This window comes from Mustela putorius, unplaced genomic scaffold, assembly GCF_011764305.1.
Source record: "Mustela putorius furo isolate JIRA1106 unplaced genomic scaffold, ASM1176430v1.1 tig00000275_pilon_pilon_pilon, whole genome shotgun sequence".
Lineage (NCBI taxonomy): Eukaryota > Metazoa > Chordata > Mammalia > Carnivora > Mustelidae > Mustela > Mustela putorius.
The window spans coordinates 25,781,998-25,926,176 of NW_025421341.1; the positions used below are offsets into that span (position 1 = coordinate 25,781,998).

At 43.7% G+C, this 144,179-nt stretch overlaps 2 protein-coding genes across 4 annotated transcripts; both read right to left on the minus strand.

Moving 5' to 3' along the window:
• Positions 1 to 10,205: 10,205 nt before the first annotated feature.
• PAX3 (paired box 3) lies at positions 10,206 to 110,499 on the minus strand. Of its 3 annotated transcripts, XM_004762892.3 has the most exons (10): positions 109,999 to 110,499; positions 108,465 to 108,700; positions 106,972 to 107,101; positions 105,718 to 105,852; positions 42,705 to 42,910; positions 31,990 to 32,155; positions 30,519 to 30,733; positions 12,282 to 12,528; positions 11,740 to 11,770; positions 10,206 to 11,581 (listed from the first exon to the last, which is right to left on the minus strand). In XM_004762892.3, the coding sequence occupies exons 1-10, from the start codon at positions 110,081 to 110,083 to the stop codon at positions 11,515 to 11,517; spliced, it is 1,518 nt and encodes a 505-aa protein (XP_004762949.1). In that variant the 5' UTR covers positions 110,084 to 110,499; the 3' UTR covers positions 10,206 to 11,514. The 3 variants fall into 3 exon arrangements, with proteins under 3 accessions (XP_004762949.1, XP_004762951.1, XP_004762950.1); XM_004762894.3 differs by having other exon boundaries at positions 10,206 to 11,770; positions 106,972 to 107,098; positions 109,999 to 110,497; XM_004762893.3 differs by having other exon boundaries at positions 10,206 to 11,770; positions 109,999 to 110,496.
• Positions 110,500 to 130,948: 20,449 nt separating this feature from the next.
• Positions 130,949 to 132,981, minus strand: LOC123391655 (forkhead box protein D1-like). Its single transcript, XM_045078783.1, has one exon. It carries the CDS (start codon positions 132,072 to 132,074, stop codon positions 131,052 to 131,054), a length of 1,023 nt encoding a protein of 340 aa, XP_044934718.1. The 5' UTR covers positions 132,075 to 132,981; the 3' UTR covers positions 130,949 to 131,051.
• Positions 132,982 to 144,179: the final 11,198 nt, after the last annotated feature.

Sequence of the window (144,179 nt, forward strand, 5' to 3'; positions counted from 1 at the left end):
TTGAGGTATCCGCAGGATCCCTGAGTGGAGATGAGCTCATCTCTTCTCTGGCATGCAGCAGAGCCCGTCTTGGTTATTGTCCCCAAAAGTGGTTCTCCTAAATGATCTTTCCAACAATATATTTTAGGTGGTGTTTTACTCTGCTTTCAAACCCTAGCACAGCCACCTCACAGGTGCTTAGAAGAAAACCTTCCAATGGTCTCAATGGCCCTCAGAGGCCCTGCAAGACCCAGCCCCTGCCACCTCCTCCAATGACATTTCCGCCACACACACCTTGCTGGCCATACTGCAAATTCCCTCCCAAAGAACCAGTCTGGTCTCCAGGCTGCTCAGTCTCCTCCCCCTGAGCCACAAAGCGCAGCTGAAGAAAATCAGTTCGCCCTCACCTGAATCTCAAGGCTGCTCTGCAGATTCCGTGTCCCCAGACAGAGCCCTCACTGCTCCACTGAGGCCACTTGAAATGCTTGTCCCCTCCCCGCTGCCCTCAGCCTCAGAGACAACAGGCAGCAGAGGTGAACTCCTGCAATTTCATGCCCTCCCTGCTCCAACAGCAAAGAGGTCTGTGTTCTTCCCTCCTTCCCTAACTTGAGTAAAAAGGTTTAAAAGGAAGCTCTTTATCCTGGGAAAGGCCAGTCTGTCTAAATCTGCATTGCACCATACTCATCCCCTTCATACTTCGCCAGGACCCACCCGCTTCTGTCACTGACCATCACTCACCCTCCACCACACCTTCAATCTCTCTCTGGGCAACAAGGCTTGCCTTGTGGCTTTCAAAAAGGTACTCGAACTTCCTGAGTATCAGATTATGTTGCCACATTGTCGAGCTGCTGTGAAGGTGTGTAGATAGTACATTTCTGCAAAAGCTCCATTCAATAGAACTGTCGTAATTATAGAGGAATTTCCTGAGTCACTATTCTACATTGTCAGTCTGCTACTTATGGGTGCTTCCACAGCTCCCCTTCCCTTTTAAAAGAAAACCCAAACCCATGAACATGGTATGATATATGACATTCGGGACTGGGCCCCAGTCACCTCTCCAAGCTCATCATTCTGTCCTATGGACCACAGATGTTACTTTTATCCGTAAGTGTCACAGGCAGCTTTGAATCTCTTTCTCCCATTCTCCTTGCTCTCCTCCGCCCCACCCCCACCCCCAGCCTGCATCTACACAGCAGTTCTGAGCCGTGGGTACTTCTCAGGCTGAATGACTGCATTCACTTCACTTTCCATCAGCCCCTGACAATATCTGGCTCTGTATTGTTTGATGGGAAGAAGCAATGACTCCTAATGCCTCATAAAACTCAGGACTCTACTTCTCTCTTACAAGTTTAAATCACGTGAGCAGAGACGGACAACAGTGTTGAGCATGTGTGCAAGAACTCACTGAGGCCATACTCTGCTTGATGCAAGGGGTTGCAGAGAATCAGAAACTGAGAAGCAGAAAACCTGAACCGCATTCCTGACTCTACCATTAACAGCAGAGTGTGAAACTGTGGACAGTCATTTGAACTTCTTCTGTTTGCTTAACAGTCTTGCTGGAGATGAAGTATTATATACCTGATCTGCCTTCCTCATGAAGATAGTGGGAAGATCAATATAATGTATGTGAATGTTCCCTGAAATTCTAAAGCATTTACACAGGCCATCACAGATACTTGAATACTACACCTCAAACTCTTTGATACTGAACAATTAAAGACAAAGTCTGCAAGTGCATATGGAGACATTTGCTTACAATCCATTCTCAAGATGATGTCTTTTTCCAATGTTAAACTTGAGAGTAAAGACAAAGAAGAAGGAAAGATATGAGGTCAGACAAGAAGCCCAAACAAGCAAACAAATTTAAAAAGTTTTTGGATTTTGAAAAAAAAAATAAACAGATATAAGGAATTTATTTTTTATTAGTATTTTATTTAATGTATGCTGTGGGCAGAGCGAAAGTTTGGGCACAAAAAGGAAAAAAAACTTGTAAGGAGCTCTGTAATCAGACTAATTCATGAGGGTAACCACAATCCTTGAAAATTAGAGTGGGTACATAGAAAAAGAGACAACTAGGAAGGAACTGCTATAAATGGTGCCTTTTTTTCTTTCTAAAATTCCCTTTTACTGTTTTTTAAAGAAATGTTAAGCATTGCTATAGACTGAATAGGTCTTCCCGACACGCATATGATGAACATGATGGAATCAGGAGGCAGCACCTTTGGGAGGAGGTAGGGTGGAGCCCTCATCAGTGGGATTAGTGCCCTCACGAAAGAGACCCCAGAGGATCGCTTCTCCCCACATACTCCACCAATGTCAGAACACAGCCAGAAGATGGCCATCTGTGAATGAGCAGAAGGCTCGCTCTCATCAGACACCTAACCTTCCAGTGCCTTCCATCTTGGGCTTCCTGACCCCAGAATTGTAAGAAATACATTTCTGTTGTTTGTAAGCTGCCAGGTCTATGGTGTTCTGTTACAGCAGCTCAAACTGACTCATATAAATGTAACTGAATGATCATGAAAATAGGTTGGTTTACTTAAAGATTGAAAAGAATATGCAAAGCTGAAAATGTCTCTTATGTTGGTAGAAACAACCTATTTATCAAACTTCCTCCAGAGTTGGGCTATGGTCTTTATTTTTTAAAAATAGGAACAAAATTGATCTGATAGAACTTGTTTTAAGGAATACAGCTTTACTGTTATCAAATATATATAATAACTTAAACTCCCAACAAACAAAATGTTGCCGGGTATAGATTTCTATACCTGAAATATACATGCTCCTCTGAGTTATAATTACCATATAACTTTGTTCATACTTTAATGATTCCTTTTGTGAGCTCAAAGACCTGATTTTATCAAGTAGGCTCATTATATCAGTATAATCATATTACACCATAATTTTTTTGATAAGTGCCTTTTCAATTTTAATACAAAGGTATACTAAAATTTAGCTTACATCAAATAGTCTTACAAGCTAGGTTATAAATTCATCCATAGATGTATTTATGAGCTTCTTTAAATAGGAATCGTGATTTGTTTTGTCTTTTCAATCTCCCCAGCCCTGGGAACTAGAGCAGATGCTATGAATTCACTGAAACCCTAACCACTCTTGATATTTTTCCACTTACAAGGGACCATCCATGTTATATTATCAGCAAACTACAAAGAGTAAAACACACATTATAGAATTTAGTATTTAACTCAATTACAGCTGAAAACCAGTGAACCGATCATATTTAAGGCATAAAGAATTATTCATGCGCTTCGTAACAACCTAGCATAAATAGTAAGCAATGATTTTATTCCATTCCATAAACATATCCAGCAGGTTGGCAATGAGCAAAATAAAGCTGGAAACACAAAAATAACCAAGTCACTGTCCTTATCTTCCAGAAACTTAAATTATGAAGGACAGAGACAAGTTTAAAACATTTATAAAATTATATGGGGAAGGCTCAGGGCTCCTGAGTGGCTCAGTGGGTTAAGGTCTCTGCCTTCGGCTCAGGTCATGATCCCAGGATCCTGGGAGCGAACCCCTTATTGGGCTCTCTGCTCAGCGGGGAGCCTACTTCCCTTTCTCTCTCTCTGCCGACCTCTTGCCTCCTTGTGATCTTTGTCTATCAAATAAATAAATAAAAATCTTTAAAAAAAATTATATGGGTAAGGCTGATGTTCCAGATCTCTTGGTATAGTAACTATAAAAGAACATTCTCATTTTCTGTTTTACGCCCAGCCTCTTAGAATGCAAGTACGCCTACAGCTTAACCCCAAGAAGTGGAGCCTTTGACTAGACTCCGCTCATCCAAATGTCCCTGGGAATTCCTGGAAGCTGACTACCTCTCATATAAATCTCACTTGCCATCTCGGGCAACCCTCTTGACTTTGGACGGCTGCTGTTCATGACACCTCTTAACCCAGCCATATCGGTAAACGGCGTTTGCTTGGGGGCACCCTTCTCCCAGCTTGGGCGTGGACCCATCCCTTAATGCCCTAGGATGACAGCTAAGGGCTGACTTTTGTAGAGTTGGAAACAACAGGAAAACATTGCAAAATAGAGCACTTGAACCTTTTGTGGACCCTCCCAGATCCCTCTCCAGACTTTCCACCCCTCCCACTCCATGTAGCAGGGGCCAAATGGGCCCATATGCTTGGTTCCTGTGCCCTCTGGTTTCTAACTGGGTTCAGCCAATGGCACCTCCCCCCGCCCCCACCCAAGTAAGAGTTGGGAGAGGGGGGAAATGCAGCCAGGATATTTTTCCCTTGGCTCCCTCCCCTTGTAGTTGGCTCTGGATGTCTGTGTACTTTGAAAAGTTGTCACTCCTAGAGCCAACTGTTCTACACGACACTCTTTCCAGGGTGCAGTAAGTCGTCCCTTCCCACGCCATAGCAGGTCTCCTTCCCAGTGTTCCACATAATCTCTTATGATTGCCCTATACCCCTCCAACTTTATAGATAGTCTCCTTGTTAAAAGTCCTTTTCAAGGAGTTCCTGGGTGGCTCAATTGACTGGCTGGCTGACTCTTGATTTCAACTCAGGTCAAGACCCCAGAGTCATGGAATGGAGCACCACATGGGGCTCCACATTCAGTGTTGAACCTGTTTGAGATTCTTTCCTGCTCCCTCTTCCCCTCCTCCCATTCAGCTTATACACACTCTTTCTCTCAAGTAAATAAATAAAATCTTTTGGGAAAAAAAAAAAACCTTCTCTAAATTTCCAAATTTAGAGCATCTGTTTTCTGTTAACAAATACAAAATCATGATTGCCTGAGAGCACAGCACCCTCAGACCCTCATGTGTCCATGTGGGCTCCCAACCTGCCACTGTGCTTTCAAGAACAGTTTACTTCCTTTGAGCATGCTTCTACTGTTCCAACCCAGAAAGAAGTCATTGGTTTCCTACAAATAAATATAATGTGCAAACATAAAACTGCACCCACAAAGATAGCCTTTCACATCCTCCTACAAAGCCACTTCGTTTCCCATCTGTACCTACAAGTATGTGTTCTTTACGCCAACCCGCAGAGGAGATCTGTTCTCCTTTACATAACCAAGAGCCCCATGAGAATGTGTTTGGGAAGGTGGGATAGGCACAGTTTGTCTGAAAGGAGAATTTAAACTTGGAGGGTCAAAAAGAAAAGGAAGAAAGGCATTTCTTTCCCCTTTTTGCCCCTCAAGGTTGAACACAGAGATCTGGGGGCCTGTCCCCAGCTGAGCACCCAATTACACACATTTGAATAATTACTAACAATCGGTGTCCCTGTCAGCCTGTAATGAAAGGCAGGGCAGCTTCCAGACCTCCAACAAAGAGCTCTCCACTGATGAAAATGCAGCTGGGCCACTAAGCCTTGGCATCATGCCCCTACCAAGCTTTTGGGGTCTGCTTAGAAAGACAATAATAAGGGGCACCTGGGGAGCTGTCGGTTGAGTGTCTTCCTTGGGCTTTGGGTCATGATCCCAGGGTCCTAGGATTGAGTCCCAGGTTGGGCTGGGGAGCTTGCTTGTTCCTCTCCCACCTGCTCTTGCTATCTAAGTAAATAAAATCTTAAAAAGAAAAAAAGGGCAATAATCATAGATACGTGTGCCTTCTCCTCTGAGATTCTTATCGGGCCTTTTAGGCGGGAAGTCTCTCAATCCATTTTTAAGAAAAAATAATTGCCCCATTTAACCTAATCTCATATCCTTTGAATTCTATAAACTAGGGATTCCCAGAAGGCTCTGCCTGTGGAACAGACTTACTGGGGAATTTGAGAGGCCCAGCCCCTGACTGACCTCCCTGGCTTCTTTCATCTGGCACCCCCTCTGCTGGCATCATATAAACATGGAACCGACTTGCTCCCTGGCACCACATCTGCCCCATAACTTCCTGTTTATCCTTAGATATTCTGCTGCAGGGTCACTTCCTCTGGAGAGTGTTCCAATGCCAGGAGGAGTCGTGCCCTCTCTCCTTGTGCTTCCATGCAAACTTTTCCTTACCTATCGCTTTGTCTCCCAACACATTGTTCACTGATCCAGCTCATTCAGAGTTGGGGTCTTTTGGCAACAGGATTTGTCTCACCTTCCACTGAAGACCCACTGCCCAACACACAGAAGGAGCTCAATAAGTATCTAACGAATTAATGAATTAGGAAATAGAAACCATTGCCCACCTCCCTCACTCTACAAGTAGTAAAAGGAGCTGCCATTTATGGGGATTCTGTTCAAAGCTCAGGAGGCTGGCTTCACGGAGGGGGAGGGAGGGACCAGATGAGCAGGGTCAAAAGAAAGTTGTGTTTTCAGTCCCATGATTAAAACTCTCCTGAATGCCACAGGATCACAAGAGCCTGGGGCATGAGATGTCAACACACCAGTTGGGAAAAGCCCAAGCACTGCTGATTTTTGTGTGGTAGGGCTTTGTAGATTTCCAGCTGGAGATATGATGTAGTCATAGCGCACTGCCAGTCCAACAGTAATTCCACAGATTTCCCCCTTGTGCAACATCACTGACATGCTGCCTCTCCGCATCTTTCCCTCTGGCTCAAGAACGGTGGAAGATCAGGCTAAGGAGACTCCAAATGCCGAAGTGACCTATCCTCTCAGCTGTGCTGTGATGAATGACCCTGACAACAACTTCGAGCCCAGAAAACAGATTTGCCAGTTCCCTGGTCAAGTGTGGCCCAGGCTTTAATCCAGCCAAGGCTTCTTTTTGAGCTCTTGCTTCATTAATCCTCCCCGTGCCCATCTCTCTGGATTCAGAGTCACAGGTCTGGGTAGGTCCAAACATCGGGGTTTCTTATAATTAGTTAGTTTATAATTAGAACCAGCGGTCTCAGAAATCACCCAACCAGTTCTTCCCCTGCCTTGTGCCATCTGCATCAGTCAGAAACACCAGAGATATGGCCTCAAGCGACTCATCAGGGCCCCCTGCGTCCCACTCCTTCCCTAAGGCTTCCCTAAGGCTTTGTATTAACCCAATCTCAAGACAATCTGTGGTCCTTAGGTCTTACCTTAGACACCTAGCCTGTGCCCTACCTAGATTGCAATTGATCATTGCAATATCAGATTTTTTCAATCCAATTCACACACCCTTGAGGTTGAACTCCTTTAGAAGATCATGTCAGGACAGTACAAGAGATGCACTCTTCATTCATTCATTTATTCAGCAGGCAGGTACTGAGTACTCATTATGGGTCAGACATAGTGCGAGGCTCGTGGGATACATTGGTCAGTGATACCGAAGAATGGAGGGGTGAGAGAGAGAGAGAGTAGCTTATATCACCAGCATTTGACAAGAAGCCTGAGCCCAAATCTGTTTTTTCCCTTTCTCTCACATATGATCCAACACTGATTCCAGACCCGTGAGTGCTTGCCTAGGGCTGAGGCTGGCCTTGTGGATAACTACATAAACATTGCCACTTGTCACTTGCTCTACTCTCAATGTCTGACACCAGCTCTCCTTATCCATAAATAATTCAACACCAAAAATCATTTATTTACTCAGAATGATTGAGGCCCAAGCCTTCGTCCCCAAATAGATTTCCTTTCAATAGACATTTTTTTGGTTCTGGTTCCATGTGGTAATTGGCACATACACACGTGCCAAATTCTGAGATTGGGAAGGGAGGGAAAGTGACATGAAAGACAGTTCTGTTGTGTAATCTCAGGATTGAGTCTTCCGTGGCATGTGTGCACAAAGGACATCAATTAATCCATCCTCTCCCTCATTTGAGACTGGTCATAAACCCACAGCCATGAGCCATTGGCTGGTTCTGTTGTCAACACTAATGAAGATCCCTCTTAACGTAGGATGTTCCCCCAAATAACCAAGTGTGTGTGAATAGATCTTTCCAAGAGGGACCCAAAAAATATGTTTGTGTCCATCACAGATGTGAAATGATATATATCCCTAGGAAAATGGCTGCCCAGGAAGGAATGACTCAGCAATTGACATTAGTATATCCATGATTTAATCATTTTAAGTTCTAATTTTCAGTTTTTACTTTTAAGTTTTCAAATTAAATTTTATAACTATATGGACAAAGGAGAGGGATTAGATACAAACCAAAAAAAAAAAAAATCAGGGAAAAATTGATCTACAGAGATTTTCAACATGACAAATATGAACTGAGCAAGAGATCTCAGAGACATGCAGAAATAAGGGCAGAAAGAAATACATCAACAAGAGATGTGAGCAGGGTGCTAGTTGGCTAAGTATCTGTCTTCAGCTCGGGTCATGATCCCAGGATCCTGGGATGGAGCCTTTTGTTGGGTTGCCTGCTCAGAAGCTGCTTTTCCCTCTGCTGCTACCCTCCTCATCTCATGCATGGGCTCTCTCTCTAATAAAATCTTTAGAAAAGAGAGAAAGAGAGAGATGAGCCACACACACACACACGTGCCAAATTCTGAGATTGGGAAGGGAGGGAAAGTGACATGAAAGACAGTTCTGTTGTGTAATCCCAGCTCCTGGAAGCATTGCTCTCATACTGGGAGTGAATTCTGTTTTGTAATACCTGCTTTCAACTTGAGTCTGGCATGAGGGTAGCTTGATATAAGGAAGAGTCACCAGCAGGATTTGGAAAGGTAAAGGAAGGCAGGTTCTGCCATCAGGTTGAGTGGAACTCAAAGCCTGTTTCTATTGTTTCTGACTGTGTATGACCTCGGCCCAACTAATGAACAACTCTGGACCTCAGTCCATTTATGTGTCATTTGGGGCTAATAATCCCTACCTCACAGGATTTCGTGAGGACTAAACAAGATAACAAAAGTGTTTGGTAGGAATTACCTTCCTTTCCTCTTCCTAAAATATTTTGGAATAGCTAATTGTTAAAAAAAGAGCAAGAACATCTAACACATTTAAAGAACTTGGACATTTTGCATACCGCACTTCATGTCCTTAGGGTTTTAAGAAGACATGCTTTAGATCAGCACTGATGAGCAGAACTTTCTGCAATGATGGAAATGTTCCAGATCTACATGCCTGATGCCACAGTTTCTGCCCTCATGTGCTTATTGCCCCCTTGAGATGCCATTAGTGCACCTGTGGGACCGACTTCTTAGTTTTATTTCTAGTTATTATATTTTTTAAGATTTTATTTATTTGACAGAGAGAGAGAGAGAGAGAGAGATCATAAGTAGGCAGAGAGGCAGGCAGAGAGAGAGGGAGAAGCAGGCTCCCCGTGGAGCAGAGAGCCTGATGTGGGGCTCGATCCCAGCACCCTGAGATCGTGACCTGAGCTGAAGGCAGAGGCTTACCCCACTGAGCCACCCAGGTGCCCCGAGTTATTGTAAATTTAAATAGCCATGTGTGGCTAGCTGCTTACTCAACTGGACAGCACTCCTTCACATCTTCCTGGGTCTTTGACTATAAGGTTCTCCTGCCTTGGGGAGGCAGAAGCATGTAGTTGAAGCATGTAGACTCTGGAATCGGTCTGCCTGGAATGAAACCCCAGCTCACCCCTGGCAGAGCTCACATAAGCACGTTATGCCTTGGTTTCTTCATCCGTGAAAGGGGAATGTCAATGACAACAACCGTGCCTCATAGAAGATGTTGGGAGGAATAAATGGGTTAAGGCAAGGAAGGGCACTATGATTATTTACTCGATAAAGACAGTCCTCGTGCTTTATTGCAACTGTACATTTACCCCCCTGGAAAACCCACTAGGCTATAAGCATTGTCCTAGCACCAGTGCCAAGGACCATACCGGGTACAATTAGACTCTCAAAAAATAAGTGTTTAAAAAAGTATTGAAGGGACAGAGGGAGGGAGGGAAGTGGAGAAGGATCGGGGGAAAGAGGAAGAAGAAAGAATGAATGATGTAGGCAGTCATGTTTTCCATGAGGAGTGAAGAAAGACTCTAAAATAAAGCAAATGACAGAATATGAAAGCTTTCAATAAAAATTTCAGTAGAGACGACCACTGAAGATGAAGACAGAGAAGGTCCTCTGGGGGAAGACATACTCCCAAGACGACAGTGAAACGATTTGATAGCTCAGAGAACCACGGAGAGAGAAAGGTGGACTTAGGGGTCTTGTTAATACCACATCTACAAAAATAAAAGCTTCTATCATTTAAAATTGTGTTCAACCAAGCTTCTTCAAGAGAACACACTTTTGGGGTGTGTGACCCTATCTGTGGAGGTTACAGTCTAATTCAAAAGGCCCCGTTGGCAACGAAGCATGTGTTTGTAGGTTTTCCATTCGTAAGTTTTTATTAATGCTAGGTGCACCAGTTCCCCCCAAAAAGCAGTGTTGGGCAAGTTTTCATAACTGTTTATTCATTATAAATAGTAAATATTTACTGCACTTTTTACATGAAAGACATTTTTACAACACATTGTTGTTGGTTGAGACCGCAACACAGAGAGAGCACTTCTCTTGACCCATCACCCTCTATGACCAACGCATGAACTAAACTGGAACTACGTCTAGTCTCACTACCCCACTACATCATCGTTCTTAACTCTAAAGGGAATGTACTTGTGCCTACCTCGTTCATGGTTCCAAGAAGAGAAAGAAATAAATAACACTGCCTTCCACCTTCTCGTTCCTCTTAACAGCTCGAAGAAAACAAATTTATTGACATTCTAAAATGTCACCACACAAACGTATGTAAACCTCGGTTCCTATAATCTTTCCATATTGGATATCCTTGTATAACTTAAAAGTACATGAGAGCCACGTGGACATTTCTGCTCTTGCCCTGCCTTTCATAGAAAAGAGAAGAATGTAAACGTCGTCGTTGTAAAAGCATGATTCTCGAACACGGTCTCTAGTCAAAGGGAGCAAGCCGGGTGTTGGTTGTCCATTAAATGGCGAACATCATGCATTCTACCGCAATGAATCATGGGCTGCGAAAATAAAGCACCTGCAAAAATATAGTTCTGGTTCTGTTTCTACGGCCCTGGCCATTGCCAAAGCATCCGTGAGGTACACAGTATTGCACACCGATAAGCAGCTGTGGGAATGCTCGTCACTTCCTCTCCACCGCGCTTCCTTCCCCCCGCCCCGGCCAGGTTGGCTTCAAAATGAAAATGAGCTGGGAAAATGTCCCATACCTCTCCCCACCCCGAGAAAGAAAACAAGCTTTTTCTCCCCGTTATCCCATATCCTGTTCACAAGGCTGTCCGCCCCGGGACCTTTATTGACAACTGGGTTACAAATGAGGACAAGATCACAAATAATTTATTTGGGAGGTCCTTTACATCTAGTCTAACTTCCTAAAACATGGTGCCATTTATTTTTATATCAATTTCCAGTGTGTAGAAAAGTCAAGGATTCCTCCGTTCCTGCTTCGTGACGGGAGCAGTTTCAAAATTGTGTAAGTGTCAGCATGGAACATCAAACATGTTAGAGTTTAGAGTACTCTCCGGCTATATTTTAGAACATTCTGCTTGCCTGAACCAATCCAGATAAATCTCACACACAGAGACACACACGCACACGCGCACGTGCACACAACTGGAATGTTTGGGCTCCTTGATCATCAGCGCTGAAGAGTCGGGGTATTTGATGTGTAGCCATGTTAAATCATTGCCTTCAAATGTTGCATTTGTCTTTTCACTGTTCCAGGCCCTCCTTTCTTCCACTGCTTTTGTCCAATATGTTCAAAAGAATTTGAAACCAACTACTGGAGAAAAAAAAAAATCAATCACTCTTCTTCATCTCCTGGCGAGACTGCCCCCCAAAAAGGTGATTTTTTTTTTTCTGAAAAGATTCTTCATGTGTAGGCTGTGGAGACTGGAAACAGGGCCAGTTTTAGCTCCAAGTGGACAGTTCACTTATGCGATATCTGGCTTGAGATAATGAAAGGCACCTGTAAGGAAACACACGTAGTTTTTTAGGTCATGCTGGGACAATTCACAGCAAGGGGCAAAATCAGCTACAGGCTGACAATGTCATATTTAATACCATGGTATCAAAGGATCGAGACTAATATTTTTATTCCGGAGACAAGTTTGACACAAGTCTGTGTCCTTGGGATTATACCCCATATGATCCTTGAGCTGACCTCATTAAGAACATGTGTTTCTAATGCCAGGGGTTATTTCATTTCGGCCAACCCTAGTGTTTCACCTAGTGGCAATCAGCCTTCACATCGCGGCAATTAATAACCGCAAGATGTTGTTGACATCACTTAAGAAAATAACGATACAAGGGAGCCCTTGCTGGAACAGTCGGCGGGCTTTGCCACAAAACGGATACTGGGATGTCAGGCCAAATCACAATGCCTCCGCCGCCGCCGCCGCCGCCGCCCCTTTCTTAAGGAAGGGTGGAGATTTTTCATCCTGTCAGGGGTAATTAGCCCCAGAGAGACCAAGGCTTACTTTGTCCATACTGCCCATATTGGTAGCCTGTGACAGGGTCCATACTGTAGCCCGTGGTGCTGTAGGTGGGTGGACAGTAGGACTGAGATGTTGGCAGACTGTCCAAGCTCTTCATATGGTCTAGTCTCTGACTGCAGCTGGCCGACACCGTGGTGGTAGGTTCCAGGCCCCCGGTGAGAGGGGAGAGAGCGTAATCGGTCTGGGGCTGATGGGGTACGCCACCGTGGTTGGTCAGGAGTCCCATTACCTAAAATAAACGGGCAGATTGGGAGGAAGTAAGAATGCAGAGAGGACCGGATCATAGCCGAGAGCTGAAAAGATAACTGAAAAAGTCCCATTTTTATTTCTTTGGAAATCTGCCGGGACAGAAGGCGCTGACCACAACGCCAAGGGACACAGACCCCACACCATGCCCCGTGATAACCTCTGACTGCGGCTTCAGGAAAAGGAAATGCGGGGAGGGGAAAGGAAAAGAGGTGGAAAGAGAGCCTCCCCACGCTTCCAGTGATAAAATGGGCCTAGAATTTCAAAGGAAGGAAGGACAGAAGGATGGAGGGAGAAATTATATGTGTTCATGTAGAACAATGGCTAATCGTGTATTACAGCTGGAAGTTCCGCATGTGATTTTAAACAGACATTCACTTATATATATTTTCTTAAGTTCAGTGGATTAAAATGAAATTCTTTTTGTGTATTTTAAGAGACCTACGTCTATTCTCGGAGTGTTCCCTCCAAGAAAGTTCTCTCCCTATCTTGGCCATCCTTAAGAAATCAGAGATAGTTACTCCCTCCCTGATGCTCCTGAGTGCTTTCCTCATCCCTCCCACTGTGCAACCGTGACGTTGATCGCCTACTTTCAATTATGAGAGTTTTGGGGTCGATAATCTACTCACCTGTATAGTCCTAGCACCTACTTTCGTACTTGACACATACTAAGAACTGAAGGAAAAAAGGGGGGAGGGGAAGGAAGGAAGGAGTGGTGAACAATTCTCCAAGTAACGGCCTCCATGCCCTGCCTTTTCATTTCTTATCTAAACATTTCATATATAAGAAAAAGAAAGAAAAGCCTGAAATGCAAGCATGTTCTAAAAACTCTGTTCAATTTTCTAAAGAACCCTGGAGAGTGAGAGAACTTAAAACACAAAAAAAACAAAAACAAAAACACAACCACCTTGTGATTAACAGAACAACTTTCAGATCGCGGGGAAGTGTTTCGCAAACTCAAGCTCACTGACCCTTACAGCTCCTGGAGATGGAAGTTAAGTGGCTAATTCATTTGGCAGCTGGAAAACTGCCACTGGAGAATGGGAGTGACTCTTCTCAACTTCGAACCATCCAGCTTTTTCAGGGGTCAAGAAACAATGGCAGAAGAAAATCAGGTACTCTGTGAAGAGCCTGTTGATCAAGCATTTCAGCAAGGGGGGGTTGCATAACAGCACACGTGGCCAGCATCTTCCTGCTGCTTTTGAGGGAGTTTGAAGCATATAGGGGTTAAAGTTATAAATAAGAGCAAGAGGAGAGGGGAGCAGTGAGCCCCCAGCCGTGACTCTGGCCTCATGCTGTCTACCGAGGCAATTCAGGCCACAGAAGCCTGGATGGAGGGCTCCCCGCAAGGTGGGAGACAGCGACTCGCCTTGCATCCCGGAAAAGACATCTTAAATTAGATTCCAAAATCAGATGCTCCCATCTAAACCAAATCTTCTTGAAATGCAGCTTTAAACGGATGTATGTTCAATTAGCCCCAACCGACAAGAGTGAGGGCAGATCTTCTTAACCAGTTTCTATAGGTGACCCTTTCTTCCTCTATTTTAACAAGGTACCAGCCTCCCCCACCTTTCCCCTGAACAGCTATTCTGTGTTTTCTCACCTGCCTTTTCGTTTGAGTTGTATGTGTGAGCACGTGGGAAGCCGGGGCAAGGGACAGGGGTAGTTGTGGGGAGGGTGTTTGTAGAAAGCAGGACAGCAATACCCAAATTTTTAAAGATGTTCCAGGGAATCTAAATTTTCTTGAGTTATGTGGTGTGGTGAAATAGCTTTTTTAAAAGACTTAAAAACTACTTATATTCTAAAAAAAAAATAATCATGTGTGACAGAGTGTCATTTTATTTTACTGGGGATTTGGGAAAAGTGAGAGTCACAAAACAAAGAATCTGTAGATTCTTGGAGTTCTAGGATGGCAGGCAGTCACCAGGATGTGGGGCTCTCATGGGCCCCCCACACTGTTTATAGTAAGTTAATTACTTCATTTTCTTATTTAAGAACCTGGAACATAAACCAGAATGCATTTAAATTATTTCCTGAATGTTCTTCCACCTCCATATTTGTTTGTTTTCTTTTCTTGCCTTTGAGTTGGTATAGATGATTTTATAGTACATATATCTGGAATTTTTTTTTTAATGTTACTGATGAGGGAGCAGGAGGCTGGCTGAGGACAAAGCAAGAGCTGGCGCCTTGCACCCCCCCCTTCATCCGCTCCCCTCCATAGGTGTAGCATTCCTCAGGCACCCCTGACTGCCATAAAATGATAAATAGTTAACTTGCTGAGATCACAATCCTACAAGACAGGAGTCTCCCTTGGTTTGCAAATGTCCTTGAGATTACAACAAAGAAGTTACCTTATCAATAGCCCAATTTCCAGGGACACAGAACTCAGTTCCTCAAGCCCTAATGTCACCCTCCCCTCCATGAAAAACGGAAGGAGGCGGAGGTAGAAGGAAAAGTAAATAAAGTTAAATTTCTTCTAAACCTAAATCTCATTAACAAGGATGCTTGATAGCAGGAATGTAACATTCCACCAGACTTCCAATTGTCTTTACTTGATAGCAACTAAGCCTTCAATATCCTGATAGTATTCTTTGCCCCAATAGCCCTTCTGGACACCCCTTTGTTCTCACCTACCCAACTCCTGTGTATATAACCAACCACCCCTCACAACCCGGGGCAGCAGCAGCTCTTCCTGCCCACGGGTCCTGTCCCCATGCTTTAATAAACCACCATTTTGCACCAAAGATGTCTTAAGAATTCTTTCTTTAGTCATCAGCTCCGAACCTCACCCCACCGAACCTGACTTAGGTTCTGGGACTTCATCATTACTGATGTACTCATGTGTTAAATATTTTATTTCAGCCAAATTATGCAGGCATGTCTACTAGAAGAAAACGATCTAAAATAGAGGTTTTTCAGGGCCAAGCCTACCCTTTCCAATCAGGGCTATCTCTTTGTGTACTGGCCTGATGAAGAAGAATGGATGAGGAAAATAATAATATGACAAATGTGACCGTGGCAATGAGAGGGGGGATAATGACATGGACACAAATATTTTATTGTAAACTGTGCTAAGTAAAAACAAACACTTAGTAGAAGCAATTTGGTAATTCTATTAATCCCAAAAAGAAAAAAAGGTCTATGGAACTGGATAAAATGGAATTATATTTAAATTAATAGCACCCTTCCTGAAAATACTTACTTGAAACCTAGTTATATTCTTTTAAGGGAGAAATGGAATATTCGATACACAATTATCGTTGAAGAGCAAGAACAAACTGTTATTCAAAACATGCACACTCTCTCATGAGCTACACGTACATTTTTGTGATAAATGTATTTTTTTAATCCTCTGCCATATATTTCTTGTTTGCATTAACTTTGAAAGCAGTAATAATTTTGTCCATGGGAGAAAACCATGAAGATCGTAAAAGAGAAGAAATGAATCCTTCCTCCAAGCCAAGGTCAGTTGATGACTCATGGCACAACTTTGTGCAGTTGCTGAATTAGAAAATACTTGAGAACAAGATTTAAATCTAAGACCTAGAAAAATATCTCTGGGAGGATGGAGAAGACGCAGTAGGATTTGCCAGAGTCAGATTCCAGGGCAAAAAGAAAGACAGTCCCTTAAGTTTCCAGGACACATTGTCCTGAAGACATCGCAGAGCATGACCCAATGAAGAGGGATGGTTGCTGAGCAAATGGAACAGGAGGAATCCCTTTGGGGTCTTCCTTTCAGTATTCCCCATACCCCACACAAAAAGCCAGTGACAGTTTCCACCTGAGCAAGAGCCCTTAGCTCAGCAGCCCAGTACCTGCAGTGGCTAACATGAAAACCGAAAAAGACCAAAGACCAACCAACTTTGCTCCCTTTGACTTCCCCGATAGAGCCCAAGAGACAGACATTCTCCCTCAAGTTCTTATGTCCACTGTCGTGGTCACATATTGTCCTGTGATTTCTTTCTCAAGATTATATAAAGATGGGCAAGAGGCACTAATATTTTCCTACACTAATAGTTTCCTAATCTCCCAAAATGGAGATTAACAAATAATTAGAAACTAACATGATTTATTCCAATGTTTCACATGGAGAAAACTTGAGAATACATCTTTTTAATAACTTCTAATTTAAAAAATGAAAAGGAAATCTGCGTTGGAAAATAAAATAGCAAATATATCACTACAAAATGGATTACTTTCCCCTAACATAATTTAAAACCTCAAGTCTCTATGGAAGGGTCCCATTACACTTTTATGTACATTTTTTTAAAAGCTATTTTGTATTTCATGTGGTTCAAGGGAAACTATGGAAATTTCTTTTTGCTCCACAAAGAGGTTGGTAAACGAACTTCTTAGAACTCCCCCAATATGGTTATGGAATGTCTTCCAGTCATATTTTCTTTCTATGAATATTATCCCAATTTCTTTTATACATGCTTTTCCTACAGCAATTTGTCATTCAAAGCCTAAAATAAAATCTTCATTTGTTGCAAAATGGGGTAGGTTTCCCCCCTCATAAACCATTAGTAAGCTGTTTCTACGACAGACTGGCATTTTGGGGGGGTGGGGAGCATTGAGGGAACCATAACTGCCTGGTTTTCACAAACAATTTCAAAGAAAAATAAACTCAGGGCTAATGATTTCTGTCTACAGAACACCGACCACACTCTTACTAAATGCCAGATAATCAGTCCAGGAGATGCAATGACCAAGAATAATTTTCCTGCAATAAAGATCTCTGTTCTGTCCCACTGAGAATGGATCCAGGAGGAAGATTTCACACTGAGTACAACTCCTAGGTAAGGCATCTGAAAAAACCACTATTAAGCGTCTTTCTAAATCACTACCTCCAAAAACACTTCCCAGACACTGTTTCTAAATTGCTTTATGGGTAACCTCTTTAAAAATCCAAAGCCTTGGAATCGTGTGCCAACACATGTGCTGATCCTTCCGTCCTTCGAATTATTACAGACATTTTCGAAAGATCTCTTTTAGGTCATTCCCAAGTTTCAGAATTCCAAATAGGTTGTTTATATCCTGATTGGAAGAGTATATGGTTCAGGGGGAAAAAAAATTCTTTACAATTGCTTCATGCCATATTTCTCTTGAATTAATTTTCCTATTGGGAGATTAAATATAAAAAACAAAAACTATGGGCCAAATGAAGATTTATGTTTAAACCAATGAGTCTGGAAAATATTTGTCTTAGCCTAAGTGTTATGGTTTTGCCATCAGCTCATCAGAAATCTCAAACAATTTGGCAAATTATGGTGTACATCTTGGTGCATCTTTTTTCCTGTAGGAATCCAGGTTCATGTCTTTACTTTCTTTTTTGTTCTTAAGTCATCAGACTTGTGATTTAGCATTCAATGATATACATTTCTGTATGTTTTAGAAAACATGGCTGTGAAATAAAGCTATGTACGATATAAAGGGTTTGTTGTGCTTTTTTTTTTAAGCTTCTAACTTCACCTCCAAAACTGTATATACTGACTGCATATATTCTTAATTTGGATAATGTATTTTCAAAACCAAACAAAAATACTCGAATGTCTACATGGTTTTAGTTTTTTGGTTTTTGGTTTTGTTTGGTTTTTTTGTTGTTGTTGTTTTATTTTGTTTTGTTTTCTGTTTTGCTAACACAGATGCTGCAGGAGTCGTGTGTCTGATGGTTAAATTTCAGTGACTGTATCTTGGAGTCTGGAAAAGCCTAAATTTGAACAACCAAGAACCAGAACGTTGCCTTCAGATTCAAATGCCTTAGGAATGATCCTGCAGTTGATTAGAATCTAAATAATTAGATTTTTGGCCCTGTCTGTTTAAAAGCTGTAAGAGGGAAGTTGCCTGAGGGCAGAAGTTTCTTTAAGGTAAGTATGGTGACCTTCTCACCCACACCCACAGTTATGGGAAGGGCATGCCTGACCTTTCTTTACCTAACCAGATAGAAGACCAGTGTTTGTAAAATGTCCAGCTAAACACATCCGTATTCTTTTATTTTACTCTTTGGCTTACATTTTGCAAGTAGCTATGTTTAATGCATGATTCAAGAGTATGAGTCCCAGACAAGTGCGGTTCATATGCTACATGGACTTTTAAGTTCCATGTAAAGAGCATAGTCAGTCCTGTTTCAGATCAATTCTGAGTGACAGATGTGATTTAATCTCCAGCCCTATGACCGATCACAGAATTACTTCTATTTCCTCAATTCTTTAGAGTACCTATTTCTCAATAGTGCTAAGCTGTTAAATTGACAGCAATATTCGTTAGGCACTGCTGACTAAAACATAAATCCAGGCAAAGACTCAGCATAGAAATGGCTTGCAATGATGACATGTACACACACATGCACACACACATACATCTTGTTTACTTCTAGCCCATGATGATCCTGTCCATCTATTATCAATAAAATATAGCCCATTAAGAAAGAGCTTATTCCACCCAAATGAAAAAGGTGCCAGTTAATACAGTTGGTATTTGACTGTTAGACCCACCATGGGTCATAATAAAATTCTCATATGTTTTAATTCATTTACGCATGCCTGCATTTAATATGCTTTGTGACCATGTCTACAATTAATATGATTTATGAGAAAAGAACATGTGCAATATTGGGGTGGAGGGGTAGAGCATCCACTTTTCTTCTTCTATGAATGAAAAATACAACAAAACGGCTCAAGGAAAATTGTTGGCTGTTAGCATATTGAGATGGACTGACAGAGCCCTGAGTAAACTTGAGGGAGTTAATGATATCCTCTTATCTGACCCTGACACATTTGTAGCATGTAATTTACAGAAGCTCTGTCCAGGGAATCTTGACAAATGCTCCTAACGATGTCAGGGCAATGTTCCATTCTAATGTAAAACAGATGTGGGTCAGATACCCTCATTCATCACTTAACACAGAGAGTCTCAAACTCTCTCTGGGAGGAATGGCATTACCTGCTGTTAACTCTTCCCACCACCCCAGCAGTCCTCGGAAAGGGAAGCACTCAAACCCATCACCACTTCAAAAACGTGTCTGAACACGTGACTGTGGAAAATCAAACATAGATCTTGCTTTAATTTCATGACGACTTCTGGACATGTTTGCTAAATATTAATTGGCCCTCTGGGACCTGGGATTCCAAATCTAGAAAGGGAAAAGCTTTACACTTGGGCATCCCACAGTACTTCAGGGAGATGGATTAAAACCTCGTCGCTGATTGCCCATACAGGAAACCTGCGTTCAGGGAACTGTGGCGTTGAGTCACTGTCACGTGACCACTCATAATGCAGCCCCTTAACTGCCCAACTCTGTCTTAAGATTCACGCACACACACACAAGCTTATAATAAATTAAAAGTCCACGTTGGCTTTCAGAAAGAAGGGCTAAACTCTGCCCCTTTGAAACAAAAGATGTTGGGCAACACTGTGTTCTCTTGCCCCTGAAATTTTCCCTTCCGCCAACATCCCACCGACACCAAGGACAGACACTCCAGCCTACTAAGGGAGGACGACAGCCGCCCATCGCAACAAGGAAATTTCTTCTTTCTTCCAGGCCAGGTGTGAGGTAGGCAAATATTTCCATGGCTGCCAAAGTCAAGGTCATAAGATGCCATCTACAAATGCTTAAGGTTACAGAAGAGAAGCTTACCTGTCCTCCTCTTCATGGGAAAGAAGGTATGTTCTCAGGGTAGAAGAAGGGATCAATGATTAAGACCGAGTGATACTAATTTAATGAGTAGATGTCACAAAGGCTATTTCTATTAACCACGGGAAAGCAGAGTACAGCCTTGCAAAAGTCTAAGAATGAATATATCCTCCAGGAAATGTGTTCTGGCCTGTTTCACAGGCTTTGTGGTAAGGCAGAATAAGCATCCATTCAAGATGCATGGAAATTTGTAGTAACTCTACAGCTATGGGACGTCTGAGAATACAGTCTTCCAAGAACCAGAAGCTATTACCCCACTAAGCTAAGATCCTGTGTACCTCGATTCTCTCCCTGACTCAATTCCAGGGACACTGAGCCAATAAAGATGTTGTGTTGCTTTTCTGCCTGCAAATTTATTTATGTCCTTGATCACAAATTGGGCAGCGGCTGTGTCTCCTATCACACAGGAGACTGGTGTTTATGCTGGAAACACCTAGGGTTTACAGTGAAACCGTTTATAGAGTCTTTAAGCTGCAGAAACCACATCTGCTCCTACAGGTCTTGACAAAGTAGTGTCTTTGTAATTTAGTGATTGAAAGAATATTCCGCAATTGGTAACTCAAAGTTGTTTGGTCAGATTGTCCCTTACTTTTTAAGATCTTTCCATTGTACCTGTTGTCTTAGCTACCTCTACTCTTCACTGAAGAGGGAAGCTTAGCATTTGTCAGATTCACTTACCTTTGATGTATTCAGTACTATGAAGCTGTAGATATTTTTAAAATGTACCCATGTCAATATTGTATTTCAGTAAGTCAATAAGAATAAGGAAAGGAAACTATCAGGATAGCCCTGTTCTTTCCCCACTCCTAGCCCCATGGAATAAAGAACCATTCTTGCTGTAGTGAGTTTTTATGTATTTGTAATCTGAATTTCTCAAACAAAACCAAGTTGTATATATCATACTTCTGGGACTACTGTATCTCAGGCACATTACAATTCCTGCATTCTCAATGGATACCAATATTCTTTAAAATGTCTGTATAGGGGGCACCTGGGTGATCAGTGGGTTAAAGCCTCTGCCTTTGGCTCAGGTCATGATTCTAGGGTCCTGGGATGGAGTCCTGCGCATCAGGCTCTCAGCGGGGACCCTGCTTCCCCCTCTGTATCTGCCTGCCTCTCTGTCTACTTCTGTCCGTCAAATAAATAAATACAATCTTTAAAAAAATATATCTGACTAGAACAACTGAAAACACTCCACTCAACCAAGAAACTGCCATCCTTTTGATATCACTCAGTTTCCACATTTGTCTTTGGCAGGGACAAACGTGATGTTTTTGGTTTTGGTCAGAGGTTCACAGGCTATTTCACAGTAAACAGTAGTGAAAGTCCTATTGCATTCGTATTACTGCTTCATGAAAAAGCATTTTCAAATTTCCAAAGTACTGTGTTTTCAGCCAAGCTCTACTGGACAAGTTGTTGTTGTTGTTGTTATCTTCCCCCTTTAACAAGAAGATGAAACAGAAATGGAGAGAGTTTAAGCAACTTTCCTGAGGACACACAGCTAGCAAGTGGTGGGTAAGTTTTGAAATCTGGTGCTTTTGACCTTGAGGCTTCTTCTTCAGCTTGATGAGTTACGTCCACACTGCCATCAAGTCACTAAGCAGGAACTCTTTCCTTTCTTTATGCCCCTATCTGCCTGTCTAAATAGTACTAAGCAGTTCACAGCTTCTTCTTTAAAATTACTCTTTTCCCGGCCAAGATTTTCTGCAGAGGGGGGTACAATGTGTGGAAGGGAAAGGTAACATCAGACATTACATAAAAAGAAGAATCATTCATAAAAAAAAAAAAAATCAAGGGAAGCATTTGAAACATAAACAAATTAGGAGCAGGTCTCCAACTGGGTTTTCTCTCATTCAGCTCTTCCTAGGAAATGTTCCTCAAAACTTGGTAGTTTAAAACTCAACCAAAGGTCTCCATAGTTAGATCAGAAAACATGGAGTGAAACAAGTATGTTTCTACACTGCAAGACTTGTCAGAGCCTTTAGTAGGCTAATGTGTCCTGGGACTTTGGAAGAAAAAGGGATATAATTTGTAACATTTATCAAGTGGTTGATTCAGAATCCATTTACCCCAAACCACCTTTCAAAGAGCCCACTATGGGGAACAAGCCTTTATGATGAGGCAGTGCTTGGTTCTTGGGTGTTCCAAGATGATTAGAGCCTACTATCACTCTAGAAGCTCTTAGTAAAGAGGGGAATGGATACATTATCATATAATACAGCATGGTATGTGGTACGTGTTTTCACAAGGTACGAACACACCAACGGACATCAAGAGAGGCTAAAAGACTAAGTTCTGCCTGCAAGAGTCATGGCAGAATTGCCACTGAACTAGAAATTTTCCTGTGGAGTCACACACATAGAGAGAGGCTCAGCCCTGCGGGCAGTTTTGAAATCCAAAGTTCAATTAGATTTTTTAAATGCAAGCTGCCCAAAATGAGACCTCAGTTTTTTGTGAGATAAGCAGGTAAGTTATTTCTTTAAATAATGCCCACCTCCTTCATTTCTTCAGGGTTGAGGATGGGCTGCCATCCTGTCCCAGGTAGGAAATGTTCCCTTCCAGGTAGAACTCCTACCCTGTGAATCTGTAAAAGGCACTGTCTCACAACTGCCCATCTTTCTGGTTGATCAGTGAGAACAGTGCAATCACCAACCTCAGAAAGTCTAGTTCACTGCACTTTAGTTAAATGTCAAGAGTAATTTTTAAATATTGTACTGTACATTGAAAAATACACACCTCTGATGAGACCCAGACTGTTTCACAGAAACAGATTTCTTTAGAAAAAAGAAAACAAAAAATAGTACACAACTAATGAGTAAATCCAGTCCTCTGTGTCTGCAGTACAAAGCACACATTCAGTCCCTAATTGAATAAATATGCAAGTATTCAGATTTCTGTAGATATTGCCATTTTGCAAATGCAGTAATAAATTAAAAGCTTTACATTGCATTCCAACCACACATAAAGGGTCGATTCAGACCACTGGCCTCACACTAGAACCCAGCACGGCTTTGCTGGGCTTTACTGACTACAAAGAAAAACTTTTTATTCTAGGAGTTTAGTGATAGACCTAGCAATCACACTCAATTTTTTCTCCCCCAATAGCTACAAAAATTCAAATGGACCCCAAAACCATGAGGCTGTTGCCTTCGATTTGTCCAACCCACGAGACGAGGGAAAGTAGCTGATGGACTTTCTCTTTAAATCAATACAGCAGACCCACAAAAAATGTAATTCAGCAAGAAAGGTTTGCTTGTGGCTCATTTCAGTGAGATGATGTAAGATTCAGTCATTGACGCTGCTCCCTCCCTTCCTTAAAAAAAGGAGATTTGGGCCAAGTCGTCCTTTCTTGCAAAATTCTCCCAATCTGTAACAAACTCAAGAGGCTGCGGCCAGAGCTGACAAAAACCAGGGCCTGCCTCCTCTTCTTTAAGGGGAGCAACCACAACCTTCGGAGAAAAACCAAAGGCACCGGGTCAATTACAGCCCCCACCGATCCAACAAATGGATTAACATTTGCTGATTAGCAGCAGCGTTTTCAGCATGGAGCAGAGCATCTCGAAAACATAGCGCAGCAGGATGGAAACATGCAAATGGCCCATAGTTATTCTGGTGTAGCTGAAATGGGCTCATTTATAATCATAAACATCCTGGAGCCTTCATAAACACGTGAGGCTGCAGCCCTGGCTTTGAGCTCATGGGCTGCTTCAGAAATGAAACAGAAGGCTCCAGCTTTGGCGGGGCTGCCACTTTTGCATGGACTGTCTCTCCGTCTGAGCTTTGTTTGACACCCAACCAATCTCTTTAATCAAAATCATTCCTTTTTTCCTCCACAGGTGAATTTCTGGAAAGTGTCAAGGGGAGGAAGTGCCTCTGTTGGGAAACGGACTGGTGGTGGCAGGCCACCTGCTTATCTGGTTCTCCGCAATGACAAAGGAGGGCCGAGGGTGCCTGGGTGTGAAATGGACAAGACGAATGGCCGGGCATCGAGCAGCTTCTGCACGCATGCCCAAAAACGGCCAGAGAAATAGCTCTCCTGAAACAGGAGCCGCCTCCACACCCCCGACCAGGGTAAATCTTACCGCTTTTCCATGGATCAACAGTACAAGAAAAGGTCAAGGAATTACCACGCCACAGTGGAAAAGATTTCTCCTTCTACGCCACCGAAAAGTACCCATCACAACCATTCTTAATGACGATACTGCCTCCACTTAACAGGCTGATCTGCTGTAAGCCCTTATTCCTCCTCTGGACAAAGAACCATCATTGTGCCTTGCAGCTATGGAATCTGAGATCATTGTGAACACCGTGGTGCAAAAAATGACAAGCAAAATCAAAAGCAGTCTTGAGTTTTGTGTACACATATTAACACTTAAATGCTTCTCCCTAATAAGTGTCGGGATTAACAAATGTTTGTCAAAAGAAACTGTGCTGAGCAATTGAAATCTGATTTGAAATGGAACCACGACGGTCTAATACATATATGCATGAAATGAAGACGTGCCCTAATAAGCGTGGCTCCCACCAAATATCCAATTTACATACATTACACACTAATAATCTCAATTTTAATATTATTCTTTAAAAGGAACTGGATGGGTGGTTGAGTTAAAGGTTTTCTTTTGTAAAATGGGGATAAGAACAAAAGTTGATCCCGGTTGTCCTCCGCCATTAACCACTGTCTCGTTAGAAGGACAATCTACCTCCTCTTTCTTGGGTCCATCCGTCCCCATGAAGCCGTGATCCCACAACTAGACGGAACAGATGCGTGGTCCACAGGCTTGATGAGATGTGCAGACCTACGCTTTGTTCCTGAGGTGTTGAGCAGCAAACAAACATTCAAGTGTTTTTAAGCCTGGTACACCAGGCTTTATGAGAGTTTTTTTCTTTCCTCAGTAGATTATTCATGAAACCGGACAGGTGTACTGGTTATTCAATTACAGCTTATACAAGACCTGGACAAAAATTTGAAATGAGGCCTCGGAGCGTAGCTCTTACCATAGGGATTTATTAATAACAGTTAGACGTTCCTCAAAACAAAACTTTTTTTTTTGGTAATTTAAGCCCATTTTCTTATTTTGTCGTTGGTTTCACTCATAAACCAGAAACGAAAATCTGCCCATCTGCTCTGAACATAAAATGTGTTCATAATAATCCAGATTTATGCCAAATGTATTTTTAAGTATTGCCGAATTGAGAGAGTACTCAAAATTTACGGCCTCTAAGGTTGCAACGAGGACTTCCTCTCTTTAAGGAGGAAAATGCTTAAAATGATCGTAGGAAAGGCTCAGAAAGCTTCTTGGATATCAAATGGCTCTGTAGGAAAAAAAAATGTCAATGATATAAGAGTAAATGAATCAAAACCATATGGATCAAATTTTCCCTAAAATACACAGTTTGAAAAATTAAGGAGGAAAAGTGCTTGGCAAAATGTGTTTTAGGTTTTACCAAACCCAAAACATTTGAAGAATCATTTGCAATGGTTGATGAACCCTGAATGCAGCCAAGTTGGCCCATTTTTGTATACAACATAATAGTAAAAAAAAAAAAAAAAGCTTTCTAGAAACCATGCAACCCCAATGATACTGTATTTCACTCAAGAAATCATTAGAAACCGTCACAAAAAACTGTGGCAATTATAGCCCTGGGATGGGGCTGGGGCATGAAATGATAAAAGTTTGTTAAATTAATTGGCCTTGTTTTGGAGGTTTGGTTCTGTGTGTTCTGGACATGGCGGGGTGGGGGCAGTAAGGGTAGTGTTTCCTGCAAAGGAGAGTTAATTGGAAGAACATGGGCCAAATGTTAATTAGTCTCATGTCTTAAGCATATGGTAGGATTTCCCTGGCGCTCTGTATTCCAAGTCAGCATTCCTTCCTCTCTCCTCCATGTGCAGCAAGGTGCTGGGAACGTGCCATCTGAGTCTGGAGGGGAAATACATGGTCTCTATTTCTCTGTGTTCTTTCTGTACGGTCCCCACACCAAGACAACACAACCTTCCCAAAGAAGGCTGCTACTGCGGGAAAAAGCCCTCACTAGAGAGACTTGTAGGGTCTTCTCAGAAGCTGTTTGCCATTCAGTCTGAGGAGACCCATCTCTTACACGGGGTATGTGGTTCAGTTGAAAGGCAGTTCAGAGGCAGCAGAAAAGGCTGAGATCATAGCCTATCCCCTCTGTCACCCATCCCTGGGACTCTTGTCTCAGATTCCCCAACAGATCCAGTCTCTGGGAGAATGTGAAGCCAACCCCTCCTCTTGGTGAAGCCTTTGGACGACGCCTGCAGGAAAATCAGGTCAAATATCAGTGCTGGACCTCTGAAAGACTCGCTAAGCCATTACACTTCCTCAGCAAGTGAAATGTATCGTTTGTGTTTATATGAGAATTAGTAACAACTGGAAGAGAGAGATTTTGGGCTCTGAAATTGGCCAGCAGTTCACCCTGCCATTTAGATCATTGTGCGGCAATGGTCTCAGTTTTTCCACAAGAAAAATGGTCAAATTCTTCAGATACAGCTACTGTTTCCCTCAGAACAAGAGAAGCTTGAGGAAGGATACCCACGTTTCTAAAATTTCTTGTGAATATTCTAATCTTTTGTCAAAATACATGTCAGTCTATTGCTCCTCAAATCTGACCAGCGGGACAGGTGTGACCTCCTGTGTCACTGTGTCACACCTGTCCCTCATGAAGTTGAGACCCTCCCTGAGAAAAGCACTGAGCAGGACATTTAAGAAATGCCCTGGGGCTGGCTGATGGCTCTGATTCCAGGCTCTAGAAGAATCCTGGCTTGAGGGAGGAGATATGTCCGAGACTCCAGAAGAAAACCAACACTAGGACTCGCACATAGAGAGAAACAAGTCTCATGGGATCCAAGTCTGAATGGCCAGCCCCACCAGGAAGAAAGTCAAACGTGATGCACACATTATTTTGAACAGGTCAATCAGCCTCCACTGAAAAGACCCACAATAAATTGAAAGAATTCAAAAGAATTTAAATCCAATTCCATGTAAGTGAGCTGGTGGGGAAAGGCCAATGCTGAAGTGTTAAGATGGAAAGCTATATACACTATTATTTCCATTATATTTTTTTTCTTTTTTTTAATTTTAACATTCGACATTCATTTCTCATTCACTAGTTTATTATTGCTTCTCCTGCCCCCAAAGCCTTTCTTGCCTTCCTTATTCTGCCCAATTCTTTTTTTTTTAAGATTTTTATTTATTTATTTGATAGAGAGAGATCACAAGTAGGCAGAGAGGCAGGCAGAGAGAGAGGGGGATGCAGGCTCCCCGCTGAGCAGGGATCCCGACGTGGGGCTCGATCCCAGGACCCTGAGATCATGACCTGAGCTGAAGGCAGAGGCTTAAACCACTGAGCCACCCAGGCGCCCCTCCATTATATTTTTTTAAAAGGCCTTTTTTTAAAAGGTAAGACCCAAAAGAGCTGGAACACAGTATGTAAAAATATTAACAAAGGTTGCCCAGGGAAATTTCTTTTTTCTACTCTGAAGACACTTTAAAATTGTTTTTTCCATTTTCTATAATAACCATGCAGGACCTTTATTATCAGGGAAGTTAATAGGAAAAGTGTGTAAAGCAAAAAAGATGTAAAGAGCATATTAGCAAAAAGAATGTCATTTAACATGAACCAAAAACTTTTAAAAACTCATCTCTAGTAAAAGGTTTTAAGATGTGATGAAAGCCTCCTGCCTCTATTTTTCATGAAACCTCTTCCCTCTCTGCTCAACCACGTACTCTCATGGGGGCGATCCTAGACTCTGAGCCAAGGGTCCCAGGTTCCAGTCCCAATTCTCTCTCTAGCCCCTGGTGGTCTTCAGCAGGCCTCAAGCTCTCTGAGCTTCTAGATGACTGGTCTGCAGATTAGATGTCCAGAGAGAAGCAGAGGAAGTGGAGGAGGAAAAGAAGAGGAGAAATGGTAAGATTAGTTCCATTTTTAATATCCTACGATCCAATCTATTCGTAAGCCCTTCTATCTTATCAGCAGGAAGACCGAAGGACCTTTCTTTTCTCTCTTCTTTAAGTCAGAGGTAAACCAGGCTGTTTGGAGTGGGCTATCTTTGAATTATCTTTGGGATATTCCAAATAAAGCCAGACAACCAAAAGTAGGATTGGTCCCCCTTTGCTTAAATAGAGGCAATCCTCAGAAGAAACAAGGAGGAACTTCATTATACTGCCTGTCCCTTTTCTAACTTGCTGAGCATTCGGCAAGGACAAAGACATCATAGATTCCTACTGGTGGTTTCAGAAGGAAATATAGGATCAAAATGCAAAATATCCAGTATACGTACAGAGTAATAAGTAGGGAATTAATATATAAGAGCATAATAAAGAAATACAGGAAGGGTTGCCTGTGGAATTTTCCATTGCTTGATATTGGAATGAATCCCACCCCACTGCCAACTCTGGGATCATAAAATCAAAGAACAGTTCCAAGATTAAGTGCCAATGACTTCAGTTACATAATAGTAATAGAATAGAATAGAATGAAATAGAATACGGTTATTATAACATACAAGAGCTCATAGACTTACAAGAAGCTAGGACTTTCACTTCGAGAATACAGATCCGTGTCATTATTTCTTTTCTGATCAACACGAAAGAAAACCAAGGGTGTCCTGGGTCTCACCTTGCAGAAGCGGTTAGGGTTAGTTTACTTTTTATGAAAACTTTCACAACCCAGTCGAGTTCAAAAAAGTTCTGCTACGGCCCCAAACAATTGATGTTAAGAACCGCAGAGATAACTGCTTCTGATGTGCCTTCTCAGTTGTGGAGGAGGCTTCTATAAATCTATAGAAATGCTATAAATCTGTCATTTTAAAGAGGAATCTACTAACAGAAGTCCATGATATTCATGCAAAATCCCATTCACACATGCCAGCACTTGGAAATTAAGTTTATTAAAGTCCTGTAGGAAGGCACGTTTATTGTTTTTCATGTTGTTATTTTTCAGCCAAGGTTTAAAGCCACCTCTTATTTCTTATCCCAGGATGTGCTATAGGAATCTATGAAACTTAATTACATTGACTGTTACAAAAAAGGATTTATGAACTTTTGCCTCCAGGCAGAAATGTTTATTTCATTGCCTTTGCTATTCATTCTTTTCAACTCCGATGGCTTTGAACTTTTCAGCTGCTCAGAGTTATCACCGTTGTGCAGAGCCCAGGACCTGCACTCCCAAGACGCAAACCACAAGTTGAAGAAAACGAAGAAGGCGAAGATATAGGAGTCGTTATTTTGGCCACCCTTTGTGCCATTAAAATCTCATTTTCTGCCTATTAGAATGCCCTCTTGGTGCTTAGGCGGTGGTGATAGTCAGTGATTAGTGTGTAATTGAGTATAATTGTCTTTTCACTTTTCATTTCTGTCATTCTGAGCTCCTCTCTGTTTTTCTAACCACCAAGAGGAAAAAGGGGGTTAAGAAAAGATAAAGCTGTTGAAACTCTCACTCTCGGCCCTGAAGAGATTCTCGATCGCAATTATAGATTGCAACCCCGTTGTGACATTTCTCCAAATTTAGTGGGCAACTATCCTCGCCACCTGGGCCAAGAGCTCTCTAATAAAATCAAGCGATCTGTATTTAAACAACTGCTAATAATGTCAACCTCAGACAGATGCCACATGGAGGAAATTTATCCAACCCTCTGACATGCAATTATCAAGGCAATTTATTAATATGATCTCTCAAGAAAGGCTCATAGTCCAATGCAAATTAGAAAAACAATTACAACATTCAAGTATCCATATATTCCCAAAGTAGCAGTAATTCTCCTAATTTGTGCATTTATAACTCATTTATCCCAGAGTTCTGGATCATCAGCCTGTCTCCCTCCACACAACCTGCTTGCTTCCTCTCCAATTGTTTTAATAAAGCGTTGGTGTTTTCCTACTAGGTGCTTTTGTTCACAACCAGATCAGCTGATCAGTTACTTTTTTAAACAAACAAACAAACAAACAAAAAATGTGTCTACGCTTCTGACCCGAAGCTCAGAACTAGGGAGTGGACTGGATCAGTGCCTTGACAATGAGATATAAACACAGACTCTCCCTGATTACATTAAAAATCACTTGGATTGTAAGCCCAAGCTACAACTTTTGATACAGCCCGTAGGAAGGGTGGAGAGAAAGGAAACCAGAAAACTGAAATCATGTGGCTTGTATAAAGAATACATTATGGTTTAAATTTGGCAATTCATTATATGACCGCCTAGGGGAATTGACTGTTTGGTTCTGGGATACAGCAAATCGTCTGTCTGGAAACACAGGACTGACCTGAGGTGAAAGGCCATTGCCAATGGCGGGGTTCATGGGGTTGGAGGGCCCAGACGGAGGCACAAAGCTGTCTGTATAGCTGGAAAATCCATGCCGGGTGCTGGGGAGGCAGTAGGCAGAGCTGCTGTCTGGGTTCGAAGGAATAGTGCTTTGGTGTACGGTGCTCGGAGGAAGCGGCTGAGGTCTGTGAACGGTGCTGCTGGGATCCGACACGGCTGCAATGAAGAAGATTGTCAGCTCTAACACTCCTCGCAGGCTGGCAGGAAAAGTGCGGGGCCAAAGTTCGCACCCCCGCCCGAGCCGCCGGGAGTATCGGTCGCTCAGACCAAAGATGAACTTGAAACTGTGTTTCTTACCATGCACAGAGAACCACTCATTCCAAACAGAGCCGCGTCACTGCACCAAAGTGCAAGGACGTAACTTCTTTATATACTTTCAGGGCAGACTCACCCAGAACACGAATGCAGAAATCACATGAACAATGAGAACAAACCTATTTTGGGTAGCGAATATTATGAATCCGCCTAAGAACAAACCAGTGTCAGAATCGCAAGTCTCGCGTTTCGTATCAAACGCGCTTTCAAAGCACCTAAATATTCATGTGAAATGCCTGGAATGCTATCTTTCATAATCCCAGAGAATTCAGTCTTCTCACTGATCGCATTCACCTCTCTGCGCCGTCCAACAGTGACCTGATCAAAGCTTACCTTTGCTCTAAGGCTGCTGTGGTTAGTAACTCTCACAGAACTTCAGTGAACTGCTGACAGGAGTGCAAAGGTAGAAGCAAAATTTTAACCAAAAATAAGCAAATGGCATATTTATTTAGGAAAGTTGTTTGGTTTGGTTTTATTGTTTTGTTTTGTTTTGTTTTAAAATACGGAAGCAAGGTTTCCTGGGTGGCTCAGTGGGTTTAAGCATCTGCCTTCAGCTCAGGTTGTGATCCTGGGGTCCTGGGAACAAGCCCCATGTTGGGCTCCCGGCTCAGTGGGGGGCCTGCTTCTCCCTCTCCCTTTGCCCCTCCCCCACTCATTCTTGCTCTCTCTCAAATATTTTTTAAAATAACCTAAGGGGCACCTGGGTGGCTCAGTGGGTTAAGCCTCTCCCTTCAGCTCAGGTCATGATCTCAGAGTCCTGGGATGGAGCCCTGCATCAGGAGCCTGCTTCCCCCTCACTCTCTGCCTGCCTCTCTGCTTACTTGTGATCTCTCTCTCTCTCTGTCAAATAAATAAATAAAATCTTTTAAAAAATAAAATAAAATACTGAGACAGTGTTATAACGTAGCTCTTCTAGGGCAATCCAGCTATGTCACCGAACAATGTAGCTTTCTGAAATGGGACAGGTAAACCTCCAGGACAGCCTGATATCAGGTCATTAACACCCAAACAACAGCAATGTCAGCATCGAGGAAGATCTCCCAGCAGCAGAGAAAGCAATGGGGAGTTCTATTTTATCCCCTCCACTCCCTCCGTACCTTGTGGAATAGCTGTGGGCTGGTAAGACGTCTCCGACAGCTGGTATGTCGGCAGGGTCGGCATGGCAGTGGGAGGGAACCCCCCCGGAATGAGGTGGTTGAAAGCCATCAGCTGATTGGCCCCAGCTTGCTTCCTCCATCTCGCACGGCGGTTGCTAAACCAAACCTATGGATTTAATTTAAAATTTGAGGATTTCACTGATGAAATAATAGTACATTCTTAATGAATTTTTCATGCTAAAACAGATTAAAGGCCCCTGACTGACAGGGCAAAGAGATGCAAGAGCCCTCCATCTTCTGTGTTGTTTTGCGGAGAGAAAGGACAGTTCAGTGTCAGGGGTCAGGAAAGGGGCTTCCTGGAACTTCCATGGTCCTGCAGAGCCCCCACAAGCCCCGGGATGACCATGGGCAGGAATGGCTGAGCAAGAGTGGAAGCCACTGGAACTCTTCCTCATGGTCGCCATCACCAACACCTACACGCCTTCACCTATCACAGCACTGTAGGGAGCGTGCATGAGCTTCCTTGATCTGTACGTGACCTATGTCCTAACTGGGTCTTGCCTATCACACTAACTTTGTATTTAATATTTTTATCAGTCTGTCTTTGCACTTCTATGGTCATTACAGACATAGCTCCTATATTGTCCTGTAAACTGACCAGGAGGAGAAATGGAGCCTTGTACCATCCCTTTTCAAAGTTGAGACATTGCTCTGATCTTAATGGAAATAAATACCAAAGAGGTATGTCAAGAAATGAAAGCATTTTATCTAAGAAGATCCCTTAAATAATTAGTTTATTATTTCTTCCAACAACAGCTTTAAGCACCTATAATACTCTGTGCCAAGTACGGAGGTACATTCAGAAAAAAATGGTATAATATAATAAAATGCCTTTGGAGAATTCAAAGCCGGTGTATTTTGGTAGATAGCTGGGGAGAAATGGTGATAATGGGAGTAAGAAATGTAACTGAACATCTAAAATGTTAAGGAATTGTGATATTAGGCTTTTAACAGACCCCATCACCTTGTCCAGTTTTTACATCTGCGGCTTAAATGTGGAACTTCAGAGGATTTGAGAGAGTGCTTTTATGATGTTTCTCCCAAAATTATAGAGTATTTCTACCAATTAAAGGTATCCTAATTCCTATATGGAAAGTTCGTTGAAAACTTCATAAAGATAAAACATCGTGCTTGCAGTCAGAAGGATAAAGGAGTGAACCTTGCTCCCCAGTAACCTTCAGGCTTATCCTCTGGAATTCACAGAGTCCTCAAGGAAACCAAAATAAGAGCTCACGAGAGGAAGAAGCTCCATATTTGGAAATGCAGAGAATCAGGGAAAGTTTTGAGTAGAGAGAGTTTGAACTCATTTTAGAGTATGGACATGATTTCAACAAAAGGTCACTCTAGATGGAGGTGATAATGAAGTAGACCAACTTGTCTAAGGAAAGGTAAGACATGATTTCCTTATAGAACAAAATTAACAATTTTACAACTTAACTGAATTTTTCTGAAATCGTGGAAACTCTTGAAAGAGTAGAGGCAGGAATTTCTCCCTTTGGGAGCAAAAAAGCCCAGTTTAACACATACCTCGCCAAAGCATCTGCTTAACCTTTGCTAGTCACCCAAGCACTTGTCTGAAAAGGAGTCTGGTCTTCTCCAGGCACATCATATGATACTGGTAAATAAAGCTGTTTGCACTTCTTCAAAATACTAACATTTAATACTCTTTAAGTTTCCAACAGGAAAAGAAGGTAAGTCAATATTTTTCCATGTTGATGCATAATTGAGTTAGAGTTTTACTTAACTTAATAAATTGCCACCTGGGATAATAGACCCCTGAACAAGCCAGCACTCCATTTCAGGTCTGCAGCAACTGTGTTTGCTCACTGTGAATCTGAGCGTCTGTAACCAGGTCGCGCCCAAGTGTCTGGAACAAGCTGCTTTGGGATGAGGACGTGGAGGGTAGTAAATGGGCCGCTTCCGTGCCTGGAGTGTGCTGTGTTGTATCACACACCATGGTCATAGTTTACACTAAAAACCTTGAGATTAATCAATCACCCCCAGCTCAGAGGTAGCAGTCTTCGACACTGATCTCAACCAACCTATATCCAGGGCATCTCCTGCTTTCGGCTGGGAAGAGCCTTGAATTTCCCAGAGTTTCGATGTGATTTCATTCATTCAGACTTACCAGCCTCGATTCTACTGGTGAGATCCTTTAGGAAGAACCCAGAGCTCACACTTCCATCATTTAAATAACATGCCTCGGATCTCTTTGGGCCAACTTCCTCCTGTAACCCTTAGATAAGTAAACCAGGTTTGATCTACCCAGTGGATGGCTATGCCTGATCACCTTCATTGATCTCAACCTACTGTTGATCCAAGATCATTCTCACTCCTCCATAACTCAATTTTTTTTTTTAAAGATTTTATTTATTTATTTGACAGACAGAGATCACAAGTAGGCAGAGAAGCAGGCAGAGAGAGATGAGGAAGCAGGCTCCCCGCTGAGCAGAGAGCCCGATGAGGGGCTCAATCCCATGACCCTGGGATCATGACCTGAGCCGAAGGCAGAGGCTTTAACCCACTGAGCCACCCAGGCGCCCCTAACTCAATTTTTTTTTTTTTTTTTTATATATCAGACATGTCTTTGCCTAAGTAATAGATTGGAAGAAACATCATAACTTTCTATAGATAGCTTCAAATATCCAAGAGACTGGGGATGTAAGGTGTTGGGGGTTTTCTTTTCATTTTTCCAAAATGATCCAAATACTGAAGACACTGAGTAAACCCACCAGCAATTGCAGTGGAAAGTTCTCACATTTACAATACAATATCGATTATGCCTACAAGAAAAGCTGAAGAGAAATAGTTGAGAAACAAATCTTTACTAAAAAACAAACTTTCAACAGGAGGTTCAAGAGTCTGCCAGTGGAAGGAATTCAACTGATGTTTAAATTTAGGCTAAATAAATCCAGAGGGCTATTTAGTCCTGAAAGAACCAGAGACTCCCGAGGAGTGAAGACTCTTCTTCCTGTCGCTGGGCATTTAAGCAGACTTTTTATCATCCTGCCTTGTCAGCCTTCTGCATCTCCTAAAACCAGCTGTGTCTGCCAAAAGTAGCATTGAAGATAGATAAATACATACATACATACACGCACTGAAGCTACAAATCAGAAAGAGGTCCTTGCCTTCTTTATAATTTGAAACTCATAAAAGACATACCTGCTATTTTTAAAAGGAAAAGGGTGCCCTTGAAATAACCTCCGTTTTAACCATCTAAACTGACCAAGCACAGTGATCCTGGGATACTGCTATGACCCTGTCTTTACTTGAAAGACATTCCCTTTAGTACCCAGAGGTCTTTGATAACTCAATATTGTTTCACTAATTCCTAACAATCAGTAATAGTCTACTAAACGAGCTGCTTGAGTGTGTAACACCAAAGAAGTTCATCTAAACTGGGTGGAAGGCATTATAACTCAGTTGTTACAACTACCAGAAACTTCTCTTTGGTTTCAAAAGAGTAGCAATGGCCCCAGAAACAAACTGGCCTTGATGTTCTAAAGGAGAGTATGAGTGTTCTGCCAATGTCTTAGCCAGTAGGGCAGAAAGAGCAAGTTTTACAAAGTTCGCTATCACCTGTTAAATGTAATTCTAGGACCTATAATGCAATGTAACCCCACCCTCCCCACACAAAACCTGGCCTTCCACACTACAGTTAACACGGTTAACAAGCAGGGCAAGAGGCAGATGTTGGTCGATAACTACTATTACCTACAGTTAAATGCTGATAATTGCCTATATACCACACGATGTCAAAACCCTCCCACAAAGCAAGTTTTTAACTTTAATTGATAAACTGCAACCTGGTTCATTTTCACCTGCCCCTGGATATCTCCCTACTCATCTGTCTCTTTGCAGAGCCCTTCCACAAAGCTGTACTCGTGCTTTTTGGAAATGATCTTCAGACCCATTTCTGAAGTAATATAATATCCAATAAATTTTCAAAGCAAAATTTCAATGGAAAGATCCTCATGATATCACGATAACTAGGGGAAAAGGATAAGACTCACAAAAAATAATAATAATAAGGTTTTCATCATTTTTTCTCTTCTTGGGTCAAAAAAGTAACCAATGTGTTCAGACTCTCAAAAATATAAGTTGGGGAAAACTTTGTACTTGATTTAAGATTTATTTATTTGAGAGAGAGAATTCATGAACGGGGGGACAGGGCAGAGGAAGAGGAGGAGAGAATCTCAAGCAGACTCCTCCCTGCTGAGCACGGACTCGACATGAGGCTCAATCTCAGGACTCTGGGATCACCACCCGAGCCAAAACCAAGAATTAGACATTTAACCAACTGAGCCCTGAAAACTTTGTACTTCCAACAATGTAGTAATACTTTTTATTCACATAGATGAAATGCAGCCCAGGCAAAAGTTGACTCCCAGGCCCCCCACTTTGCTAACTCTATGACCTTGAACAAATTGTTTACTACTTAGGGGACTCTGCTTTCTTATCTACTAAATGGGAGGAATAAAAACTTCACAAGAGGGACGCCTGGATGGCTCAGTTGGTTAGCAGCTGCCTTCGGCTCAGGTCATGATCCCAGCGTCCTGGGATCGAGTCCCACATCGGGCTCCTTGCTCGGCAGGGAGCCTGCTTCTCTCTCTGCCTCTGCCTGCCATTCTGTCTGCCTGTGCTCGCTCTCTTGCCCTCTCTCTCTCTCTGATGAATAAATAAAATCTTTAAAAAATAAAAAAAAAAAACTTCACAAGATTGTTGTGACAATTAAATGAGACAATGCGATCAAAGCCCTCAGAAGAACACCGAAGAGATATAGAGTGTTCAATAAATGGTAGCTACTGATTATGAAGGTCACGTTGCCATCTCTGTCTTAGCCATCCAAGAACTAAAGCTTCGCTTTGTTTTCTTAGCTCTGTGGTCTATAGCCAAAGCCTTTTGTGCCCATGAACAAACATGAAAGTGCCCACATAACACCTCAAATAAATTCAAAGCCAGTTTGGCTTCAATGGAGACTTAGGTCAAATTTGCTTCCAAGTTTCATGGATTAGTGCTAATTGTCCCACAGTATAAGCCTAATTTTGCCGATTGAGAAATTACTGGTTCCCCCTTTTGGTGTGGTCCCAAAAGGCGATCTGACCTGCATTAGTCCAGATGGGTTGTTTCAAATGCAACTTGAAAAATGGGGAGAGAATGAAATGCTTAATGCTCAAAAAGAGAATTCACAAAATTTAAAATGCCTGATTAGGGGCACCTGGGTGGCTCAGCGGGTTGAGTGTCCAGATCGGCTCAGGTCATGATCTCAGGGTCACAGGACTGAGCCCTGCATCAGGTTCCCTGCTCAGTGGGGAGTCTGCTTCCCCTCTCCCGCTGCCCCCCCTCACTCATGCTGTCTCTCTCTCATGCACTCTCTCTCTCTCTAAAATAAATAAATAAATATTTTTTAAAAAATAAAATAAAATGCTTGATAAACACTAGATTCAGTAATGTCTAATGTGACGATGCCCAATGCCCAACATAGTACTTTCCAAGTAGGTAAACTCAGGACCAGCTGCTTATCCCTGGGCCTTCTCATTCACTCTATATCCCGTCTCTTTCCACATCACTCAGCCTTTCTATCATTGCTGCTCTCCAGCTCAGACTGCTGTACAAGGAGCAAGTTGGGGAGAGAACGCATAAGGTTGATGAGGAGAAGCTCCATGCTTCCAGGAATGTCCAAGCGTGGCACACAGGCACACTCAACTGCAGCTTCATTCATTCCCAACAGCAAACTCCAGGAGCAAATTTCAGGATGATCGTATTTTTGCATCATTAAGGAATTCAGGGCCAAATATTCCATACCTATCTTCACTTCTAAACTATACAGATCTGTTGGATGACTTTAAATCCCCACTGGATCAAAAACACAAGAAACAAGTGCTAGCGAGGATGTGGAGGAAAAGGAACCCGCGTGTACTGATGGTGGGAACGCAAACTGGTGCAGCCACTATGCAGAGCAGTACGGAGAGTCCTCAAAAAATTAAAAATTGAACTCCCATACGACCTAGTAATTCCACTACTGGATATTTTTCCAAAGAATATGAAAACACTAATTTGGAAAGATATATGCACCCTTATGCTTATTGCGACGTTATTTACCATAGCAAAATTATGCAAACAGCACAAATGTCCTTCCATAGATGGATAAAGAAGATGGAGCAAATATATACAATGGACTATTACTCAGCGCTAAAAGTAAAATGGACTCTTGCCATCTGCAACAACATGGAGGGATCCAGAAAATGTAATGCCAAGTGAAATAAGTCAGAGAAAGACAAATGCCATATGATTTCACTCATATGTGGAATTTGAGAAATAAAACAAACAAAACAAAGAGAAAAGCCAAAAACACAAACTCTTAACTATGGAGAACTGACGGTTACCAGAAGAGAGGCGGGTGCAAGTATGCGTGAAATAGGTGATGGGAACGGAGAGGACTCTTATCGTGATGAGCGCTGGATAATACGTAGGATTTTTGAATCACTCTCTTGTACACCTGAAACTAATAAATCATTGCATGTTCACTGTACTGGAATTGAAATTAATCAATCCATCCCTACTGGGCTTCTGTGAGAACCTCCAATTACTGATGATAAGTCATGCACCTAGTTATTTTTAATTGGGAATAGGAAAGGGGGCCATGGTATTTGAGAAAATGACAAAACCAGGGATACCCCCCCCCCGTTAACGCTTGTGTACACACACACACACACACACACACACACACACAGAAGCAGAGGCAAAGGCACAAAATTGTGTGTACAAATCTCAAGACTCCTCTTGAAGTCCATCCATGATTATCCTGGTCATCTGTAAACCCAGACTGAGATCATCTGATCTAACCTATCCCATATTTTAAAATTAAAAGGAAAAACAATCTGAAACCAGCAAGATTATAGCAGAGTTAAGTGACTTCCTTAGCAGAACGCATTTGGCAAGCTGAAACCAAAACCCCCATCTTCTGACTCCTGCTTCAATACTGTTTCCTCAAACAGCTTCCTCTGCTCTCTCTTGTTATCCTGGGGATAAAAGAGGGCTACCTCCCTACTTTGTGGAGCTCTTAGGTGGAATATTTACTAAAACTGTGGCACATCATAAATAGTTGCGTTCTTCCCCACGAAACTTTGAGGCTTGCCATTATTTGCATAATAATACCCAGGAGGTGAATTAGGCAAATTAGTCTTTGGTGTACAATAATTCTCAGATTGTGTCCTCAGATTTGGCTGTGATAAACACAACAGAGCTACTGGCTAAACAAATATTTAGGAAATACTGACAAAGGCCTAAGTTATTATATTAGTGCCATCTCTACCCAGAAGACTTTAGAAATATTTTACTCAGGGGAAAAAAAATATATAGAATGTAGACCTGTTTGAGGGTTTTTTTCCACTGGGTGTTTGGTTTTCCCAGGTGCCCCAAATTAAACTAACTCACACTTTCTGGCTATCACTCAAATGGAGCTGACGTTGCTACTGCTTTCCCAGATCCTTCTAAAAACTAAAGGATTTTGTTCTGGCATTTTAATCAGTGATTAACTACTCCTTCTTTTTCCTGCTGTGTTAAGTAAAAGATCCATATGCCGGGTGTTGTAGGGAATTTGTTAGGCCGTAGATCATAGCTGTGGTGCAGGACATGATGTGTCTCAAGGGAACTAATGAAGCCATAAGGAATGTAAAGAGTCATCGGGTTAAAGCCACATTAGGACAGCTGTTAGGTTAATGAGGGCCCTGCTTTGGAGAGGAGGTCACTGTATAGAAAAATATGAACCACTCTTTATTGGTTTGATCCCGTGTCCTCTGTAAGTTAATGGGCCTTTCTTATTCTCCTCGGATATTCATTGAGCCAGATGTGAATGCTGGGCACTGCACAAGCCGCATGGGTTTGAGATTTAGTCTGTCCCCCATCTTTGTTTTTGGCAAAAGCAGGTATGACGGACAACACAGAACCTTTTCAGTTTTCCATCACTCTCTTTGTTTGATTTCTTTAAAATCAATGTTTATTTTTTTTTTACTCTGAGTACAGAGCTGATCTCCTATCTGTCTGAAGAACGGACTCGGGATGTGGGCTTGGCCAGACAAAGAATATAGGGATCAAATCCTGGAATGCAATGGGCGCTCTATAAAGGTTTGCTGGAAGAATGGAGAGTGTGAACAGATCTGACTTCGGATTTAAGCCAGGTGTCCACAGAACTGTAATAAAAGCAATTAGATTTGATACATACAATATTTATAACATTGTTATAGATCATATCATGATTCATATACCACATATGGTATTCTATCATACCATATTTATGTATGTAAGTTATCATAATCTGTGGTTAGTGGTGATCATTTCTGGAGAGGCACACCATATCCCAATGTAACAGGTAGATAGAGTCAATACTCCCCGCTGTAAAACATCTGTACTGTAAGGCTCCACGCATCTGTGACTCCATTCTTTGCTCACCCTTCCACCCACTTCCAGCTTACCCAACCTGTTGCCTACTTTCCACCTTTTGCCACTGCCCTTTCTTTCTGTTCCCATAGCCCCTAACCCACTCATGCCCACAGCCTCCACTGCCCTTCACATCAACTGTGAGAGCCCTTGCCTGAAACCCAAGCCCACCACAGGATGTCCTCAGCCTAGGTTTCCAACCATATTCCTCCCACCACCCTACTTCTTCCTACCCTCCAACCAAACTGAACTAGTCCGTATTCCTTTGACACAAGCAAAAATGAAGGATCACCAGGTATGTGACTCACATGCATCCAACTCCCTGCGCTTTTACCCACAGTATTCCCTCTTACTAACACTCTCCCCACCCTCCCTGTCCAGAGAATTTCTATTTAGCTTCAAAGGTTCATCTTAAATCTGCCTTCTGTGTGAGCTTCTCTTGTTATCCAGCAAGATCTCATTCTTTCCTCTTCTCAACTCCCACTGCACATTGTTTCTCTCTTAGGTTACTTATCATAACTGGCTTTTTAAACTATCTGTGTTTACCTCATTAACTCATTAATACTAGACTGGAGCTCCTTGGGAGACTTGCCTTAATGCATCTTAGCTTTCCTTCACTTTCTTACCTCTACGGTGATGTATGGCAAGTCAGGTTGAATAAGACAATCACTCTGACTAGGCTCTGTACCCTGGGAGAGGCTATTTCTGTAAAAGCCTAGAATAGGAGAGGTAGAGAGCTGCATAGAAGAAAGGAATGATCAATCTAGAAACCATATCAACCGATCGGTTTACCTCTGAGTCTCCAGGCTCGCTTTGACGATGAAAGTCAAGTAGCTGGAAAGAACACATTTCTAGATAAAGCAGCTTAACTTGAGGAGTTTCAGGATACCCTAAGACATTTTTCAGCCTTCAAACAGTGTTTTACTATCTTCATTAATGCTGAAAATGTTACTCTATCAATAGAAAGTTATTAAACCAACGAAGTCTTTCCAGAGAGTTCAGAGTCGTTCTAAGAGTTCAGAAGATCCTTCAAACCATTCCTAAAATAATAGTTATTTGAAATGTTTCAGGACGATAACAGCCTTAGAAGGAATTTTTCTTTATACACCTTTGCCCATCCTCATAATTGAAAAGCCATCAAGAGCAAGTATATAGAATCCAACTACATCTATCACTAACTAGTTTTAGGACTGTGGGTGCTCACTTCAATAGTCTGACCAAAAAACGGGGGGTAAATAACAGTATCACCCTACAGTTCTAGTGACGAGGAGATGGGTTAATTCCCATAAAGCACTTAGAACAGTGCTTGGCACAAGAGGACCACTCGCATTTGCTTGCTTTGCCTGAAGTCCATATAGTGCCCCGTGTGTAACAAGGACTCACAAAATGGGGAGTGACCAACAGGAACTGACACACTTATATCGGACATAATTGTTTTCTCCTATTAATGATAACCAAAGGCTAAACTAAGAATGCACATTTTCTTAAGTAACAACAACAACAACAACAACAACAACAACAACAAAAACCCTAAGAATGTAAAGCAAACAAATAGGTCATTTTAAAATTGATCTACATAAAATACTTGTATCCAACAGCATGACAGAAAAGGAGCCAAACATACTGATCACATTGATAAATTTAATTAGACTTACCAACCTCTTAATTGAGAAAAAAAAAATAATTGTCTGACTGGTTAGCAAAGTAAAATACTGCTGGATACAATAATACAATAGACGTACCTAAAAACAAAAGAAATTCGGTGGGGGTGGGTGTGATCAGGCAAATACAAATAAAAATTAAAAAGAGGTCAGGATAGTGCCATCAGGACAAGGCAAAAGACAAAGAAAAGACACTAGAGAAAACGTGGTGGAAACTTTATGCTACTAAAGGCTACAATTCACAATGAAATGCCATTCCTAACGTATTTATTCTCTGGATTTAAAATCTGCTTTAGAGACGCCTGGGTGGTTCAGTGGGTTAAATGTCTGTGTCTGCTCAAGTCATGATCTCAGGGTCCTGGATCGAACCCCACATCCAGCTCCCTGCTCAGCGGGGAGCCTGCTTCTTCCTCACCCTCTTCCTCCTCCCCTTGCTCATGCTCGCTCTCTCAAATAAATAAAATCTTAAATAAAGTAAAATCTGCTTGAGATGAGAAGACACTACTTTGCTTCCTGTCCGGATTTAATCAGGGCATGGATGTTTAGAGTCAGTACCTGAACTCGAGCCTCGGTGAGCTTTGCCCTCTGTGCCAGTTCCTCCCTGGTATAAATATCAGGGTAGTGGGTTCTCTCAAAAGCTCGTTCCAGTTCTTCAAGCTGTTCTGCTGTGAAAGTTGTTCGGCTCCTGCGCTGTTTTCTCTTTAGTGGCAAATCTGGTTCGGAGTCAATGTCGGAGCCTTCATCTGACTGGGGTGCTGAGGCTAAGTGCACGGGAGAGGAAAAGTAGTAAAACAGGAGTCAAAAAACAAGTTTGACCAAGACTGAATGATTCAAATCCTGAAGTACATCCCCAGTGTCTTCGCACAGACACCGAGCCCCTCTGTGCGGTATCGCATTATTAAATGATATTTAATCTCTTCCCCTATTTTGTCTCCAAGCCCCCAAGGCAGAAATCATTGTTCTTTGCATCTGTCACCTAGGTCCATTACGAGATCTTAGAAAACAGGGACAGACATGATTCCATTTGTATGGCCCTCGTGCTTAGCACTTGTGTTTGATGAATGAATCAAATTTAGTGTGGTTCCAAATAAACTTTTGCCACCTTTTACAGGAGGAAATCCATTAACAAATGTGACTCTTTTTTTAATTCCAAAATTGACCTAATATCTAAAAAGTCAATAATAGTAAAGTGTTGCAGGATTCCTCCAGTTTATAGACTCTACTCCCATAAGAGAAATCATATTTAAATTCATGATCTTATTACCACATATTGAGACGTTGTTACTGTGAACCTCAAGAACAGACTCGAGAAAAGGCAGGCATAGTCTAGCAAACTGTCCCTAAACCGAAGGTCAGAGTCTGGGTCTCTGCTGAATGGTGAGCAGTTGCCCAGAACTGCTGCCTAATTTGAGGAACACAGTGCAAAATAAAAATGCAAGTTCCTGTGTTCAAAAATTATTGCAGGGGTGCCTGGGTGGCTCCGTAGGTTAAAGCCTCTGCTTTCGGTTCAGGTCATGATCCCAGGGTCCTGGGATCGAGCCCCGCATAGGGCTCTCTGCTCAGCAGGGAGCCTTTCGTCCTCTCTCTCTGTCTCTCTGCCTGCTTCTCTGCCTACTTGTGATCTCTGTCTGTCAAATGAATAAATAAAATCTTTAAAAAATAAATAATTTTAAAAAAAAAAATTATTGCAAATTTTGGGATGGCCACACACAGCGTAAAAACCAAACACAGAGCCCTTCTAAGCACGGGCTGTGGGTAGAAGACTACATAGGTCACATGTCCCAGAAACCAGCCCTGCTGCAGGCCCCTCCCCAGCAAAGTTTGAATTTGCCTGTGTCAGCACGCATCAGGGAAGGAGGTCCTGCGTATTAGTGGGTGAGTATCTACAGACAAGAAGGAGGGACTGGGAAATGAGTTAGGAATTTACACTGGTGATACAACATGGCTCCTATGAGTTCCTTCAGTAACTGAGTACCTGTCAACCTGAGAAGGTTCTGAGGTTTGAGCACACCGCAGACACAGGGCACTGGGCAGGAAAGCAGCCCTCTCCCAGAGGCCCTGGACATCAGGGCAGTAGCCGAGGGCCGTCAGAGAGCTCTCGGGCACCTACTCTGAGCAGAACTCGGGAGCCCGGCCAGCCATGCTCCTAAGCATATCCAAATACACTCTGAAAACCCCCCAGATAAATAGGGGATCCTCCGGGGAAGGGGCTGAAATGTGCTGTTGGCAAATGGGGAAGGAAATCCAGAAAATTGTAGATTATTAATGTCACTGTCAAGGTAAAACTCCTTTGCACTCTCAGGCTGTAGGACCTGGGGAAATTCAGGTGCTACCAGAAGCAATGTCAAAATGCAGTATTTCCTACACTCCTCATTCTCTTTTATTTAAACGCAAACTCAACTCTGCCCTACAGAAATCTAAAATTTCGTTCTACTTCAGTACATTATAGTATAGTATAAGCTGCCCAAAGGGGTGTACATCCAAAATAACCCATAAATAGAATTCTAAGTTCTTTTAATATTTAAAACTTTACAACTTATTCACATTCAAACTGTAAAATTAAGAGAGTAAATTAATAATCTATATGACAAATTAAAGAAAAACAAGTGCTTATAGATAAAAGCGAAAGGGAACTATGATATACAGTACATCTACTGTACATTAACCATTATGTTTGGTGTTTCAATTATGTTGCCTAATTTGATATAAAATGGTCTAATTTGATATAAATCTTATTTTAGGATACTTAAAAAAATGAAACTAGACTTGCTTTAAGTGTGGGAATATTTTAAAGGAAAACTAACATGCTGAGAAATGTGCATTGCATTATAAACTTCAAAAGCTCACAATACAACTTACATGTGTTTGTGTTTGATAAATGTGAGTCAAATTAAAAAAGCAGTAATTTGCACATCACTGTAGAGCAGTGGATCTTGAACTTTTAGAGCATCAGAACCTTCTGAAGAGCTTATTAAAACACAGACTGCTACCCCCCCCCCAATTTCTACAGTTTCTATAGTTTTGGGGGGGGGTGGATACCAAGTCTGCTGGTCCTAAATGATCCTCTGAGAACTACCTCTATAGGATAATCCATATTATTATTTTCTCTCCCAAAATTCCCAAGTACTTAAAAAATTTCCTGCTGTAACTTATCAAAACAATGGTTCCACATACATATTTTTAAATTTTAAATAGTATACTTCCCAGATTATTCATTCCCTTAAGATAATAAATCACCATAAAATGCTTCCCTTCCCTGCCCCCAGTTTCTGTTGCCCTGACTTTTCTATCTTCTGTGAATTCAGGTGAAAAGCCCAATAGCATTTAAGGACTCACCCAAAGCTTCCTTTGCCTGTGAGAACCTTAAATCTTTGGTTACACTTTCTCTTACTATGATCCCATTAGGATAATAGTATGTGGAAATTTTCATGTTTCCTCTGAGAGTCGCAAAGGTTATTAAATCCTCCCAAGTAAATATGATGTGCCATGCACTGTCAGGTCAATTAATCAAAACCGTCTCAGTTTCTGAAGAAAAGGGGCTCCTGAAATGTACAAGTACCAGTGAGAGTTAATTCTGAGGGTCAAGACCACCATGTTTCACCTTAACAACATCCGCCACAATGTAAGCTTAGTGAGCTCAAGGCCTTTCTCTGTCTTGTGCCCTGCTGGACATCTTGGAACATAGTAGGTGTTTAATAAACACAATTGACAGGATGGAAATGCCTGGTAGAATTTAAGATTTTAAGTATTTAAGAATTTAAGAATTTAACTGATTTCTCTTCCCCTATTTTACACCTTACATGGAAATTCTGCCCTTCTGAACTCCCAACAACTACTGAAATGAGATTTGGGAGTCTGTAAATCCTCAAAAAAATTTCAGGAAGATTTTGCAAGTATTTGCATACCTGAATATTTCTGGGAAATAATTATCAACTTTTTCAGAAGATTGTGATTTAAAAAAAAACAAATGAAGAATCACCAACAGCTAATGATTAAAAAGACTCAGAATGTCTGGGAGTTCAATAGGACAGCCTTCGCCACCCAAAATAAAAATTTTTTTAACAAGCTAACAAATCACTACTTGTATTTCTAGACTGTTATGCAAAAGCGACAGTTGCACCTCCCTAAGAAAACTTCCATAAAGCATCATTTCAAAAGACACTGAGGAAATGACTTGCCTGGCTTTTCTGCTGGAAATTTATCTGAACCAACTGATCCTTCTTGGCAATATGAAGCCAAGTGATTTGCACAAGTGATTTCTGACCTTCCTCCATCTTTACACCCCAAAAGGATGTAGGCTTTAAAATATGTTAAGTCAGCGACCCAAGATTAATCTATGAGCTAGGAACTACTAGCTATTTCTAAAGATGGAAATACTACTTTTTTTTTTAATGTCACTCAATAGAAATAAGATTTACAGAGAACATGATAATGTCATGAACTTGAATCATTCTATTTTTATCAAAAATAAACCTGATACTTACATTCCATTATAATAGTACAAAAAAATCATTTTGTTGAAGTCCATCTATTTTACATATTCAACATTAGATCCTTGATACAAAGCACCTCATTTGCTAAATATTACACCAAAGTAAAAAAAACAAGATTTTTTTTTTCCAGACAGCTCCACAGAAATAAATTATATTTGTCTCTGCACAGAATATCTAATGTTCTGACTTGGACATTGCAAGCACCACCAGCAAGACAGTTATCTAAATGAGTTCATAGATTGTGAAGATACAGCAACAAGATCAAATACGATCTCTTTGGTAAAATCTCTTTGGATTATTTCTACTGTCCGGCCCTAGTATTAAGGGGAGATTTTCAATTACATTTAAGTTACTCAAAATAAAAATTCTACACATGCCTTCACAAAGTTTGCTTTATTATTCATTAAATAGAGATATTGTTCCCCAATTTGAAATACCAAAATAGGGCTCATAAGAAATCCATATATTTAACATACAATATATGTTGAATTTAAACTTTTTTAAAATTTTTTAATCCATGTTAACATATAACACACAGCTTTTTAAGTGAAGATTGTATTGCTTTAAATTGAATGATTCTCAGATTTTCTCTCAATCCATATTCTTATCAGATTTTGAAAGTTTTTACTTTATTTTCAAAACTTCCTCACCATCCATTCTCTGACTTAGACATTCATGTAACTCGATGTCTCCAATGAACCTGGAGCAAACCTTTCCAAGAAGATGAGGATTTCTCCCTCTTCCCAATGTAACTACACAAAAATCCTGTGAAATAAATACGCTACTCTACAGAAGAAGGAAATTGAGACTTAGAGACATTGTTCAAATCACACGATTGGGGAAGCTAGGATTTGACCCTGGTGTATGGGTGTATGCTTCAGAAGACATACTTTCTCTCTTCTACCCTGGTATGTTCCAAATAGGTGCTGCTGAGTTTCTTTCCCTCTCTCTCTCTCATACACACACACAACAAAGAATCCTTCTAAAGAGGAGTACCAGAAACAAATCCAAACAGGAATTCCAATGCAAATTATTCAGCTGATTGCCACCTACCCCTCCCATTTGCCCCAGATTTTCAAAAATGTCCTAGAATCAAATAAAATTTATGAAAACACAACAGTTTGATTAATCTTATACACCAAGTCAAACAATTTTCTAATTGAATTTAATTCAAGTCAACGAACATGGAACTCTGTGCATCTTCAAGTATAGTTGTTAAATAAGGATAAACCTCTAAGAAATGAATCAGTTTGCCAAGACACTGAATGAATTTATTTAAGAAAACAAAATAGTCAGTGTGACCATTTGCAGTAGCTCTTAAGAATCATCACCAACTCCTGGTCCTAATCATGACCGACTCCTGGTCCTAAGATCCATCTAGAACATACGACTGCTGATCACAAGCAGTTGAACTGATTCCTCATTTTATATCTTTACTACATCCTTCTTTTTTTTTATTAAAAACATGTTAGTGAAAGGATCTCAAGTGCTGTAAAGTAACCTCGAACTATTATCAAACAAAAGTGTGAGAATAAATAACTCAAATTCTGTTGGCATATTCACAAGTTATTCAGCAGATGCCCCAGAGTGATCACAGGAAAATACTGTCTCTTTCCAGGTACCTCAATGTTTCAGCTCTGTGTTTTGTAAGAAAGTACATTTCTTCCTTTTCTATATCAAGCTAATTATAGGTCTTAGGAAACAAATTTTTCGTTACCCCAATAATTTAATATTAAGATTAACCTTGGGGAAGTGGACAGGATCAATTTAAAAAATAAAAATTAAAGAAAAAAGATCAAGCATAGATAACAATCGTATCCCACAGGATTACAAATTCTTCCTTCAGAAACAAATCAAACCGGGAGGAGAAGGCAGAAGTATTACCACCAGTGGACCAACCATGAAGTTTAATTAAAGAAGGAATTACAGAATTAGAGAGTATGTCTTTGTCCGTTAACCCCTTGTGAACTCTTCTGTAGCCTGAAGAAATATTTCATCCTAGTTAACGCTATTATACATGAGATCTTACCTCAATTTTATAGGGATTTAGTCACGTGGAATTCTATAATTATTGGTTTCCAGACCAATATAATTCAGAGATGGGAGACAGGCAAAAAATGGAGAAACAAAATAATTCACAAGCATGAATTTGGCACACTGTCTTTCTTCTCAGCAAGACCTTTCATTTGAATAATTAAAGAATCAAAACATGACAACCATTTAAACTCTATGTTTGTCCCAGATATAATACAATGCAATTTACAGACACAGAGGAGGTGGGGGGGGATCTCTCTCCGCAGGCTCTGAGGCTGACGTCCTTAGTCATCGGTCATTTACTAGAAGATAACCCCAGACCAAATCAGATGGTCCTTCCATCTCTACTAATCTTGGCAAGCTAGACCTGGCAGCATCGGTACTTAAAGCTGTGTCTCACCGATTCAAAAAAAAATCATAAAATAAAAATAGGAATCACGCCTTAGCGCTCCCTGAAATCATTTCCTCCCCGATCTAAAGGTTTTAGGATATCTGGCAGGTATATTCCACAAAATCTTTAATAGGTCAACTCGAAGTTTGGTGCACCTGCTCAGCTAATCGCAGAACGTCTCCTGTGTTTGTGAGTTTTACCGTCCAACGTGAAGGGGGCCATGGGACAGCTAACTGCTTTCTGATGTGAAGTGGCCCTTTTACATCGAGAGAGATGTGAATGACCTCTCTCGTGTTTACTCGGGTGAAAGCCAGGAGGAGTGAGGCAAGACTGATATTCCCTCACAGGCCCAGAGTAAATGACAAATGACATTTTCCCTTTGTGATCTTTGGGATTTTTGTTGACTTATTTGGAGGCTTTTGTTGGATCCCAAGAAATGGCCTGTGGCTGAGGCCTATTCTACCGATTTCCACGCTCCATCTGTGGAATCCATCAACGGAGCATTTACCCTCATTCAGGGCTCTGACACCTGCCTGGCAGGGAGCAGCAGACACAAAGAAAGCCGGGAGTGGATGAGAAAGGGGAGGTTGGTTTTCTTTTTTTTTTTTTTTTCTCCCTAAAGAAGGGGGGTAGGGGGAGAGGTTGAAATGGATGCACAGTAGGGGTTAATCCAAGCCAGTTGAGAGACTTCAGCACCTGGAATCTTCTCTTCCACATTAATTCACAAGCTGAGAAGTAATCGTCGACATGATTTTTTTTTTTTAAGTGTGTTTCAACTGTATAGATGTCAAGAAAAGGAAAGATAGACACCTCTGAAAGGACAGAATCCAAAGGTAGATCTAGAAAGTGTGTGGGACTTAACACACTTATCAAGCCTTAAAGCCATTCCCAGAATTCCTAACTCACAGCTAGGATTTGAGGAGCTGGTCGTGAGTCACAAACTAGGAGAGATGGTTTATAACCTTATCAGTGGTCCATGGGGGGCCCGGTGGGAGGGGGGGGTCCTTGTTCCCATGGCCTCTAGGACATCTCCAAATGTGCCAGCCAAGAATCTTTAACAAGTACCAAAACAAAACAAGGTAGGACCATCTAGGGCAAGAATATTTGTGGGTTTTCCGGCAGAAAGGTTCTTTTCAGAACCCGAAATCTCATTAGGAGCCTCCAGCCCTGTCCGCGCTCCTGCTCCTGCCCCCGCGGTCCCCACTTGCGGGGCTGGAGCAATGGAACGCTCTTCCCCTCCCCTCTGACCCAAGTCCTTCCCTCGGAAGCCGCCTTCGCCCAGCACGGGGTCATTAGAAGGAAAATAAGCTCCTGCCAGGTTGGTGCTAATCAAAAATAGCACAAATAAACCCTGACACTCAACAACTCCCCGAGTGCCTGCTGCCCTGGGAGGAGAGTACAGATTGGTTATGAATATGGCGGGCGCGGGGGCGGCCGGAAGCCCGCGTGTGCTGCGCGCCCGCCCGCCGGAGATGGCAAGTGCGCCACACCGGCCCGTTGGGTGTTTATTTAAGATAAGGGCTGACAAGCCGAGCAGGCAGACGCGGCCAAGCTGCCTCTGAGGCCTGGAGCGGCACGGCCCCCAAGAACCCCCCAGGGCCTAAGGTCCCAATAACTTTGAATTTCAGGTGCGAGCTGGATCCCTCCCCACGTTACACTGAGAAACCTTTCTTGGGGTGGAGTGGGGTCCCAGCATCCATCACCTGACCAGGCATCCCTGAAAAGGCCCCCTTTGTAACAAGGAAGCTGGAAAGAAAGCCTTGCTTTCCCTTCGTTCATCACAGCCCTGCTAGTGATGATTGTTAGTTTAAAAAACAGCTACATTTAAGTAAAAACGTGCTCGTGCCCCTTCTCTTCCCCTGACAGAGCAGCAACCAAATTCTGTGTTTCAGCACTTCCTTGCAAAGGCTTGGCAGGAAGGAGGAATCACTACTTTTTCAGAGACCCTGAGGCTGTCCCCAAAGAACTCAGAGGCTTCTAGAGCCCTTTAAGACCTGCATGTGACAAGAACGGCTTTTACAGAATGAATCTCTCTCAACAAGAAAAGATGAAGGCCCACTTCCCTTCCCCACCCCTGCCTGCACATGATTTTGTGTGTCTGTGCAATTTTTTAAATGGCTTTTTAAAAACTCCATGGTAACTGCCACCAGAGCATTTCAAAGAGAAAAAGGGAGGAAAGCCCCAAGAAAATGTGTTGCTATTCAATTAGGAAAACTGATTAGTTAACTAATTAATCAGTTAACAGCTTTCTAAGAATAGTCTCCCGTGATAAGAATTTCCCCCTCAAGAGCTTAAAAGTCAGTCATAATTAAAATTAAGAACCAGAGCTCTCTCCATGTTCTGTCTCCATGACCCTCAAAGCAGGGAGCTAGGCTCTGAGTCACCAAGACTGGACTGCATCGTGCAAAAAAAGGTAATTTGCACACTGAAGGGGAACAGGAAAACAGTAGTTCTCCTGAAAGGGTAAGAGCCAAGTGACTTTTATTTACAATTGCCAAGAGAGAGGCCATTATTGACCATATGTGCCACAATTACCCTCTTATCATGGGCTGGCCATCATGTCCTTTGGGAGCTGTTAATGAACTGGGTAATTGAGCTGCTGACATGTGTTACCAAAACAAAACAATAGGAAGAAGAGACAAATGAACGTTTTATTTGCCAATCAGAGTAGGTTCAGCTTTTCACGGAGCTGCCACTAAGTAACTGACCGAATACAGAAAACAGTGCATTGAAAGCAAGCAGATGCAGACACAGTAATCGTTAGCTGACAGCTTATGGCCCATCTGTGCTTAACATTTTGTTAAAGAAATGACTTGACTTGCTAAAGAGACCAATCATACAGCTGCCCCGAGTGCTGCCTTAAAAGAGATAAATCATTAGCTAAACTGTTTCATGCTTAAAATGACAATGCTTATTAACAGTTATGTTGGGACATTTTGTCAGCACAGCTAGACACGGTTATTACTTGCTAAAAATGTGACAACTTCTAGATATTCAGCAGAATGGACTTAGGGGAGAAAAATCAGAACACTGAGAACAATGTGAAAGAGCGATGGGCATTTTTAATCTCTCCTGGTGAAACAGTCATTTCTAAGATGATACAAATGGAAAAACAAACAAACAAACAAAAAACCTGAGAACGGGACCACAAGATCACGTTCTATGTGGTAATTATGTACCTTTCCTCCATCGGCACCTTATCTATTCAGAACTGGGGAATATTAGAAATTGCCCTCATTCTGGCTTGAGTACCATAAATGTCATCAATGATATCAGAACAAAAACTAAGCAGCTTAAGAAATAATTGTGTGTAGCCACTGCACTTCCCCCAAACATGGCCACCTTCCTCCTTTGGAAAAGGATCTCTAATAGGGAAAGAAAAACCGTGTTGCAAAAGACTTGCTTTATGAGGAGATTTAGCTTATGTTTTTGTTATCGCATCTGAATCGAAACCACATTTTTTGGTCCAAGAGTGGTTCATCCAGGGCCATGCAGAGCAACTTACCTCAGAAATCATTTCTGTGTAAATGGTTAACTAGAGACAAAACATCTCAAAGCCCTTCTTGTGATGGCTCCTTCAACATTCTGGGCAAGATCAACTCAACAATTATATAAGAAAGGCTGCTATTCAGACTCACTGAGAGCTCTATAGCTCTCTACTATATATTCTATATACTATTGTCCCTGGAGTGGGCTCTAGTATAGAGTATAGAGCCCACTAGTATAGAGCTCTAGTATAGCACCCACTCCTGTTTCCTTCATCCATGATGTCCATTTTCTTTCATTTTTCCCAAAACCCGTATTGTCATCCCCATCTTACAGATAAGAAAAAAGAAAAAAAAAATGAGGTCTAGGGAGTAATGTGACCTAACTGATCCATGAGAACTCAGAGAGGTTATCCAAATATAAGATCACTTATGTCGAATATAAGATCTAATTAACATTGCCATTTGAGGAGTAAGGTTGATGTGGGGTTGGAAGAAAAACTGTAGCCAATATCATCACATTTTTTTTTTTCTTCCTGGTCTACCGTGCCAGGACTCAGATGTCACAGTCAACCCTGTAAATCAGTTGTGAAAACATGACCATAAAAGGTGAGTGGTATTCTCAGTGGCGGTTGGAGGATGTGAAAATCATGTTGCGCACAGTTACTAACAGAGATTTCTGGCTATGAAATGTAAACCCTAGCTATATATACACAACTTCAATAAGACACAATTAGACTCGTGACAAGGTCGACAAAGACGAAGACCCACCCTGCCTTCGTCTTTATTTCCCACTATTGGATATTTTTGCTATTATGTGCACCAGTCATGTTTAAGTCAACAAATAAACCCAATTGGGATACAAAAAAAGAGGTAACAAGTTACACAAAGAGCCTTTCAGGGGAGAGGAAACAAAAGAATGCTTTTGCCACCCTCCTTAAGACTACCAAAGACGCACAAAACCTAAATAGTTTTATCGACAACTAGATTATTGCCAAGATTCGCATGACAGGAGATGTTTGGAGAAACAGAAGAATGGCAGATTTAAGAAGGAAGTTAAATACTACAATTTTTGTGCCAGAAATCTCCATGAAGTTCTCTATAAAGAGATCAATGACCAAGAGACTGGATATACCAGGGCAAAGCATTTACAGAACTGCAGAATCATCAGAAACCCTAGGCCAGTGCGTGCATTTTGTAGCTAAAGCCCACAGAGCAAAGAGAGTTGGCCCAAGTCACAGACCTTCCATAAACAGTTATGGGCTGCCTCAGATGTGGCTGATACTGTTTATGGCACCAAGGATGCAAATATGAATAATGGATAGAGCTTAAACTCAAAGTAAAACTCAAATCACCTAGCTCCCACCGCAGTGCTCTCTCCATGGAGGCAAAGTAGGGGTATATATAGAAGATAATCCAACCATGCCCTACAGCAACAGGAGGATTAAATGGCCTCTCCGGGCTGAAAAACCTAGATACATTATTTACCAAACAGCCCAGCCATAGAGTCTGTGAGCCTGTGATCTTTAATATAGAGATCAAATTAATACATAAATGCTTTCACTGACACCTCCCATATGATATTTCAAGATTGTTTCTTTGCTTTTCATTTTCTATGGGATTTCATAAGCGGGCAAAGGGGGCAGCTCAGGGAGCTTGTTTTGAAAATCCAAATCTTATCTGGGTCAATTACGGGTTGTTGGAAGGTAGAGAAGTAATAACTGGATACAAATGAAAGAGGAAACTCTTTTCCTGGAGGCAAAAGAGAAGGCTCAGCTTCGTTCTGGCTGGCACAGGAATTAGTAGCAACATCAAGGTCACCATCAGAAATCTCTCACGGAATCTCCACTGAACAAGGACTTCACCAGAGGCCAGGAGGAGAGGGATGATGAAGAAGAGACAGTGATTTCTCCCCATCGTCCTGCAAAGTTATGAGGCTCAGGTGTGGGGGACTGGTAAACCAGTTGAGATGACTAAGTAGATAATATGAATGATTTATCACCACCCTTAAATAGGGACAGTTGCTTTTTGAAATTTTGTGTTCTTCTCTTTGGGTGTGAGCAACAGTCATGACTAAACTCAAAAAAGGTGATTCCAGAGATTTGGGCAAACGAAGACGTATGTCGTGGTGGTCACATGCTCTGGAGACAAGTCGATCTACTTCAGATGCCCACTTGGCCACTTCCTCTCTGATTTGAGGAGAGCTGCTTGTCCCTCCAAACCAGTTTTCTCATTGTTATAAATGTGGTTTAAAACACCTGCTTCCTAGGCTGACTTAAAGGGAAGGTGATAGTATGTCAAGCACAGAACAGTTCCCAATGCATAATACACCCTCAGCAACTTCTGCCTACCTTCACCTCCACACTGTCCAAGCCCACCAGGCACAAAGGAAAAACATGAGAAAAATCATCTCTGTATTTTAAGACCAGGGGAAAAATGATCACCGAAACTTTGCAGGAATTCCCAAATTTGTGAAATGAGTTCCTCATCCACAGTGTCATCTGCTTCCTCTTCTGGAGATCCTGCCCATAATCAGCCAATATGTATGTATCTACTTAAGAGGATATTCAGCTCTTGCTCCAATATCCAATTCCCTTAAAAATCCAAAATGTTGGCCAGGGCACTCTATTCCTCCTGGCCTAGGACGCGTGCCTGTGCTGTGGGATCAATGATGTAGGCAGTTCTGAAAGCAAATAAATTCTGTGCCCCCAAGTACCTCAGGGCCTAAACAAGAAGGCTGACTGAACAAAAATCAGGCAACTAGCCTGAGAGAAATCAAGTATACTTGGCCTCTCCTTTATGCCAACGTTCATTCTGGTTTCCATGGGAAAGAACTTTGAATACTGTTTGCTTGGAGGCAAATTCCCCTCCTCTTTTATGTCTATTAATACATGTCTGAAGAGCAAAATGAAATATAGTTTTGAGCAATTCACTCTCTGATCATTTTGATCGGTGTCCACCGATACGAATAGGTCAGACACCCCCTCTCAAAAAAAAAAAAAAAAAGTACCAAGGGTTTCTTCAGTAGCCGACTGCTACATGAATGACTGGACAACTGCCTTGCCTTTTTAGGAACAGTGTTTCAGAACTGAAGGGAAATGAATAAGGAAGTGCTAGGTAGCAGAGGGTAATGGAGAGGGGAAAAGAAAGAAGGAAAGAGAAAAGGGTCAACTTTCCATCGTGGCAAAGACGAGTCATAATGCAGTAAGTGATTTCAGAGTCAGTGGGCTGACGCCCAGGCACTCCTTTCCCCAAAGACTGATGACAAGTCCTTTTGAGTTGGGAAAGCCTGCTCTGAGGGACAGGAGTGGGAAGAGTGAGGGTCTGAAAACATGTCCTGATCCTTGGCAGTTTTGAATAAATTACGGACCCTCTTGGATGCAGACCAAGGATCAATACGTCGGGACAATGCCAATATTGAATTCAATTCAAACTCAAGTCCTGCTCTTCACTACCCAACCATAAATTTATTCCTAAGAAGAGTTTCTTGGACAAAATATATTTCCTATTTTTTGTCTATGTTTGTTTTCACATTATAAATGTACATTACATTATAAAATAAAATTTGGGCAGTGCCTACAAGTTAAAAAAAAAATGATAATCCCAGAATCTAAAACAATCACTATTGATTTTAAATTAGGGACTTAGCAAGCAGAAAGAGTCAATTATCGTATGACTTCACTTATTTGTGGGGCATAAGGAATAACACGGAGGACATGGGGAGATGGAGAGGAGAAGGGAGTTGAGGGAAATTGGAGGGGGAGATGAACAATGAGAGACTATGGACTCTGAAAAACAATCTGAGAGTTTCAAAAGGGTGGGGGTGCGGGGGCGGAGTTGGGCCAGCATGGTGGTGGGTATTGTGGTGGGCAGGTATTGCATGGAGCACTGGGTGTGATGCATAAACAATGAATTCTAGTACACTGAAAAGTAATTTAAAAAATAATAATTTTTTTTTTAAAATTAGGGACTTAGATTAAATAAATGATTGGATGGATGGATGAGTGGATGGAGCAAGTAAGAGTCAAATACAGATTGACCAAACTTCTTTACTTTCTTTCTTTCCATTCTTTTGTTTTGTGCATATCATAAACAAAATGTAAGTTTTCAAAAACTCTTTCTTGATTAGCTACACATTAAAAAGGTCAATGAAGCTCTTCCCTCCAGCAAGTATTCAGATAAATTTATCTTTGTTGTTTTAATTCTAACAATAAATTTGGTTGATAGTATTACTGATGTGTGAAAATTTAACTTGAGTTCTGAAATTATGCGACACTATCCCTTCCAGTTTGCTCATATACACCTGTAGATACATTTGAACGTGCAAATATGAGCATTTGCCCATCTCTCTATACGAGGACCACGATAAATGGCATGTATTCACATTGTGTCCACACGATGAAGGCATATAATTCATTCAAACACAGAAGCTGTTCCCATACATCTCACTATAAATAAACCAGTCTTAATTAAAGATTAAGTCCTGAAGCATCAGAGATGGTTGCCTTACTGACCATTCCTCTCAATCCTTATCCCCATTTCTAACCAGGCTGTAACTAAGAGGAAGCAAGTAAAATGCTTCCTTCTCTTTGATAGACGCCAGAGCAGGGAGAGTGTGTGAATATTTAAGCATAAGACTGTGCACAGAGACAGAGAGCAGCTAGAGAAGAAAACCAACAGGAGAAAACAAGCCAACGCACAGCAAGACAACATCCCAGGTAAATAATAATATAAATTGCAGCGGGGGGAATTAGGACTATGTCACTGCTTACCATCTTTTTTTCCACTACTTGCTAGTGGTCATGTTTTCTATTAATCGTGATGCTTCTCAAAGAGCTTGAAAAGCAAGAAACCACTTGAAATCACCACCAGACCGTGCTTTACAGATGAAAAACACACCAAAACTGAGTTTCAAATGGATGGCAGAATACCTCTGTCAACACCGGGCTTATTAGTGGCAGAGTTAAATCTCAAAATTCAAGATCTGTGAATTCTGAATTCTGGTTCTTACCTCTGTATCACACTGTCAACTCACAATTTTCTGTGGATCTGTGGCTGAATGGACTTCTATTTTCCAGTCAGCTATGGTAGCTACACTCCCACTCCCAGAACCACTGAATCTAAAGACAACTGAGGAGGAGCACCTGGCTGGCTCAGTCAGTGAAGCGTGTGATTCTTGATCTTGGGGTTGTGAGTTCAAGTCCCATGTTGGGTGTAGAGCTTATTTTGAAATAAATAAATAAACAAACAAATAAATGAATAAAATACCTTTTGAGGAAATAAAGAATGAGCTGAAACAAGATGAAGCACTATAGACTCAAATTGGGCCGGGGGGTGAAAATAAACTTTTAGCCTCCCGACCATTCTATATACGTCTAACCATTACATGATGCTGGTTTTGTTCCTGACTTTTAACATTGTTTACCTCATTATATCCTTATTACAACTCCGTGAGTTAGACATCATTATCCTTTTCTTAAAAATAAAGCTGACACTCAGCATGTTTAAAATGACTTGACCGGGGCGCCTGCGTGGCTCAGTGGGTTAAAGCCTCTGCCTTCAGCTCAGGTCATGATCCCAGGGTCCTGGGATCAAGCCCCGCATCAGGCTCTCTGCTCAGCGGTAAGTCTGCTTCCCTTCTTCTCTCTCTGCCTGCCTCTCTGCCTACTTGTGATCTCTGTCTGTCAAATAAATAAATAAAAATCTTTTTAAAAAAATTTAAAAAAGAAATCTACCAAGAGTTCACTGAGTGGAATTTATTTTCAATGGATCTGAACAAACCTACTTTCCAGAATCCCATGTGCTTGCCCAAATGGACCAAGGTTTGGTCATATCTTGATTTTTCCACCCTCACTAACTGTTCCACCAGGATGGCCTTCCTGCCCATCTTGACATGATGCCCACTGAGACCTCAAAAGCCATGTCCACAAAGCTTTCCCTGAACCTCTGACTCATCATTACCTCTCCCTTCTCTGTATTTCAAGAGCATGTCATATTTTCCATACATTCAGCACTTGTCATTGACCAAACTTCGAGGTCAATTCTTTTACAACCCCACATTTGTAAGTCTGACCACTTCCTTGAATTTGTATAAATTTAGTTGTGGGTCCCAGCAGTGCTTTTTCATCTAAAGGGTCAAATAGTCAGAGGTCAGCAAAGCAACGAGTAAGTTCATACAGACAAATTTAACAAATGCAAACAATGCCTAAGAGCAGGTTTGGAGGGATCTTGGTTCTTTGCTTGCCAGTTGAGTAGTTTTGCAAGTGAAAAATTAGAGGCCATTCTAAGTGCAATGGCTTTTTGTGTCCAAGTTCAATGGTTATTTTGATGGCCATGATGCTGGAGAACTGACAAAAGAAGAGAAAATGGGTGACGGTGTCGTGGCTTTATCACAAAATAAAGAAAGAATAATTGAGAGAAGCACGGAGACTATTCTACCTCAATCTTTCACAGGATTCCAGTTTATCTGAGAGGCATCCAGGGGCCATAGATAAAGAGATCCTTTCTTGACTTCAGTAGTTATCAATGAGAGAAAAATATGTGAAAGTATTCAGTAAACTGTAACATTCACAAAACATACATGTTTTTATCATCACCATCACCACCACACAGTCATTATATAATATAGTCATTATTATAGTAGATACTATAGCACCAGTTATATAAAATGTATTAGCCAATATTATTTTTTTAAGGTTTTATTTATTTGACAGACAGAGATCACAAGTAGGCAGAGAAGCAGGCAGAGAGAGAGAGGAGGGAGGAAGCAGGCTCCCTGAGAGCAGAGAGCCCAATGTGCGGCTCGATCCCAGGACCCTGAGATCATGACCTGAATTGAAGGCAGAGGCTTTAATCCACTGAGCCACCCAGGTACCCCACCAATATTAAATTAAAATGGCATTATATTAAGCCTTTCACTTTCTCTGGAAAATAAAAATTTGAGTGTATAAGAAGTTCTTCTCTGATCAACTAAAGACGCTTGCCACTCTCTTTCCTCAAACTTCTCAATTTTCCTTGAATACAGGAAGACACCGACAGTGTCTACAAGTTCCTTTCCCAGAGAACATCTTTCCTTTTCACAGTTTCTTCTTCAATCTTAGGCCTTAGAAAAGATTAACTCACTCTCAACATCCAGAATCCCACACGTCTCTCAACAAAGATGTTCTTCTCTCCTTCCAAAGAAGTTTGAGTAAGTCCTGTCTGAAAATATACAGCCAAAAATAGATCAATATTTCATGGAGCCTACAGCTTCTACATTTTTTTTTGGGGGGGGGTGGTCCTTAAAAAAGAAAAACTAGCTTAGTTTTGCATGCTTTACAAAATCACATGACCATGTGACACATTTTTGGGGCCCTTTGCAGGAATTTGAAAGGAGTCCTTAACAGAGAAGTCACTGAAGTCTGCTTCATTGTAAACCCACTTTTGCTCACAAACCTCTACTCAAACCAGAGAGGCCCTAAATGTAATGAACAACAGAAAGACACTCTCTTTCTACATCCACCCTTCCTGCCATCAAAGGTGTCAACATCCCTCAACAGCAACAATGACACCCCATTCTACCATAAATAGCAGGGACAGACAAGTCAGCCCATACTCATGACTATAAACTACCTAGAGTCTTCCATGGGAAGAAATGGCATTTCTTCCCCAATTCTGCTGAAATCAAGCCTTGAGGTAGCCACTTCCTCAGCCTATAAATAAAGTTTATCCTATAAACTGTAACAGTGGAGACATGCACATCATAGATAGTTCACAGAACCTTTGTTTTCTAACTTTAAGGAAGTATCTTGGAACCTGGGACACACCCTAGGTTGCAACATCATGAGTGTGGAGATATCCTCATGAAATCACTACCATGAGTGTGACACCTCCCCATGCATGTCGCTGATATTTTTTAGGCCTCAAAAGGAATGCATTGAAATGATTTGGGAAGTTCCATTTTAAATATTTTTCTGTAATAAACATTATTACTTTTATAATAATGGAAACAGTTCCAGTATTGAGAAGTATCCACAAAAAAAGCTTGGGTATTTATACGAGAATTTGCAAACAACCTTGTGAGTCAATGCAACATTTTTAGCCAGCGTGTGAAGTCTTGTTGTACCTAAAGGATGGCACCACTAGCACGTCCTGAACTTGAAAAAAATATCAGAATGATAGTAACAGCCCCACGAAAATGTCGTGCATGTAATTAACTTTATAAATCTTGCCTTGGAAATACTTGCACCACAGAGACTTGGAAAAATATTGTGAAAAAAGAGACTTGCACCAGACTCAGGTAAGATATAATGCTCTTGGAAACTGAAGTGGAAGGGTGCCTGGGTGGCTCAGTCGTTAAGCATCTGCCTTCGGCTCAGGTCATGGTCCCAGGGTCCTGGGATCTGGGTCCTGGGATCAGGCCTGTCATTGGGATCCCTGCTTGGCTGGAAGCCTGCTTCTGCCTCTCCCACTCCCCTTGCTTGTGTTCTCTGTCTCTGTGTCTCTCTCTGTCAAATAAATAAATAAAACCTTAAAAAGAGAGAGAGAGAAAGAAGTTGAAGTGGAAGAAATGGGACAATCACAAAGTTAAAAAGAAAAATACTGCTTTTCATTCAATTGCTTGGCTATTTCAGGCACTAGGGTGTTAGAGCTCTATTTACCCAAATATTACCTTGCATTTCTTACATCTTTACCTGCATCTGAAGATGTGGCTTTATTCTTATCTGAGATCTCTTGAATTCTGAATATGATACAGGATCTCACATAGCTTTCCCCCGAAAGACTTACTTGGGACTAGATTTCTTTACTTTTCTTCCCACTTGCAAATAGATCAAATTTATGTTCACACTCCTAACATATCATTTAAGAACGATTTACTAAACATGAAACTTGGAGCCAACTTTGCTAAGACTCCACAAAAGTGAAAATGCACGTTTATGGACCACTGACCCCATCACTCCGGTTGTCTTCTAGAAGTGTTCCATTTGGCGAGCCCATTTGGGGTGAGTGAGGAAGACTGTTGACATCCCATCACACGCTTTGCTGCCTAAGCAGAAGCTGCCCACAGAAAGAGCTTGAATGATGGGCACCACCACAAACACAGATGTGGTGCTAAGGAATAAAATAATTTCTTCCATATTGAACACAGGAAGGTCTCTACCAGGAATCAGCCAAACACAAACCACTGCCTGTATTAGCATGTCTTATAATCTAAGGATGGCTTTTACATTTTTATTTTATTTTTCTTTTAAGATTTTATTTATTCATCAGAGAGAGGGGCGGGGGAGAGAGAGCGAGCACAGGCAGACAGAATGGCAGGCAGAGGCAGAGGGAGAAGCAGGTTCCCTGCCGAGCAAGGAGCCCGATGTGGGACTCGATCCCAGGACGCCGGGATCATGACCTGAGCCGAAGGCAGCTGCTTAACCAACTGAGCCACCCAGGCGTCCCGGCTTTTACATTTTTAAATGGTTGGGGAGAAATCGAAAAAAGAATGATATCAGCACAGGAACACTTAATTAAATCTTGGTGTCCATAAATAGAGCTTATTGGAACATAGCCACACCCATTCACTTGTGTATTTTTATGATCACGTGCTATAAATGTGAGCTGACAGAGACCAAAGGTCTTCAAAACCAAAATACTCACTCATATATCCCTTTACAGGAAAAAAAAAAAAAAAAATTACCTGGCCTAACCAATAACCAACATTGTATGGGTACTCACTCTGCACCAGGTACCATGTCAGACATCTTGACTTGCTTTCATTCATCTCCTCCTCCAATTAACACTATTATCATCCCTTACTTTACAGATGAAAAACTGAGGAACAGACACAGTGACATAGCTAGTATGGAGTGGAGGTGGATTTGACATAATGTATGTAGATACTCGTGTTCATAAATTCTGTGCCAACTGCATCTCCACATTCCTTGTCACAACTAAAACCCGTCATCACTACCACCATCCAAGGGCAGGCAAAACGTAGAGCTCAAAACTCACATGCTTCCATAGCATGACACAAGTCCCAGTCCTTCTGCAGTGTGGATGGAGCGATGCCTTGCCCATTCTCTGGCTGCTGTCATTTCCCTATGTCCTGGCATGAATGAAGCCAGACTTGGGGGGGGGGGGCGCTTTTTCCCATGAGAGCCCCAGTCTCTATGCTGTTGCTCACTTTATTGAGTGGGTGCCAAGTGTAACCCATGGATTAATTACACCCAAGGAACATGCCATTGCTCAGTTCACAAGAAGACAGAAAATAAGGAAACTCTTTTAACTGGACAACGGTTTTCCAGATGATCTGAAGTCTTGCTGCCATGATTACTTTAGTTTAATGTTGAACCTTGCTTTGACTTCAGATTCTTGGATTATCTTGGATCTCCACGCGATTGCCATGAACAGAGAACTCTGCCGTGGTGGACTCTGCCGTGAACGACTCACTGGCTACACCCACAGAAATGCTAGAACCATAGCTGTCAACTCACTCCCTAATCCTCCGTCCTGATGCCCCATACACCACTCCCATCCTCTCTATCTACATAGCCATAACCATGGCAGCAAACTTACCTATCTGGTAAATAAGGAAGTAAGAGGCAGCACAAAATAAAGGAGTGGTATTCTATTCCCAGGATTCTCATCTCAACCCAGACAGTCTGTTGAGCAAGTTGCCTACGCTGCATTGCTCTCATATTCCCCATTTGTAAAGAAGAAATAACAGGGGCACCTGGGTGACTCAATGGGTTAAGCCTCTGCCTTTGGCTCAGGTTATGATCTGAGAGTTCTGGGATCAAGCCCCACATGGGGCTCTCTGCTCAGCAGGGAGCCTGCTTCCCCCTCTCTCTCTGCCTTGCTCTCTGCCTACTTGTGATATCTGCCAAATAAATAAATAAAATCTTTAAAAAAAAAAAAAAAGAAGTAATAACAATCCACAGATGATCATGAGGAACAAATTTACAGGGGTATGAACAAACTCTGAAAAACGGAGAATACTATAGAAATCTAAAATAAAGGTAAGCTACATTGTTGAAGTATCAAATGTACATCCTAGTATGACATTATTATGCTAACTTCCTCAACCACTAAAGACATTTTGGGATTTCGATTCAGGGATCCAACACTTCATGTTAATGAAGACCCTGACTGTCTCTAGGAGTCAACCTAGATGACAGATGACGCACCATCAGGATGAACAGTAGGACAAGTTGTCAAAGATATAACCAGAGTCTACATAATGGGACACAACCTACACCGTACATATGTTTAGACATACACTTTTTCATTTCCAGAGCAAAAAAAGGAAGCCAAAGTTTTTTAAAAATCCCATCACAAAATTTTCCTCTAATTCTACCTTCAGTTATTGAGGAAATGCTAATTAGTGCCGACTCTATGTCCAAGTCTGTGCAAAGCATAATATATGCAGAAAGGGGAGCAGAAGGGAGCTCACACCCTTACATTTTTAAATTCTGACATCCAGTCTCCAGGAAATTTCAATTGCCAATGTGTGTTGTTGTTTGTTTAAATGGAGAGTTTCACTTCAAGTTTTCAGTCAGACATGTTAGATGGTTAACCAGATAATAGTTGGACTTCTAATCCCATTTTCTGTTCAGTGGATATGTTATTTGCCAGGGAGTGGGACAGGGGTGGGGGAGAGGTAGCTGTCTCAGACTTGTCTCCCCTTACATTTACATTGGGTTTGTTGGACTGAAATAAGCGTGTCTGTTCTGACATGCTTCCTCCTGCAATAAGTACCATCAGTTATACCCTGAAGGTCTGAAATTCAAGTTCTGTTAGATGTCCAGAAAGACCTTTGGAAATCTGATTTTCCCAGAGTCTATGAATATTATTTTATCTCAAAGGCATCTCAGAGACCCATCTCTGGGTCTGTCCCTAAAGTGATGGAGACATCAATGCCATGATTACTTCAGATGTAAGAGAGTACTCAAAGATCTCTTCCAGACTTTATTTTCTTATCACTCTATAGTATAAGCACATCAAACATCTCAGTTAATATCACACACATTTATCATAGAATCCCATATGCTTAAGGTTTACTATCAAATATTCTATTCTCAGATAGGTTGAGCACAATGCAACATTATTAGAAATAGAGATTTTGTTTGGTTCAATAGCCAGACTCCTTGACACATTTCTTTGGAGAAAGAGGGAATGTATAGTCTTCAAAAACATGAGTCACAGGATCTGATTTTAATACTGAGAATGACTAAGGTACTCCGACTCTCAAGGCATCTGGTAGAAAACCTAAATATGATCAAGGTCTCGAGATGGGTGAAGGGGCATCAGGAGCTCCTTGCTAGAGAGTTGTCATTGGGTGACAAAGCCTTAGCATCACTATTAAATGGGAATATTGTCCCAATTGTCTGCCAGCATCTGCATCAGAATTACCTGAGGTCGGTTTTTTTTTTTTTTTTTAATTTATTTATTTGATAGAGAGAGAGAGAGATCACAAGTAGGCAGAGAGGCAGACAGAGACAAAGGGGGAAGCAGGGTCCCCGCTGAGCAGAGAGCCCGATGTGGGCCACAATCCAGGACCCTGAGATCATGACCTGAGCCCAAGGCAGAGGCTTTAACCCACTGAGCCACCCAGGTGCCCCAGAATTACCTGAGGTTTTGAGGGAAATGATTTCTAAGTTGCACCCCAGAGCTGCAAAATCAAAAGCACCTGAAATTGATCCTAGCAATATGCTTTTAAGCAAGGAGCCCAGAAATTAATTGTCATAGTTAGGACACCTGTCGGGCATTCACCATGTCGGTCAACGTTCGGAGCATTTTATATATACTAAGTCCATTCTCTTATGTGTGACTGGTAGATTCCATGAAGCTGGTGAGCCATGGGGCTGGATTTTGGAGTAAAACGCAGAGGGGCAAATTGTGGATGAGTCATTTTTCTCACAGCATGGCCCTCGACAGGTTATTGAATGTCCTCTGAGCCCAACGATTTCATGTGTCAAACAAGGATCAGAATTCCTAGTATGCATGGAGCTGTGATTATGGCCATTCTTCCTCAAGTACCTTTGAGAAAAAGTCCGTACTAGGGCAGTGATGGTACTCTTCGCCCACAGCTGTGAACCAACTTGAGAATGAGCCATGACCTCCCTACAGTTTGTGTCAGCCCGTTATTGGAAGCATCAGAGCCTGTGGACTCTTCGTCTTCCTTCTGGGACTGGGAGTCCTAGAAGGAACTGGGATTATCCCAGAACCAATCACATTCCAAGGGGGCAAACCAGCTTGGCAGGCAGGCAGATGCATCCTCCTAAGTGTTTTCAGAGCTTCCATGAAGGACTTTTTCTGCTCACAGAAAACCATTCTTCTCTCCAACCAACCCAAGGACTTTGCTCACCATCCCCTGGAAGACTCCTTGATCCTGCCGGACCACCTCTGGGCTGCTAATGCCACCCCTCCCTCTCAGAGCCCCCTGCAGTCCCTCCTTGATCCCTTGGCTCACACCAGGGAAGGCACTTCCTGATCCCTCCCGCTCCCCTCTCCACTCCCACCGAGACAATCCCCCAGGCACAAAGACCCCCTAACCTCCTCCAGGCTCAGCCCGGGAGACTCGGAAACTGCTCTTTGATTTCTCTACTGCAAGGAATTAACTGTTCTTTCCTAGTAGCCTGGAAGTCTCCATTTCTCAAGAATACAGCATAAAATACGATATGTAACTCTGGCGTTTACATGGGCAATCTTTTCAATTTCCTCCCCCTAAAAATCCGAAAGGGCATACAAATACAGAACTTTTAATGGGATGCTTCGGCTAGGCAACTTGTTTTCGGGGAAAGTAACCTGACTCCGTCTCAGAAAGCAGTCATTGAATTTGACGGACTGGCTCTCCATTTTGAAATTTTACACTGTCCCTAGACGGACTCTCCCTCTGAAAGCACGCCTGGGGGGGGGGGGGGGGGGGTTGGGGGGGAGGGCAAAACACCAAACTCTAAACCTCGGCTCACCCCGCATCATTGGAGCAAACCCTGTGGTTGTGAGATCGTTTTATTTAATAAGGCGAGTTAGAGACAGTAAAATATAACTAGTAATAGTTATAACATTTATAACATGCTGGATAATACGCTGGTAAAATGTGGAAAATATTCACTGAAGGAGCACACACAAGAGGAACAGGCCGCAGGCTAATTTTGGTGAGGGAAACAGTACACAGTGCGATCGGTGGGTCGGGGGATGATCATCCACAAAGATATGCAGTTTAAACTGTCTACACTTACTTAAATGTCTCCGAGAGCCTTCTCGCAACAGGGATGCAATAAATATTTGTTCAGTAAATTGCTCAGCATGTTTCGACCTTCAGGATTTCTCATTCTTCACCCTCTTTGTCCGACTCTTGGAGTTTGCACATCATGGTAATTCAAGATGGATTTCATTTTCCTTCGCTTTTAACTCATGCAGCCAAACTTAAAGGGCCCATGAATAATACACTTTCGTGTTTTAAGCATTAGTACAAGCCAAGAACAACTCTTTCGCAGCCCACCCCCACCCCCAGCCACCAGAAAAATGAAAACCTGCGTAGCTTGTGAATATTTAAATCATTATCTGAGGCTTTATCACGCTAATTATGGAGACGCCTGTTCTCAAAGCTCTCCCCTGAGAAACTGCCTGTTTTCCAGACATTGTTCCAAAATCATCCTTCATTTTGGGGTAGAAAACCTCATCAAATAAACTACCTGCCTGGATTCCTCGGTGGGAAGGCCTAGAGGCATGCATGCTGCGGGCCACAGATGCAGAAATCCCCCGGCTGTATTTTCCCAAGAAACAATGGGGAGCCGTGGTGACTCCGGGGAACTTCGCCTCTGAGCGCCTCGCAAAGTCGGGGCGACCGGGGCTGGGAGGCTCGAGGCTCCGCCGTGGCCGCCGGCGCCGCCAGCCGCTGCGGGCCTGGGCCCGACCGCTCCGAGCGTTCCCACCCCAGCCCGCTATGGGAACCCAGGCGCGGGACAGAGGAGCTTTGTCACGGGACCCGACCAACCGCAGACCCTTCTTGGGGGAAAGAGGAGAAAAAAGGGCGGCGTCAAGGAAGAAGAATATTTGAGAGACTCCTTTCCATCCTAATACCGATTTGGTTTTCTCGAATGCTCTGGAGCACATTTATACTTTATGTTCAGTCAAATTAGAACTAATTGACAACGTCACCATCTTTTTTTTTTTTTTAGGAACTACAGTAATGGAAGAAAGTGCAATTATCTGTTGCTATTTACAACTTTAGAAGAGATGCTCATGTGTCTTAAGCCTCAAGTATCTCATCGGCAAAATGGGCATATTTACCTCACAACATTGTTTTGACGACTGAACTACAAAATGTATGTGAAGCTTTATTTTATTATTATTATTACCCCATGTTAATCATAAGTGAGAACAATTTTTATCCCATTATTAAATAATCTCTGGTAAACCGTAGAGGGTAATTTAAAAGAAACAATCATTTGAGTACCTTGCCACAAACATCTAAATACAAAGCTTATATTCAGAGCGTGAAGGATGGCCCTCCCCCACCCCTTTTCATTGACCGAGAGATAAACTTTGACCCCTTGTTTGATAATCACATTTTTCTGAAGAAGCCTTGTTCCCCTCGAGAAGGACAGCTTGACCCCAGAATCTGGAAACTGACATGCTTCAATATACCTCTTTCCTCCCTCTTCGGCTTGCCAGCAAGAACCTTTAACCTTTAGACTTGATTCCTAAACCTTGTATATTGTTTGCAATGTGAGAGTATTTGGGGCAGAGGGAGAATTTGTTTCATTCTAAGTTGTGTTGGGTTGCTGACTCTATCTTCCTAACATGTGGATCTGAAACTCAGTTCTTAAAAAAAAAAATTCTCTTACTGGTAACGCTGAGATTTTTTTTTTTTTTTTTACCTGAGTCTTGTATTCCTGGGTCAAATCTGGGATTGACTGCACAGCGCTGATTTAACACACACTATAAAAATCTCAACCCCTGAGGCATAGTGTGAAGTAAGCGGTAAAACGACCTCGACAAGAAAACTGGATCAGGCAACTTTGTCCCGCAGAATTGTACTTCTATAGCTTCCTTTAAAAAATTCATCTCAAATTTTAAATTTTCATGAACTAAATGTATTCTACATTTTACTTTATCTACAGCAGCTGAGATTTAGTTTCCAAGCATGATTTATTGGAAAGGAAAAACCTGTTCTTACTGCTTCTAGCTGAACATGCACATGTGCACACACACACACACACACACACTTGGAAGCAACCAACACAACTTATCCAACAAAACATCATTGTTGAATAAACCTATTCCCTACTTCTGGCTGCATTCTGACATGGAATTTGGAATTTCTGGAATCATGTTACATTAAAGACAGGAATCACATTGCTTCTGCCTGTTTTGTATCTAGATCAAAAGGTAAAACCAAAAGATTATACAAAGCAAGCAAGCACTTTGCAGGTACTATATGATATATCAAATATAAAGACTAGGCATAGTGTGATACCGATCAACATCTATTAAGAACATCAAAATAAAAGAGGTTTATAACTACTAGCCCAAACACAGAAATTATGCTGGGAAATAACACTGATTGTGTTTCGAGAAAAATAAAAAGCAAGTGCCCATATTTAAGTATATGAAATATGAAATATTTTTTCATATAGCATGTGAAATATTTATTATTTAATATATTCATACATTCATATATTGTATGAATTTTTATATATTGTATGAATATTTTAATATATGGATATATATTGATATATGATATGAATATATTGATATATTGAATATATGTATATATTGAATATATATGTGAATATATTGATATATGAATATATTGACATATATTCATATATATTGAATATATTGATATATTCATATAATATATAATATATTATGGATTATGTTATATGAATTTTTATATGAATAAATATTTTATTTCATAAAATAATATATGAAATACATATATTACAGTAGTTCAGTACTTTGGAGTCATCATTCTCACAGATATTCAGGAGACATTTCTTTTATCTAAGAATAAAATGTCATTTCACATTGGCCTCAGGAATGCGGTTCTCATCCTGATTCTGCTACTTCCTAGCAGCAGTGGCCTTGGGTCAGTCACTGAAGTTCTCAGAGCCTCATTGATCTCTGAGACAGGAGAACAGTGCCCTTCTGCAGACCACTGCAACACTGATGTGGCCCATAAACACTACATGTAAGAGAACGATAGAAAAATAAAGCATTGGAATTACCATTGCTGGATTGTGAGAGCTTTACTAAGCTACATTCCTAAGTGTCTCTTTAAGAAATCAAGTAACTACTTTTCATTTACATGTGGCTATATTTTAACACCATAAGGTCTTAGTTGAGGAACAAAGTATTTCTGACCACATAAAACTTAAGAGTCATACTTTTCTTAGGACCATTGAAGAAGTACATAGAACCACCTAAACTCTGTATTAATGATGAAATTGAACTCAAGTAGCCACCAACATGGGCAGTCTCAATGCAAAACTCCTAGTATTACTTAGCCAATAAACTGGAACATTGGATATTCATCTCAATATACAGTTTTTAAGGAGTCCCCTGAATTAAGCAGACTTATTTACTCCAAATTTTCCAAAATTAGATCAACAAACTGAACTATTCTGGCAGACCTGGTACGCACAGAAGAAGCTGCCAAGATGTCCAGGATGACTGGTTTTAACAACCTCCCTTGAAAACCAGGGAGTTTTATAGGCAATCTCTGCCAATTTGAGATTCACATGTTGAATCTTCAGTTATGTTTGAGATTCATGTGTTGACTCATCAGTAAGTGTTAAATGTCAATTCTAGGGGTGTCTGGGTAGCTCTGTGGGTTAAGCCTCTGCTTTGGGGTCAGGTTGTGATCTCAGGTTCTGGGATCAAGTCCCACACTGGGCTCCCTGCTCAACAGGGAGCCTGCTTCTCCCTCTGCCTCCCTCTCTCTATCTCTCATGAATAAATAAATAAAATCTTTTAGAAAAATAAAAAATGAATGTTAATTCTACTCTCAGTGTTAGAAAATGGGTAGGAAAAGACATGCTAAAAACTCAGCACACATGTCAGTTTCTATAAAACATGAGGACAGGGCATTCAAAGTTCGTTGGAACTTGGCAATGAAATTCTAGACTCAGAGGAAAAGATACCAAGAAGATTACACCATCTTTCTCATCATCCCTTCTGAAGTGAGCAAGGGTGGTTTTCTTTCTTCATTCAAAGCAAGAGAAAATAGCAAAACTTCCTACCCTCTTCCTGCTCTGAGTTCCTGATATTTTAGCTTTTAATTCATGGGCCAGAACATTGACCTGGAAACCCTACAATATTGCACACTTGCAAGTGTTTTTGGAAGGACCCAAAGACTTAAAGCCATATATATTTAATAAATGATCTTTTAAAAGCCAAGGGCAGATTGACCTGTTTTTCTCAAACATACATCAAAATGCCTTCCTTGTTCTCTGAGACTGATTTTAAGGGTTGCATGACAAATGCAGGAAGGAGGTGAAACATGTGGTGATTCCAAGTTCATCTCTGGTGTAGACATGACTTTCTTCAGCTTCTCTGGCTTACAGCCAAACGCTAAAACTGAGCACACTTACACAGAGGAAGAATTGGTAATAGAACAACATCCCCAATTTGGTAGATAATTTTATTAATTTTACATGTAATAGAAGTAGATCCATTTATCACTCTCTGATTTCCAAAACTCTTCAAAAGCACAACAAAATAGCTTTCAATAAATCCATTTTTCCCCAAAGGAATTGTAGATACAGACAACTGTATATGGAAAAGCAACAGATAGTTTAAAAATTTTTTTTGAGGGTGCCTGGGTGGCTCAGTGGGTTAAGCCGCTGCCTTTGGCTCAGGTCATGATCTCAGGGTCCTGGGATCGAGTCCCACATCGGGCTCTTTGCTCAGCGGAGAGCCTGCTTCCTCCTTTCTCTCTCCGCCTGCTTCTCTGCCTACTTGTGATCTCTCTCTGTCAAATAAATAAATAAAATCTTTAAAAAAAAAAAAAAAAAAAAAATTTTTTTTGAAAAAGAAGAAAAGGTTGGAGGAATCACATTACTGGATCTGAAGAATTACTGCAAAACTACAGTGATCAAGGCACTGGGGTACTAGTAAATGGATAGGCACATAAATCAATGGAACAGAATAAAGTACAGAAACAGACCCATGCAAATATGGCCAGTTGATTTTGACAAAGGAACAAATGCAATTCAGTAAAGAAAGGACAGTCTTTTCAACAAATGGTGTTGGAACAATTGGACATGCAGATGCAAAAAATAAATAAACAAACCTTGCCCTAAATATAAAACCACATGCAAGAATTGATGGAAAATGGATCATAGGCCTAAATGTAAAATCTGTATTTTATATGAGAAAATTTTCATGACCAGAGGCTAGGCAAAAAGTTCTTAGATGTGCTGCTAAAAAGCACAACCATAAAATTAAAAATTGACAAACTGAACTACATTGAAAGCAAAAGATTTTGTGCTGCAAAAGACACTATTAGAAGAATTTTTAAAACAAGCTAGAGACAGAGAGAAAATATTATCAAATCACATGTTTGACAAAGAACTTGTATCCAGAATATAAAAAAGAACTCTCAGAACTTAACAATAAGAAACATAATAATAATTTTAAAATGAGCAAAAAAGTTGAGCAGACACTCACCAAAGAGGCTATATGCAAATAAGCACATGAAAGATGTTCAAGATCATTAGGCATTAGGAAAATGTAAATTAAAACCATGATTCAGGGGGGCGCCCGGGTAGCTCAGTGGGTTAAGGCCTCTGCCTTTGACTCAGGTCATGATCCCAGGGTTCTGGGATCAAGCCCTGCGTCAGGCTCTCTGCTCAGCAGAGAGCCTGCTTCCTCCTCTCTCTCTCTCTCTCTCTCTCTCTGCCTGCCTCTCTGCCTGCTTGTGATCTCTGTCAAATAAATAAATAAAATCTTAAAAAAAAAAAAAGTTAAATATAGTTTAAAAAAAAAAAACACCATGATTCAGGGCTCCTGGGTGACTCAGTCAGTTAAGTGTCTGACTCTTAATTTCGGCTCAGGTCATGATCTCTGGGTAGTGGAATCGAGCCCCACATTGCACTCTGTGCTCAGCATAGAACCTGCTTAAGATTCCTTCTCTCTCTCTTCCTCTGCCCCCACTCATACTCTCTCAAAAAATATATATATATATTAGGTTTTACTGCATATTCTTTAGAAAAGCTAAACTTTTAAAATACTGACAGTACCAAGGGCTGGCATGGATACAGAGCAACTAGAATGCTCATATATTGCAGAGCATTGTGGAAAACAATGTGTCCGTTTCTTATAAAGTTAAAACATACACTTAACATGTGACCTGGCAACTCAATTCCACTTCTAGGCATTTACTCAAGAGAAATGATACCTGTGTTCACACAACACCTTTATACAAATGTTTATAGCAGTTCTGTTCATAATGAACAAAATCTGGAAGTAACCCGAATGTTCCCCAATAGGTATGATTGATAAACAAACTATGACACATCCATTCAATAGAATATCAGTCAGCATTAAAAAGGAATGAAATGCTGACACATGCAATGACTTGGGTGAATCTCAAAACAATTCTACTAAGTCAAAAAAGACAATCTCAAGAAGTTACATACCGAATGGTTCAATATATAGGATATTCTTAAAAGCAAAAACAACATTGATAGAGAACAGAACAGTGGTTTCCAGGAGTTAGGGGTCGGAGGAGGGTGTGATTTGAAAGCGATAGCAGGGGGAACTTGGGGGGCAACAGAACTATTCCCTGTCCTGCCTGGGATGGCGGTTACATGAATTTATATGTATGTTAAAATTCCAAAAAAGAACAAATACACATACACACGTGTTCATAGCAGCACTACTCATAATAGCCAAAAGGCTCAGATGTCCACCAGTTATTCAGCCACAGAGAGGAATGGAGTATGGATATACGTCACAATATGGATGAACCTCTAAAACATGCTAAGTTAGGCAAACACAGAAGGTCATATATCATATGATTCCATTTATATAAAATGATCAGAATAGTTAAGACCATAGAGATGGAACACAGTCATGGTTGCTAGAGGATATGATCCTATTCCTTTTACATTTCTTTAAGGGTGCAGGGTTTCCTTTGGGAGTGATGCAAATGCTTTAGGAGTAGACACAGCTGGTGGTTGCACTACATTGTGAATGTACTAAATACTACTGAATTGTTCCATGTTATTTGATTTTCACAATTACAGGAAATCCAAAGAAGTCTATTTTACTATATGATAATTTCAAAAAAATAAATTTGAAGTCACACAAAAAAGGAGATTATAAAAAATTAATGGGTTTGTTATGCCATGCTCTGATTACCTCCTTGAACAAAGTATAAAAGAAGAGTCAGCCTAAGTTTGTTACATTCTAGAAGACTTCCCATTTCTGTACGTTACGCTTTATTCTTCCTGAAAATGTTCCAGCAAAATGGGCACTCATAATTGGAGAATTTTTCGTCCAATTCAAAGAAAAGAAAAAAAAAACTCAACTTGGGAAATTCATTTTCTTTTCAAACAACACTTAATAACCAAAGTTAAAACTGACCTACCTATTGGAACAATGTGGATAGACCTTGAAGGCATTATGCTCAGTGAGCTAAGTAGACAAAAATAAAAATTTGTACGATCTCCCTTTAAAGATTCTATTTATTTATTTGACACACAGAGAGAGAGATCACAAGCAGGAAGAGAGGCAGGCAGAGAGAGAGGGAGAAGTAGGCTCTCTGCCAAGCAGAGAGCCCGACACAGGACTTGAACCAAGGACCCTGAGATCAGAACCCAAGCTGAAGGCAGAGGTTCAACCCACTGCGCCACCCAAGTGCCCATGATCTCACTTTAATGTAGAACCTAAAAAGGCCAAACTCTTAGAAACAGAGAACAAAATGATGGTTACCAGGGACTGGAGGGTGAGGGGAATGGGGAGATACTGGTCAAAGAGTACAAACTTCCAATTATAAAATGAATAAGTTCTGGAATCTAATGTACAGAACAGTGATCATAGTTAACTATACTGTGTTATATCCTTGACAGTTGCTAAGAACGTAGATCCTCAATATTCTGACCACAAAAAAAGAAATAGTAATTATGTGATGCGATGTGGGTGTTAGCTAAGCTAGTGTGGTAATCATTTTGCAATTTATACATGTATCAAATCATCACAATACACACTTTAAATTTACACAATGCTATATGTCAATTATATCTCAATAAAGCTGATGGGGGAAAGTGACCGACTTAGTCTTTGGACAATGTGGTTGTTTTTGTTTTTGTTTTTTTTTAACAGGAAAGAGACAAAAAGAGAGGAGCTTATTTCGCATTTTAAGACTGAGGAATTCTGGTGACCAGACCCTATTTTGTCTTCAGCCGCTTGCCAGCCCACACTATGGGTTTAACTGCTCTCTGCCTTTGCCCATGTTGTTCCCTCTGCCTGTAATGCCTTTCCTCCTCTGTGCTTTTCGCTCTGGCCAGCTCTTAGTCATCTTGTAAAATTCAGTTCTCATATCTTCTCCATGCAGCATCCCTGAACCTGTGGATGGCCAACACTCCTCCCCTGCATTCCCACAGAACCCTGGACTTTCCAAGCAACTCAACAGGTGATTGGCATGATCTGATCATATGAGCATCTTCCCCTCCACCCCCACCCCAGGTGATAGATTTCTGGAGAAGAGGAGGCATATCTTATTCATCATTATTCTCTCCAGTAACTACCACAGAGTAGGCATTCAATAAGTGTAGTTGGTTTGTGCAGATTGTTGTGTGTTTCTCATAAAACAATCCGAATTGGTGTCTGGACAAGTTCTAGTCTCTCCTCGCACACACAGGCTGATGTCCTAACTTTACAATGAATTCCGATTCTCCAGGTTCTGCTTTCCCAGTAGTTCTAAGTTAGCATGTGTGGACCCCTCATATGTGGAGAAAGGCTTTTTCTTCTCTTTCAGAATACCAGGAGTTAGGACATTTGGGAAGACAGACTTCAAACAATTCCAGAACAGGATGATGGTTTTGATATCTTTAGCTCATGCACATATGCATAAAATCTGACAGAACAGCTAGAATTCTCAGTTCATGAATCAAACTCTTAGCCAACCAATCAGAAAAGGAAGACATCTCTTTCTTCTTGCCAGAACCTGGCTTCCCAGTGCCAACAGAGGGTATCTCCCAGGGGTTTTTGTTTCCATTTTTAAAGATTTTATTTACTTATTTGAGAGACAGAGAGGTAGCACGCAAGAGAGAGTGCACAAGAGAGGAGAAGAGGGAGAGGCAGGCTTCCCGTGAGCAGGAGCCCAAGGTAGGGCTCGACCGGAGCCAAAGGCAGTTGTTTAACAGACTGAGCCACCCAGGTGCCCCTCTCCCCAGAGTTTAAAAGCAGGACCAACACAAAGGTGCTGGGAGGATCCACTAATTGACCTAGGTTTTGAGGGACTCTCTTTTTTTTTTTTTTTTTTTAGATTTTATTTATTTATTTGACAGAGAGAGATCACAAGCAGACGGAGAGGCAGGCAGAGAGGGAGATAGAGGGAAGCAGGCTCCCTGCTGAGCAGAGAGCCTGATGCGGGACTCGATCCCAGGATCCTGAGATCATGACCTGAGCCGAAGGCAGCGGCTTAATCCACTGAGCCACCCAGGCGCCCCGAGGGACTCTCTTTTTAAAATAGATTTACAGACACAGTGATCAACAGATGTTAGAACGGATGTGGAGGAAGGGGAGCCTTCTTAACACTTCGTGAGAATGCAGATGGGTGCACCCACCTTGGAAAACAGTATGGAGGTTCCTCAAAAAGTTAAAAATAGAACTACCCCATGATTCAGCAATTGCACTAGTAGGTATTTACCCAAAGGATACCAAAGATACTGATTTGAAGGGAATAAATGCATCCCAATGTTTGTAACAGTATTATCAACCATAGCCAAATTATGGAAAGAGCCCAAATGTCCACTGATTGATGAATGGATAAAGAAGATGTGGTGTGCGTGTGTGTGTGCGTGCGTGTGTGTGTGTGTGTAATGGAATATTACTCAGCCATAAAAAAGAATGAAATATGCCATTTGCAATTAGGTGGATGGAGCTAGAGAGTATTATGCTAAGTGAAGTAAGTCAGAGAAAGACAAACACCATACAATTTCGCTCATATGTGGAATTTAACAAACAATACAGATGAACATGGGGGGGATAAAAGGAGAGAGACAAACCAGAAAAAAGATTCTTAACTATAGAGACCAAACTGAGGATTACCAGAGGCGAGGGGGGGGGGGGGCTAAATGGGTGATGGGCATTAAGGAGGGCACTTGTGATGAGCACTGAGTGTTGTATGTAAGTGAATCATGGTCACTGGTGGATCACTAGACTCTACATCTAAAACTAATGTTACACTATATGTTAACTAACTGGAATTTAAATAAAAACTTGAAAAAATAAAATAAAATAGATTTACAACTACAGAATCCTGGTACAAAGTGAATACTTGCTTAGAATGGGAAACAAAAAAATCATGGTAAGTTACTGGAGGTCCCTTTTGTGTGTCTCTGTCCAGGAAATTTACAAGGAATGCTTACACGGAAACAATTCATGATTGGGGCGCCTGGGTGGCTCAGTTGGTTAAGTGTTTGCCCTCAGCTCATAGTCCTGGGATCGGATCCCATATCAGGCTCCCTGCTTGGTGGGGAACCTGCTTCTCCCTCTCCTTCTGCCCCTCCCTCTGCTCCTGCTTTCTCTCTCTCTCTCTCTCTCTCTCAAATAAATACATTCTATCTTAAAAAAAAATTGGTCGGGGCGCCTGGGTGGCTCAGTTGGTTAGACCATGCCTTCAGCTCAGGTCATGAGCTCAAGGTCCTGGGATCCAGCCCCACATCAGGCTCTCTGCTCAGCGGGGAGTCTGCTTCCCCCTCTCTCTCTGCCTGCCTCTCTGCCTACTTGTGACCTCTCTCTTTCTCTGTCAAATAAATAGATAAAATTTAAAAAAGAAAGAAAGAAAGAAAAAGTTTTAAAACAAATTTGGTGACTGCATCCTGGTTTCCTTTCCCCTCCTAGAACACTTAACAAAGCCCAGGAAACTCCGGGCGCTCTCAGGGTTCAAACATGTAAGAGCCCTAAACTTTAAACTTACTTAGCTTCCTGGGAATCCCACCTCTGAGCCACACCGCACAGATAAGATTAGCAAAGATAATATCTGATGCCTACTGAGGGGCACAAAATGTCTCTGTGTATTTTGTCATAAAATTTTTAATCATAATTCTATAAGCCAAACACTATTATTGGTCCCATTTCATAAACCTCCCAGCTGCGGAGGCACTGGAGCCACTTCTCAATATTTGCTTAATGCAGCTTCTCTTCCCAGAAGGCACAAGCCAGTTACATAGAGTGGCACTTGGAACCACAAGTTCTAAAGTCAGACAAATCCGGATCCTAGTTCAGCTCTGCCTTTACAAGAGGTAAAGTCTTATAAAGACTTTAGTCTCTCTAAACTGCATCCTTAGCTATAAGGTAGGAAGCACATCATTTTTTTCTTTTTTCAATTTTATTTATTTGAGAAAGAGAGCAAATGAGAGAGAGCATGAGCATGGGGAGGGAGAGGGAGAAACAGTCTCCCCTGCTGAGCAGGGAGCCCAATGGGGGGCTCTATCCCAGGATCCTGGGATCATACCTTTAACTGCTTAACTGAAAGAACCACCAGGGCCCCCCCTAAGAAGTACATTCTTCTTGTTGTTTGTTGTTATCTGCCTGGGCCCTAAATGGTTGGTTGTCAATTCAAGGGTAAATTGTAATTTAGGAAAACCATTAAAACCATAAGATCCCAGAGATCATACAGATTCTAAGAATTCCCTACATACTTCCAGGAAGCAGCTTTGGAATGAGAGAAGTGGCTTGGGAGCATCCTGAAGCTAAGAAAGCACATGGCCTTGAACCTGTTTGTAGTAGAAGTTACAGTGTATCTGCTCTGTAAGCCCTTCCATCTAAACTCACCAAGGGATAGGCAGAGCCCATTACCTAATTCATCTGGACTTTCAGAGCCACAGTCTCGCCTAGAGGTGGCACAGAATTCTGAATTTAGGATAGCTGGGCAGATTTAAAACGGGAGGAAAATGGGAATATAAATTGCTCTTCATCTTCACTGTTTCCAAGCCATCACTTCTTGAAACAAAAATTGGGGGTTTGTGTGAGGAAAGAAGGAAGAAAAAAGAGGCTAGAAGGATACACGGTGGAAATTGGAGAAACACCCAGAAGTGGGTAGAGCGCCATGAAAGCAAAAGCTCTCAGTCTTCCCAGTAGAATCTATTTTGATCTGAAAGATGCATCAGTGTTTTCAATATTCCAGGATCATGGACATTTCCTAATATTTCCGGATTCTATGATTTTTAGTCACCCTGAAAAAGGGCCTCTCAATGAGTCCTTTGAAAAAGTTACTTGGAAAAAAGAAATGCCCTCCTTCTAGAAGTAAAAAAGTATCCCTGGTTACTACTGATGAAAACGTCCTAGTGAATTTATTCGATTTCTACTGCCTAAGCTTCCCTTATTTTACAATTATTGTTGACTTAGGTTTTTATTATTATTTGGGGCATTTTGTAGTATTTTCTTCGCAAGGCACCTAAGAGAATTTGCAAATTCATGTAGTAGATTTCTTCTAGTTAAGCAGCTAAGGCTCTGTTGACTGTTTCTGTGGTGGAAACGCTTCTTACTCCCTCCAACGTTGCTCTGTTGTAGCAGTAAACAGGACTGGAGGGAAAACAGTTCGGTAGATTCTACTGAAGAGCTGAAGTTATTCATAGATTCAAAAATTAACCATTTAATTTGTTTTTCTAGTTTTGTAACAAATCACCCCCAAATCAGGATTTTTTTTTTTTCTAAAAAGGATGGGGTGCCTGGGTGGCTCAGTGGGTTGGGTGTCTGCCTTCTGTTCAGGTCACATGGTCCTGGGGTCCTGGGATGGAACCCCAAGTCCGGGGCTCAGTGGGGAGTCCGCATCTCCCTCAGCCTCAGCCCTTCCCCCTCCACTCATGCTCTGTCTCTAGCTTTCCCTCTTGCAAATAAATACATAAGGATTTGCAAATAAATACATAAGAAATAGTTTTCAAAGGACGCCTGGGTGGCTCAGTGGGTTAAAGCCTCTGCCTTCCTTCAGCTCAGGTCATGATCCCAGGGTTCTGGGATCAGGATCTCTGCTCAGCAGGGAGCCTGCTTCCCTTCCTCTCTCTGCCTGCCTCTCTGCCTGCTTGTGATCTCTGTCTGTCAAATAAATAAAATCTTTTGAAATATATATATATATTTTAAATTTAAACAGTTGTGTTTTTTTTTTTTTAAATCCTGATTTGGGGATGATTTGTCGGTGTGTCAAAAGAAAGAGTGATTGAGTACTTATTTCAATAAATGGACTTTTTACAAAGCAGAAACTTTTTATATTAATAGCTACATTCTGGAACAGTATGTCAAAAAGCTGCATAACAGATCCTTCAGATCTATTACTGTCCCTCTAAACAAAACCCATGATGCACGAATGCAACATCAAACAACAATTTTCCAACAGCCCATGTTACAAATAATCTGAACAGAGTCCTCGGGGGTCTCTTTAGAAGCCAACTTCTGTGCAATTCAGTGACACCATTCCACCCATCCGCAGACATTTCCCTGGCTGCCTGGGCTATTCCCCATCCCTTACCTATCCCTCTCCCCCTCCCCCTGGAGAAGCCTGGAAATCTTTGTTTAAGTCCGTTTGCTCACACTTTCAAAGAAGTGCTTGGTTAATGAATGAGGTGTTTTTGTTTTTCCTAATGACAAATGAAAGTGGAATCTAAAATTATCCCTCCTCGTCACACTAAAAGAAACTGACACAGCCTCCAATCGGACCCCTAGCCCCCTGCCTTTGGCCTGGCCTATCTAGGTGACGTGGGCAACCAGGACGGCTACCGCCTTCCCCCCCACCATGGGTGTGTCCAGCAGTCAGGCACAATGGGGAAAGCTCAGAGACAATCCAGCTTCCCTCTGCCTCTCCTCTTCTCCACGGGGGCAGGATGGGGCGTCAGCCAAATCCTTCATATGATTTAAGCACAGCTTTTGCTGGCTGAATTTTTTTTTCTCTCTAAAAAGGAACTTTCCTAGATGGGTAAACATGTTTGTCTTTAAAGGTTGTTAAGAGAAGAAATCCTGCATATTTCAGCCAGCTCCAGCTGAAACAAGTTAAGTGATTCTCCAGCATGCTAATGTTTGAAAATGCCATATTTGTGCCATATTTGGACTTCTTACTAGGAACTCGACTTCAATGCATCCCCCGCCCCCTTCCAGCACCCTCCCACCCCCCTCTTCCTCCTTTATGTATATATGTTGCATAATTATGGAGCAGTGAGTATTTATCACCTTTTCTGGGCAGTAAGCAGAAAGAAATATAATACCATTACTTCCAGTTACTGCCTTTCCCAAGATAATTAGGTAACACAGCAGAGGGAGCCTCCGTGGGCCTAATGCTGTCCGAGTTAAGTGATTGACATGGCTCTGTCTGGCTGCTCTATTAACTGTTTCATTTTGTTGCTATTTGCAGTTTGCTTGGCTAATACTCCGAACAAATACTGACTGTTTCTTTAGCCTCTTTTTTCTCTTTGACCTTCTCCTGCCCATTTTCTTTGACTCACTTCAAACTGCCTTGAAAAGGCCTGTTGAATACACACAGTCCATCAGAGGCCCAGGTTCATCCCTACCCTTGCTCTGAATGCCTTACTTCAAAGATGGGCCGCATTCTTTAATTGCCCTTTGAATTAATATCAAAGGGTCACAATGCGAGTGCCAAAAGAGAAAGGGGCTTTAATGAAGCGAAGAGCTGCCATTCATTTGCAGATAAGCACGTTTTTATGCCTGAATGGTCACCCCGGCTAAAGGCTTGGGGAAGGGGAGGCTGTCCGGAGAGGTCTTTTCCTTAAGTAGTGATTAGTTCAAACAAACAAGAGTAAACAAATAAAAAAAAAAAAAGAAGAAGAAGAAGAAGAAGTCTACAAACAGCGACCACATAAAATAAATAATAAGGCTAAATTCGTGAGCCGCACATGCCCCTCCCCTCCTTCCTTAAAAAAAAAGAAAGAAAGAAAAGGAAAAACTGCATGTAATTAGCAAATCCATTCACCATTTTTAATCCCATATTTCAACACTGAAATTCCAAGGGCCGGGCTCAACAACATGCCTGATGAAGTATTTTCAGTCTGAAATTTTGAGCCACAGGTAATACAGAGGGAAACTGTGATGACTTTAAAATGTACGGGAAACCTGTAACTTTTGAAAAAAAAAAAGAAAAAATGTCCCAGAGCTCAAGACACAATTACTCCGGATATAAACATTTGTGTTAAAATTATTGATGCTTTATGAACTGCATGTAATTAGATGAACACATCTATCAATTGTCCATATACCAAACCAGAGCTCTCCCAGGGAAATCACCACGTGGTCCCCTTGTAACACTGTAGCTGCAACTACAGAATGAGGACACCAACAGCACCAGAGGTCAACAGAAGGTAAAATACAGCTCAACTCATAAATGATTACAGAGTGAAATAGTAAGCCATGCTTCCTCTCTTCATCATTCTCCTTTTGGAAAGGCTGATGATTAAGGAAGGATTCAGTCCCACTGAATTATAATCTTAGCTAAAGCTCAGACGACATCTTTGGTGCCCGGCTACAAGGTGGACGGTTGACCTCTGGTAGGCATAACATTTGACCCATCCCCTGGACATTTCTCCCTTCGGCTGATGCCTGATCAACAGAGTTTATGTTACTCTCAGTAACATACCAAGGAAGGTCCTTGTTCAAATGTTTCAAATGGTCTCCAAAAGCTAAGGGGCCCATTTTGAATTCATGCACATAAAATTGCCCCTGCCAGGTCAAAAAGAAAGAGAGAAAGCGAGTTCTGTCTTATCTTTGGAGAAATCAAAAGCATCTTCTCTTCACTGGCCTTATTTTCCATGAGCTTGTCCATCTGGTTCATGGTTGCCAGAACAGAGGGAGAAAAGGGCAGCAAATAAATGTCAGAGAGTCAGCCAGTCTGCATAAATCTCCAGCTCCTTCCAGAGAAACTCCTTCCTGGCCTGCTGGGCTTTCTAATCTTGTGACATGAGCCAACAGGCATCAGAACAATGTGGAACTCAAAAGCCTTATTTTGCCCAAGTCCAAAACCCTAAGAGCAGCTTCCCCCCAAACCCACTTACCCACCAGATATGCACCAGGGTGCTGCTTTGCAGGAAAGCAACGTGATCTCAGCAACCAGGTCCCTTCTATCCTGGATACAGAAGGAATTCTGTGTATTTTGGACTGACCACAGGAAGATCCACTTAATTCTTATTAAACTGTACTCTGAGAAAGCATCAAGGCGACCCAATCAGCTACCAAATCTTGTTTCAGTAAGTACAAAAGCAATGAGCAGATTATAAGTAAATAAGGCTCCATATCCATCAGAAGATCGAACGCGTTCAGGACCACTGATACATCACCACAATCCTTTGAGGTAGGGGAGCAAATAGTATCACTCCCAAGAATTCAGCCCAGAGTGGCTGGGGAGGTTCCCTTGATATCACAGCTAGTTAAGAGAGCAAACTGGAGCAAAAAGCAAACGTCTTCTAACCCCAAAGCCTTTCAGAAAATCACAGTTACATCTGGTGCAGAACGACACTGGGGCTGTGCAGTGGGGTGCTCTGGTTTTTTCCAAAACCCACAAGTAGAATAAACTTCAAGACACTGCAAGTTCAATGTAATGGGCCACAAGAGAAACATTTGGACCATGTATTTCAGTGCTTCCCAGGATGCTAGAAACACCGTACAAATGGAACCATTGATGAGCTCCATTCAAACAGAGCAATAGTAGTGATACCAGTGGTAATGATTCTATTTTTGCATTTGTCCAGGCCTTTACCCATAAAGCGTGCTCACACCCGCTACCTGATGGAATGAAGTGATTTTTTTTTTCTTTGAGATGAGAAAAATGTTTTCACTTTAATTTCAAGGGCCTAGGAGTAAGGCAATGCACATCTCCAGGATGCCTTGGTGTCGGGAGAAGTAAAGCCATGTGAAATTCTTAAATCTGAACAGCCTGGTCCCTGAAGCTGCCTGAGTAATAGGTTTCTTATTTCCCATGTTAACTCTCAATAGAACCGAGGGACATTTGATACTCAAGCAAAATTTTTATTCCCAAGGGACAAATCGTTCAGGATAGCATTCTCTCCTCTAGCCACCTTCCTGTGTACAGCTTGGAAAAGGACTTCTGAAATCCAGGGCATCCCGAAAGACCCCTCTCCGAAGCTGATGATGCCACCGTCTGCAAGGATGCAACAGGAACAGCGGCCCCACTTCACGAGCAGCTGTTTTCTGAAAGGACTTCCCTAGACTTCAATGAAAGTCTTGTCCAGAGGCCAGCTGGACCTCCGAACTGAAGGTTTCCACTTTGTCTCTATCACTAAGTCCTAACCACAGAGCTGCCGGCGTGGCGTGCGAACCTCCAGCCGGACGACCTGGACCGGAGATCTCACGAATATTTAGCACAGGTACCACTGCCCTCCACCGTCCACGCTTTCTGCTTTCTCCCCATTAGGCATCAGAAGCACGCCTGTAAGAAACGCTCACCTTCAATGAAGAAAAAAGCGGAGCAGCCTGTCCTGAGACGTGTCGACTTACAGAAGTCCTACTCAAGTCCTACTCGCTTGACTTCTTAAAAAAAATAAAAGTCCCGTCTGTCTGTCCCTTCCGCTCTTGCCGTCTCTACTCCCAGGAACCAACACGGAGTAAGTGTTATGTCAACCTCGGAGGCTTAAAGGGGAAGAAAATGCGATCTAAACAAACCTCCAGGAGCAGACATCCTGCTGTAGGCTTCAATGGGAAACATTTGTTATGAAGTAATAAGAATTTGCATAATTTTGGGGGAAGACTGTTTTCAAAGTCATTCTCTTTTTCACCTGCTTAGGCCCTTGCCATGTATGGCTTTGGTTAAGTTTTGTTGATGGAGGCTCATGTTTAACCAACTGTTTTTAATTTACAAATTAAACTTGTCAGAAGTAGAAATCCTTCCCTTGGAACTCTTCCAATATGTCAAGAATTAATTCTAATGAAAACGGCATTGCCTAAATGCAGGATGGCCAGTCACTTATTTTATTTACACAAAGTCCTTCTCAGTTTCTTTGATAAAAGCAGCTAAATCTTTTTCCTCTTTCATGTTTTGTCAGCACTTGATTCCTTTTGTCCCTTGGCTATTTGCCTAGCTGTGGACAATAAGGCAGGAAGAATAGAAGCAGATTGTTGGAATGGCCCTCAATAAACCTAATTATGACATGTTGACTGCCCTCACCATGACACAGTCAAGGGACCCAGGCTTATTCAATTACCCTTGCCAGGTTTCTCTTTCAGACCTAAAGTTATCCTTTGACTGTTTGTATTTCTGAACAGTATTCATGTTCATTGTGAAAGAAAATCCCCTGGACTTTGAGGGGTTTTTAAGTTGATGCTGTTATTGTAGCTAATTTTTATTAACTGAATGATAACATGATAAAGAAATAGACTTTTGTTATGTAATAAGAACAAATCAGTGTGTGTGCTGAAAGTTACACCTCTCTTTCCTTTCTCTTCTAGCCAGACAGGCAGGACATGTAACCTGAATTAATAAACAAAATAATTTCTTCAACCTGCATGTACCTTACAACGGGATACTGAGTCTGGCTCCACAGGACAGGACCGTTTCTTCGATGTGATTCTTCTTAACTTAAAAATAATAATGACATGACTGTGGGGGGGCGGGGTTGCATGTGTGCGTTCTGTTTTGTTTTGCTTTTTAAGCGCCAAGGAGGTTCTTTGCACTATTAACACCAGAGAACATAAGTTCATTGATACCTTTATGCCAACAGCTATTTCTGCAGCTGTTTGAGATAGACAAGATGAACAGTATTTAATTAAAACTCTGGCTGCTGGTTGGAGGAGCCCTTTCCTCCTCGAACAGATTGTTCAGAGATCACGCCACTGGTTCCCGCAAAGCCTGGGTATAAAAGCTGTGTGTCAAGTGAACAAAAGAGTGGAAAAATGAAGGAATGCCAAAAATCAGCTCCTGATCCATCCTAGCTTTTAAGTCAACTAGGTCTGATAGAATTAATATTCAATTGTATTTAAAGCTGCACAAAGCTTAGCAGGAACAATTGTTTTGTAAGTTACAGCATCCCTGGGTAATTTCTTTTTCTTTCTTTTCTTTTCTTTCTTTTTTTTTTCTTTCTGTTGAGAAACTCATTGTTCTTTTTAATAATTTGGCAGCCCTTGGGACTATGAGAGAATTAAAATTCAACCACAATATGACAAAGTAGGTGCTACAATTTCTTTAAACTTGTTTGTCAACTCATTTCCTTCATTAGAAAATTCCTATCATTCAAATAAAAGCAAGTCTAAACCATACTCCCCCCTTTGGTGGTGAATTTGGAGTTTGGCGTTTATTTGCTTTCTAGGGAAAACACTTTTTTTAATCTTAACGTGAGAAATCAACTTCGCAACCGACCTGAGAAGTGAAATAGAGTCCTTAGTGCTTGAAGAATGTTCAGGGTAAGTACTCTCTAGAATGTGTTCTGCTCTGCTGGACCCTCTCCTTGCACACAGCAACACTTTCACTTTCTCCAAATTCTAGAGAGGTTTTTTTTTTTTTTTAATCTCAAACATCCAAAATGAACTGTACAACAGTCTTAAAACATCATTAATATAAATAATTTCAGTGGAATGGATCTCTAAATTTTACAGAATGCCATTCAACAGTTTAGCTTTAGCATTTAATTTCATTTCTTTAATGCATATAAATCTGTATTCATATTGACTTTAAAACCCCTCTTAACAACAGCAAAAAATAATCCTAATAGTGCTCCACTTATAAATAAAAAACACGTCCTTTAATAGCAGAGGGGAAAACAGACCATGTCTCACCACTAGCAAGCTGAAGTGTTCTTCCAAAGTGTTCAAATTACTTTAATCAACAACTGTAACCTCCTGTATAAAAGAAGTTTAAAAAATAAGTCTGCTCTTGCTACTTTATAGTGGAAATGTTATTAAAATATCCAAGATGTCTCAATATTTTAACCTGAAGCATATGTATTTCTGCATCCCCTAAAATGCTTTAATGTTTTTATATAGTTAAATAGAATGGCAATTCTTCGACTCTCCACCAGCACTTCCCTAAGAAAACATAAAAAAGAGTGCGCAGAGGAAATCAAATACTCACATCGAGTACTACTCAGCACCCCAATGCTTGGCAAAGCATTATAAATGCTTGCCGTTCTAAAAGCTATGTTGTTATCTTACTAGTCGAACTATATTAAACAAATGTATGTCATAACTCTCACCAATTCTCCTTCTTCAAATGTGTCCGGGGAGCATAAACTCGGGCTGCGGTGTAAGTCGAAGGTTTGCTTATGGACACAGAAAGGAGAGTCGACAACTCGAATTGTTTTGATTTGTATGAAGTTACAGACAAAAATTCTAATGGTGGCTAAAAGTAGCTACGATCAGATTTCTTCTTTAATCTACAGGTCAAGTAGTGACTTTCTCTCTTATCAAAAAAAAATTTTAATTTGCGATTCAAAGTTCAAAATCGCAATACATTTGATCTGAGTATAGGATAATCACTAAGAAAACTAGAAACAAACTCTTTCATATGGTAAACAGTAGTACTTATTATTCTGAATGTATAAAGAGGTATAGTTCCTCTATCTGATGTTCTCATTTTATAATGTTCAGCTTCTATGTCAAAAAGATTAGTAGATATTTTGTAGCAATATTTGCTCACATGTGTTTCCTCAAATCTGTTTGTTTAAGATAAAGGAAACTATAAGAAACCTTGAGCCATAGATTACCAGATACCTAAGAAAAATTATGCACGCAAAGATCAGTTTGGATATTTTATATGCTCTAAAAATTCTTCCAAAAATAAATTTTTACAATGCATTTTACATTGTTAATTTTGTCATTTGGCCTTGGCAGTTAAGGTTTGCTGCATCTGAATGATTCATAGTCTGTTTGCAGAATATATACCTAAAAAAGTCAACATGTAGATGTTGACTTTTGAAATCATTTTCTTCCACAAAAATAAAAGAGTAAAATAGTGAAGAAAAAAAATTATTAAAACCTCTTCTTGGTAGGCTATGACCTCTTGCCTTGAATTGTTTTTAATATAACAAAAACATTTCTTATATTCAAGTTTCTGAAATGCTTAATTGTAAAGTCCTTGCAAAAACAGTGGTTTTCAGACTTCATATTACCTACTGTTTCGAGTTTTATCTCAAACTCTGCTTTTCATGGAAAATTTTAATAGATTCAAATCCGATTTTTTTTCGTGAGCCTCTATGCATGTCTTTTAACCCAAGGCAAAAACAAACAAACAAACTTATTTATCTGATTCCGTTTTTGACAACTACAAATGAGGGAGTTACTTTACATTTAAAACACAAGAGCAGAAACAGATGAAGTGAAGGTACTATCATCTGATTCTTTCTCCTCAAGCCCAGTTTCTAGCTTTGACTTGGTCGACTCCCAGAAATCTCCTGTCTTCTCTGGTCACTGGGAAAAATGTCCAGACACAGATGATTTGAAAGAGGGAATGTTACCGTCCTGCTTAAGCAACTCTAACTTAAGGGGAAGTTCTCTAAACAATACCCGTTTCCAGACTCTTCTAGAAGCCACAGTTTTGACAGGAGCTTCAAGAAACCATCCATTGCCCAGCGTGGGTGGGGAAGAAGACCATGTCCACCTGCCCCAAAACACAGCAAGCTTCTGTCCTCACCCTCGCTGTTTCAGCACCTGAAGTCCTTCCTTTCAAAGATGAGACAGGTAGGAATTCCTCATCCACTAAGATATCGAAAGGCCCCAGGCCTCTCCATTTTTGCCCTGTATCTCCAGCTGCCTGGAGGCCTCACTGTTTCTTCAAACAACTGCCTGGGGTGGCCGAGAGTCTGCTGAGAATAGAACAAGACCGTAGCGGCCACATCCGCCAGAGCTGAGAGAGACCATACCCTTCACCTCGCTAGTGTCTGTTTCCCAGAGGAAGGGAGAGTGAGGCCCAGAGAGGAAAAGCAACCTGGTCATAGTCACGGTTCCGGAGACCTACAGGAAACATCTGAAAATTGCCTGACCCAACTTTTACAGCTGAGGAAATCAAAGCCTAGCCCCCCATTCTCATGCCCAAATGAAGGCTCTTGCCCACCTGCCCATGTCCCATAAGAGGATGGATGTTCCTTATCTTCTTGTAAGGAATCTGTCCAGGATCCTTCTAAGAGGTTCCCTGCAAGGACAAAGACTCCTATGCAGTCTAAGGGCCACACAGGTAAATTCTCAGTAGCGGTGGGTTGCCAGACCGACTTTGGCTCCATAAGTAAACAGGGTAAGGCTTGAGAAACAGGAAGCATCCTGGCAACCCGAACATCCAAGACATAGTTGAGGGGGACTGAGTATGATGATGATGATGATGACGATTATTATTATTATTATCATCATGATCATCATTATTATTTTGCTCTCACATACGTCTGTGCCAGGCCTTCACCATGCACAGGGACCACCTCTCCTCACCTCTACCTTTCCTCCCCTAAACTGAACAAGGACAAGGATAGATACAGTTTTGTAGAACCTAAAGCTTTTATAATTAAGGGAGCCCTTCTTAAAATGTAAAAACCAGGCATGCCTGGGTGGCTCAGTGGGTTAAGCTTCCGCCTTCGGCTCAGGTCATGATCTCTGGGTCCTGGGATCGAGCCCCTCATTGGGCTCTCTGGCTCAGCGGGGAGCCTGCTTCCCCCTCTCCCTCTGCATGCTCTCTGCTGACTTGTGATCTCTCTCTCTCTGTCAAATAAATAAATCTTAAAAAAAAAAAAAAAAGTAAAAACCAATGTATCTTCATTTTGTCACATTTGCAAAAACCTAATGGCATGAAGATGCGTGGGGTCCCTTCCAGAGTCTGAAAGGGCCCACACAGGTGAGGATCCCTAGAACTCAAGGTTCATTCCCTCCATGATGAGCTCACCTCCAACAAGGACTCCTCTTTCATCCTCCACTTGAGGGGACCAGGGGGAGATGTAGACTGTTTCTACATGCTTGTGTCTGCTGTCATTACCTAATACTTATAAAACATCAATCAAGTCTAAGTGCCAGCATTGGGGGCTCAGCAGGAATTCAAGATCATTCAAGAGTTCACAGACATGACAGGCTGTTTCAGAACCCCATATATCAAGGGTGGAATAAATCCCAGCTGTTCTACTGGGAGGTTCATGGCTTACATCTTCCAGAACAATGTGTTGCTGAGGCTCTCCAGGACCCCAGCACTGAGAGTCTAGGAGTCACTGGCCTTCCAAAAGACTCCTGGAAGGGCTTCAGTGCACTTTCCAGAAGATTTCCAGCCGGCAGATCCATCATGATTGCCCCTTGGGTCCTAGTCCCCTTGAGGAGGGGAGCCTCATTTCTTTTAACCTCTGACATCAGTCCAGGTACCACCAGAAGTATAAGAGCTCAGGGCACCTGGGTGGCTCAGTCAGTTGAGCTTCCGGTTTGGGCTTGAGGTCATGACCTCATGGATCGGGGGATGGAGCCCTGTATCAGGCTCTGTGCTTGGCAGGGAGCCTGCTTGAAAATTCTCTCCCTCTGTCCCTATCTCCCTTCTCTCTCTCTGAAATAAATAAATAAATCTTAAAAACAAACAAACAAAAAAAATGGTGTGAGGGCTCAGATCAGATGTCTGTTCCTTGGGGAGGGTTTTGAGCTCTGAGGCCAAATGGGTCCCACAGTGCCCTCCCAGACCTTTCATGTTCTTCTGGCCCTGCTCTTTGCCAAGAAGACCAAAAAACACAAGCCAAGGCTTTTCTCTGGCACCCCGTAAGTGTGGAGAATCCATCAGTGATGGAGAATGCTCTCGGCCTCACCTGGACCTGCCTCGCCTGGAGAGCTCACCAGTGTACAATGCCCTGGGAGGTCATACTCACCAGCAAGAAGCTCTCTCATTTCAGAACTAGTCTTGCCATGCACCATGAAGATAGGATCTGCAGGGGTGTGTTTTGAGTGGCAACTGAAACCTATTCCTTGCCCCACTTCCAAGGTTTCCTTCCTACGTGGATACCTGGAATTCTGCCATTAGGAATTGGTTCCTCCGTGTTAGGTTATCAGCTCCGAGCATCCTCTTGGAAACTGCCAACATCCCAGGGAGAGGTAACCAGTTGAGTCTCGTTGTGAATGAGGAAGAGCTTGGTGGAAGCTTCTGTTATATGTGTGTGTGTAGGGTAGGGGTGCACAAGAGGAAGGTAAGCCAGATGGAAGCAGGACAGGGGTGGGGGATACAGGGAACATACGAAACAGACCTCCCTCTTTTTACCCAAGGTCAGCCCAGAGAGGCCTTTGTGAAAGGAAAATAGGAGAAACAGTTTCAAAGGATTTCAAAGGCAGAGCACTGAGGGTAGGGAGATTTTCAAACATCCCTGCAAAAAGCCCAAATTGTTCTGGTAATATCATTTCCTATAAACTATAGTTTGAGTGACAGTTCTATTTTTCCTAAAGCTTTTCCAAAAGGATTTTCCAAGTACTAGGAATTTCAATGTGAAAGATAGTCATTGTCTTTCCTAATGAATTTAATTTGGGTTCTCAATTTAAAAAAAAAAATAAAAAGGATTCATTTCAGGGGAAGAATTGTTAGTTTAAACCAGTAACATTAAATTATAATAATTCAATAAAATGATAAAGTTAGACAGCAAACAAAATTCAGACCAAATTTGGTTTTCTACGTCATTTGTATTTTGTTATAAGGAAATCGGTCCTCTTCTTATCAGTCCAAGGTATATGTCAATACTCCGTTACAAAGAAAAGCCCGGGGGAGTGACTCGGTTTCAATTTCCTGGAAAAAGGAGAGACTGCGTGACACCAGAGTGTGCCAGGTAATGAGTCCTTGCTGCCACCTGCAGAAGATCTGTAAGTGCCCACCCTCCACTGACCACTTACTGAGCCTTTGAAGGAAACAAGGTGAGGTGGTCTTCCACCAACTGGCTTTTGGCTCAGGAATGCCCTGAGACACACCAGCTGGTACTTTCCACAGGCAAGAAGACACTGAGGAGTCAAGGCCCAGAAAGTTAACTGGAAGAGCCCAGAAGCAGAATCCCAATTAGGCCAGTTGAGTTTCCACCCTGGCTTCCTTCCTGGAACCCAATCCCTGGATGATGCGGGACCTGCCAAGACCCCGGCATCCCTCCATGCCCTGGACTCTTCATCCCGGCTCTCTGCTGTTTTCGACCTGATGCTGAGATCCCAGTCTCCCCTTTGCCATCTTTTCTTCAGACAAAAATTCAGCAACTATTCAGAGCTTGGCAGGGCCAGTGACCACAAGCAGACATTGGCTTCCAGTAAGAAATTATAGAAGTTGCCTTTCTGCCGCCCTCTGATGAATGCGCGTCGTGCACGCACCAGCCCCGGATGTGCCCTGTCTGCACAAAAGCCAAGCAAGTCTACCACCTGGAAAGTTTCCACACTGGATAGCTTCCCAAATCCTATTCTTCTCTGGGGTATTGCTAGTCCCCACCCCACCCCCAAGATGCTGTGAGGAGACCCTGTTTATTGGGGGGACTTCCTGACATGGACTCCCAGGCCCTTTTAGAAATGCTCCCAGAAGATAGTAGAAGCTCTCCTCTTTTTCAAAGAGAACCAATGATTCCAGACACTGAGATCCCACTCATTTGCAAATCATGAAATGTAAAGTTGTCTCCCCTAAAGAATCCATGGGTCCCTCTTTATTTATTTATTTGAAGATTTTATTTATTTATTTATTTGACAGAGAGACACAGTGAAAGAGGGAACACAGGCCAGGAGAGTGGAAGACGGAGAAGGAGGCTTCCCACCGAGCAGGGAGCTCAGTGCAGAGCTCAGCCTCGATTCTAGGACCCTGGGATCTTGACCTGAGCCGAAGGCAGCTGCTTAAGGACTGAGCCACCCAGGCGCTCCCCGCCACCCTCTTAATTTTAAAAAGCAACAAATCTACCAGTCAGGAGAGAGAGCAGCTCTCACACCTGAGTCCGTCCTTGCTGACAAGGAGCCAGCCCCTGGACAAGGCTCTCTCTTCACCTGTGTAGGGGAGCACAACAACGTCAGAATCTCAAGGGTGGTTACGTGGCCAACGTGGGTCTGAAAACTACTACGTATTTTCTTCCAGTCTAAATTTCTGTTGAGAACATCACAGCAATCTGACAAACAAATCAAACTTTCTTTCAGCATTAACCCTCCTTTGGCCCTCCTCCCTAGGTAGAGAGCTGCATCCTTCTGCAGGTAGTAATCAGATGTCACAAATGACGGGTCTGATTCAATCCAAATTACGCACATTGCTGGGCAGAGAGGGTGGCGGGGGAGGGGGAGCTGCTTTTGATTCTTCTCAGCTCTTTACAGAGGCTCTTAACACCAGGCCTGTTTACATGTCCAAAGTGACTCCTTCAGATTTCCGTAAGCAAGTCAGAGGGGAAACAGGGAGAGAACCCAGAGCACTCATCTAGCTGCCTTCTAGGGAAGCCAAGACGAAAGTCCTAGTATGAAGAGAGCAGACCTTCCCTCCTCTGCCTGCCACAACTGTGCTCTCAAACTGGAGGCAAGAAAAGTCAAGACAGAAGATTGATTTTGTTTTTCCGTTATTTCTTTTTTTAAGCCAAATCAAGATCCTGCTTTTCAAAAAATAAATTCTTAGCTCCCAGCTCATTCTCCTATTTCTTTTTTTTTTTTTTTTAATTTATTTGACAGAGAGAGATCACAAGTAGGCAGAGAGGCAGGCAGAGAGAGGGGGAAGCAGGCTCCCCGCTGAGCAGAGAGCCCGATGTGGGGCTCGATCCCAGGACCCTGGGATCATGACCTGAGCCGAAGGCAGAGGCCTAACCCACTGAGCCACTCAGGTGCCCCTCATTCTCCTATTTCTGAAAGGCCCACTCCTCAAAAGGAATGACCTGAAATGTTCACTTCGTAATATTTACTGGCATTTCCATCTTCCGCTTTCCCAGGAGGGTTTGGAGAAGGTTGTTTTTCTCCTATGGTTGGAACACGGTTCTTCCTGGCTCATTTCACGGACTTGGACTTCAGCTTAGGTAGGCCAGGTACGCAGCAGCATCAAGAACTGAATTCCTGGGCATCAGATTTAAGGGAAAATAGGCTGAAACGATTTGAGGGAGGCAAGGTATGTGCAAAACCATAAAAAGTCCTTTGTGCATAGAAGGGAATGGATACATGCCCCTTAAAAGTTTGTAAAATTAAAAATCAGCCTCTCCCAAACTCAAGAAACCCCAAGAACCCAGGCCAGCACTTCTCAAAAATTAGAAATATAAGACCCTGTTTTATTATTCATGGCCTGCTCTCTTACTAGTTCAACCCTGATTTGGTGACCCTGACAGACAGCTTCTCTCTTGTAACTAAACAATCAAAATAAGTTGCCTCAAAATTGCTATAAAATTGTCCATAATTTTTGTAGCACAGAAAGAAAAACAGCTAAGAATGTTTATCGCAAATATGTTAATATATGATGAGATATGGGGACTGAAATGAACAATAGACCAAAAAAAAAGAATACAAAGAGGAACCAAAAAGTCAAAAAAAAAAAAAAAAAGCTTTCTCTGGATTTAGAGACTGTTCCTTTTGGAGCAATAACTGCTTAGAGGAATTTCCAGAGGGTAGTCAACGTTGGCAGAACAACTCCCTAGGCAGAGATTTCAAAACCTGTTCTCCAATACGTGTACAGTGGTAGAGAAAATTGTTTCGTTTTTTTCATGCATGTGAACACAGACAAACATGTTTCTGCTCCGCACTTACGAAGCAAGCCTTCCCCTGTTTGTTCTCAACATAGTACCAAAATTCCACCAAAACTATCAAAATTACAAATGTCTTCCCTTTGTGCCTATCATGGACAAATTATTTTTACAAATAAACGCACACATGTGCCAGATGGTGTCATTTAATTGGAAACTACCTAATACTAGATAAACCATCATTTGCCAATGCAATGGAATACTACACAGCCGTACAAAGGGGCTGTGGAAGCCCCCAGACCCTGATGCAGAGTAATCACTGAGATACATCCTTGGGGGGGTGGTGTGCAGGAAGCAAGGCACAAAACAGTTTCTATCATGGGCTACCATGTGCACAAAAGGAGAGAACATTTTTTAAAGAGAGAGTGAAATATCATTGTTTATTTATGCTTAGACTCTAGAAAGGTGACCAAAATACAGAGGGACACTACGGGAAGAAAACCTGTTACTGTCTATCCCCCTATATCTTTGGAATTATATAAGAGCGAAGGTTTTACCCAGCCAAAATAAATAGGATGATTTTAAAAATGGAATCTGATGAAGTATACATTTCTTTCGAGTTTTTGCATCCACAAGAGGGCAATCCCTAGAATCAAAGAATGCTTCCCTTTTGAGGTTGAGAATCAGCCCCCATAATCCAGGGATCCTCTTGCACCTCAAAGCCTTCGGGATGGGGGTGGGGAGGCAGCACAGGTCCAGAAGGAAGGCCCCGTGGCTGGCCAGCAAGTTTTCATCAGTTCACTGGGGGCCGCCAAGCAAGGCTCCCGGGCTGCCTGCCGAGAGCCTAAGCCCCAACAGCTGCATAAACTTGCCGTGCCCCAGCCTGACCTATTTCGGAGACAGGTCAGACCAGTGCATGCGGGGATAAGAAAACAACCTTCCTTCTCTGCAGTGGCTGCACCAGCAAGCAGCTCCAGCAGGGGAAACTCGGGGGCAGGCGCTCTCCAGCTCCCCAAACCTCACAAGCCAGGCAACTTTATTTTCAATTCTTGCATTGCACCAGGATAACACAAAAGTCCCCAGCTTTGGGAACTGGATGGAGGGAAATCAAGTAGAAAGGTCATTGAAATGTATCCTCCAGCTTAACGAATCCTATTTTGGAAAGTTTCTTTAATATTGGTGAACTCAAATTTGATAGGAGAATCATGCACAAAGAAAGAGGAATGTACACAGCCTCACATGGGGAGCTAAGAAGATACTTAAGAACAATGAAGTAGCCTGAAGAGGGCACAGAATGAGAAATTGTGCAAAAGCAATTCCATAAAATGAAGCATTTCGACAGAATTTCAGGAGTACAAAGGCACGCATGCATGAGACCTATTTTCAAAAAGCAGCCTGTTTGTCAATGTCTGATAGAGTGAGAAGAACCTGTTGAAAAACAAACAATGAAAGAAAGAAAGAAAGAAAGAAAGAAAGAAAGAGAGTTTAATTTGGAGGACTCTGAAAAAGCCAAGTTAATCTAAGAGAGAAGAGTAATCTTTGCAGAACTAGGAGAAAAAAATAATTCAGAAGTATCTTTTGACATCTCAATGAATGGCTTTAGAATTTTGCTATTTTTCTTATCTGGTAAGTCAATAAAATCTATTATATTAAATAGCCGCTCACAATCTCCATTTTTTGACGCAGTGAAAGTGAAGTGTGTGTGTGTTTGTGTATATGTGTGCGTGTTCCTTCATTGTTGTTCCTAAGCTCTGAATTAAGCTTTTATCTGCCTTTGGGCTGAGCCCATCTGCCAGCAGGCTGGTCACTTTCTGCATGTTCGGAGGGTTTCCTCCCCCAAGATTTTGAATTTTCCTATGATACATGTAATTTGCATACAACTTGCATCTTCTCATTTTCTTCTGATAGCACCCTGGGAAGCTGGTATGATGTGGCCCATCTTACATATGTCAAAACTGAAGTTCAAGGGGTCACACCTAAATGTGCTTGGTCACAATTTTAGAGTGAAATAAGGGATGCAAGAAAAAGCCACTTTTGCCTTGGGTAATAGGCTCTTACAGAGCAAGCAAAAAGGCAGGAAGAGGGACTTAGGGTGTGTTTAAGTCAGAACAGACAACACTCAAATGCTTTAGTGGACCTCAATCAGGAAACTGGCCAAGTAGGGATTCAGAAAGAAGAAACCTGTTGCTTTTCTTATAATAAAATGAATTGGACCAATTAATTTTCTTTAGTTCAGGTTAAGCTCAACCATGGTAATTGACACACACACACACTCACTCACCCCCACTGGCCAAGATTTTCTTAATCAAGATAATATATTAGAATATTGGGAGAATTTTAAAATACGTTTGAAGATAGACTCTCTAAGTCTACAATTATTTAAAATAAAATTTTCTTTAGAAAGATAGGCCCTATAAGGGAAATAAGAAACATATTAGCGTCTCCATACAATACCCAAGTGCTTGTTGGCTGGAGAAATTATGTCTACACTAGGGTTTGCCAAAAAAAAAAAAAAAAGGTAAGAGGGGTATGTTGGGTGTACTGTTACATATCTACATATCTGTGTACCTGTAAAATCAACAGCCTACAAATGTAGGCTTTCTATTAAAAATGCAAATTTGTATGTCACTATGTAAATATTCACTAGGAAAGTACACAAACATTAAACCAGTCCCATGTTACAATATAAACTGCACAGCAATCAACTTTCCTTTCTTAACTATTTTACTCTAACTTATTTATTGTTTCCACCTAATGACATAAAGGCAGGGACATTTAATTCTGCAGTTGTTTCCAGAAATATGCCTACCAGCCGATTATAAAAATTCTCAAAATTTACATTTAAGCCTCCATAAAACTGTATTATTTGAACTCACAATATGACCTTAGACATTTTTTAATGCTAAAAATCAGTGGTATTTCCTCTCCCTTAGTTCCATGTTGGTCAGCCAAAAAGAGTCTCCCATCCTTGTCACAAGTATTTTGATTAGCTATTTTTAAATGGAATCCATCGATGAGCTCCTAGAACCGAGATTTTGTTACTCTACTGCTATCGATGCATTAAATCTGGCCAAAGAAAAGTACCTACAGTCACGAAATTCCTAAGTGGGTTGAAGGAGAGAAACAGCCAGCTAGTTTGTTATTGCCTGTCATAAGTTCTAATTTGTTTTACTGAGAAAGACTGACTTCCCAATCACTGCAGTAAGGAGGGCATAAAAACTCAGACTACTTTAATCAAGTTGCTTCATCCCAAAGAGAAGAGGTTCTCTGTTGTTGTGTTGTTGTTTACTTAAAATCCTGCAGCAAAAATCTAAATGCTACAAAGTTTGCTGCATGCAATGTACAAGGTAACTCTTTCTTAGGATTTTCCTTCCTAGGAGAGATGTGCATCAAATCAAACTCTAAATTGTACACCACCCTTTAGTAATATATACTTTCTTCTTTAAAAATAGAAGTTATCTGTTCGTCATTTCTTAGTTTTTATCAGGAAGTTAGGAAAACAGACATTGAAGGTAAGAATTCATTGAACACTTCCTTAATCATTCTCAGCAACTAATTTCTATGGTTTTCATATTTCTTTTAACAATGGTGAAGTTTCTAACTCATCTCCCTTGAATAGATGTTTTGTAATGTTAATGGGCATTTTGACAACTGTGCCTGTTCCTTCCAGTTACAAACTGGAAATTATATATATTCTGGTTATTTAGGAGCATAATCCTAACACAGATAATTTGAGAGAAAGCTTTCTTAGAAGACAGAAGTCCCAATTCCAGCAAAAATTCAATGCTACGGGGGCTCAGTGTTTGGCCCAACACTGCAAGACAGAGCTGAGAGCTGAACTGTGACAATCTCTACCAGAGACCAGGAGCAACAGGGCAAGAAAAGCTTTCCCAACAGAGCAGAAGATGGTCCTCTGTTCCCACGTTGGTATGAATCTTCCAAGAGAAGGGCAACTACTAAAATTCCCTTTCTCTTTCTCTGGCCACAGTTCCTCAGCTAAAGGCAGCCAGTTGTTGTTGTTGTTTTGTTGTTGTTGTTGTTGTTGTTATTCTTTTTTTTTTAAATAATATCAAAATCATATTTAATCTTCCTTACTTTATTGAGATATAATTGACATAAGCCAGTTCTTGAGTCAGTAATTCTTCCCTGGTACTGAGATCAGACCTAGTTTAGAGCCCAATTCTGCTGCCCTCCCTGACAGTATATGAACACATAGCCTGATACCCAAGAGGGGAAAGTTACTTTAACTCCATACGTATATGAAATATACACGTACATGTGGAATACCAGCAAAGAACTCTCTAATGTTGCATCTGGACCCAGGACAAGGTAACCGAAACAGATCTGAGCTGACTCACCCTTCCAGCTTAATCCATTTCAGACAGTTGCTCTACACTGAAATGATTTGGGTTATATCAAAAAAACATTTGAGCAGGGGCGCCTGGGTGGCTCAGTGGGTTAAGCCGCTGCCTTCAGCTCAGGTCATGATCTCAGGGTCCTGGGATCGAGTCCCATATCGGGCTCTCTGCTCAGCAGGGAGCCTGCTTCCCTCTCTCTCTCTGCCTGCCTTTCTACCTACTTGTAATCTCTCTCTGTCAAATAAATAAATAAAAAAATCTTAAAAAAAAAAAAAACATTTGAGCATAGGTAGAATATTAATTGGGAGATGATAATAGAATATATTAAAAATATCCACTACATCAAGAAAATATAGATATAGATATGACATATAGAAAATATCTGTATGTCAAGACTCCTCTTATTCAAGAGTGAACAAGAGGGTTCCTGGGTGTCTTAGTTGGTTATGCGACTGCCTTTGGCTCAGGTCATGATCCTGGAGTCTCTGATCAAGTCCCCAGTCGGGCTCTCTGCTCAGTGGGGAGTCTGCTTCTCCCTCTGATCTCTCTGCTCTCTCTCTTTCTCTTTCAAATAAATAAACAAAATCTTAAAAAAAAAAAAAAGGAGTGAACAAGAAAGAATAAAACCAAAATGAAATAAAGATACAGTCCTATGCACAATTATTTAGTACTGTAATGAGCACAGTCAGAGAAGGGGATTCAGGAAGACAAATCCATGATGCACATTTGAATATCCAAAGCCTGAATCTGGCATAAATTTCACAACCTCAGAGTGATTTGCTGGCATTTGCAAATTAAGCACAGAAATGGTATTTCAAAAAAAGCCCTTGTAGGAATTTTAGCTCTCATAATAAAAGAAAAAAATCAATCCAAATATATTGAATTCTAAAGCTAAAACAAACAAACAAAAAAGGCTAATAGTTCATCTAAAAATCAACAGCCAAGCAGTTATAAAATCATTCAAGGGAAGATTTTTTTTTCCTAGCATTCAACAGCAGTGCTTAATAAGAATTGGGAGGCTATGCTGTTACCTCAAATTCTGATGACTCTAGAAGTGTAATCCACTGGACAAATGAGCTTTTATTTTTGTGCAACTGGAAATAGTTTACTGCCAGCTTAATTCATAGTGACGAACTTATAAACTCTAACGATGCACAAACTATACACACAAATACATGTATATGCCTACATTGTAGGGGGTTAAAAATATACATGAGACTCATATAACCGTCTATAAACACACAAAAATATAGAAACACATGTAGAGAAATGTAGCCAGTATAACTCCTACTTTCTCATGTATTTAATTATTCCCCACCCAGTTTTACATTAAAAATCTGACATCTTTCCCTTCCATAATTCCAGCTTAGAAGGCAACTTCGGTGAAAGAAAGTTCCATATTTAAAAATTTAGGGACATGCAGATAGTAGCTTCCATGCCTCCGGCCACCCTCCAAAAATAAGAATCTATTTGATGATAAATTCACCGTCTTAGCCTAAGCTCTAAACAAGAAATCACCATAGGATAATTAAAAACACCCCATGAATCTCTTCTCTACAAACCTACGACATGTAACTGGTTTGGGTTCCTATTTCTTAAAGAGAATTTGGTCAATCCTCCTTAGAGGTTTCAGAGGAAAAGGAGGATTTTCCAAGACAGATAAGTTGAAATGATCCCGCTTTGATCTCTGTGGTTAAGAATCCCTCACAATAGAAGATGGCCACTGAGGGGCCGGGATCCCGGCCTTTTAATGCGTAACAATGCAATCAACAAACAGCTACTTAATCAATATTTGGCCAGAGCTGCTGAAAACTTCCTTTTCAGATTTTAATTCCTAGTTGTAAAACAACCCCCGAGCAGCCAGTGAGATAAGGCATTAAACTGACTGCTTAATTGTCTGTTAGAGTCGTGTTAGTTATATATGTACATTCTTAATGGTTCCTTAATCTTTATTTACCCGCATAAATAAGTTACCTGTCTAGAACCCCACCGAACTGAAATTTCTCTGTCCCCCCTCCCAGTCCTGGACAAACTCTGTCTCACTCTTTGTTGCTGCTGTTGCAACTTGTAATTTTCATTGGCCATTTACTTTCGTAGGATTTAAACATTTAACTTCATGGTTAGGAAGGATTCTTTTTTTTTTTTTTTTGTCTTCAGATATATTTATTCATGGATATTGCAACTGGGTTTTAGTGGCAATGCTCTTATTCACCTGATTGATTTCAGCATATCCCTCTCTTCTGAACCGCGGAGCACTTGCTGGTTCTGCCTCAACGCGGTGGGTTTTATTGCAAAGCCCTGGGGACTCTTAAATGACCCTTCAGTAATTATTACGCACTTGAAGCCCCTAGGTCCCCGTTCCGGTGCTATCAACAATCAAATCAAGCCCCAAAATAAACATACGATTTCAAGCATTAATTAGAAAATCTGCATGTTTTCAATAAGGCTAGAAAGTCAACATGCCCCAGCCAACCAAACAAAACAAATAAGCAAAAAAGAAAAACCTACAAGACCCAAATTCTGGTGGTTTGTTTTCTTTCTTTCTTTTTCTCTTTCTTTCTTTCTTTCTTTCCCATCCCAACAGAAAAAATCGTTAACGCTATGTCCTTGAAAAGAACGCAAGGTGGTGTTTTAATTTGATTGAAGTTTTGATATTTCCAATACACTTTTAAATGGGTGCTATTTCCTTTTTGAGTAACCTAAGGACTTCAGAAAACAGAAAATTTGCTCAAAAAACTAGAGGCGACATTGGGGTCAAATTTGGGATTCTGACAAATGGACTTGGAGAGTGGGCTGTCCACTTTAATAAAGGTTCCGATGCCACAAACCTAAGATCTTATACCCCATGATTTCAGTCTGTGGGAAAGTTCCCCCCTCCACCCCCCCACCCCGCCTCCCTCGCTTTGCCTCCCTCAAGCCAAAATGTCCTTCCTTGCTAAGTCGGGGGGAAGAAACGGCCTTCCGTTCCTTTCGACTTCAGTAGCTCCCGCTAATGATAAAGTGCTCTTTTCGTGATTCCATTGGAAATGAAATAGTTCGAGGGCCTTTAAAATATTTCTGCGTTTTTAATTGCTTTCTCTTATGCCCCGCTGAAAAGCTGACGTCGTCCTAGATATTTCAAGAAAAGCTCACAAGTTTACAAACAAAACGGGACTGCAAAACTTTTGTCACTTTTACTTTCTCAAATTAAAAAAAAAAAAAAAAAAGACCTGCTTTTCATAAGTGTCAAATAGGAAGCGAGAGATTCGAACGGAGTATAAGCCTGAAACGACCTATGGTTGGGGTCTCTTAGCCTCATCTTTGAAATCATTGCAAACCTCCCCACGCTCACTAGTGATTTTTAAAGGAGGAAAGCAAAGTCCTATGAAAGTGTATCTCCAGCCCCAGTCAAAACATCAATTGGGCAATCTGGCCTCTCTCCCCCTGCACTCCCGAGCTGCCACTTCAAAGCCGCTGCAACAAGTCAGTAATTGTAACGTTGCATCTAAATATTTAAGCGAGAGTCTTGCCGTCGCGTGTCCCACTTACAGTCCTCATCTGTCCTCTAATTCCATTACGGCACAAAGCAAAAATGTTTCCCAAAACTCACAAACAGGAAAAGCGTCACCCTTCTGGGGGACGAGGAGGAGGAGGAGGAGGAGGAGGAGGAGGAGGAGGAGGAAGAAGAAGAGATGAAGGAGCAGTTTCTATTGATTAGTCACTGCTTTTGTGTTAAGGGCTTTCTTTAAAATAAGAAAAAAAATGGGGGGAGGTTGCAGAAATTTCACTAATGTGAGCCTCAGGCAAGAGAGGAAAAAAAAGGAGAAGGAGAGGGGGGAGGCGGGCTGTGTCTAGATGAAAGTGAGAAGGACATAAAGGAGGCAATTGAGTCGGCTGCAGCCCGGCGAGCTAAGCTTCGAGCCGGGCCGGAGCGCAGGGGAGGGGGCGGCGCGGCGCTTTGGCGCAGGGCGCAGGAGTGGGGGCCGACCCATTGTGGCGGCGCCCGCGGGCCCGCTCGGCCGCTCTGGGGGAGGAACAGAGGCGCCCATTGAGTGGTCGCAGAGGAGGCTGTACCCACGGCCCCCGATGCTGCGACCGGGGCTTGGCTCCTCCGACTGCGCCTGTTCCGATCTCGGTGCTGGCCGGTGGCCCGGGACCAGGCGCAGGCGGGGGGGCGCTTTGCTGTCCCCGGCCTCCCAACCTTCTCATTCCACCAGAGCAAAGGAGCTGGAAGGGTGGACCCAGGAAGGGGGCACCGCGTCTAGTGCGCGCCAGGGCACAGGGGCCTGAGCGCGCCGAGTCTGCACGCTGAGCAGCTCTTGGATTGGGCAAGGGACAAGGGAAAGTGAGAAGGTAAACGGGGTCACCAAGGAGAAAGGCCAAACTCTGGACAGAAAAATGACAGCAGCTCTGACATCTTTCAGGGTGCTTCTCTAACTGTGTCCTAGAGTCTGACAGGCAGGAAGATGTCCCCCCCACCAAAGCCAGTCTTAACATCCCCTTTCCTTCCAACTCCCCCACCCCCCAGGAAGCTGGAACCTCTAGAAGAGAGCGCCTTGCCCTGCTCAGGGCACCCAAAGGTCCTTTCTCAGGCAGCCTCCTCCCTCTGGGCTAGGGAGCTCGCGGCACTTTCTCCACAGTCACTCTATTTTACAGGTGGAGCAGCCTCTGACTTTTGGTGCCCAAACAACAGGGGTAATTTTTTGAGGTTTCTAGACTTCGCTTTAAACTACCCTTCACTCTGTCCTTTCTCTGTGCCCTTCTTGCCCTCCAGGGCTTATCCGGAAAGGGAGCTAGAGCCGCTTAAAGAGAGGGACACTGCATCTTCTCTGACAACCCCAAATTAAATTAGGTTTCAGGCTCTATGGAGTGTGTGTGTTTTCAGCGGTACAGCCCCCGCTGCGGAGAATACTCTGATTTTAAAAATGGTAGCAATTGCCCTTGAATGGCAGCCGGCCCAGCTAGACGGCCCAAAAGACTAGAAACATTTTGTAGGTGAAATAGCCACTTTTTCCACGCTGGAGAGTCCATAAAACTTCCTGGCGCAGCAGCTATTGGAGCTCATTGAATAATTCATCCCTCATTGCAAGCCCATAATGTCTATTCTCGGCCCTTTGTGGAGCTGTTTTCTCTTCTTTTCTCCTTGAATTATAAAAAGGTTGCCTGCCTTTGTTCACATCAAGCTGCTGCGAGCTGGAGCTTTGTCTGGGCCGAGCTAAAGTGTGAGTTTCAATGGACTCTCCAGGCTTTGTCTCCCAAGTTCATCTCCAAGTGTAGATTGTGTAGAGAAGGCCTTCTTTGTAAAAGCTGGAAAAGTTGTACAAATGTTTGACCAGCTCATTTGGGGCGTTTTGTCTCCTGGGCCTCGGTTGCCTGTGCTGCGAGGGAGCGGCCAGTCTGCCGCCAGGCGCCTCCAGCAACAAGTAGCCAAGCTGTGCTACCCCCACGCTGCTTCTTGAGCCTCTCTGATAGCTCTGGGCTTCCTGCCCCTCTGCCCGCAGGGGCCCGTTGGGTTTGGGATTGGCTGGTTTCTCTCCTTCCTCCCTCCCCAGTACCCCTCTGCTGCATCTAAGCCTGGAATAAAAGCTGGGGTGTCTCCTGAGAGACTACAGCAGAAAAGCACCGCTCCTGAAGGAGGGGCTTAGGCTAAGATCCTGTGAGTCCCCTGCTTTTAAGGAAAACAACAGCCTATGTATTTCCCTGCCCAGCGAGCCTTGGTTTTTGGTGTCTTTTCCTAATTGCCCATGTGTCCCAGAACATCGACACTTTCTGTTGATCCCTGAAATCAGCTGTTTGAGTTTGTCACATCTAAATCTAAGTGTCTCTTCAAGGTTGTGGACAGATTTTGCCTTGGCTGCTGCCATCCACCTGGGCTGGGCAATGAAAGCAAAAGGTGTGACCAGCTTTCTACCTACAGTCCTACCCTGAAGAACACCTGCTGAGGGTACAAACCCAGCTGGTCACAGCGGGTGTCCAAGCCCACCTGAGGAGCCTCATGCCCTTCCAGGACAAGTCAAAACTTAACACAACCCACCTAAGTCCCGGGCCCTGAAGGGGGCAACTCAGGGTGTGGCAGGGGTGCCAGGCGCCTCCTGACCCTCTGCGATTTTGAAGAGGTGTGATCATCCCCAAGGCCAAAACTGCAGAGTGGAAAACTGCTGCAGGGATCCCTTTCCGCTTCAACTTCCACAGGTTGGCTTTCCTTTTGGGAAGAGGGAGACACCTTTAGATTCTCCAGACCCAGTGTGGCAGGTATAAGGGAAGTAGGCTGCTCTTATGGCTCCAAAGGGGAGACTTTTTCTTGAAGATGACAGGTCAGAGCTAACAAGGAGCAGGTGGCTTGCACCTTCGGATGGAGACAGGGCACCAACACCACAGCCCCAAGAACCCACATCTTAAGCTGATTTTCCTTCCTAGACACACACACACACACACACACACACACACAATCAAACCCCATCGCATCAGAAAACCAATTTAAAGCACAAAACAACCATCTTACATATATATATATATATATACACAGATATATATGTATATATATATATATATATGCATGATGTACTCTGTATGTATTTATAAGGCAGTCAAGGTGGTGCAACTCTGGGGCCGCACTGCCCCCAAAGAGTTTTGAGTCCTCCTCTCCGCTCCCCTCCTCTAATAATGGGAACCTATGTAGACATCTGGGCCTTCCCTTAGGACGCAAAAGTTCCTTCAACCTCCAGAGGCTCACAGACTGCTCCCCCAGCCCCTCAAGCGCTCTGAGACGCCCTGCCCCGCACACCTGAGGGCAAGAGGGTTGCCCTACACCAAAACGCAGTTCGCAGTTCTAGACTCTGAGCGGCTGAGGCTGGTTCAGAAGAAAGACTTGTAAGTAGAAAAAGAAAGAAAAGATATTTTTGTTTCAGTTTCAAGTACGCCTCTAGTCTTTCACTTGAATGCTCTTTCCCGGGTGCAGTGGATACGACCGAAGAGGGACCTTGACCCGAGCCGGGGCCGGGCAGCGCGCTCGGGCCCGCGACGTCAGAGCGCGGGTACCGCCGAGGCGCGGGCCCTGAGCGCGCCGCTCAAGCGCGCCGCCGCTTACCTCGCTCGCTCAGGATGCCGTCGATGCTGTGTTTCGCCTTCTTCTCGCTCTCCTCCGCCTCCTTCCTGTCCAGGTCAGCCTCCTCTTCTTCGCCTTTCCCGAATTTACTCCTCAGGATGCGGCTGATGGAACTCACTGGGGGCAGGAGGAGGGTGAGAGCGCGGACGACTGAGCCTTGCCACGCCGTGCAGGAAGGAGCCTCGAATCCCCAGCCCAGACCCTAGAGCGGCTGCCCTGCACAGTTGGCCTGTCTCCTCCTGCATCTTGGGGCATCCTCGACCTTCCACCACCCCTTCAACCTCCCGCTCTAACCCCTGCCCCCACCCCCAAATCCTCACCTCCAAGTTAGATCCGAGAGAACCGCCGTTTCTGTCCCTCTCGTCCCGGCGGAAAGCATTACCCCTTTTCACTCTATAGACGGGGCTCTAGATCTCGACTCCAAGAGACTTTTCCCGCCAGCCCACCCAGCATCCCCTACCACCACCTGGGTATTGGGCCTCCGCGGTTGGCGTTAAGGGAGGAAGAACCGCAGAGGACCCGTCCCCTGCAATGCAGCTTTTTTTGAGGCTATAAAGGGTTTAAATTTCAACTGCAGAATCGTTTCCTATTGTAAAAAATCAAAAGAAAATGCACTCTCCCCCATTTATTTTTTCCAGATTCCAGTCTGGTAAACAAATCCATACTCTTGAAATATCTCGTTCTCGCAGGGGGGAAAGGGAGTTTCCTTTTAATTAAAAACAAACTCTCCCGCGCGCCCGCGCGCTCGCCCCTGCGTTTGTCCCTCTTCTCCCTCCGCCTTCCCCCCGGATGCCCGGGGCGCCGGATGGTCCCTGGGACTCTCGGGAAAAATCCGGGCGGTTGCTGAAGCCTTCCCTCCTTTGCGCACAAGGGAAAGCCTCGGCTGGCGCAGCCCCATCTCCCTTCGGCTGGGGTTACCAAAACATTTGTTTCTCTTTAAAAGGGAACATCAATATTAATAAACGCCTGGTCTCCGCCTCGCGCTTCCTGCCTTTGCCTCCTCAACAGAATTCCTCTTTGGGGAGCCCTTGGCGGTCTCAGCCCCAGGACCAGCAGCTCAGCCCCCTCTCGGTAAAACACCGCGAGCGCGTCCGGCTCGTGAATATTTCAGGGCCCTGGGAGGGGCTGCCTCCCGATCGCCCAGATCGATCTTCGGGGGTATTGTGGCTCGGATGACCCGCCTGGGGAATAGCGTCTGAGGGCAGTGCCTCAGGAAGACGTTAATGGGCCTGGTACCTGAGGGCACAGTGTTTCGATCACAGACAGCGTCCTTAAGTAATTTGTCTCGAATTTCCCAGCTGAACATGCCCGGGTTCTCTCTTTTGTATTCCTCAATTTTCTTCTCCACGTCAGGCGTTGTCACCTGCTTTAAGAGAACAGGCAGGCAGGCGTTGGTACCCAGTACTCTGGGCCAAATGTGGGGGCCCTACGGCTTCCAGACCCAGCGGGATGCTCTTTCCTGCACCCTGGGGGGGAAGGCCCCTTGTCAGCAAAAGGACCCCAACTCTCTGAAGAAGTTCATTTTCAGGAAGAAGTAGAAGTGGGATCGCCCTACCCCTGGGGGACCCTCATCTTCCCTAGGTAAGCTTAGACAATCAGGATAAATTAAGAAAACTCATAACATCTTGGGGGTGGGCAAAGGGTATACTTTCCAATCCCTGAAACTAAAGAAAGTCAACTCCTTACACAGAAACAACATGAAAATGAAACTAACAAGGGGGAATGTTTGAAAGAGAAGCAAAAAAAATCAAGTTAGATCTGCAACTTGTACTTCTCCCAAAAAAGCACAAGATTTTGGCTAAATTGAAGAACAGAATTAAATGCAAAAACTAATTATGTAGGCTTTAAAAAGTAATCAAATATGGATAACAAATATGGATAATTTGAGAGAGTAGCTATTTTCTTTTCTTTTCTTTTCAATAAAAGTAGTTCCCAGAGATTCTTGGAGAGTTTGCAAGGGGATCTGGGGCGGGAAGAAGATGGGGAACACGGCATTTGGAAGTCTGCAGTTTACCAGAACCCTCCTTTTGATTCTGCCCTGTGGCAACTAGGAAATTAAACTGGATTTTCCCCATGTCCAGAAGAAAAGACAGACCCTGTGTAATCCCTCCTACTGAGCCTTAGCCAGTGTGACTCTTTCATTTTTTAAAAGGAACCAAAATATTTTGAGGATTGTACCAAACTGCTTTTTAAATGCCAAGTCATCTTCTCCTTACAAAGAAAACAAATCACCCTGACTTTTGACTCCCTGAAGACAACTTGGACAGGAGGAGATTGGGGACAGAAGGTGGGAGAGAAAGCCAAAAGCAGCTCCTTAGATTAGGTTTGGCAAGGGCAGTGCAGTGGATGGGAGCTGGGGAGACTCTTGGGGAAGAAACCAGCAACAGGTGGGCACATACAACTGTGTATTTTAGGTGTCTGCCTATTAAAATAATTTGGTGAGTATACTAGGGTTCTGATACATTTTTAACAATGCTTTATCTCCTTTGCAAAAAGGCTGGAGTTTCCCCTTAGCATTCATGGAGGAACAGCGGCCCAGGCAGCAACGGAGTCCTCCCACCCCCACCATACGCAAGCATAGATGCACATACACCCCAAAGGACCCTTCCCGGTCTTGAAAAATAACTCCTTAGAAAGCCCTAGATGACAGTCCTTGCCCCCTGCCCAATGTTCCCTAAGGCGGAAGACCACAGACCCGGAGGTCTCCAGGCCCAGGCGCCCGCGCTCACCTTGGGCTTGCTGCCGCCAATGGCACCGGGACGGATGGACCCAGTCTCCTGGTACCTGCACAGGATCTTAGAGACGCAGCCGTGGGACACACGCAACTGGCGGGAGATGACACAGGGCCGGATTCCGTGGTGGGCCATCTCCACGATCTTGTGGCGGATGTGGTTGGGTAGCGGCCTGCCGTTGATAAACACGCCACCAAGCTGGTTGACACGGCCCTGGCCAAGGGGAGTAGACACTGGGCACAAAAGGCAAAAAGAGAGGCAGAGGGAAAGTCATTTTCAGAGAACAGAGAGCAGCCTGGAAAACGAGCCCACATAATTTCGCACACTTTTGGACAATCAACATGTCACCGTCAGAGCGCTGAAATGGCTCGACACCCAGCTACCAGCCCCAGATCCTTTTCCAATCACATCTGTTCAAATTATGAATCAATTCCGGGGCACATAATCTTGTGTGAAGGGACCAACAATGGCAAAATAACTTGCCTCAGAGAAACTGTCTTCCTTTGGGGCCCAGAGAATCTGGCAACTTTGGGAGATGGGGAGACCTGTGGTCAGTATCTTGAAGTTTGCTCAAGAAACAACGTCCTGGCAGAGAGAAAAGTTGACCCTGACGCTGGCCTTCTGGACCTCCACTCACACCAAACCATGCTCAATTGGAACGGCTCCCTTTCTAAGGGACTTGGAGGAAATGACAGCCATTGGGGTTTCTGGCTAAGAGCGCAGAAGTCAAAGGTCAAAGAGGGGCCTAAAAGGGGGCTTCAGGTCTCAGCACGTGTCACCTGTTACACCTTGAGATAGAGCCCACAGGTGGGTCTGCTCACAGACCTCCTCACCTCCATTCATGCTCTGGGTATGACATTTTACTCTAGACCCAGCCTAAAGGGCCCGCGGCTGGATCAAAATCCCCTTCAGGCGCTCCAGCCTCGCAAACTCTCCAGAAGCACTCAGGCTTGCAAGTTTTCCTGCCTTGAGGGTCACTTCCACATGACCGAAAGGCAGTTCCCCAAAAGGGTTATGGAAACTTCAAGATGCCACTTGAGATGAATGGAACTCTAATTAATTAATCAATTAATACTAAAAATTCCCAGCAGGATGCCAGGGAATGTCTGCCCCTACACTTTGCACTGGTAAGAAAATTCTTTCGGAACTAACAAGAGCTTAGCAAATATGGGTGCTGCCGGGACCATTTTGAGATGCTTTGGGTTGGACAAAATTCAGAGAAGTTGCTTTCCGGTGCTCAGGAGCTGGTTCATCCCTTCCCCACCACAGCATTTCCAAAACAGCAGGAGAAAGTGGACCCGCCTGGAACAGGCCTGGCCGTCAGGCTCCGCAAGGGTTTGCCCAAAGAACTGCGCTCTGTTTGCAGGGAGAAAATCGAGTGGAGATCTCCACCGACTGTTAGCTTCTGGGGTAAGGGTGCCCAGCGGATGGGCTCCCTGGGCACGCCAAAGAAGCCAGTGGAGACCCTGGGTAGAGTGGAGCAGCCCGGCTACGGCCCTGGGCTCCGGGCGGCGCCGAGGCCCTCCCTTACCTTCCAGAGGGAAGCCGCTGCGCGGGTAGTTCTGCCCCGGGCCTGGCCGCATCATCCTGGGCACAGCTCCGGCCAGCGTGGTCATCCTGGGGGCAGCTTCGCTTGGAAATTATATCCAGGTGAAGGCGAAATGGAAAGGCAAGCGCGGCTCTTGGCGACCCTCGGAAACTCCCCGGAGCGTGGAGAGCCCCTCCCCAAAAAGGCTGGAGAGAGAGGGAGGGACGCGGGGAAGAGGACTGCTAGTCCAGAGCGAGGCTCGAGAAGCAACCGGGGAAAGGGGCGGGCAGGGAGGCCCCAGAGTCCAGGATCGCGAGCCCAGGGCGGAAAAGTTTGGTGCGAGTCTGAGCGAGTGGCCCTGAGTCTGGGGGCGCTGGGGAGGGGGCTCAGAGCGCCGCGACGAGCCAGGGAGGGGGGGTGGGGGCGGGAGCGCGGCCGGCCTGAGTCTCCTCCCGTCGTGACACCGAGTGCCGAGATCCGGGCTCGGGAGCATTTATTAGTTCTTTCACCCAAAGCTTGGTCAGGAGCCCTGAGCTGCGATTGGCCGACGGGGAGACCGTCCCGGGTGGCGGAGACACGCGCTGATTGGGCGACAGCGGCCACTTTCTCTTCCCATCCGCGGCGGTGCCAAGGCCTTGGCCGGCCCGGCGAGGGACCCACGCTGCGCCCCTTCCCCGGAAGAGAAGGGCAGACCCGTGGAAACCGGGAGAGACAGCCCGAGGGAGATAGCAGCTGCAGAGAGAAGAGGAGTCTCTATTTCTCTTTCACTCTACGTGTGTCCCTCTCTCTCTCATTGAAACTATTTCTTTGTCTCTGTCTCCGTGCGTATTTCTGTGTCTTTCTCTGTCTCTGATTCTACTCCTCTCGTCCCATCTCCTTGTCTGTGTCTCTGTTTTTCTACCTGTGACTTTTTTCTCTCTCATTTTTCTTGGTTTACTACCACGGGAGGGGGCGCAATTCCAATGAGAAGGCGCTGGGAGGGTCGGGACATGTGCAGCCCGCCTTCCTCTGGTCAATACCCCTTAGGCCTAGGTTTTTTGTAGGGGTCCTCCCGGTGGGATTCCTCCCAGGAGGAGTCCAGGGTGTGCTGATAAGTTCCTTTGTCTTCTCAGTCTGGGAGCTGGAGTCCTGAGTGTGAAGCTTAGGCAGCCATGGGGGGCCCTAGGACTCAAGCGTTTAAGTCTGGGGAGGGGAGGGAGAAGAAAACTGTCTCCTCTTGATTGAAAAATCCACTCTGGGAAGCCGCAGCTCTAAATCTCGAGGTGTAGGTCCCCAATGCCACAGCAGAGATGTGTCTATATGTTAAAGTTTTGCCCGGCTGCAGCGTTTGTTCTCAGGAATTTATTATGGTATTCAGACTAAACTGCTGGAAAAATAAAAGGAGCGAAGTCTTGGCTAGGAGCTGAAGTGTCCCCAGCAGGATATGACGCCAGGAGTGTTGTAAAGACTGTCTGTCCTTAGAGAAGGTACCATTGTGCATAGCCTTTTATTTATAACTTGGTAAGTGCCAGAGAACTCGCCTCCTTTACACCCCCGAGTGCCAGCCCCGCGCTCTGCACTGCGCTTTATTCGCTTCAGTTCTATTCAGGGACTGTCAGTCCGGGACTGCGAGGTATTCAGGGCCTTAATCAATCAAAAGGATGAGAATCAGGCAGGTTTTCCCCCTTTGAAATAAAGGAAACAATGACTTCTGGGCTTCAAGTTCCCCCTTTTCCTTTTACGATTTTTAAATTTTTCCTGTGCTGGAGTTCTCCATTTCTCCACCTCTCTCTCTCTCTCTCTCTCTCTCTCGCTCTCTCTCTCTCAGCTTCCCATCCCCCAACTCCTTTGACAGTTTTTAAGAGAACTCAGACCCTAACCCCACTTCCCCACCCCGTAATTAAGGCAAACACAGAAGGGAAGATGGACGGGGTGGGGGTAGCCGGGAGCCTATAGCCATTCAGCCCTCCTGGAGTTGGTCCTTTAAAAATCCACTCGCAAGTGGGAAAAGCAGGCAGCTTTCGGCTGGGCTTCCACACGAAAAGGTTTGACTGAACTCCGGAGCAGCCCTGACAGGCCTCTAGAACCACGGGAAAAGTCTGGACATCTCCTCACCCGCCCAAGAGGGGAGGGCCCACGTGCATTCACAGTACAAAGGAGAGACGCTGCTTAGAATGAAGCCCTATTTAACCTGATTTTAGGTAAAACGATTCAATTTGCCAAGGGGGAAAACTTTCTCAGTTCCTTCCTGCAAACTCAGTGGTCACTAAAGTCTGCTAAACCACTTCTCAGGGACTGCATCTCGGGAGCTAGAATTTTTTTCAAGTTTTCCGTCTTTAGAAGGTTGAGCGGAGCAGACAGGGCATTTTCTAGGGGCAGCTGTAGTTGGGAGAGGGAAGTACCCAAAGTGTATTTTCAGACGACAAATGCAGACTCAACTCGCCGCTGAAAGGACCCCAGAAACATCCAGGACTGAGTCTTATTTGCTTCTGAGCGGAGGGCTCCATCGCCAAACCCTGTCGGCGGTGACCCGGCGCTCTTCTCGCCCGAGCTGGCAGATCCCGGAAGGGACGCGCTTGTCGCGGTCTCGTTCTCCCGGGTTGCACGTTCAGTCACGGTGAGCAGCAGGCCCAGGGAGGTCCCGGAACGGCAGAACTGCGGCTTGAACTGGATCTGGAGTACCCACGAGAGCCAGTCCAGTACAAGCATCCTTAACACGACCACCACTTGCTACTAAAATGTACAAATAGAGACCACGAGGGGGTGTGTGGGATTTGGAGGCCTGAGGCTCCAGGGTCTCTCCTTCTCGGCTTTAGCCCTGCCGGGGCGCTCTGAGGTTTTTCTGCAGCCAGAGATCAGCTCGGCCCCTCTCCAGACAGGCGGCAGTCAGTGGACCCCAGAGACCCAGGACAGAGTGAGAGGGCACCCTCATTCTCCCGGCGCTGGGCCAGTAGGGCTGCGGGGGCCTCTTTGGATCTAAAGACCTCGGGGAGTCCAAGTTCCCCGAACTTAGTATAGTTGAAGTCTGACCCCGGAAGGCCAGGACCGCGATGCTGTTTGAGGCGCCCACTCGCAGCTAAATCAGACCAGGCTCGAGCCCGAGGCTGGACAAAGTCGAGCGCAACAGGTCGCGCGCGAGGGCAGAGTGGTTCCGGATTTTCCAGATTGATTTTGAAAACGAACGCCGGCTCTACACTTTAGCCACTCTTTCCCTATCTCCGAAGCTTGTGCCTCGCCTTTTTTCCAAGGTCCCTCCGGAAAGAGAAGCTACCCCCGCCCCCACTCCCCAGAGCCGGAAGGGAGTGTCCACCCAGGCCCCTTCCCGGGTCCCGGGCCTGTGAGCCAGAGTCTCCCTGGGGAATCTGGGCGCGCTACGAGCGCTAATTAACAAAGGATTGGCCCCATAGTGGGGCTTGGAAGGCAAGCGCCCGCGCCTTGCAGCCCTGAACACGGGTTTGGGAGGCATCCTCATACCCCCAGGCTGACAAATTACCCAGAAAGCAGACAGTAGAGTCCCGGCCACAGTTTAAGAATGAAGGTTGTGTCCATCCGCGCTATCTGTGCACGTGCAAAACGACTGAAGCCTTGAGGGTAATAGTAAGATAATTGGCGGGGAAGGGGGTTGCGGAATAACTTGCTGATGCCTCCTCTGCCCAGAGTTTCAGAGGAACTTCAGGTGAAATAGACAGCCGGCTGTCTGTTCGAGCCCGGGGCGAGCATTCCCTTGAAGGTTTTTCCGCTCCCGAGTTTGGATGTGTGGATCCACCGTCCCACGGTTGTTGAGTGGCGTCTGCTTGGGCGGCCGGACGTCCGCAGAGCGCAGCTTCCGCGCTTGTGGACCCAGGCATGAGCCCTTCGTGGTCCATGGACTTCTTGCGGCCTCTAAGAGGTGACCTCATTTCTAGCCAGACACAGGCCTTAAGAGAAAATTATGATCTATGTAAAATAATATCTCTGACTTGCAGGGGTGGGGAGACGTCTGCCACCCCGGCTTTTTTTGCCCCAACTGGAGGGCCTGGCGGAGACGCGCCTGTCCGCTCGCTGGGTCCCAGGCATCGCTCAGGATGCAGTCTGTGGTTTGAGCCGACACCACGAAGCCCTCGACTCCGCAAAAAGGCTGCCCCGCGTTCACGCGTAGGAAATCAAAGGACCGAGCCCTTGACCACGCGCTTCTTGGCCGGATGCAACGATACCGAATTGGTAAATGCTTGGGTTAAACCCGCGGCCCAGCGCAGCGCCGGGCGAAGCGACCTTCATTAGGCCCCCCGCGGTTGTTTGTCAAAAGCTTTGGCGCCGCTATTCTCCCCACTGGAAAATCAGCCGGGATGAGGTCGGATTTAGAGACTGGATGGGGATCTGGGCGCCGCACTGAAATGTGGTGTGTGGACCAGCCCCATTGATTTTGCCCCTGCGTGCCCCTACGGTGCCCCTGCAGCTGGGGGAGTGGGCTGAGAACGTGTGAGCGGGTTCTCAATAAAGAACATATGGTTTATAGGAAGAAAAGAAGGAAAACGAGGAAAGGGAAAAGAAGAAAGGGGAAGAAGATGGATAAGAAAAATATTTTTTAAAGGGCAACGAGGGAGGGAGAGAATGAAGCTCACGGCAAATTGTCTCCTACAGACATTTGTTTGGCTCTGCAAAAATTATATTTTATGCAAATAAGGAAGACAAGATGACAGAGCCCAATTCTCCCTGGGGGGAAAGCATCTTGCAAAAAAAAAAAAAAAAAAAAAAAAAAAAAAAAGAATAGGTGCCCAACTCGGTAGAATCCATTGGGGCGGGTGGAGAGATTGAAGTTTAGAAGAGAGATCAAACAACTGCTTTATTTTTGAGAATCAAATTGTGTGCCTTTGGGGGGGCGGTCCTGTGTTTGCTTGGAGGTCAAGACTGAGGGGTCTTGCGGAGGCATTGTCTCGTGTTGGAGGCAGCCAGAGCCTTGGGGAAGAGGCGGAGACCAGAGGTGGAGGAGGGAGTAGAGCTGGAGAACGTTGATGGGAATGGAGGGGGGGAGGTGTGGGGAGACTCCAGGGTCTGTTGGGTTTCCTTGAAGTCTGGAGCAAAAAGCAAGGCAAATGACCACTCCAGGAACTCCTGCCCCCCATCCCTGGGCGTTTGGGGGCATGCTAGGATGGAAGGAACCCTAACTGGGTTCCAATGGCAGAGCCCTGAGTTGGGGTAGGGTGGGGGAGATGGATGTTGTGTGGGAGGAGTAGGCAAGGTCGGGGAAAGCTAACAGGCCTTTCCCTTGGACCTGGCCAGGTCTCTGACTTCATGTGGCTCCAGTGTCCAAGTCAGAGCCCTGAGCCGATGCTGCTTCCCAGTCAAAATATCTTCAACCCCCACAGGAAATTTTTCTCCCAGGTGGACTTCAGAGGGAGGGATGCAAGGAGCAAGAAAAGAGAGATCTGGGGGAAGAATGTCCAAACCCGGGTCTCTAGTTAAGCCTGGATGCAAGTGACAGTGAGGGCACGGGAGCCCGAGACTGCAGAGCTCTGAGTAAACCCAGGACTCACAATCCACAGGGATTAAAATCTGGGCCAAAGGGAGAGACTGCACAGCCAACTTCGCATAGTACACACAACAGGTGGGGGAGGTGGAAGAGGCTGAGTCTCCTAAGACTGGCTGGCGCAGGCAGGGGACAGAAGGAAAATCACAGGAAACATGCAGCACCCACCCTTCCTCCAGGCGGCCCCTTCGGGCTCTCCGTGAACAGACCAGAGGAGGGGACAGCTCGCCCTGGGATGCATCCTTACCTCACCCCACCAGCCTTTTGTAGGGGAGGAGAAGAAGGCTGGGAAGAAGGCTGGGAAGGAGGAAGAGGAGAAGGAAAAGACAGAAAAAGGAAAGAAAGGAAAAAGGAAGGGAAAGGAGAATAGAAAAAGAAACTACCACAGGCTGAACAGAATGCCTCAGCCCTTCCAATTTCTGCACATCATTAATTCCGTTATGTTCCTTCGTAGACCTGAAACTTTCTCTCCATCTCTCTATCCCCAGAAAAGCAGCTATTTCATGCTTTAAATTAGGTTTTTCTTTCAGGAGATGGATCTTTAAATGAGTCTTGGGTTTTAGAGTGAGCAGTGGGAGAATAGTTTCGATTTAGAATCTCGGAGATGAGAGGAACCTGGAGGGGAAATTCTGAAAAGATGAAAACTGACCATTCCAGAATGGTCGATCGAAAGGAGCCTGCCAGACCGGGTACTTTATTTAGCAGGAGGGAACCCCGGACCGAAGTGCAGACCTGGGGCTAACCAGCTGTCCAGAACCTTGTCATAGAAAGGTGTCCCATGTCCCCTTGGTGGCCCTGCATGCTGGTCACTCTAGCGCTCTTGCTTCTTTCCTCCAGAAAACTCTGAGAGGGGTACCCCGCCCCTCAGACCCCCAACGCCCAGCCCATACTGAGAGTTAAGACAAGTAGCCCCAAGAGGAATGAACTTCAGGGAGCCTTTTTCTTCCCATTTCTAAACGAAATCTAATACTATCTGGCTGCAAATATATATATCACTGGCCCAGAGACTGAAAGATTAACATTTGGATATGTAAGAAATGTAATCTGCATGGCTAATTGATTCCTAGCGTATCAGTTTAAAGGATAAAGATCGATATCTACATGATGGATATTGTATTAATAGGGGCATAAATAAAGGCCGAAGAATCGTTACCGAAACCTTTGAAGCCTCTTCCTGGCTCTTGGTCCCTCCACGCTGGCCACACGGCTTCCTCCACCTATCCACCCCCAGCCCCTACTTCGTGGAAAGCATTTGCTTTCCCCACCCATGGAGAGAAAGTCAGACTGCTTTGACGCGGTGATGCTCAAGGGAAAGGCGGCACTTTTTTCCTGCGCTGTAGCAGCAGGTGGACAGCAAGACCGGAGAGAGAGTGTTATTTCAGCAAAACTCTCTCCTCACGTACTTAGAAAACACAGACACATAAGACTCACACAGGGACATACACAGTCACACACGTTCACACACATTTTCACAGAAGATCACACATACATGCGCACGCAGAGGGTAGGTTCCAGAGTTTCCTGAGAGCTTCTGGCCTCAGGGACATGGAGCCAGTCCCTCTTTCCATCCCGCACCCCCTCCCTGACAGCACCAACCGGAGCCTGGGCTGCGCGCAGGGATCGGCGACCAGATCTCCTGGATGTCCCCTCTGGTGCTAGAAAGAGGGTGATTTAAAGGCGCGGGGGGGCGGGGGGCGTGTGACGAGGGAAGTGCCCTCCACGGCCCGCCCCGTCCTTTGAGGGGGATGCAAGCCCACCCAGAGCTACGGTGGTTTCAGACGGAGTTAGGGGGTGGAGGTGTAAGGCCCTTGGTGTAGGTCCCGTAGACGGCGAGGCGAGGGGAACAGGACTAGGAACACTTCGATCGGTAACTGGACAGCCTCAACCGGGTGATTGCCAGTGAGTCCTGGGTCCCAGCAGCCGCCCCCAACGCGAAGCCCATGCGGCCGAAAGCCTTTTGCAAATGCAAATAAATCACCCTTCGCACTCTTCTGTCCATTAATTAAGAGGGACATTTCGACAAAACGGGCGTAATCTTTATTAATTACGGAGCGCTCAGAGCGCCGTTCGCATCAATTGCGCCCAAAGCGAAAGTACAGCGGGCGCCTAATCCCTTCCCAGAGCGCCTTTGTAGACGGAGCTGAGAAGCTGGCATTTCCTCCCTACGTCCACCTTTCGCGTTAAAGTCGCGGCTCCAGGATCTGCACGACATGGTCTTTCCCTGAACCCAGAGCCCGCTGAGCACGAGCCCGATGGCTCCCAGAGCCCCGACGGGCCCGAAGGTCCCCCCACTCCTGTCCCTCCCTCATCCGGGCACCACTCCTCTATACGTACGAAAATTGACACATACTGGTGCCACCACACCCCAGACCCGTTGCCTCCGCCCTAACCCTCCACTCCCTAGCCAGCCCCACACAGTTCCCCACCCTCCTCCCTGGGACACTCCGAGGAGGAGCCGGACAAAACTAGATTCTGCGGAGCCCAAATCCCCACCGAGCAGCAATCCTGGGGCCATCAGTTTACTCCTGCATTGAGGCGACACGGGTAGGGGGGGACAGCAAAACCAGTCCAGGGACTCCAACGACGGAGGATGCCCCAGGGTACAGTGGGGACGATCTTAGAAGTCCTGCAGTTGGCCCACTACTCCTGGGTACCGAGGGCGCCTGAGGACGCTTGCGTTTCGCAGGTCGGGTGAGGGGGGGGTATCAAAGCTCCAGTTCTTGGCAGGAAAACCCCGGAAAGCCTGAAGCCTCCAGACCAGGTGTGGGAAAGCTGGCTGGAGATAGCAGTGGACAAATTCAGGTTCCTTTCCGGCAGCCCTGCTGACCTCTGAGGGCAAGGACCCTGTGCTCACTCTGGAGAGTGCCCTAGGAAGGTATGTCTCCTGTAACCACTCCTCCCCACGTGGCCCGGGGTTGGTCAGAGCCCGAGCCCCTCTCACCCCCATCCCCCCAACACCGACTTGCTGCTCCAGTCCTCTCTTACCTTGAATCTGGATGATGAGGGGCTGAGATTTTTCCAGTGGATCCCCTTAAAAAGATTCTGCTGGATTAAAAAAAAAAAAAAGTGGGCATTTTGGGATACAAATGTAATGGAACAATGATTTCCAAGGCCGTAGCAGATGAGTTAGGAGCTGTGCAAGCCTCTTCAATGGTTTTCTGAGCCTTCGGTGCTCTGACAGCAAGGATCAGACCCCGAGAGACACTGGGTCCGTTCCTAGTTGCCTTTCTTGGTTTTGCTGCCCAGTTATAAATGCAGTGTCAAGCCTGGTATCCGAGGTCTGGACCTCAGTCGATTGGGCCCCAAAGCACTGGCCTGTCCACCCTTGCATTCTTGGACACCCTTGGCCCCAGAAAGTCTCCCCTGGAAGTGGAAAGTCGCATTAGCTCCAGGACCCAATGGCCAGCCCACCCTGTTTTGCTGTTTTGGGCCGTTCTGGGCCAGTCAAGAGGTGTGGAAGCTAGTAGCAGGCTAACACCACCCTCCTACGGGTTTTCAGTTTCCACAGCGCCTGGAGCATCACCCTGTTCCCCACTGCATTCTTCAAGACCAAGCTGGAAACACTTTCTTGTCCAACATTATCCCATTCAATCGTCCATTAACTCCTCAGAAAATTCTCATTAAGTGCTGAGGCTCCTTTGCTCTCTTGTCCCCTCCAGGACCTGAGACACCTGCAAAGCTAGCTCTTACAACCATTCCCTGAGAAAGTTTTGATTATTTTATTCTACCTCTTATCTCCAGCTGAATGGTCAGTTGTCTTCAGCTGTGTCCTCAGAGCAGCTTACAGGACTGGCACGCAAGGACTTTCATTCTTTCCACACATACTTATTAAGCTTCTACTCCATGCTGCTCCAAGAGCTGGGACTACACTAGGAAATGAAACAGACCAAAATTCTCCTCCTGACAGAGCCGATGGTCCGGAAAACAGCTAAAAAGAACATAAATGGTCAGAAGATTGGTGGTTGCAAGGATGAGGCTCAGCTTTGGAGAAGCTGAAGGACTTGGGGGAGGAGAAGAGGGGAAGGAGTGGGCATGGACCACTAGAGTTGGGGGGTGGGGGGCTATTTCAACCAGAGAAGTCTGGGCAGCTCCTCTTAGGTGACTTACTGAAGAGAGGGGAGGGTAGGAAGGAGCATGTGGTGGAGAAGTCCAAAGCGATGGAGTGAAGGAGCTATATACGTTGACTACCAGAGTGAAAGGCAACTGTCCAGTGGACATTCTGAAGTCCTGGCAAATTGGACAGGCCCTGGCCATCCAAACCTATAGATATGCTCTACCAGTAAAGAGGCAGTTTTGGGGTCTTCCGGACTCAGCATCCCTCTGGAAGTTCCCCTACTATCCTCTTTCTGAAGACACTTCCTTCAGGATACCAAATTAGTGACTGAGTTTTCTCAGGAACAGGTGGAGGCTTCTTAGAGACCAACCCTCTCTCTGCCTCTGGGAGTAAGGCAGATGTCACTGTTGGAGGTCAGGGGATTGGGACATTCTGATCCTAGAGAACCAGTCGTCATTTTCCAGCTGGTGGCTTTTGTGAGAGAAATGAAAAAGAAAGCGGGGACATTCAGGAGAGAGTCTTCACAAGGCTCCACAAATTACTCATATAAAGGCTTTGAGAACATTTTCCCTGAGAAGATTTGGGACCAGGGGACCCAACAGATAAAGTGGAGGCAACAGCCAGTTGCCCTGCAGTGGGGGCTTGAAAAGAGGGCACAGGTCTCTCAGAACAGTGCACCAATACACCGCCCAGCCAAAGGGTTAGCCGTTCTTACTTGTCACAAAAACTACTGATGTAACAAAACTGGACGAGATGTTCGAGCTCCCTGGCAGAAGAGAAAACAGAAACTGTAGCTGTGGCCAAGGTGAGCAGTCTCATGGGAAAGGGAATCCCAATGGCATCTCCAGACCTGAGTTCTCTGTTTTCAAAGCTGGCTGAGAAGGTTCTCAGAAAGCCCAGGCTGCCCTGTCACAATGGGGTCATATGAGTCCCCTCGAGAATAGAAATGATACTTTCAGGTCCCTCCGGTCCCTGGGATGAGGGCAGGGGTTGCGGTTGCACTCTACTCCTCTGATTGGTGAGGAACCCCCAATTTCCGAAGAGCAAATAGTGTGGTTTCATCTGGGTAGATGACCCAGGAAGGCAAGATCCAGACCCTGGGGTATTCAGGAACAGAATGGCGGGTCACCATGGGAGATAGAAATGAAAGGTTTGGAGCGGGGGTGGGGGGGGTGGGGGGGTGGGGGTGGGGGGGGACACAAAACTGAAGAAAAGAAAATGAAAACTCCTGGAAAGACTGGCAAGGGTCGAGGAGGAATGGAAGGAGAGGCAGGAAAGAACAGGGGGATGGGGGGAAGGGGGAAGGGAGAGAGGGAGGGAAGAAAAGAGAGTATGACCAAACGCAGGAGAAACAGTATGACTAAGATGTTTCTGGAAAAAAAAAAAAGAATCCTAATTGATGCCAGTCAAGGTGGGTTCATACTAGACAACAATAAATGACTATTTCTAGTTTGGAAAACACATTTGTACTGGAAGCAATCTGAATCCCCACTTCACCCGTCCAGAATATGTGGGCATGGAGGGCATATTTGTATATTAGGGGATAGAAGGATATAGGGGATTGAGAGGAAGAAAAGGATATTAGGACAGAAAGTACAATAGTTGTAACCCTACTATGTGCAAGATATGTCACATAGACCCTTACTTAATATTTACTGACTTAAGAATAATTCTGAGGCGGGGGCGTCTGGGTGGCTCAGTGGGTTAAGGCCTCTGCCCTCTGCTCAGGTCATGGTCTCAGAGTCCTGGGATCGAGCCCCGCATCCGGCTCTCTGCGCAGCGGGGAGCCTGCTTCCTCCTCTCTCGCTGCCTGACTCTGCCTATTTGTGATCTCTGTCTGTCAAATAAATAAATAAAATCTTAAAAAAAAAAAAAAGAATAATTCTAGGGGCGCCTGGGTGGCTCAGAGGTTTAAGCCTCTGCCTTCGGCTCAGGTCATGATCCCAGGGTCCTGGGATCAGCCCCGCATTGGGCTCCCTGCTCAGCGGGGAGCCTGCTTCCCCCTCTCTCTCTGTTTGCCTCTCTGCCTACTTGTGATCTGTGTGTGTGTGTCAAATAAATAAATAAAATCTTTAAAAAAAAAAAGAATAACTCTATGTCCTTTGCTCTCAAAGTTTTCATGTTCTTTTATGTTAAAAATAAATGAAATAGAGGTTGGGTTTTGCCAGTTTATACACTGAAGAAGTGCAGGGTGATGTAAGGAAGGATGGATATAAGTGAAATTAACCCTCAAGACAAACTCTTTTAAAGTCTGTTATGTTAAAAAAAAAATACAAATAAAGTCTCACTTAGGAAAGTGCCAGGGTAGGGCAATCAGGGAGAGGGACTGCACCCCCCCCCCACACATACCACCACAGGTAGGTATGCCATCTCTTAGCCTCCCTCCCAGGATTCAGACCACAGTTTCCAGGAGACTTCTCTGAGGACATGTCCAGTGTCCTGGGGTTGGCAACATGACAGCTCAGAAGGCTTGGTGTACCTTGAGGCAGCTGCTTGGATTCAAGCTATTTTGGGAGAACTGTAAATATATTTGGGAAAACATTAAGTTCACTTTGACCAGTAACACTAGGACATTATCATCACATAAATATATAATAGTAATATTATATAATCACACTAGATTACTATTTTATGGTTATTACTATAATATGACAGTACTCTTATATGTTTAAAAATGTGATGTATATATTATATAATAGCAATAGCTTTTATTTTGAAGGTGCTGGCATTATTCAAAGCACTTTACAATTTTACAATTTACCTACCTCTCCAAACAACCAGATTATATCTAGTTTAAAAAACGGAAAGGAGGGTCACCTGGGTGGCTCAGTGGGTTAAAACCTCTGCCTTTGGCTCAGGTCATGATCCCTGGGTCCTAGGATGGAGCCCCACATCGGGCTCTCTGCTCAGCGGGGAGCCTGCTTCCTCCTCTCTCTGCCTGCCTCTCTGCCTACTTGTGATCTCTGTCAAATAAATAAATAAAAATCTTAAAAAAGAAAAAAAAGAGGGAAAGAGGTCACAGAGAGGTTAATTAATTTGCCCTAATCACACAGTTAGGAAGCGACAGGGCAAGATTAATTTTTTAAACATTTTAAAAAAAGATTTTACTTATTTATTTGAGAGAGAGCAGGAGAAAGAAAGAGAGAAATCACAAACAGAGGGAAGGGTAGAGGGAAAAGCAGACTCCCCATTGAGCAGCGAGCCCCATGGGAGACCTGAGCTGAGGGCAGTCACTTAACAGCTTAACCAACTGAGCCACCCATATGACCTCGCAGCTAAGATAAACCCAAGACATTATATTGCCAGTCCTGTTCAGTTAGAAAGCCCTGATTTCTGGGTTGCTTACGTAGCTCAGTGGGTAGACAATGTGACTCTTGATTTCCCAGTGGTGAGTTTGAACTCCATGTTGGGGGTAGAGTTTACTTTTTAAAAAATAACATTTAAAAAATGAATTTAAAAAAAAAAAAAAAAAGGCCCTAGGTTTCCACCACTCTGATTAGACCCCAAAGGGATGAGATCTGGGAGCTGCCCAAATACTTCATCTCTCCGTTGTTTGCTTTGCTCTGGTTGTAAATAAATTCCAACTTAAGTTACCTTTAATGTTTCTGGAAGGCACTGATCTACCTTACCTCTATTGAAAAGAATTTGGAAATTCCCTCCACCTCCGTCTTCTCTTTTAAAACACACTCAATGATATAATCCCATTTTTAAATTTTTGCCTATTCTAAACAAGCCCCCTTTCTTCCCCAACCCCCCATAGAATTTATTAGCCTATGAATAAATTTATAAATAGGGTTGCCGGGGTGCCTCAGTGAGTTAAAGCCTCTGCTTTAGGCTCAGGTCATGATCCCAGGGTCCTGGGATGGAGCCCCTATGGGGCTCTCTGCTCAGCAGGAAGCTTGCTTCCTCCTCTCTCTGCCTACTTGTGATCTGTGTCTGTCAAATAAATAAATAAGATCTTTTTTTAAAAAAAAATTTTTTAAATAAATTTATAGACTGGCATCATCCATCTGCCTCTAATTCTGGCCGGACAAGCAGTAGGCCAGCTGATGTGCTGATGTGCAGAAAGAATCCAGTTCTTCTTGACTCCCTGAAGACTGGCTCTGTCTCTGGACCATGTTATTGTTGGGGCTTCTTGAGTTTCTACCAGGCGTCTAACCCAGGGACCAACCAGGCCTTCTGCTGGGCAGGTGGTCCTGGAAGGTCTGGGGTGGGAAGCTGGCCTAGCGCTGGGAGGGAACTCCAAGGAATTGACTAGGGAAAGCTAGGGACTCTTAAGGTATTCCCAAGTGCCCCCTCAATCCCCTCGCGTCCACCTGGCTCTGGTCTGCCGACCGGACAAGGGTAGGGTTTGTCCTGACACCTTTTGCTGTCTCTGAAAGCCATGCGAAGGCGTGAAGGGGGAATGGGGCGGATTTTCCAAAAGCCCTGAAAGCCCAGAAAGAAGGAAGGGCTGGACTAACGTCTCCTCATCCCCCGCACTCCCAGTCTCTTCTCTTCTTTACCCCTGTATCTGGGGGTTCTCCGTTATTTTTTAATAGTTTTGAACTCAGAGCTTTGAGCCGAACGCGGGAAGGGTTCCGTGGGCAGTGAGGGACTGTAAATATTCCATCGGATCATAAATCACAGACCCTTCAGGCCCTGCAGTAGGGTCGAAGCAGTCACAAAATCCGGGACAGTAGGGCTGAAGACCAGGTTCCAGACAAACATAAAACAAAATAAGCTGAGCGGAGATGTTGGGGGCCGGGGTGGGGATGACAAGATGCTGTGCAAGCCGGTCCCCATCCCACCCGTGCCACACGAGTGGGCCCTCTGAGAGGGTCCTTGCACCTTCGATTTCCACCCGGGCCGGTGTCTGCCCTTCTGGGTCACAAGTGCGTGCGGATTGCGGGGCGGAGGACTGGGGCAAGGGGCCTCGAAGGGGACAGGCTCCAGTCGTTGGTTGGTCGAGCCGTTTGGGTATCAGGCTGTCACCCTCGAGTTGCCTCAGGTCCCCTGCAGCCCAGGAAGCTGCAGGAAGATAAGGGACATAGGCTAGCTTTAGGAGGCGGGATTCCACCTGGCGACCCGGGAGCCGCCCCCAGGGAAACGGTTTTGGTGGCGGTTCCCGGGGCCGTTCTCGCGGAGTAAGCCGGGACAGCCATCAGCGCTCCCACGAACCCGCTTTTCCCCTGAGAGTACTTTGGCTCAACAGGGAGCCACCACGGGCGTCCTCGTCCAAGGAAGAGAAATGGTGGTAATCCCCCCACCTCCCACCCAACTGGGTCTGGAGGAAATCCATTTACACCTGGATCCAAGCGCGTGGAATTAATTTGCACGCTGAACGGCTGCTCAGGAGGGTCCTTTAAAAGCATTTAAAAGCTCTCCTAGTGAATGTTTGAAAACATGACTCTGCTAGATCTGCTCAAACATCCATCCTATTGGCGACCAGCAGATTCTCCTTTAGCTGTCCCTGGCAATGACACCCACAGCTGTCACTAGCAAGGTTTTGATCATTTAACCTCGAGACTTTCCTGGTTGTCCACATAATCTGCCCCCAAATCCCCTCATTTTCGCTGAATTTCGATGGCTCAGGAGCTTTGGAAAGCACTCACCTATTTTGCGGGAAGTGGGGGAAGCCCACAGAAGAGTCCCTTACGGCCCAGAGGCGCAGCCCAATCTCCCCGCCCTCGTTAGGAAAGATCGTAGCACTCCAAATGGGGATGCAAATATTTGCTTAACTTTCCAGGGAACACAAAGTCAACAGGAGTGGGGGTGGGGGAAAATCAATGACCAAAGCAACGATTGCATAAGTTATCCAACTAGTTATCTAAATCATGACCACTTGGGAAATCCCAGCATTGCTCCACCATCTCCCAGTTTCTAAGAAACCTGGTGGGGTTTAGTTCATTAAAGTGAGATTAAGGAGAAGTTCGCATTTCAATAAAAACCTTGTGAAATACAATGGCTTTCAAATCTTGCTGCACAGTATAATCACCTGGGGTGCCTTTTAAAAATACTGATGCGCCTCCCCTCCCTGCCAATTAAATACATGTCTCTGGGGGCCAGTCGAGTGCTTTAGCTTTCTTTCTTTTTTTCTCCCAAGTTTCAGGTAATTCTAGCCAGTGGTCAGTGTTGAGAACTTCTGCTAAGGTTCCCATCAGGCAATAAGTTTGCTGTGTGTGAATTTAGTAAGAAATGAGCTCTGTGGACAAATCATTTGCCTTGCAGAGATTGGTCCCAAACATTCTTCCTAAGCAGTAACTGTCTACTTATCACTTGGAGTTAATCCTTCCCCCAAACTACAAGTCGGGTGCAATTGTTCTTTACCACTTAAGTTTGACTATAAAATATTTTTAAATGCACACACAGACGTATAAATGTGTTATTTCTATATGATGCAGATAACTCCGTCATTGTGCTAAGAGATATCTGAGCTACCCAGGAATTGCCGTGGTTTTTGAAATAGTAACTGTCAAAATAATAGTGTTCTGTCCTTGAGTGATTAAACACTTCCTCTCCTCTTTATTTGGAAAAAAAAATTTTTTTTTAATATTAGGAGCTAGGAGAAGCTTTTTGCATAAACTCTTTCTTCTCACTTCAACATTCCCCCACTTCACCCCATGGAGATGCGGTATTTCTAAACCAAAGATAATCCAATTTTACATGCAAAGACTTTTTTTTCTAAAGGAAGTGTGCACATTCTTCCTGAGCTCCTAGGAATATTCTTGGAAATTAGATATTGAATACTTTTATTTCCACGAATGTATTTTATAATCAGGAATGGTGGTAAATTTATCACAGAAAAAAACTTGCACATCTTAGTTTTGCATAAAAGAACAGAAGCTCGAAGTTTGAACGGTGGAGAGAAACACGCTTATGGTATACATACCAAAATTTTCTTAAATGGACAATCTAAAAAGATCTAGCCAAAGATAGATAAAATCTCTCTCACACTTTCTTCACTCATAGGACTTTAGATTAAGATTGGCTGCAGTCATTCTTAACATTTATTTTAGAATTTTTTTTCCTGCAGTAAGTATTAGATATTCCCAAACTTACACTGTAACACATACGATAAAAACAGATGGTTTCAAAGGGGAAAAAATGTAAATGCATACGTAGCAAGGATGCAGTTCATTTCCTAAGACATGAATTTAATCAACTTTGCATCATAGCAGAAATTTAAAACACAAATATTAGCTAATGGGAAAGAAATGATTAAAGAGGGTGATCTGGATCCCAGATTAATGGGGGATTACTCAGCTATTAAGATTATAAACTTAACAAATCAGCGAAGGATAAGTTATTTAAAATGGCAAAGACTGAAGTATTTAAACGGAAAGTAACAAATGATGAGAAATTTAGATTCAACGTTGTGGGAAATTTCACTGCAACGTGTACATGTCCCATCAATGCAGGTGCCGAAAGGAGTTACACCTCAAAACCTCACAACGCAGAAAATGATTGGAAATCGAGGCCAAATGCTCTTCAGTCTCTCCGGTGCCTTCTGTCACTGAATATAACGCACTGAAGATACTCACTGTGATGAACTGATTTTTCTCAAAAATCAAAGTCGCTGTCTGATAGATTTTTTCACATTTCAAAAATCAATATGAAGTCGGGGAGGGGTGGGGGAAGCAACTGTTTACCTAAGCCCCACAGGGTCTGTTGAGTTATTAAGTGGTAGTTTGAGTAAGGGGAGCCAAGTTGCTTAACATTCTAGTCCAGGGGCTCCCATGCAGCCAAGTCAACAGACTAGTTATCTGCCACTTACCATATGCTGAGGGCCAAGTAAGGCTTTATGGGAAAAATCCGTGACCAGACTAGGTTTCCGCTCTTATTTTTGCATTCTGTTTGTGGGAGTTTGAGATAAAGCCTGTAACAATGAAAGAAGATCCCTACAGACCGTAATGAGTGCTAAGAAGAAAATAAAACTGATGGATAGTTCTTTGCAACAGAGAGGTCAGGGCAGACCTCTCTTGGGAGGTCATATTAGACCCTAGGAAATCTGAAGGAAAACAAGGCCATGGATCCACACAGGACTTCAGTTTCCAAAGCATTTCTATTTACATGTCCTCTTATGCATACAAGTCCTGAAACCCACCCCATTGAGGAAAGCAGGGCTGATACTTGGTGTCCCATCTTGTAGCAAATGAGTCCAAGTCTCAAAGGGATTAAATTAATTGCCAAAGTCTTTCCAAGAAAGGAGAGAGTCCCTATTGACTCACATCTCCTGGGTGCTGTTACCAGTCTTTAGACCTCGCCTTAATGTTCTTTCTAGATATGGACACCGTTTGAATCACAATGATAACTCTGACCTGCAGCTCCAGAACCTAAGTAGAGCCTGGACCATGGAAATCCTGAGCTCTTGAGCAGGTGTGCAAACCAGACCAGGGCTGGCTTTTTATAGCGACTTTATTGGCAGTTAACACCCATGAGCTGGAGATGTGTCCAGAATTGAGTCAAGCTCCTACAAGAAGATGAAAATTCCATGAGAAGGGAGAAAAGCACTCCGTTGCCACCACGAGCCCTCTCTACAACTCACTGACCATTTCAACAATTACTTTTTAAATTCCCGTTTTGTCTACCCAAGGTTCTGGTGTATCAGGACTTCTCACATGATGTAGGAATGACTAAAGCACATATGCAAAATGGGAGACACTGGAAATTGACCAAACATGTTCCATGACCTGTCATTTAATTCCTGATAAGGAAGTCAGAAATTAGCAATGATACAAAGTCAGCCAAGAAAGAAAGAATGAAACAAACAAAAAACTTCACCCTGTTTAGGTACTGAACTACTAATTGCATCTATTTTGTTTTAAAGTATTCTAACTCAGGGCGTCTGGGTGGCTCAGTCATTAAATGGCTGCCTTCCACTCAGGTCACGATCCCAGGGTCCTGGGATTGAGTCCTGCATCGGGTTCCTTGTTCAGCAGGAAGCCTGCTTCTCCCACTCCCACTAATTATACTCCCTCTCTCGCTGTCAAATAAATCTATAAATAAATAAATAATTCTAACTCAAATTTCTCATTACAAGAAATTTACATGTGCAGCCTATGAAAGAAGGGAAATGTGGCTTGTCTTGTGACTGAGGCAATTCATATATCTTTCTGGTTTACGAGGAATAATTCACTTTAGGTTGTTGGTGTATCTATCTCTGTGGAACATAAATAAACTCTAGAAAGCAAGCTGGTCCCCGAGTAACTTTAGACAGACTTCCAGGTTGCCAGTTTGAGGGAGTGAAATAACAAAGGTGTGTGCACACATGTACACATTGTTACATCCACAAAACCAAGTTCTGTTACTAGTACACGTGCACACCTAGATGTGTGGTTACACTTGCGCAACAAAACAGTTGTGAATACAAACAACCTCAGCATTGGAAGTAAACAAAAGTAAAAGATAAAAATGAACATGGAAGTAACCCAAGTCATTTGTCGGAGGTATAAACTAATCAAAACTAGTCTCTGAGATGCGCCTCTTAGTATTAGGAACATAAAACCATTAGGAACCTGAAAACATTCATCAGAAACTGAGAACAAAATCGGACAACAGAGTTTAGTTTTAGTGGACGTTGTATTAGTGGGTGGGTAAGCTGCTGCTTCTTTCAAAATACAACAGATCTCCCTTGCCCTTCAGGAGTCCTGTTAACCCTTAGAAATAATGCCATAAAATGCCCACCCTAGCAATGGACGTTTCTCCCATGTGTGAGTTATTTCTCTCAGCCCCATTCAAAATGTGAGATTAGGATTTGGATGGGAATGTGTATTTCAAGAAAAATGCTATACGAATAATTTGGAGCATGAAAACAGGTTTTTCTATAAATTCTTCTTGCTTTTATTAAGACAGTGCAGAGATAAAACACACCATATTGCAATTCCTAAATTGCAGCCATACCACTTATCAATGACCAATTAATTACTTCACTCTATGATAGACACAAACGCTCCATTCAAATTCAGTTAATAGAATAGTGTCAGGATATCATGCAGACAGCTTGCATAAACACACGAGGAATAATAGCATACCCTCAATAGCTTCTGTGATTTCTAGACATGAAAACTTTGTCTTATTCCAATTTTCAAAAGATGGAATATAGAACGTTTTCATATAAAATACATTTGGAACAGTGGTTTTTTTTTTTCTTTAAAAAGGCATCTAATCTGCTTGCAACATACACTCGCAACTCAGCTTTTTAGTTACAAAATCAGGTAGATACGTATTCTTTTTCATCTAATGTGACCGATGTGAACATCTCAGTGATTTCCAACAATGACAGTTAAATTCAAAATAATATTTTCCTGATAAGTGTGATATATATTTGTAATCAAAGGAAGAAAGACTTGTCAGTTAAGACTTGTAAGTTTCGTTTTGGGGAGCTATTTTCTATTTTACAGATAATTGAAAGTCAGTAGTTGTTTCACAGTATAAAATCTTGACTCAATTACCAACACGCCTTTATTTTCTGCTCTTTATTTTGAAATGTACTTGGACTGGAGGTATGGGAGAAATATTACTGTTTATCAAACACTTTCCTGGAAATTTCAATATACAAAATTTCCAGATTAATACATCCTAAAATAAATTATTTTTAGAAAAATGAAATTGAGAAAAAAAGGCGGAGGAAGCCTACAGCTTATATTCTGCGTGAAAAGCTTTCAATATCTTCCAGGTGGGGGCAACAGTAAGTCAGTTTTGAGAGGAGAAGAGAGAACGGGCTCTTTAAGCTCCCTGAGTCCAGTTACAGAAGATGAAATGACTTCCTGGTAGTAACAACGTGCATAAAACCACCGTAAGTTTCCAGGAGATAGGACTTCTGCACTCCGCCGCGCTAGGAGCTGCAGGACCCACCGCCTAGCGCGAGCCGCCACCTCTCCACTCCGCGGACTCGGCGGCAGCCCGGGCGCGCACGCGCGCTGCGCACCTGCCGGGTGGGGGCGGGGGGTCGCCCCGCTGCGAGCGGCGGTCGCGGGCCGCCGCCCCACTCTCCTGCTCCGTGCCCCTGGGCGGTGGACCTCGCCTTCCGCGCCCCGGCTCCTTCCCCGTCCAGGACCGCCAGGAAGCAGGGAAAGCCTTCCCTCACGTTGACATCTCATTCATTCTTACTCTGGACAATTCAAGTCCTTTCACAACAGCGCGCGCACCTCTTCCCTTAAACTCTGGTCGCGGCCGCCGGAAAACCAGCTCTCAGGCCTGGGGGCGGGGGGGTCCCACGCCTTTTGCCCTCCTCTTGGCAAATCTTCGGGCTCTGGGGAGGGACGGTCGTGCACTCTGGCGAGGACGAGGGTGGTGCGCGAAGCGGCGGTTGACCTTGCACAGTCTGTGGAGACGGGACTCCCCGGCAGGATCCCCGCCTCCTCGGTTTCCCTCTCCGACCCCGCGCGGAGGAGGCGGGGCGTGGGAGGCCGGAGAGGCGCGACAGCCAGGCCCGGAGGTGGCCGGGCGTCCGGGGCCCGCACGGAAAGGGCAAAGCTCGAGCGCGCGGAGCCGGAGACCCCCTCCTCCCTGGCGGCGCGGGGCTGGAGGTGCGGACTACGTGTCGCTCCTCCGCGTGCCGCCGCCCGCCGCAGCCCGAGCCCTCGGGCCACCTCCGCCGCCCCCAGCCGAGCCCGCGGCCGCGCCCTCGGGCCGGTACTTGAGCCAGCAGATGACCCAAGTGACGACGACCGAGAAGAGCGCCAGGATGCTGGCCACCGACAGGCAGATGGGCCCCACGGGCGAAGGCGAGGGCGACCCGGTTGCCGGGGCAGCGCCAGGGGGCGCCCCGCCGCCGGGAGGTACCCCCCCGCCGCCGCCGCCGCCGCCGCCGCCGCCGTAGTGGTTGACGAAGATGAGGCCGGTGAAGAGCAGCACCACCATGGAGAGGAAGGAGAAGACGACGCACACGCAGCCGGCGGTGAGCGCGGCGCGCTTGCAGTTCTGGCAGCTCTCGTAGGCGCCCGGGGCGCGCAGGCCCGCGCGGGCGCGGGGTCCGGGGGCGGTGTCCTCGGCGGGCGGCGGCGGCTGGGCCGGGGTCGGGGCGGTGGCGGGTGCGACGCGGCGCGCCGGCAGCGGCGGGAGGCGGTCTTGGGGCAGCGGGTCGTGCGCCGCGCGCAGCGCCAGCGGGAAGGCCTCGGCGAGCTTAGTGTTGTTGGGCAGGCCGTGCACGCGGCTGTCGGGCAGAGGCGTGCGGTGGCGGCACACGGGGCACGCGATGGCGCCAGGCGGGCCGTGCCAGGGCGGCGGGCGCAGCGGGCGCTCAGGCGCGGCGCTGGCAGAGGCGGCGGCGGCGGCGGCAGCGCGGAGCTGCAGCTGGCTCAGGCACTCCTGGCAGAAGGTGTGCAGGCACGCCAGCAGCTTGGGCGCGCGCCGGTCCGCGTCGAAGTAGTTGTAGCAGATTTTGCACTCGTAGTCCTCGAGCGGAGGGAGGCTGGGGACCGTCACCGCGGCGCTCCGAGCTCCCGCGTCCCCGCTGTCCCGATCTCCCGCCGCGGCGACCCCGGCTCCTGCCGAGCTCCCGGGGCTGCTGCTTGGGCTTCGCTCGCCGCCGCCGCTGTCGCTCGCCGGCGCTGCCATGGCATGATCCGCCCCTCATCGGGGGCAAGGTGAGGCGCCTTCCTCCCCCTCGGTCGCCGCCTCGGCTCCCGGCGGGGAGGAGGCGCTTCTGCCTCCCCCCTCGGGCTGCTGTCGCCTGGTGGGGGAGGCACTGCTAGCTGGGCCGGGCGGGGGCGCCGCGGCGACCGCCTCCCCTCCCACCCCCTCCCTGCCCGCTGCCCCAAGGCGCGGGCGCCTCGGTCACTCCCAGTCCCCTGGCGTCTCTCTGCCGTCCCTCTTGAGCCTCTCAAGGCCACTGTCCTGGTCCCTTTGGATGTCAGTTTTTGTTGGACTTGGACTTGGAAGTGGAGGGATGCAGGGGGGCGGTGCAGGAACGAAATTTGGGGTGCGGCTGCTTAAGGATGTGGCGCCCTTGCACACACCCTCCTCCCCCTCCCCTGCGGACAGCGGGTGGTGGTGGGAAACCTGGTCCTTCTTTTTCCTTGTTCCGCTTCCTCGCCCTCCTCCCCCTTTATCCTTCTTATTCCGTGTTTACTCCCCTTGGTCTGGGGCTGAGTCCCTGGCGGAGCCTCCTCTCCCCCCACCAGCAAGAGCTCACCGGTGACGTAATGCGGGACCGGCTCAGGGAGGGGAAGCAGCAGCCTGGGCAGCGGTGGAGGCAGCGCTGGTTCCTGTCCTTGGTGAAAATCGTGATCTCATTTCTCTGTCCAAGGGCGAAAGCCAGTAATCAACCAGATATTTACACTTTCCACTTGCATTAGCAAAGCCCGGGTAACCCTGCAGCATTCACAGGCTGGAAGCGGCGGGCTGGCATTTTCATTTCACCATTTGGAGGAAATTCTGGAGCTAAACGGTATCTTTCTTTCCCCGTGAAATATTGCCTGTTGAGATTTAAGGAGGCACGGAGACACAGACTCATAGCCAGGTCTTGCTGATTTTCTGGCGCTGACCACAGGGGAGGAGGTAGCTATTTCGCTGGTGCGCAGGCGTTTATGAAGGCAGCAGGGGGAAATGTTATTGTCAGACAGGTTTTCGGAATTTAAAGTCCGGGTTAAACTAGCCCCTGGCACCATTCACCACCTTCATCCACTTAAACTTTTAATATGTAAACGTAGAGAGCCCAGAATTTCTTGAGTAACCTAGGATGGATCTTCCTGATTTATTACAGCTAATGGAAGCTGCGCTGGGCAGGTTAGCAAGAAGCAGTATTTCTTGAAGGAACACCCAGTAGAATACAGGACTAGTGGTTTTGGGGGACCATCCAAAAGGTGCTGTTCAGATATTCCTAACCACAAAGTTCTGTTCCCTGTTTCTCCAGGTTGGACGTTCCCTTGTGAAGAGAGAACCAGAAGGGAGAGGAAGAGGATGGTTCTCTGGGTTCCTAAGAGATGGGAATGTTTCCACTTTTTCTCCAGGTTTTCTGCGGAAGGCAGTAAGATGCTCCAGAGAATGTGGAAAGGACAAATGAACGGGGAAGCAGATGAAGGAAAAGGACAAAAAGAAACTGAGAAGCCACCAATGCAGGAATTGTCATAAATAACTAGTAAGTTTCCATGACATTCGAAAGTAAATTTTCTTTTTACTGTTGGTGAATAATGAATGTGATAGATGTCTTAAGTGTGAGGGATCTTGGGAAAACTCATTAAAGACCCCTTTAGCTTTCATTTCCTAGTTTCAAATTTTATAAATATGATTTGGGGTAAAACTCTTTCTTCTTAAAATATATCATTTTGTGATGGGGGCTAGGATGAGCAGAGGACAGGGTGATGGGACATCAGGAGAAAGCCCTCATCTGGCTTTGGAATATTACAAAGTTATGCAAATCAACCACTCAGTGAAGGAACTGGGTGCCTGTCCTCTTTCCCTCCTTGAGATGTATGATTGTGATGAGCCTGGAATCGTGCATTTTTTAAAAATATTTTATTTATTTATTTGACAGAGACAGACAGAGATAGGGAACCCAAGCAGTGGGAGTGGGAGAGGGAGAAGCAGGCTTCCTGCAGAGCAGGGAGTCCAATGCAGGACTCAATCCCAGGACCCTGGGATCATGACCTGAGCCAAAGGCAGACACTTAACAACTGAGCTACCCAGGCACCCCTAGAATCATGCATTTCATGTGCAGTTTTAAACTGGGTTCTTCTACTCAAGCCCTTTCTGAATTTTTTATTTCTTACTTTTTAGAAGATTTCATTTATTTATTTATTTATTTGAGAGAGAAAGAGCATGAGCAGGGGGAGAGGCAGAGGGAGATGCAGACTCCCACTGAGCAGGGAGTCCAACTCAGGCTTGATCCCAGGACCCTGAAATCATAACCTGAGCTGAAGCAAATACTTAATCCATTGAGCCACCCTGGCATCCCTCTTCTACTTAAGCCTTGATCGCCCCTTGCTGAGATGAGACATAATGCTGATGTAGGAAACAATTAAAAACAGGACATGGGGAAAAAATAGGCACAGAAATAGGAGAACTAGTGTGTATTTATGACTTGTCCTTCCCGCCACCCAGTTTCTAGGACATATGCAGCTTCCATGCCAAAGGGGGATGGAAAAAGTGTTCAGAAAGTCCACATGTCTGCACTGGGCAAAACCATGGAAGATTTTAAATTTTCACTCGATTATGGATTCTCAGCATTGGATGGAAGAATGGAGAAATAGAGCATGGGGCTAGAGCAGAGTTGCTCTGTCTCAGCACTATTGACATTTTGAGCTGGAGAATTCTTTGTTGTGGTGCTGATCTGTGCATTGTCAGATGTTTCGTGACATCCCTGGCCTCTACCCACTTGGTATCAGTATCAGCCCATTCCCAGTGGTGACGTGGGGGTAAACTCATCCTGGGGGGTATACTTAAACCTGCTGGAGAATCACAGGTCTCTACCAAAGTCACAGATTTGGTTATGGGGAGACCAAAAGAACTAACATTCTCCAGCTTTTAACTGGTACAAGCGAAGATAGCCTTGGAGTTGGAGGTAATTATTTAGCAGCTACCAACATTTTTTCTACAGCTCATGGTCCCTTAGATACCCTAGCACCCTCTTTGAGAGGTCCATACATTCTACTGATAGGATCATAAACAATTGCCAGGATTCAGTTAGCAATGCTAGAATTTACTCTCTGGGTTTGGATGGCTTTTAAAGGGACTCAGTATCTCCATTCATTTATATCCTAGGGCCAGTAATTATTTTTAGGTCTCATAAAGGTGTCACATGGGGGCTTTTGTCTGTGCAATGAGAAGCCACAACATACCTGAAGAGTGTGAGTTTGGATGCTGTAGGCCACAGGCATCGGCCTTAATGAGCTGTTAAGGCCCAGTGCTTACCATGTCTCCTGCAGCAGTAAATAGTGAAGTTTGGTCATTCATGTAGGAATTATGCTTTCTTTGTGGTGAAAACTGTGTTGAAACGGATCTTAAGCCAGAAAGAAGAAACTCAATATTCACATCAGGGTTTGAATTGGCTTTGCTTGTGAATCTTGTTTAAGCCTTGAATATATTATACTCAGTATTGGCTGAATTGTTTTCTTTGTGAAGACCTAAATAAATGAAAGACACCACTAGTCTCAGGTACTCTTTTACATGTATTTCCTCCATCAACCATCGAGAGAGAGAGAGAGAGAGAGAGAGAGAGAGAGAGTGAGAGTGCGTGTTTTAGTTTTAGGATTAATCATCCTGGGTCCAAATGCTAAGCTTTCCTCCTCACCCACTGTGTGGCATTAGATAGGCTAGTTAGCTTCTCTGTGCTTCCATTTTCCATACTTTAAAATGGAGATGAGTAGTGACATAAGTCTGTTGTGAAGATCGAGTATGTTCTACACATAACACACAGAGTTCCCGACCTCCCTCCTTTTTTTTTTTTTTAAAGGATTTTATTTATTTATTTGACAGAGATCACAAGTAGGCAGAGAGGCAGGCAGGGGGTGGGGGGAGCAGGCCCCCTGCTGAGCAGAGATTCCCAATGTGGGGCTCGATCCCAGGACCCTGAGATCATGACCTGAGCCAAAGGCAGGGTCTTAAACCACTGAGCCACCCAGGCACCCCCACCCCTGGACCTCTCTTAACACTCAGTATTGTTTCTGTCAGGTGTTGCTATTCCTGATCTCATCAGTCCTCACAACTACCCTATGAGAGAAGCCCAGAAGGTTTGTGTCACCGGCTCAAGGTGACAAACCAGTAGCGACAGAGCAATTCTAAACCAAGTCTCCCATCATTTCAGAGATAGAGATGCATTTAGCATCTCAGTCAGAAAGACAAGGAGGAGGAACCCTGACCTAAGAATTTAACCATATATTATTGATCTGTTAGTTGTAATAAATAAAGTCGTGTATAAAATATGAGGACAAAGTGAAGTCTTATTGGTAATATTGGAAGAATAGATGTATAGACAGATAATGCCCCTCAGAAGCAAGTAGTAGGTGAGTCAATCAAAAAGTTGACATTTTTAGAAACCGGGTTGATTCAATTAGACATTATTGGCAGGCATTATTGCCATGTGATAAGGCACCTGGCCTCCAGAAACTAAGACTTTAATAGAGGATATTAAATGTGTGCAGAACTCGAAGGCAGAATGAGGCAAGTTTGTGGTCCAGGGACAAGGTCTGCTGGGAATAAGGAGGAGAGAGAAGTTATTTCTGTTCTAGGGAGTTAAGAGGTTTCCATAGGCTCATGGTCAGTGATTTGTAGAGGGTTTAGAAAGATGCAGAGAGAAAGGCATTCAAGGCAGCAGCAGGGAAAGCAGTGTGTTAAGGGCATGGCTAGTGGCCTGCTTCAGAGAGAGTGTGCTGTGTGTAGGACACTGTGGAGGGAAACCGAGAGTGCTGTACTAGGAGGGTTGGGCTTAATTCCGTAGACAGCTGGATGGTCCACAGTCAACACAGGGCAGGAGTATCCTTGGGTGGTTGAGCTTGGGTGTGGTAGGTGGGCCAGAGTTGGTACTGACTTTCAGGAGAGATCTGTATCAATTAAAAGGTTACTTTAGGCACTAGATGTCATTGTTCTATATACTGCAAAAATATAACTTTTAAAGAATTAATGTATTCCATTTATGGTGATAAGTTTTCTCCTGTTGTGTAGAGACAGTATGGTCTAGTGGTTAAGAACACTAGTAGCTGCTTACTAGCTGTGTAATCCTAGAAAAGTTACTTAACCTTTCTGTGCCTCAGTTTCTGTGGCTACAGTTTCTCTCCTGTAAAATAGGAGAGTAGTATCTACTTCATATGGGCTTCATATGGTTGTTGCAGGGTCAGAATGAGTTAATCTTTGTTCAACCTCAAACAGTGCCTAGTACATGGTAAGTGCCACAAACATGTCAAGAAAAGAAGCTAACCAAACAGGACTAATCTGCAGTGATTCAAAAGATACTCTTTTTCTGGGGTGCCTGGGTTGCTCAGTGGGTTAAGCATCTAACCCTTGATTTCAGCTCAGGTCATGATCTCAGGGTCTTAAGATTGAGCCCCTCTTCAGGCTCAGGACTCAGCAAGGAGTCTGCTTGTTCCTTTCCCTCTCTTGCCCCTCCCGACCTCGCTTCTGGGCACACGTGCTCTCCCTCTCTTTCTAATAAATAAGTAAATAAACTTTTTTTTTTAAAAAAAAACCCAAAAGATTTTTTTAAGGGAAATTATCATTTCTTTTTTGCTAAGTAAAAATAACTCATAATGAAAACTCTCTCAACCAGGTGATCAAAGTTCATTTCAATAGCAGTAAGTCAAGCTGATCACATGTACCCTTGATATGATGTGTGGAGAATGGCATGTTCTGTGATACTCCTCTCAAAAACCCATAACCCCAGTTTTTTTTTTAAGATTTTATTTATTTATTTGACAGACAGAGATCACAAGTAGGCAGAGAGGCAGGCAGAGAGAGAGGAGGAGGAAGCAGGTTCCCCACTGAGCAGAGAGCCCCGATGTGGGACTCAATCCCAGGACTCTGGGATCACGACCTGAGCTGAAGGCAGAGGCTTAACCCACTGAGCCACCCAGGCGCCCCCCATAACCCCAGTTTAAGCATGGGAAAACATCAGAGAGATCCCAACAGAAGGATATTCTATCAAACACCTGGTCAGGATCTCCCCAAACTGTCAAGGTCATGAAAAACAGGGAAAGTCTGAGAAACTGTCACAGCCCTTAAAAGGGCCCTAAGGAGACAGGATGACCAAATGCGATATATCCTGGATGGGATACCAGAACAGCAACAACAAAGACGTTAGGCAAAAACTAAGGAAATCTGAATAAATCATGGGATTTCGTGTTACCATGTATCAATACTGGTTCATTAGGTATGATAAATGTGGCTTGTTAACATAAGATATAAATAATAGGGGAAGCTGAGTACAGAGTATATGGGACTCTCTATGCTGTCACTGTAATTTTTCTGTAAATTTCAAACTATTCTAAAATAAAAAGTTTATTTTTTTAAAATGTGGTCAATTCATGGAGATTTGCAATCACAAGACAACTAACATCCCTGGGGATTAAGACATGTCTGCTTACTGTGCATCCCTATCACTTCAGGTAAAATCTAGTAACCAGGCTTTGAAAAGTCTTACAAGGAAACATTAGATTTAGTATTTACTGCATTAGAGTATCTTAATACTTTTTATGATGTGCAGTTAATAGTAATTTTTAAAAATGAATATAACTGTTCAACTACTTCAAAGAAAATTCAAGAAAGAGAATTTTATTATTGTTATTGTTTTATTATTATTGTCATCTCTATGGGCTTGAGCATACAACCTTGAGCATACAACCCTGAGATCAAGAGTTGTGCGCTCCACTGACTGAGCCAGCCAGGTACCCCAGAAAAGACAATTTTAAAATAACCTATAACCTAGTACTTTAGCATAGCTATTCCATCACTGAATTTATTCACTTAGGCATGTGTTTTATATAGTTGTAATAGTAGTATGTACTTTGCTTCACGTTAATTTGATTTATTCATTCAGATTACTATTTATGGTGTCTATTGTGTATCAGACAGTGTTTTTCCAGGTTGACAATGTAAAACACACAGTGAAGAAAACAGACATAATGCTTGCCCTCATGAAGATTATATTCTTGTGTGTGTGTGTGTGTGTGTGTGTGTGTGTGTGTGTAGGCAACAATAAATAAATAGGTAACATTAAGAAGTGGAAACTGCTATGAAATAAAATATAGCAGGAGAGGAGGACTGGGAATATTAGGGTGTCAAAAGGGTAAGTTGCTATTTTAAATAAAGAGACCAGAAAGGTTCACCTAATAAAGTGATATTTGAGCAAAGACACTAAGGAAGTGAGGGATAGAACCATGTGCTACTCCAAGAGTGCCCCAAGCAAAGTAAAGAGCATGTTCAAAGGTCCTGAGGTAAGAGCATACTTGATATGTTCCCTGAACAATAAGGAAGCCAATAGCGGGAGGAAAGTGAAGTAGGGGAAAGGACAGGAGATGAGGCCACAGTAGGTGTCAGAGTGGAGATGATCGTGTAGGGCCTTGCACATTTTAATGATTTTTGGTTTTTAATAAAGTCTTTTTTTTTTTTAAGAATTTTATTTGTTTATTTGACAGAGAGAGATCACAAGTAGGCAAAGAGAGAGGAGGAAGCAGGCTTCCTGCCAAGCAGAGAGCCCGATGCGGGGCTTGATCCCAGGACCCTGAGATCATGACCTGAGCCGAAGGCAGAGGCTTAACCCATTGAGCCACACAGGCACCCTGATTTTTGGTTTTTAATTAGAATGAAATGAGAATCCATTGACGGGTTCTGAGGAGAGAAGTACAGGATCTGCTTTAGGTCTCCAAAGAATCACTATCACTGCTGTGTGAAGAATAGATTAGAGGGCAAGTTTAGAAACAGGTAACCTGAGTAGGTGACTCTGGTTAACAAACTAGCTAGAGGGGGCACCTGGGTGGCTCAGTTGTTAGGCATCTGCCTTCGGCTTAGGTTGTGATCTCAGGGTCCTGGGATCGCGCCCTGCAGTGGGCTCCCTGCTCAACGGGAAGCCCGCTTCTCCCTTTGCCCGCTCCCCCTGCCTGTGTTCTCTCTCTTGCTGTGTCTCTCTGTTAAGTAAATAAATAAAACCTTAAGAAGAAAAAAAAAAAACTAGATACAGGAAGGTGCTCAATTCCCTGGGACTGCTTGGGTCCTGTACATGAACATGAGGCTGGCGGCACTCGCGGATGTGGAGAGCGAGGGACTGAGAACCGTTTCCAAGGATGTTTCCAGGACTTTTGTCCTAAATCCAAAAGCTCCAGCGTACCTGTTTTAGTCAATAGCAATTATTAACTTAACAACAATGCAATAAGCATTTTTCCATGATATTGATATTTTTTATAATCAGGACATCCTTCATTTCCTCATTCAAATACAGTAACAGTGATGCTTGGGGCTGACCATCCAATCCCAACTTGGAACCTCCTCCCCACTTCCTGTTCTTACCCTGCTGTATTTCATTCTGAAATACAATCGTTGGGGCCCAATGCAAATTAAAAATGTGGAACATTTGTTAAAAAATTATTAAGAATTTCAAGAAGCTGGGGCGCCTGGGTAGCTCAGTGGGTTAAGCCTCTGCCTTCGGCTCAGGTCATGATCTCAGGGTCCTGGGATTGAGCATCGGGCTCTCTGCTCAGCGGGAAGCCTGTTTCCTCCTCTCTCTCTGCCTGCCTCTCTGGTTACTTGTGACTTGTGATCTCTGTCAAATAAATAAAATCTTAAAAAAAAAAAAAAAAGAATTTCAGGAAGCTTAGGGTGCCGGGGGGGGGGGGGGGGCTCAGTCGGTTAAGCATTCAACTTTTGGTTTCTGCTCAAGCCATGATCTCGAGGTTGGGGGAATAGAACCCCACATGGGGCTTCTGTGTTCAGTGCAGAGTCTACTCAGATCCTTCCTTCTTCCTGTCTGCCCCTCGCTGCTCAGGCTCTCGCTCTCAAATAAATAAATAAAATCCTTTTAAGAAAAGAAAGTCAAGAAGCTTGCCAGAGAGCATTAGAGCAAGTGGGAGTCCCTTCGGGGCACAGGACCCTGTCACAAGCCTGAGAAGCCAGCCCTGCTTACACATGTCATATATTTAACTAGCTGTTTTGTTTACTGTCTGTCCCTCCTCATAATCACATAAAGTCTGTGCAGGGTAAGGTTTTTGTGTTTTGTTCTCTGCCCTAGCGCTATGCTTAGACTAGTACCTAGCACACAGTAGACACTCAAAAAATATTTTTGAATGAAGTGATTTTTTTTCTTTAAGATTTTACTTTTTTTTTTTTTTTTGAGAGAGAGAGTGTGTAAGAGATCTACACACATGAGTAGGGAGAGGGGGAGAGACAGAGGGAGAAGCACACTCCCCACTGAGCAGGGAGCCTGCCACATAGCTCAGTCCCAGGACCCTGGGATGGTGACCTAAGCCCACGGCAGACACTTCACCACAGAGGTGCCCCAAGAATAAATGAGTTTGAATGGGTGATTAGCATTTTATCCTATTACTATTATTTTAGCCTATTTTTTATCCTATTACTCTCCCATAATTTTCTTTTCTTTTCCATTTTTTTTTTTTTTAAGTAGGCTCCAGACCCAAATGTGGGGCTTGAACTCATGACCCTGAGATCAAGACCTGAGCTAAGACGAAAAGTTGGATGCTTAACCCACTGAACAACCCAGGTGCTCCTCTACCATAATTTTCTAAAGCATTCTTTTTTTTTTTTTTAAAGATTTTATTTATTCATTTGACAGAGATAAGAGAGAGAGAGAACATAAGCAGGAGGAGTGGGAGGGGGAGAAGCAGACTCCCTGCAGAGCAGGGAACCTTGTGTGGGGCTTGGTCCCAGGACCTCGGGATCATGACCCAAGCCGAAGGCAGACACTTAGCTGACTGAGCCATCCAGGCATCCCTCTTAAGCATTCTTTCATCAGTGGGTATTTAGGTAGAATATTTTGCACCTATAAATCCTATGGCAGTTAAAATATTCAACATATAGCCTTGGCTGTATTTTTGGATTAATTCTCTAAGACTAAATCTCAGACATGGAATTTTTATAGACCATTATCCTTGAAAAATGCAATTTGCAAAATGTATTAGCTGGATGACTTTACATTATATTAGGCATTAATTATCCTTTGACAGTTTGAGTTGTTATTTAGAAACCGTTTGATCACCCAAGAAACTGCTTTTATCCTGTCAATATTTGTGTTTATGAAGGAGGAGTTTGTTTTTTCTTTCAAAAAGAATAACTTTTTTCTCTTCAAGAACTTTATTATAAGTATAAAACCATTTCTTTTCCTGTTGCTTGTTTTAATTTTGTTTCAGCAAGATATGAGTAAAGAAAGAATAATCAGGTAGGTTTTGTAGTTAACATAATAAATTCACTCCATTTCTCATATATTTTGTTGTTTCATCGGATTTTTGGTGTTTTAGTACTCAGCTTAAACTGTAGCTTATGCAAGAAAATGCACGTCTGTTGTACTCCCCGGGGATTCTTAGTAGTTGCTTTTGAGAGTTTTAGCTTTTCCAGGGGCACCTGGGTGGCTCAGTTGGTTAGACCTCTGCCTTCCACTCACGTCATGATCTCAGGGTCCTGGGATTGCGGCCCACATCAGGCTCTCTGCTCAGGGGGGAGTCTGCTTCCCCTACTCTCTCTGCCTGCCTCTCTGCCTACTTGTGATCTCTCTCTGTCAAAAAAAAAAAAAAAAAAAAAAGTTTTAGCTTTCTCTAAATGTGATTATTCGAGCTTCCCCCCAAAAGAACCAGAGGCTTCTGGGGTTCCTAACCCTGTGTATTTCCCATTGTTTATGCAAACCTAGGAAGTGTCTAATGTCCCAGAGCTTATCCCAGCTGGCAGAGTGATTGGTATTATGGTTGGTTTCTGTGTCAGCTGGCCATCACCAAGGCTTGTCAAGTGTCTACGTCCCAACGCAAAACAGAATCAGTCCTAAACAAGATGGGAGACGGTTAGAGCATCAGATTCTTGTGTCTTAAAATGTTTTTTTCCTTAATTAAGAAATTTGAAAAATGCTTTTCTTCCCTCAAATTTGTAGATCTTCGCGGCAATATTTGGCAGTTTCTTTGTTTTTCTACTCCCATTTCACATTAAGGGTGCTAATATAGACCAGGGGAAGTCCAAATTGTTTACCCCAAAGCCATGGGTTAAATGCAGCTAAAATCAAAGCTGCATTTCTCTGAAGGCTGTAGGGTAGAATCCATTTCCTTGCCTTTTCCAGCTTCTGAAAGATACCCTCATTCCTTGCCCCATGGCCACCTCCCTCCAAGCTCATATCTCCTCCAACTCTGACTCCAACTCTCCTGCTTCCCACTTAAAGGGACCCCATGATTGTGCTGGGCTCTCCTAGATAATCCCGGATACCTTCCCTGTGTCAAACTCTATAACTGCAAGGTGCCTTTTGCAGGTGCGTAAAGTAAGATATGCATAGGTTCTTGGGATTCAGGGGCAGACATCTTTAGGGGCTGTTATTTTCTTGAACATATAAGCTTTGCAGCCCCAGTAAAGCTGCTCACAACTGTTGACTGGTCCTTACGTTGCATCTGCCCCAGCCCCCACTCAGCTGCAAAAGAGCTGAGAGAAGCCCAACAGTGGGCTGCAGTAGACCAGTTAGGAAACTTTGCCATAAAATATAATAATGTAGGGGCACCTGGGTGGCTCAGTGGTTTAAGCCTCTGCCTTCAGCTCAGGCCATGATCTCAGGGGTCCTGGGATGGAGCTCTGTATCTGGCTCTCTGCTCAGCAGGGAGCATGCTTCCTCCGCCCCGCCCCGCCTGCCTCTCTACCTACTTGTGATCTCTGTCTGTCAAATAAATAAATAAAATCTTTAAAAATATATATAATAATGTAAAAGCAGGTTTTGTTTTGTTTTGGTTTGGTTTGGTTTGGTTTTGGGTTTTTGTTTTTTGTTTTGTTTTTTGTTTTTGGTCATAGAAATCCAGCATCCACATTTCCATCCTTGGGAAATTTCTCCTTCAACCAGAGCCTCCTTTGCTGCCTGGTATATTGAATTAATGCCCCCTGAAGTAGCCCTCCACCAAGGACGAATGAGACCTGGTGTATTCCTACACCAGCTCCCTCATCCCTCCTCAGGCAAGTAAATTCTGGGGCATGTGCTTTCTCCTTGCTCTCAGTTTCCCCAGCAGAGTGAAGCTCCAGACACTCACAGTGGGAACTGACTCTACA

Bases quoted from the DNA above. Each gene is read 5' to 3' on its own strand.
- LOC123391655 (XM_045078783.1), bottom strand. From the start codon at position 132,074: ATGGCAGCGCCGGCGAGCGACAGCGGCGGCGGCGAGCGAAGCCCAAGC.
- PAX3 (XM_004762892.3), bottom strand. From the start codon at position 110,083: ATGACCACGCTGGCCGGAGCTGTGCCCAGGATGATGCGGCCAGGCCCG. The intron at 11,771-12,281 runs GTAAGCCTTGGT...GTTTCCTTACAG, and splicing joins ATATGGGCAGTATGGACAAA to GTGCCTTTCATTATCTCAAG. The intron at 11,582-11,739 runs ATAAGTGAACTG...TTTCTCCAGTAG, and splicing joins TATCTCAAGCCAGATATCGC to TTGGTTTCAAATTCTTTTGA.